We start from the raw sequence: 128868 nt of genomic DNA, 5'->3' as shown, positions 1-128868 counted from the left end.
AGGGCATAAGATAGAAGGATGGAGGGGATGGAGAATGGAGCCAGGATTTATTGTATGTAGAGTGATCATTGCCAGCTTACTGTTGTCAAGGAGACATAGAATCTTTGTGCCATATGCATTTTGTGTTCAACATTTTCCCATACAAAATTAGGGTACACTTGGAGGGGAATTAATTAGATTTCAGAATGTGTTTATTTTGGCGAGGAGTGCCAGAAAGCACTTTGTCAGATATCAGTATCACACAGCATCACTCTACTACCCTTAGTTCCACTCTCCATTCAATCCCACTCACACCCACACTATTGAAGAGCAAGCAGAGTATATCATCATGGGTCTTCCTATCATTGTCATGGACTTCATCAAAGAGAATGGTAGAACACTTCTGTAATCAGGAAGAAACAGTTTGGAAAATCACCCCCTTTAAATCGTGGCATGAAATCATATTTTATCTGTGACTCATTCCCCTGGCTCCAAACCCCTGGCTGGGAGCAGTGGGGGTGGATACTAGATACTGGATACCTGGAACAGGCAACAGGCTCCCCCCTGTGGTCAGATAACACACTGAACCAGCTACTTTTTTGTCTTAGAATACCTTTTCTACTCAAGACTACTAAAGTAGCAGATGTAAAAGAAATGCCTGAGCGGAGTCCCCACATCTGGTTTTCAGGGGAAACAGAAGCAAAGATGGTGGATAACGATGGTCATGGCTAGAAGGGATCCTTTTGTCAAATTAACAAATTACTTTTTTTGCATTTAGCTAACCTTAACCTTTTTCCTAACCTTAACCTACTGTTTACCATTGAAAAAAATGAAAAGGTTCTCTGTGTAAGTGGGCGTTTCCTCTCTGAATCTCCCAGCAAAATTAGACTACATTTAGGCAATTTTTTATATGTGTATTTCACAATGTTGATGTAAAAATCGGAGTATAACGCTTGTATGGATGTCAACCCCAATATACTGTATGTTCATGTAATCTTCACCAATCAACTGCATTACAGTTAAAAACGACTTTGACTACCACCACTGATTTCTGTATGCTAGCTATGCTACCAGCATACAGTTTTTTTTTTTAAATCGCTTTGGTAATATTTTCACAATGGTAAACGTTAGGTTAAGGTTAGCTAAAATCCAAAAAGTAATTTGTTAATTTGACAAAAACTGGATCCCTTCTAGCCATGTCCATCGTTATCCACCATCTTTGCTTCTGTTTTCCCTGAAAACCGGATGTGGGGACTCCGCTCAGGCAATTCTTTTACATCTGCTACTTTAGTAGTCTTGAGTAGAAAAGGTATTCTAAGACAAAAGAGGACATGACAGGACTTCTTGTTTCTCAAGAATCTGATAGAAAGAGTAAAGGAGGAAGAACGTGATCTATATAAACCCAGTGATGTGTCTAGGTAGGTATTGCTCCTGAGTCACACTCAGAACCACCTCTTCAGTTCTTAAGATATTGTCTTGAATCTAGGTTGTGCCTTCAGATTTCGAGAAAATTAACAACTAAATAATAATTTTTCACTTCGCTCATTGACTTCTCAAACCCCAAACCCCGGCCCACCTGATCTGCTAAGTCTGCTTCGCAAGCGTTCCCGGAAGTCTGGCAATGTTGCGTCGCTGGGTTTAGAAACTCTATGACCAAGCTCTGAATCAAGGTCCTGAATTCATACTGTCCAGTATCAATTTATCCTGTAGGTTTTTCCAGGACCATAGCCCGTAAAAACAAAACACTGGTTTTCCAATGTCTGTGCATGGATATGAGATTTTGAGAAGTAACCAATCCTGTGAACAAGCTGCTAAAATTCATAAGAAGGGAGGTAAGGTGGGAGCTTCTGATGAATGGCCAGATACAAGTGCTGTAACCTTCTTCTGGTTTAGTGAGATCCAGCTTACACTCTGGTGTATAACACAATGGTGGGTGAGACACTCAGTATTAGTAATAAAAGAGCACATGATAAACTATGTCAAAATTGAACACATAATGTGGAGGTAGCAGCATGCATACATACAGTCACATCTGAAATTATTGGCACCCTTGTCTCCCGAGTGGCGCAGTGGTCTAAGGCACTGCGATGCAGTGCTAGCTGTGCCACTAGAGATCCTGGTTCGAATCCAGGCTCTGTCGTTGCTGGCTGTGACCGGGAGACCCATGGAGCGGTGCATAATTGGCCCAGGGTAGGGGAGGGAATGGCCGGCAGGGATGTAGCTCAGTTGTTAGTGCATGGTGTTTGCAACGCCAGGGTTGTGGGTTCGATTCCCATGAGGGGCCAGTATGAAAAAAATAATGTATGCACTCACTAACTGTAAGTCGCTCTGGATAAGAGCGTCTGCTAAATGACTAAAATAAAGATGAGCAAAAAATACTGAGCTATAGGCCTTTTGTATTTAATTTGATAGTAAAACAATTAATCAGATAAATATATTTTATTTAACAAGTAAAAAAACAAATCTCAAAAAGATGGGTGACAAATGTATTGGCACCCCTAACAATTCTTATGAATAAAATTAACAAAATGTAATCTGCATTACCATTCTACTTTTTTAAGTTAATCTCAGTTTAAGGAACTGTCTTGTGGCCTTTAATGGCTTCCTGTTTCACTGGGGTTTAAAAATGAGGTAACGCATGTCAAATCCATTTGTCATCCATCACCATTGGGAAAGGCAAAGAACTCAGAAAATGAAAAGAGACAAATGGTTGTTGATTTTCATAAATCAAGCATTGGGTACAAAAACAACAACTGAAAAACTAAATGTACCACTTACCACTATTATGTCAACAATTAAAACCACAGAAACAGTGGTAAACTTGCCTGGTAGAGGACCCAAGTATATCTTGTCTCCACGCATGGTGAGGAAGATGGTTTAGGAGGCAAAGAAGAGTCCAAGGGCCACAGTTGAAGAATTACAGAACTTGGTTGCATCTTGGGGTCACCAAGTCTCCAAATCTGCAATTAGACGCCACCTCCATGCCAATAGGCTATTTGGAAGGGTTGCCATGAAAAAGCAACCAACAAATGTAGATGCCTGGAGTTTGCTGAACGGCATTGGCACTTGATTTGGAACTGGGTGCCATGGTCAGATGAAACAAAAATAAAGTTATTTGGCCATCACACCAATGGTGGGTTTAGCCTTGAAAGAAGGATCTATATGAAGAAAATAACCTCATTCCTATTACTGTAAATATGGTGGTGGATCTTTGATGTTATGGAGCTCTTTTGCTTCCACTGGTCCTGGGGCCTTAGTTAAGGTCAACGGCATCATGAACTATACCAAGTATTGGGACATTTTAGCCAAAAACCTGGTTGCCTCTGCCAGGAGGCTGAAACTAGGCTTTAAGTGGATCTTCCAGGAAGACAATGACCCCAAGCACACATCAAAATCCACAAGGGAATGGTTCATTGACCACAAAATCAACATTTTGCAATGGCCATGTCAGTCTCTGGACTTGAACTCCATTGAAGACTTGTGGTTTGAATTGAAGAGGGCAGTCCATAAGCGCAGACCAAAGGATATCAAGGATCTGGAAAGATTTTGTATGGAGGAATGGTCTAAGATCCTTCCATCGTTCAATCTCATAAAACATTATAGAAAAAGGCTAAGTGCTGTGATCCTCGCAAGGGGAGGATGCACAAAGAATTGAAAACAGGGGTGGCAATAATTTTGACACATATATTTTAGAGATTTGTTTTTATTACTCTTTTTTTCTGAGCAATTGTATTAATATAACATTTTATTATTTTCCTATTTTTTGAGCATACAATATAGCTCAGCATTTGTATTATCTATTTTATACAGTGTTTTTTGCTTTATCAAGGGTGCCAATAATTTTGGATGTGACTGTACAACACATTACATTGCCATAGTCAATTATGGGTAGGAAGGTGGCTTGTACAAGTATTTTCTTAATGTACTATGAGGGAAGGGTCACTGCCGCGTTGGTTCTACTTTTGGCAATAAGCTTTTGTATTTAATTCCATTGTCCTCCAAGTGTTGCTGAATCTCCCCTGGATTTAATTTAAGCCCCCCCCACCCCACCGCCCCCAAAAAGAACAAAAAAATAAGTTGGACTTTCAGTTTCTTCGAAGACAGTTTATCATCTAACCATTGTACATGCTGCAAGTCTTCAAGCAAGAAATTCAGTCATTTGACAAAAAAGTCACTGCCCAACTGCCCACACAACTGAAAATAACTGCCCAGTTGTCATAAACTTTACAGTCAATTCAGATAAATGTCAAATTGCACTCTCATCTTATCATATAAAGTGATTTCCACTTCCAATTGTATGTTTTATCTCAAATGGACCACTCCATACAGGTAATAACAACTGATGACAATTAGATTGAATATGTAAGCCTAATGTACAGCAGTCAAGTTCTGAAACTTTGGCAACAACTTGTTTTTCATCAGAGTCATATCATGATGAAAAACAGCATACGATTAATCCTTATCAGGACATGACAGGACTTCTTGTTTCTCAAGAATCTGATATAAAGAGTAAAGGAGGAAGAACGGGATCTATATACAGTTGAAGTCAGAAGTTTATATACACCTTAGCCAAATACATTTAAACTCAGTTTTTCACAATTCCTGACATTTAATCCTAGTAAAAATTCCCTGTCTTAGGTCAGTTAGAATCACCACTTTATTTTAAGAATGTGAAATGTCAGAATAATAGAGAATTATTTATTTTAGCTTTTATTTATTTCATCACATTCTGAGTGGGTCAGAAGTTTACATACACTCAATTAGTATTTGGTGTTCTATAGGATTGAGGTCAGGGCTTTGGGATGGCCACTCCAATACCTTGACTTTGTTGTCCTTAAGCCATTTTTCTACAACTTTGGAAGTATGCTTGGGGTCATTGTCCATTTGGAAGACCCATTTGCGACCAAGCTTTAACTTCCTGACTGATGTCTTGAGATGTTGCTTCAATATATCCACATAATTTTCCTTCCTCATGATGCCATCTATTTTGTGAAGTGCACCAGTCTGTCCTGCAGCAAAGCACACCCACAGCATGATGCTACCACCCCAGTTCTTCACGGTTGGGATGGTGTTCTTCAGCTTGCAAGCCCCCCTTTTTCCTCCAAACATAACAATGGTCATTATGGCCAAACAGTTCTATTTTTGTTACATCAGACTAGAGGACTTTTCTCCAAAAAGTATGATATTTGTCCCCATGTGCAGTTGCAAACCGTAGTCTGGCTTTTTTATGGTGGTTTTGGAGCATTGGCTTCTTCCTTGCTGAGCGGCCTTTCAGGTTATGTCAATATAGGACTCGTTTTACTGTGGATATAGATACTTTTTTACCTGTTTCCTCCAGCATCTTCACAGGGTCCTTTGCTGTTGTTCTGGGATTGAATTGCACTTTTCGCACCAAAGTACGTTCCTCTCTAGGAGACAGAACGCGTCTCCTTCCTGAGCGGTATGACAGCTGCGTGGTCCCATGGTGTTTATACTTGCGTACTATTGTTTGTACAGATGAACCTGGTACCTTCAGGCATTTGGAAATTGCTCCCAAGGATGAACCAGACTTGTGGAGGTCTACAATATTTTTTCTGAGGTCTTGGCTGATTTCTTTTGATTTTCCCATGATGTCAAGCAAAGAGGCACTGAGTTTGAAGGTAGGCCTTGAAATACATCCACAGGTAGACCTCCAATTGACTCAAATGATGTCAATTAGCCTATCAAAAGCTTCTAAACCATGACATCATTTTCTGGAATTTTCCAAGCTGTTTAAAGGCACAGTCAACTTAGTGTATGTAAACTTCTGACCCACTGGAATTGTGATACAGTGAATCATAAGTGAAATAATCTGTCTGTAAACAATTGTTGGAAAAATTACTTGTGTCATGCACAAAGTAGATGTCCTAACCGACTTGCCAAAACTATAGTTTGTTAACAAGAAATGTGTGGAGTGGTTGAAAAACAAGTTTTAATGACTCCAACCTAAGTGTATGTAAACTTCCGACTTCAACTGTAAACCCAGTGATGTGTCTAGGTAGGTATTGCTACTGAGTCACACTCAGAACCACCTCTTCAGTTCTTAAGATATTGTCTCGAATCTAGGTTGTGCCTTCAGATTTCGAGAAAATTAACAACTAAATAATATTTTTTTCACTTCGCTCATTGACTTCTCAAACCCCAAACCCCGGCCCACCTGATCTGCTAAGTCTGCTTCGCAAGCGTTCCCGGAAGTCTGGCAATTGTTGCGTCTCTGGGTTTAGAAGCTCTATGACCAAGCTCTGAATCAAGGTCCTGAATTCATACTGTCCAGTCTCAATTTATCCTGTAGGTTATTCCAGGACCATAGCCCGTAAAAACAAAACACTGGTTTTCCAATGTCTGTGCATGGATATGAGATTTTGAGAAGTAACCAATCCTGTGAACAAGCTGCTAAAATTCATAAGAAGGGAGGTAAGGTGGGAGCTTCTGATGAATGGCCAGATACCAGTGCTGTAACCTTCTTCTGGTTTAGTGATGTCCAGCCAACACTCTGGTGTACAACACAATGGTGGGTGAGACACTCAGTATTAGTAATAAAAGAGCACATGATAAACTATGTCAAGATTGAACACATAATGTGGAGGTAGCAGCATGCATACATACAGTCACATCTGAAATTATTGGCACCCTTGTCTCCTGAGTGGCGCAGTGGTCTAAGGCACTGCGATGCAGTGCTAGCTGTGCCACTAGAGATCCTGGTTCGAATCCAGGCTCTGTCATAGCCGGCCGTGACCGGGAGACCCATGGGGCGGCGCACAATTGGCCCAGGGTAGGGGAGAGAATGGCCGGCAGGGATGTAGCTCAGTTGTTAGAGCATGGTGTTTGCAACGCCAGGGTTGTGGGTTTGATTCCCATGAGGGGCCAGTATGAAAACAATTATGTATGCACTCACTAACTGTAAGTCGCTCTGGATAAGAGCGTCTGCTAAATGACTAAAATGTAAATGTTAAATAAAGATGAGCAAAAAATACTGAGCTTTAGGCCTTTTGTATTTAATTTGATAGTAAAACAATTAATCTGATAAATATATTTTATTTAACAAGTAAAAAAAACAAATCTCAAAAAGATGGGTGACAAATTTATTGGCACCCCTAACAATTCTTATGAATAAAATTAACAAAATGTAATCTGCATTACCATTCTACTTTTTTAAGTTAATCTCAGTTTAAGGAACTGTCTTGTGGCCTTTACTGGCTTCCTGTTTCACTGGGGTATAAAAATGAGGTAACGCATGTCAAATCCATTTGTCATCCATCACCATTGGGAAAGGCAAAGAACTCAGAAAATGAAAAGAGACAAATGGTTGTTGATTTTCATAAATCAAGCATTGGGTACAAAAACAACAACTGAAAAACTAAATGTACCACTTACCACTATTATGGCAACAATTAAAACCACAGAAACAGTGGTAAAATTACAGAACTTGGTTGCATCTTGGGGTCACCAAGTCTCCAAATCTACAATTAGACGCCACCTCCATGCCAATAGGCTATTTGGAAGGGTTGCCATGAAAAAGCAACCAACAAATGTAGATGCCTGGAGTTTGCTGAACGGCATTGGCACTTGATTTGGAACTGGGTGCCATGGTCAGATGAGACAAAAATAAAGTTATTTGGCCATCACACCAATGGTGGGTTTAGCCTTGAAAGAAGGATCTATATGAAGAAAATAACCTCATTCCTATTACTGTAAATATGGTGGTGGATCTTTGATGTTATGGAGATGTTTTGCTTCCACTGGTCCTGGGGCCTTAGTTAAGGTCAACGGCATCATGAACTATACCAAGTATTGGGACATTTTAGCCAAAAACCTGGTTGCCTCTGCCAGGAGGCTGAAACTAGGCTTTAAGTGGATCTTCCAGGAAGACAATGACCCCAAGCACACATCAAAATCCACAAGGGAATGGTTCATTGACCACAAAATCAACATTTTGCAATGGCCATGTCAGTTTCTGGACTTGAACTCCATTGAAGACTTGTGGTTTGAATTGAAGAGGGCAGTCCATAAGCGCAGACCAAAGGATATCAAGGATCTGGAAAGATTTTGTATGGAGGAATGGTCTAAGATCCTTCCATCGTTCAATCTCATAAAACATTATAGAAAAAGGCTAAGTGCTGTGATCCTCGCAAGGGGAGGGTGCACAAAGAATTGAAAACAGGGGTGCCAATAATTTTGACACATATATTTTAGAGATTTGTTTTTATTACTCTTTTTTTCTGAGCAATTGTATTAATATAACATTTTATTATTTTCCTATTTTTTGAGCATACAATATAGCTCAGCATTTGTATTATCTATTTTATACAGTGTTTTTTGCTTTATCAAGGGTGCCAATAATTTTGGATGTGACTGTACAACACATTACATTGCCATAGTCAATTATGGGTAGGAAGGTGGCTTGTACAAGTATTTTCTTAATGTACTATGAGGGAAGGGTCACTGCCGCGTTGGTTCTACTTTTGGCAATAAGCTTTTGTATTTAATTCCATTGTCCTCCAAGTGTTGCTGAATCTCCCCTGGATTTAATTTAAGCCCCCCCCCCCCCCACCGCCCCAAAAAGAACAAAAAATAAGTTGGACTTTCAGTTTCTTCGAAGACAGTTTATCATCTAACCATTGTACATGCTGCAAGTCTTCAAGCAAGAAATTCAGTCATTTGACAAAAAAGTCACTGCCCAACTGCCCACACAACTGAAAATAACTGCCCAGTTGTCATAAACTTTACAGTCAATTCAGATAAATGTCAAATTGCACTCTCATCTTATCATATAAAGTGATTTCCACTTCCAATTGTATGTTTTATCTCAAATGGACCACTCCACACAGGTAATAACAACTGATGACAATTAGATTGAATATGTAAGCCTAATGTACAGCAGTCAAGTTCTGAAACAACTTGTTTTTCATCAGAGTCATATCATGATGAAAAACAGCATACGATTAATCCTTATCAGGACATGACAGGACTTCTTGTTTCTCAAGAATCTGATATAAAGAGTAAAGGAGGAAGAACGGGATCTATATACAGTTGAAGTCAGAAGTTTATATACACCTTAGCCAAATACATTTAAACTCAGTTTTTCACAATTCCTGACATTTAATCCTAGTAAAAATTCCCTGTTTTAGGTCAGTTAGAATCACCACTTTATTTTAAGAATGTGAAATGTCAGAATAATAGTAGAGAATTATTTATTTTAGCTTTTATTTATTTCATCACTGTCACGATCGTCGGGAACAGAGGACCAATGCGCAGCGTTGAATGCAAACATATTTATTTAATCTGAAAGACAACACGAACAAAACGATAACGTGACGTCCTTAGCTCAAACACAACCTACTAGGAACACGGAACAAGATCCCACAAACACTGAGGGAAAACAGACTGTTTAAATATGGTTCCCAATCAGAGACAACCAGCAACAGCTGACACTCGTTGCCTCTGATTGGGAACCACTCTGGCCAACGTAGAAATATAAGACCTAGAATGGAAAACAAAGAGCACAAAACATAGACTCTACACACCCTGGCTCAACATAAAAGAGTCCCTAGAGCCAGGGCGTGACAATCACATTCCGAGTGGGTCAGAAGTTTACATACACTCAATTAGTATTTGGTAGCATTGCCTTTAAATTGTTTATCTTGGGTCAAACGTTTCGGGAAGCTTTCAACAAGCTTCTCACAATAAGTTGGGTGAATTTTGGCCCATTCCTCCTGACAGAGCTGGTGTAACTGAATCAGGTTTGTAGGCCTCCTTGCTCGCACACGCTTTTTCAGTTCTGCCCACAAATGTTCTATAGGATTGAGGTCAGGGCTTTGGGATGGCCACTCCAATACCTTGACTTTGTTGTCCTTAAGCCATTTTTCTACAACTTTGGAAGTATGCTTGGGGTCATTGTCCATTTGGAAGACCCATTTGCGACCAAGCTTTAACTTCCTGACTGATGTCTTGAGATGTTGCTTCAATATATCCACATAATTTTCCTTCCTCATGATGCCATCTATTTTGTGAAGTGCACCAGAGCATGGCGTTTGCAACGCCAGGTTTGTGGGTTCGATTCCCATGAAGGGCCAGTATGAAAAATAATGTATGCACTCACGAACTGTAAGTCGCTCTGGATAAGAGCGTCTGCTAAATGACTAAAATGTAAATGTAAAATAAAGATGAGCAAAAAATACTGAGCTATAGGCCTTTTGTATTTAATTTGATAGTAAAACAATTAATCAGAGAAATATATTTTATTTAACAAGTAAAAAAACAAATCTCAAAAAGATGGGTGACAAATTTATTGGCACCCCTAACAATTCTTATGAATAAAATTAACAAAATGTAATCTGCATTACCATTCTACTTTTTTAAGTTAATCTCAGTTTAAGGAACTGTCTTGTGGCCTTTAATGGCTTTCTGTTTCACTGGGGTATAAAAATGAGGTAACGCATGTAAAATCCATTTGTCATCCATCACCATTGGGAAAGGCAAAGAACTCAGAAAATGAAAAGAGACAAATGGTTGTTGATTTTCATAAATCAAGCATTGGGTACAAAACAAACAACTGAAATACTAAAGTTACCACTTACCACTATTATGGCAAGAATTAAAACCACTGAAACAGTGCTAAACTTGCCTGGCAGAGGACCCAAGTATATCTTGTCTCCACGCATGGTGAGGAAGATGGTTTAGGAGGCAAAGAAGAGTCCAAGGGCCACAGTTGAATAATTACAGAACTTGGTTGCATCTTGGGGTCACCAAGTCTCTAAATCTACAATTAGACGCCACCTCCATGCCAATAGGCTATTTGGAAGGGTTGCCATGAAAAAGCAACCAACAAATGGAGTTTGCAAAATGACATTGGCACTTGATTTGGAACTGGGTGCTGTGGTCAGATGAGACAAAAATAAAGTTATTTGGCCATCACACCAATGGTGGGTTTAGCCTTGAAAGAAGGATCCATATGAAGAAAATAACCTCATTCCTACTACTGTAAATATGGTGGTGGATCTTTGATGTTATGGAGCTGTTTTGCTTCCAATGGTCCTGGGGCCTTAGTTAAGGTCAACGGCATCATGAACTATACCAAGTATTGGGACATTTTAGCCAAAAACCTGGTTGCCTCTGCCAGGAGGCTGAAACTAGGTTTTAAGTGGATCTTCCAGGAAGACAATGACCCCAAGCACACATCAAAATCCACAAGGGAATGGTTCATTGACCACAAAATCAACATTTTGCAATGGCCATGTCAGTTTCTGGACTTGAACTCCATTGAAGACTTGTGGTTTAAATTGAAGAGGGCAGTCCATAAGCGCAGACCAAATGATATCAAGGATCTGGAAAGATTTTGTATGGAGGAATGGTCTAAGATCCTTCCATCGATCAATCGCATAAAACATTATAGAAAAAGGCTAAGTGCTGTGATCCTCGCAAGGGGAGGGTGCACAAAGTATTGAAAACAGGGGTGCCAATAATTTTGACACGTATCTTTTAGAGATTTGTTTTTATTACTATTTTTCTCTGAGCAATTGTATTAATATAACATTTTATTATTTTGTCATTTTTTGAGCATACAATATAGCTCAGCATTTGTATTATCTATTTTATACAGTGTTTTTGCTTTATCAAGGGTGCCAATAATTTTGGATGTGACTGTACAACACATTACATTGCCATAGTCAATTATGGGTAGGAAGGTGGCTTGTACAAGTATTTTCTTAATGTACTATGAGGGAAGGGTCACTGCCGCGTTGGTTCTACTTTTGGCAATAAGCTTTTGTATTTAATTCCATTGTCCTCCAAGTGTTGCTGAATCTCCCCCGCCTCGCCCCCAAAAAGAACAAAAAAATAATTAGTTTATTAGTCTATTAGTTTCTTCAAAGACAGTTTATCATCTAACCATTGTACATGCTGCAAGTCTTCAAGCAAGAAATTCAGTCATTTGACAAAAAAGTCACTGCCCAACTGCCCACACAACTGAAAATAACTGCCCAGTTGTCATAAACTTTACAGTCAATTCAGATAAATGTCAAATTGCACTCTCATCTTATCATATAAAGTGATTTCCACTTCCAATTGTATGTTTTATCTCAAATGGACCACTCCACACAGGTAATAACAACTGATGACAATTAGATTGAATATGTAAGCCTAATGTACAGCAGTCAAGTTCTGAAACAACTTGTTTTTCATCAGAGTCATATCATGATGAAAAACAGCATACGATTAATCCTTATCAGGACATGACAGGACTTCTTGTTTCTCAAGAATCTGATATAAAGAGTAAAGGAGGAAGAATGGGATCTATATACAGTTGAAGTCAGAAGTTTATATACACCTTAGCCAAATACATTTAAACTCAGTTTTTCACAATTCCTGACATTTAATCCTAGTAAACATTCCCTGTTTTAGGTCAGTTAGAATCACCACTTTATTTTAAGAATGTGAAATGTCAGAATAATAGTAGAGAATTATTTATTTTAGCTTTTATTTATTTCATCACTGTCACGATCGTCGGGAACAGAGGACCAATGCGCAGCGTTGAATGCAAACATATTTATTTAATCTGAAAGACAACACGAACAAAACGATAACGTGACGTCCTTAGCTCAAACACAACCTACTAGGAACACGGAACAAGATCCCACAAACACTGAGGGAAAACAGACTGTTTAAATATGGTTCCCAATCAGAGACAACCAGCAACAGCTGACACTCGTTGCCTCTGATTGGGAACCACTCTGGCCAACGTAGAAATATAAGACCTAGAATGGAAAACAAAGAGCACAAAACATAGACTCTACACACCCTGGCTCAACATAAAAGAGTCCCTAGAGCCAGGGCGTGACAATCACATTCCGAGTGGGTCAGAAGTTTACATACACTCAATTAGTATTTGGTAGCATTGCCTTTAAATTGTTTAACTTGGGTCAAACGTTTCGGGTAGCTTTCAACAAGCTTCTCACAATAAGTTGGGTGAATTTTGGCCCATTCCTCCTGACAGAGCTGGTGTAACTGAATCAGGTTTGTAGGCCTCCTTGCTCGCACACGCTTTTTCAGTTCTGCCCACAAATGTTCTATAGGATTGAGGTCAGGGCTTTGGGATGGCCACTCCAATACCTTGACTTTGTTGTCCTTAAGCCATTTTTCTACAACTTTGGAAGTATGCTTGGGGTCATTGTCCATTTGGAAGACCCATTTGCGACCAAGCTTTAACTTCCTGACTGATGTCTTGAGATGTTGCTTCAATATATCCACATAATTTTCCTTCCTCATGATGCCATCTATTTTGTGAAGTGCACCAGAGCATGGCGTTTGCAACGCCAGGTTTGTGGTTTCGATTCCCATGAGGGGCCAGTATGAAAAATAATGTATGCACTCACTAACTGTAAGTCGCTCTGAATAAGAGCGTCTGCTAAATGACTAAAATGTAAATGTAAAATAAAGATGAGCAAAAAATACTGAGCTATAGGCCTTTTGTATTTAATTTGATAGTAAAACAATTAATCAGAGAAATATATTTTATTTAACAAGTAAAAAAACAAATCTCAAAAAGATGGGTGACAAATTTATTGGCACCCCTAACAACTCTTATGAATAAAATTAACAAAATGTAATCTGCATTACCATTCTACTTTTTTAAAGTTAATCTCAGTTTAAGGAACTGTCTTGTGGCCTTTAATGGCTTTCTGTTTCACTGGGGTATAAAAATGAGGTAACGCATGTAAAATCCATTTGTCATCCATCACCATTGGGAAAGGCAAAGAACTCAGAAAATGAAAAGAGACAAATGGTTGTTGATTTTCATAAATCAAGCATTGGGTACAAAACAAACATCTGAAATACTAAAGTTACCACTTACCACTATTATGGCAAGAATTAAAACCACTGATACAGTGCTAAACTTGCCTGGCAGAGGACCCAAGTATATCTTGTCTCCACGCATGGTGAGGAAGATGGTTTAGGAGGCAAAGAAGAGTCCAAGGGCCACAGTTGAATAATTACAGAACTTGGTTGCATCTTGGGGTCACCAAGTCTCTAAATCTACAATTAGACGCCACCTCCATGCCAATAGGCTATTTGGAAGGGTTGCCATGAAAAAGCAACCAACAAATGGAGTTTGCAAAATGACATTGGCACTTGATTTGGAACTGGGTGCTGTGGTCAGATGAGACAAAAATAAAGTTATTTGGCCATCACACCAATGGTGGGTTTAGCCTTGAAAGAAGGATCCATATGAAGAAAATAACCTCATTCCTATTACTGTAAATATGGTGGTGGATCTTTGATGTTATGGAGCTGTTTTGCTTCCACTGGTCCTGGGGCCTTAGTTAAGGTCAACGGCATCATTTACATTTTACATTTTAGTCATTTAGCAGACGCTCTTATCCAGAGCGACTTATAGGAGCAATTAGGGTTAAGTGCCTTGCTCAAGGGCACATTTACATCATTTAGCAGACGCTCTTATCCGACTACAAATTTGTGCATTCACCCTATAGCCAGTGGGATAACCACTTTACAATTATACTATTTTATTTTTATTTTTTTTGGGGGGGTAGAAGGATTACTTTATCCTATCCCAGGTGTTCCTTAAAGAGGTGGGGTTTCAAATGTCTCCGGAAGGTGGTGAGTGACTCCGCTGTCCTGGCGTCGTGAGGGAGCTTGTTCCACCATTGGGGTGCCAGAGCAGCGAACAGCTTTGACTGGGCTGAGCGGGAACTATGCTTCCGCAGAGGAAGGGGAGCCAGCAGGCCAGAGGTGGATGAACGCAATGCCCTCGCCTGGGTGTAGGGACTGATCAGAGCCTGAAGGTACGGAGGTGCCGTTCCCCTCACTGCTCCATAGGCAAGCACCATGGTCTTGTAACGGATGCGAGCTTCAACTGGAAGCCAGTGGAGTGTGCGGAGGAGGGGGGTGACGTGAGAGAACTTGGGAAGGTTGAACACCAGACGGGCTGCGGCATTCTGGATGAGTTGTAGGGGTTTAATGGCACAGGCAGGGAGCCCAGCCAACAGCGAGTTGCAGTAATCCAGACGGGAGATGACAAGTGCCTGGATTAGGACCTGTGCCGCTTCCTGTGTAAGGCAGGGTCGTACTCTCCGAATGTTGTAGAGCATGAACCTGCAGGATCGGGTCACCGCCTTGATGTTAGCGGAGAACGACAGGGTGTTGTCCAGGGTCACGCCAAGGCTCTTCGCACTCTGGGAGGAGGACACAACGGAGTTGTCAACCATGATGGCGAGATCATGGATTGGGCAGTCCTTCCCCGGGAGGAAGAGCAGCTCCGTCTTGCCAGGGTTCAGCTTGAGGTGGTGATCCGTCATCCATACTGATATGTCAGCCAGACATGCAGAGATGCGATTCGCCACCTGGTTATCAGAAGGGGGAAAGGAGAAGATTAGTTGTGTATCGTCAGCGTAGCAATGATAGGAGAGGCCATGTGAGGATATGACAGAGCCAAGTGACTTGGTGTATAGGGAGAAAAGGAGAGGGCCTAGAACTGAGCCCTGGGGGACACCAGTGGTGAGAGCACGTGGTGCGGAGACAGCTTCTCGCCACGCCACTTGGTAGGAGCGACCGGTCAGGTAGGACGCAATCCAGGAGTGAGCCGCGCCGGAGATGCCCAGCTCGGAGAGGGTGGAGAGGAGGATCTGATGGTTCACTGTATCAAAGGCAGCAGACAGGTCTAGAAGGACAAGAGCAGAGGAGAGAGAGTTAGCTTTAGCAGTGCGGAGAGCCTCCGTGACACAGAGAAGAGCAGTCTCAGTTGAATGACCAGTCCTGAAACCTGACTGGTTTGGATCAAGAAGGTCATTCTGAGAGAGATAGCAAGAGAGTTGGCTAAAGACGGCACGCTCAATAGTTTTGGAGAGAAAAGAAAGAAGGGATACTGGTCTGTAGTTGTTGACATCAGTGGGATCGAGTGTTGGTTTTTTGAGAAGGGGTGCAACTCTCGCTCTCTTGAAGACGGAAGGGACATGGCCAGCGGTCAAGGATGAGTTGATCAGCGAGGTGAGGTAGGGGAGAAGGTCACCGGAGATGGTCTGGAGAAGAGAGGAGGGGATGGGGTCAAGCGGGCAGGTTGTTGGGCGGCCTGCAGTCACTAGTCGCAAGATTTTATCTGGAGAGAGAGGGGAGAAAGAAGTCAAAGCATAGGGTAGGGCAGTGTGAGCAGGACCAGCAGTGTCATTAGACTTAACAAACGAGGATCGGATGTCGTCAACCTTCTTTTCAAAGTGGTTGACAAAGTCATCCACAGAGAGGGAGGGGGGATTCAGCAGTGAGGAGAATGTGGCAAAGAGCTTCCTAGGGTTAGAGGCAGATGCTTGGAATTTAGAGTGGTAGAAAGTGGCCTTAGCAGCAGAAACAGATGAAGAAAATGTAGAGAGGAGGGAGTGAAAAGATGCCAGGTCGGCAGGGAGTTTAGTTTTCTTCCATTTCCGCTCAGCTGCCCGGAGCTCTGTTCTGTGAGCTCGCAATGAGTCATCAAGCCACAGAGCTGGAGGGGAAGACCGAGCCGGCCGGGAGGATAGGGGACACAGAGAGTCAAAGGATGCAGAAAGGGAGGAGAGGAGGGTTGAGGAGGCAGAATCAGGAGATTGGAGGGAGAAGGATTGAGCAGAGGGAAGAGATGATAGGATGGAAGAGGAGAGAGTAGTGGGAGAGAGAGAGCGAAGGTTGCGGTGGCGCGTTACCATCTGTGTAGGGGCAGAGTGAGTAGTGTTGGAGGAGAGCGAGAGAGAAAAGGATACAAAGTAGTGGTCGGAGACATGGAGGGGAGTTGCAGTGAGATTAGTAGAAGAGCAACATCTAGTAAAGATGAAGTCAAGCGTATTGCCTGCCTTGTGAGTGGGGGGATGGTGAGAGGGTGAGGTCAAAAGAGGAGAGGAGTGGAAAGAAGGAGGCAGAGAGAAATGAGTCAAATGTAGACGTGGGGAGGTTGAAATCCCCCAAAACTGTGAAGGGTGAGCCATCCTCAGGAAAGGAACTTATCAAGGCGTCAAGCTCATTGATGAACTCTCCAAGGGAACCTGGAGGGCGATAGATGACAAGGATATTAAGCTTAAATGGGCTAGTGACTGTGACAGCGTGGAATTCAAATGAGGAGATAGACAGATGGGTTAGGGGAAAAATTGAGAATGACCACTTGGGAGAGATGAGGATTCCTGTGCCACCACCCCTCTGACCAGATGCTCTCTGGGTATGCGAGAACACATGGTCAGACGAGGAGAGAGCAGTAGGAGTAGCTGTGTTTTCAGTGGTAATCCATGTTTCCGTCAGCGCCAGGAAGTCGAGGGACTGGAGGGTAGCATAGGCTGGGATGAAGTCAGCCTTGTTGGCGGCAGAACGGCAGTTCCAGAGGCTGCCTGAGACCTGGAACTCCAGGTGTGTGGTGCGTGCAGGGACCACCAGGTTAGAGAGGCAGCAGCCACGCGGTGTGAGGCGTTTGTGTAGCCTGTGCGGAGAGGAGAGAACAGGGATAGGCAGAGGCATAGTTGACAGGCTGCAGCAGATGGCTACAATAATGCAGAGGAGATCGGAATGAAATGAACTAAACAATCATGAACTATACCAAGTATTGGGACATTTTAGCCAAAAACCTGGTTGCCTCTGCCAGGAGGCTGAAACTAGGTTTTAAGTGGATCTTCCAGGAAGACAATGACCCCAAGCACACATCAAAATCCACAAGGGAATGGTTCATTGACCACAAAATCAACATTTTGCAATGGCCATGTCAGTTTCTGGACTTGAACTCCATTGAAGACTTGTGGTTTAAATTGAAGAGGGCAGTCCATAAGCGCAGACCAAATGATATCAAGGATCTGGAAAGATTTTGTATGGAGGAATAGTCTAAGATCCTTCCATCGTTCAATCTCATAAAACATTATAGAAAAAGGCTAAGTGCTGTGATCCTCGCAAGGGGAGGGTGCACAAAGTATTGAAAACAGGGGTGCCAATAATTTTGACACGTATCTTTTAGAGAGTTGTTTTTATTACTATTTGTCTCTGAGCAATTGTATTAATATAACATTTTATTATTTTGTCATTTTTTGAGCATACAATATAGCTCAGCATTTGTATTATCTATTTTATACAGTGTTTTTGCTTTATCAAGGGTGCCAATAATTTTGGATGTGACTGTACAACACATTACATTGCCATAGTCAATTATGGGTAGGAAGGTGGCTTGTACAAGTATTTTCTTAATGTACTATGAGGGAAGGGTCACTGCCGCATTGGTTCTACTTTTGGCAATAAGCTTTTGTATTTAATTCCATTGTCCTCCAAGTGTTGCTGAATCTCCCCCGCCTCGCCCCCAAAAAGAACAAAAAAATAATTAGTTTATTAGTCTATTAGTTTCTTCAAAGACAGTTTATCATCTAACCGTTGTACATGCTGCAAGTCTTCAAGCAAGAAATTCAGTCACTTGACAAAAAAGTCACTGCCCAACTGCCCACACAACTGAAAATAACTGCCCAGTTGTCATAAACTTTACAGTCAATTCAGATAAATGTCAAATTGCACTCACATCTTATCATGTAAAGTGATTTCTACTTCCAAATGTATGTTTTATCTCAAATGGACCACTCCACACAGGTAACAACTGATGACAATTTTTTCATCAGAGTCATATGATGATGAAGAACAGCATACGATTTTATCCTTATCAGGACATGACAGGACTTCTTGTTTCTCAAGAATCTGATAGAAAGAGTAAAGGAGGAAGAACGTGATCTATATAAACCCAGTGATGTGTCTAGGTAGGTATTGCTCCTGAGCCACACTCCGAACCACCTCTTCAGTTATCCATCAGATTCTCATCTAACAACCTCTTCAGTTCACCATCAGATTCTGAATCCAACCAGGCGAGTAGTCTTCTTCTAATTGTCTTATTCATCCAGATGTGTTATCTTTATGAATCTTCTCTGTCCCATTCACCCTCTCTATATATCTGCTTTTTACATTTGAATACTTGATGACAATGGTTTAAAAGTGTAAGTTCACAGATCACAAAAATCACATTTTCTTTAGTGTACGGTTCATAAAATAATTATTCTGTTTCTCACAGCTGCAGCAATGGGAAATAAAGGAACCCACATTGCCAATGCAACAAGTTACAACATTCAGATTTTCTACAAAAATTCAGAGTTGAAACTCCAAGACATCACTGTGGCCATTGGTGGAGAAGTCTGTGTAGGGACTACGGACACCCATGTCAAAGCTACAGGAGAAGCAACGTTGAACTTCATTCGCGATAAAGAAATTTGCACCCAAATCATCCCAGCGAGAGATTACATCACCTGCCCTGGCTTCGAAACCATGTATGTTACTGCGTACGAAGGCAAAAATCTTCTCTTCGCAAACTACAAGGCGGCTAATTCCATTGGCCAGCCTAAATCCTTCATCATCACCTCCAACCGTTCCATCAAGTATGCCAAGTCAGGTGCGATCTGGGTGGATGAACAGGAAATAAATCACAAGCCTATAATCACATATTATGATAAGAACGAAGGTACTGACATTAAACCCACAGAAGAAAGGGGAGTACAGAAATCTTAAACATAATATATATTCTGGAATCCAAGCCAGAGATTTGCCTAAAGCCTATGTTTTTAAAAATATCAAGATGATCTTGCATTCTGTCTGTGATTTTATCACCACTTGGAAGTCTTGCTAATAAAATTTGAGGAAACCTTACTGTGTCATTTATAAAAGCTAACATTGGTTGTTTTAAATGTGTTACTCCATAATAATGTCCAACATCAAATATATTATTGCTAAACATTACCAAACTTTCAAAATACTTACTATATATACAAAAATATGTGGACACCCCTTCAAATGAGTGGATTCTGCTATTTCAGCCACACCTGTTGCTGACAGGTGTATAAAATCGAGCACACAGCCATGCAATCTCCATAGACAAACAGTGGCAGTAGACTGGCTTTACTGAAGAGCTCAGTGATTTTCAACATGGCACAGTCATAGGATGCCACCTTTCCAACAAGTCAGTTCGTAAAATTTCTGCCCTGCTAGAGCTGCCCAGGTCAACTGTAAGTGCTGTTATTGTGAAGTGGAAACGTCTAGGAGCAGCCGCTAAGTGGCAGGCCACACAAGCTCACAGAACAGGACTGCCGAGTGCTGAAGCGCGTAAAAAAAAAAAATTGGCCGTCCTCAGTTGCAACACTCACTACAGAGTTCCAAACTGCATCTGGAAGCAACATCAGCACAATAAATGTTCATAGGGAGCTTCATGAAATGGGTTTCCATGGCCAAGCAACCCCACACAAGCATAAGATCACCACGTGCAATGCCAAGCGTCTGCTGGAGTGGTGTAAAGCTCGCCGCTATTGGACTCTGGAGCAATGGAAATGCGTTCTCCGAAGTGATGAATCACACTTCACCATCTGGCAGTCCGACGGACAAATCTGGGTTTGGCAGATGCCAGGAGAACGCTACCTGCCCAATGTATAGTGCCAACTGTAAAGTTTGGTGGAGGAGGGATAATGGTCTGGGGTTGTTTTTCATGGTTCGGGCTAGGTCCCTTAGTTCCAGTGAAGGGAAATCTTAATGCTACAGCATACAATGACATTCTAGACGATTCTGTACTTCCAACTTTGTGGCAATAGTTTGGGGAAGGTCCTTTCCTGTTTCAGCATGACAATGCCCCCGTGCACAAAGTGAGGTCCATACAGAAATGGTTTGTTGAGATCGGTGTGGAAGAACTTGACTGGCCTGCAGAGCCCTGACCTTAAATCCATCAAACACCTTTGGGATTAATTGGAACGCCGACTGCGAGCCAGGCCTAATCGCCCAACATCATTGCCTGACCTCACTAATGCTCATGGCTGAGTGGAAGCAAGTCCCTGCAGCAATGTTCCAACATCTAGTGGAAAGCATTCCCAGAAGAGTGGAGGCTGTTATAGCAGCAAAAGGGGGGGGACCAACTCCATATTAATGCCCATGATTTTGGAATGAGATGTTCGACGAGCAGTTGTCCACATACTTTTGGTCATGTAGTGTATACTGTAAATGAAATAGAAAAACATAGTAATCTAAAACACAGATGTTTATACATATGAATCACTTTATTAAGGGAATGATTAGAGGAATGTGTTGTAGGGCTGATTTTACAGTTGGTAAACATTTCATTAGACATAACACACGGCAAGGCAGTGACCCTTCACAGTGCCCATCTTGGAGAGGCCTGGCAGGGTCTGAAATGGTACAGTACAGGGGGCTCCTCACAGGCTGCAGGCCTGCAGCTTCTTGTCAGCCTGCTTCAGAGACACCCAGGTGTTGAGCATGGAGGCCCGCAGTTTGGACCACACCAGGTGGTCACTGAGCCCAAAGATCTGAGCTGCAAACTGGGCTGCAGCATCAGGGGAGAGGACTGTGGAGCAGCCAAGACCTGTGGGAGAGAGGAGCAATCAGGGTTAGGGTAAACACACAGATTCATTTCCGGGATAATTACCATACAGTACTGTACACACACAGCAAGACAGACCGCATGGAGGGATGTACTCACCACTTGGCATGCGAAGGGATGACCAGATGTCCTGTGCCCCCCAGTCAGGGGTGATAGGAGGGCAATTGATGACTGGGTAGGCGGTGTTTCCTGACATCACTGGACCAAGGCCGTTGCTTCTGCCCGCCACAGCCACAAACACAGTCGGTACTCCATCCCCTGGGAAAATACTGCATATTAGCCCATCCATACAGAAGAGCCAAATCATGATTTATAAAATGTTATATTAGATAGGTGTTATAATGTTAGCCAGTATACTGCGCAGTTACTAATTTTTTTTACATTTTAGTCATTTAGCAGATGCTCTTATCCAGAGCGACGTACAGTTAGTGAGTGCATACATTTTTCATACTGGCCCCCCATGGGAATCGAACCCACAACCCTGGCGTTGCAAGTGCCATGCTCTACCAACTGAGCTACAGGAGGCTCCACATACCGAGCCATTATTCCAAATGTATGTACCACAATCTTCCACTTTTAATAAACATAAGCAAGCAATGTCTTGTACAATCTATGTAGAGAGGGGTAGCTATGTTTTTAGGGGTTAACAGTAAGGTTAGGGCTATAAGGCTGAGTTCAGCCCACCTTCGTATTCAGCTTTGATGTGAAGAGTCTCGTCTGGTCCTTTGTGTGCAGAGGTGACTCGGAGGACACAGGAAATTCCGTAGGAGCCACAGGCCTTCCTGATCTTCTCACAGTGGGCCAGGTCAGAGGTGGAGCCCATCAGAACCACCACTCTGCCACTGGCCTTGGGCTCCAGCAGAAGCTAGGGACACACAGACACCCCGTCAGCCTCCACTGAATGCCCGGCCTAAACTATTTCACTATGGGCTGTACTTGTACCGTGTCTCTGTGTGTGTCATGTGACAGATTAAAACAAACTGGGTTAAGTTGACAGAGGATGTGAGGGAGTATACATTTCTGAGATTACTAGAGTTGATCAAAGACTGGTCACAAAATGTTGAGCTATTTTAAAATGCTGGGATTCACGTGAGAATCCCATCATGTCTAGGTTATAACAATGGAAAATTGCTCAATCAACAGACAATTTAATGTTAAACTACACGATCCTCTATCATTATGGTATGTTGATTCAATACAAACTAGTGGCTGTCCTGATAAGAGTCACAGCTAGTCGGCTCTTGCTATTTTAGGCTAAAGAGCACAGGACTAGTGGGATACACAAGGCTAGCCTACCTTCACTCTTTCAGAGACCCACTCAAAGTTCTTCTTCACCATCTGCATGGCTTCAGGAGTCACCTCCTTCAGGTCCCGGTACACCTGCAAAGGAGAGGAGAGCACACAGGTTTACACTACAGCTAACGTGGTGTAACTCAAAATCTGAGGTGGTTAAATAATGGCAACATTAGCATTTTTCCATAAAGGGATGGCAGGATAGGAGCATTGGACAGAGCTATGCAGGAGATCATCTCACCTGTTTGTCTTTCTGCTGACTCCGATCTCCTGCTGGCCACAGCCTCCAGGAATCATTGTCAATCACGTCAGCAAGCACAATCTCTTTGGTGCTCACATTCACACCAAACTCAATCTGTCAACAAACAGTCAAAGGAATGCATGTTAAAAGGCCCCATAATGGGTTCAGAACTTTCAGAACTAACTAAGAACAAAACATGGTCCACTTTGTTACCTCCCCTGACCATCTGAGGGTGGCGCTGAGCCACATACCTTCATATCCACCAGCGTGCAGTTCTGGGTGGCCCAGGCCCTCTCCAGAACCTCAAAGATGGCCACAGTGCTGCGGTTCATGATGTCCACCTCACAGAGGCCGATGGTGAGCCCAGCCAGAGAGAACTTAGTCTCCAGCAGCTGCTCCTCTGACCACTGAGGGTCATTGTTGGCGTCATCCTGAGACAAACAAATAGTGACCAAGATTTCAGACATTGATGTAAACTGTAGAACATGGCAATATTTGTATGAAGGTGGATGAGTTGCTGATGGATGATGTACCTAACTTTCAATGTTTTCACGAGTGGAAAATGAATGTGTACAAATTAGGCAGGTAGATTGGATTATCAAAGAGAGGATAAATCCACTTTTTCTACTGGGCATGATTGGACAGATACAAATATACACAAACACCTTGAAGAACATCTCCATTTTCAGAGGGGAGAACCTGTAGCCCTCCTTGACGCCAGGGTTCCTCTTGAGGAAGGATCCGGTGGCCACCCTGCGACAGACCCACTCGATGGGGATCATCTCACAGTGGACCGCCACGAACGCCGTCTCCGACTGCTGCCTCACAAAGGCTGTCTTGATGCCTGAGGTATAAAAAGAACACCACGAGGACTTACTCAGCCATCGGTGATTAAACAGCAGCACTACTTCAGCTATGAAGGAAGCCAATTATCAGTCAATCAGGGAAGCCATTGTCTTAGATGATGGTGAGGAAAGGGGGCTGGGGTGGGTCACATTCGGTTTGATTTAAAAAAGCATGTTCCGAGTCACAAGGAATGAATTTCCACAGTTTGGCTTACATCATGAGGGACACATGGGATGCACTTACCCCCATTTATTTTCAAATTGCTGCAATATGGAGAGTAATTTCTTAACAGGGAGTGTTTAATAATGGACTACTGTGATCTCAAGGTCAAAATACAGGAATGCAACATGACCTGGATACACAGGACAGCTGCCCACGGTGGTCAGTTATAGACAGAACAACACTCACTAATCATAGCTGTTTGATTGAATTCTAGCCTGTGGACAAATGCATTCATGAACGTTTGCACACTTTACTGACCCAGGGTCAGACAATATAGATTTCTCACAGAACCATAAAGCTTTAAAATTGATAACAGAACATTACGAATATGGCTGTATGGGGAGGACACATCTAAACTAGTTATCACACTCACCCACACATAACCAAACGAAACATTAGCATTAACTAACCACAATCATGAATGATAATTGAAAACAGTGTAGCCAGAAGACCCACCCGCTTCCTGCAGCAGCTTGAAAACACAGCTCGTGGTTCTGTTTGCTATCGCGGCCTTTCCCTCCATCTGGTCCTTCCTCACCGCATTCCCGGCTGTGATTTGATCCTTCGACTGGACCAGAACATGGCCTGGCTCATCCGCGAGCTCGAAGATCTGCTTGGTCTTGCCCTCATTTAGTTTCTGTCCAAGTTTCAGCTCTTTAACAACAACAACAGAAAGCAGAAAAACACCAGTGAGCCACCCTAAATCGACGCTGAAACACTTATTTACGGGAAACGCGGGTTTACAGTGGAATCAAATTATATTGTCACTTCGACTATCAATCTGACTTCATGCAGTTTGAAACTGAAGAAAAATGAAACCATACCTGATGCAGGCGCCATGTTGGTAGATAATCTGAAACCCTGAAAAATAAAGCAAGTAAAGTTAGATGAAATCAACAGTGTGGGAAATGTACACCAAAAATATATTAGTTTCATCTAGAATTCTCGCGACTTTACCTGCAACTCGTGGAGAATTCAGTGCAGAAAGTGGAATGCGCTTCAGGAGTCACGACTGACTTTCAGAATCCAGAAAAGCCAATTACAACTCAGCATCGATTCAGGAATAACCAATTATAGTAATGTAGGCCTCACCACGTGGGGGAAAACGTTTTTTTTTGGCTGCTGCTCATCTCAATATATCAGCGAAACACGGGCATAGTTGTAAGATAAGTGTCTTTGGTTTTTACTTAGTATCTATTGAATACTTAAAAATAAATATAATTGAACTTTATCACCAAAAAACAGGGTGAATGATTGCATATCGGTTCTCAGTCAAAGTCCTAATCGATATTTGAGTCTGTACTACTTTCGCAATTTGATACGCAGTATTCCGTCTGTTGTCAGGGGATGTCAATGAAGTACCCCATTTTGTATCCCTGTAGGTTGAGCCAGTTCGTGTAGCGGTAGCTCTGTTGTCAACACGTGGCTAGTGTTTGTGCGTGGAGATACACGCAGTGTGAAGTAGACAAGCACGGGAAGCCCAGGGATTGAAGAATGAGCGAGTTCGAAGAATCTGGCATCGGAGAAGAGTGCGGAGTTTTCGGATGTGTTGCAGCAGGAGAATGGCCAACACAACTAGAAGTTGCCCAAGTGTTAACTTTGGGACTTGTGGCGCTACAACATAGGTGAGTTTATGTTTTCTAGCGAGCAAATGTATATAGGGTCCTTGAAACTTTTGTATAGTCATCCGCTAATCACAAATGCCCACTATCTTGCCCATCATTAATTAGCTACACTGCTATAATGCTTACAACTTTAATCACTTAAAAAATGCATTGTAGTGGGCAATGTCTCAAAACAACATGGAGGTGTGACGTCAAACGTTCCACGAGCATGGCTTTGCTACAAGTGTTACATTGTTTCCGGTGAAAGTATAGAGATCTCTGGACGTCCTTGGATTCCAGACTGCTACATTTCTCCAATGCAGACTCAACTCAATGTCTTTCGTAAACTTTCAGACTCCTATTGTATACAACAGTCAATTGGTTACAATGATGTTAACATCATTTTTAACATTCGGAGTTGATTAGGCCTACCTGTTTTTGTCGGGCTGAGACAGAGGCTGCCATTGAGCAGACTGAGTTGATCTCTATAATGGGAATGTATTGGTCCTCCTCCAATTTGCACTGGAAGTCAATACTCTCAGCACAGCTGCCCCCAGTATCATGTCTCTTCACAATTCTACAGGTATCTAAAGAAAACAAGGATTCAAGAGGACTAATACATCAGAGATTGAGTTGAGGTTAAATGCCTTCATCATTGATTAATCAATCACTTTTTACTAAGTGTAGAAGTCTGAGACACATGATGTACAAAATACGCTATCCTGCACAGATTCTTGACCTTGGTCCTCTCAAGTTGATTGTGCTGATGTGTTCTGAGAGAATATTTCAAAATGTATACTAAAGAATGGGCAGATTGCAATCTTCAGTTTACTGATAACACTGTTCTGCGTTTTGAGCACATGGATACACAGAATCCAAATTGCGGTTTTGTAAAGAAGGCTGGTGTTTTTGCCCATTCTCAGCAGTTTCCTGATTCCTCTCACTAACCCACTTTCCCATGATTAGATTAGGAGTCTTATTAGTAAGTCACAGGACTGACTCACACCGTCCATCATTAGTCTGTTACTGAGCCTTTGGTCGCGTGTGGATTTTAAAACGAGATGAGACAAAATTGTTGAGGGAGGAGGTACAATTTCAAACCTTGATCCAACGCTTTCCTTTTCAGCCCTCTTTTTGCAGTCAGATCCTGTCTTTTATCGGTCTCAGCATTGTCTGTAAGGAACACAGAGGCATGACATCACTGTTAATGCACAATATCAGAACCTATTTTCCTCCACCAGGTTCTACTGGCTCCAACTACCAGCTTTGGGGCCAATGGGTTTTATTTTTGATGTTATAAATTAGCTTGTTTATAGGCAACAAAATAGATGTGGGATATGTCTGAAGATGTAATGGCTTGCGTTGCGGTGTTTGATAAAAATGTTTACATGGTCACCACTAAATTATTTGGAGTGACCTTAGGTTGATCTACAATGGCTATCGGAGTCACTTTCTTACCTGTGTGTGTTTGTTTGTCCTCATTCCTGGGGATAAGTTCATAGATTTGAGCTGTGTAAGAGTTAACTGGATGAGTCATGGCATCTGTGTCATCCTCATACCTAATCATGGCCCCGGCCAAAATGGGGCCAGCCTCTGCTTGTTTCTCATATCCTATGGCAGGTCCACTATCCGACCTGGTCAAAATGGCATCCACCTCGTCATAGAACCTCATAAGACGGCGTGGGTCTGTGCTGTCAGCCCTGCCCCTCTGTAGGGAGCGATACAGGTACTTGAGGTTCTTGTATTTGGTGTGACACTGCTTCCAGTCGCGCTCCACCCCCTGCTGCAGTAGCCGGCGGGAGATCTGCACAAAGATGTCCCTCTTCCTGGTGGAGCTCTCCAGCTGCCTGCACACGCCCTCCTCAGACCACACCTGGATCAGAGCACGCACCTCCTGGTCACTCCAGTTCCGTCCTGTGTCGGACACCGTTACCACATGGAATTGCTCGGAGCTAGATTGATTCAATGGTGATAGATGGGCTCCTAGGATGGGAGACAGAATGCAGAAGAGAGTGAGCATAAGCAATCATGCCAAGCCCATGTACTGCACAGCATTTCAGAAGGCTTTTCTGCTGTAGGTTATTTGAATTCACATACCTGATTCCCTTTGGTTTTGGTCTGTGTCCAGCTCATAATCGTCACTATTGTCATCTGAAAGATGCATTGTTCTAGAAGTTTTAAAAGTAGGACTAGGCAATGTATTCATTCAGTATCTCATCACCATCTGTAAACTTGTAGTATTTAAAAAAAATTAAAACCTCACCATGGTCTATCTCAATGACCAGGTCTCCTTTGGGTTCTTTAGACTGAGTCTGGCCTTCCAGATGTCCCAGCTTCCCAGCTCCCTGGTCCCCTTCAGGTCCTCTCTGCATATCCTGGTCCCCATCCTCTCCCCTGTCCAGCACTATGGCCTCTACCTCATCAAAGAACTTAATGTACCTTCCTGGGCCACTGCTCCCTGCAGCGGCCTGTGCGCTCTTGGCTGTCTTGTACTCATACTTGAGGTTCTTGTATTTAGTGCGGCATTGTTTCCAGTTGCGCACCACTCCGAAGCCTCTCTGCATGCGGCGGGCCATCTCCTGGAAGATGGCCTTGTTGCGTAGCGTTCCTTTGAGGCGTTGGCGGATGTGGCGGTCAGACCAGACACACAACAGAGCTCGCACCTCCTCATCTGTCCAATGGCGGCCCCCCTCAGGGCCCAAGTATTGGGCATATGGGAGAGCCCCGCGAAGAATCTGACACGGGCCTCCTTAACAAACACACACATTTTTAAAGGATGTCAATCAAGGGATCCATTTTTGATATTGTCTGTTACTGATACTCTGGTTTATTTAGATTCAGTTTAACCCTTTTTCTAGGCTAATGGTATGTGACTCCAGTTATGTCTGAGTCAACATCTTGGTCATGAAGCGGCCTCTTATCTAAATGAGGGATACCTCAAAGATTATTTTAATTAAACTACTGCTGTGTATACTAAACAACTTCTCAGCCAGTACACTGTTCCTGTAACTCCCAGTTACCTTCCTGTATTGTGACTGAGGAAGAGTGAGCCTCTTTCTCACTGGTCAGATCCTCCTTTTCCTCCCAATCACTTTGATTCATTTGGGCGTCCATCATGGCTGCTGCCCCCTGCCTGTAGTTGGTGGATGTGCCTGGCTGTTCAGCCTTCCTGCCCAGCAGTCCCAGCCTCCTGCACTGGGCCTGGCACTCCCTCCAGCCATGCAGCACATTCAACCCTTTCAGCTGCTCTGATATGCATTCAAATGTGGCTCTGCTGCATACACCTGAATGCTGAGCTGCTCCCAGCTCCCCCCACACTGACAGAAGAGCCAGCACCTCCGCTTCCCCCCACTGCCCTGCTGCACCGGTCTCCTCTACCTCTACAATCTCTTCCTCTTCACCTCCTCTTTGTCTCCCAGCTCCTTTCTCCATGTTTGAGCTGACCTGGAAACGCTTCTTTCTCTCCCAGCCCCCCTTCCTCTGGTGCCTGGTTCCCTAGGCAACCAGGCGGTTAAGCCAAGAGGAACGCCCACCGAATCAAAGCAGCCTCACTACTGGCTTAAGCTGTGTGGTGTGGGGGAGGGACAGACTGTAATCCGAGAAGCAGCTTGGCAAATCGGCTGAGGCTGCAGCACAAGGCCACTCCATATAAGGCAACTCCACTGCAGAGACACATAGCCCATCATTTTTCCCTCAGTCTACAACACTTCTCTTTTACCAAACCGGTTAAGTCTGCCCTAAGGCAGTATACATACAGAAAAGCTAGCCTCAAACATGTTGCATCAAGCAAATTGGCTGAAGTGTAGAACCTAAATGTTATTCAAGCAATTTATTTGTCTTTGTTTATTTAGGGGTCAGGAAAGTGCCGGAATCGTCACAAGTAATGGAGTCAACCCACCAACGTACAACACCCTCAAGGTAAAAATGTGTGACATACAGAACCATTCAGTACGAAAACATGAAAGAGAAACATGGCTATCATCACACTCATTCCAGATAATGATGATTACTCAACGTGTCCTCTGACTCACTCAACATCAGTGTCCTCAAACTAAACACAATACCACCACCCCTCCCCAAAAACACATTAACACATTAACAAAAGTCTCAGATGGGGAGGGAACATGATGTACAGAAATAAGACAGCAGTTATATCATCACGTTAAAGCTTTACTAATCACATTTAGGCTACATGTGTGTTATTGTTCTGATTTGGTATGTCACTTCCCTTCACAGGGGATGGGGTTAGTGAACAATGCCTTTCCACCTGAGGACCTTCTGAAGCTGCGCTATGGTAACCTGGGCATCGGGCACACACGCTACTCCACCACGGGCATCTCTGAGCTGCAGAACTGCCAGCCCTTTGTGGTGGACACACTGCACGGCAAGATAGCTGTGGCACACAACGGGGAACTGGTCAACGCAGCTGCACTGCGTAAGAAGGTGGGCCATGCTGTCATATCCAATGACTGTGTGCATTTGTTTATATTGTAGTTGATTATTGTGTATTTGTGTATAAGCATACATAACTGTGTGTGTATGGCAGGTGATGCGTCACGGCGTGGGCCTCTCCACCAGCTCAGACAGTGAGCTCATCACCCAGCTGCTGGCTCTGACTCCGCCCATGGAGGAGCTGGATGCCCCTGACTGGGTGGCCAGGTCCGTTCTATGGCCTTCTATTCCATTCCAATAATGCCCCATCTCTTTTACCCCCTGTAAAGCTCATCTTGATTGATTGTTTATTCTCCACTGCAGGATAAAGAACCTGATGCATGAGACCCCTACATCCTACTCACTGCTGGTGATGTACACAGATGTGATCTATGCTATCCGTGACCCGTATGGAAACAGACCCCTCAGCATCGGACGCCTCGTCCCCGTTTCTAAACTCCACACTGCAGGTGTTTTTGGTCCTTCCTTAGCGCTGCATGGTATTTGTGTATCTTTGGCTTGTGTATTTTTTTGATTTAACTATAATGTACAAGCAGAGTTAATAATCTATGTAAAGTTAGTCAAATATATTGGCACACTTGCACTTTATAATGGAGTACAAAGGAGCAGAATTATGTTTTCTCTTTTCTAAACTGGTTGAATGGATATTTTTACCCTGTAGGCACTTGCTACTTACCACAGGTAAGATAAATTACACATAAATGCCTCCAACCAAATTATGATCCAGGCATTTTTTTTACTTAAGTGAAAAATCTCAATTTTAGTTAACATTTTATTTATATTTGGTCCTGTGCAATTGTAAATCAAACAAATACTTGTGTGAACACAAGGGTGCCAATATATTTGACCTCAACTATATACATACAGTTGAAGTCGGGAGTTTACATACACCTTAGCGAAATACATTTAAACTCAGTTTTTCACAATTCCTGGCATTTACTCCTAGTAAAAATTCCCTGTCTTAGGTCAGTTAGGATCACCACTTTATTTTAAGAATGTGAAATGTCAGAATAATAGTACAGAGAATGATTAATTTCAGCTTTTATTTCTTTCATCACATTCCCAGTGGGTCAGAAGTTTACATACACTCAATTAGTATTTGGTAGCATTGCCTTTAAATTGTTTAACTTGGGTCAAATGTTTCGGGTAGCCTTCCAAAAGCTTCCCACAATAAGTTGGGTTAATTTTGGCCCATTCCTCCTGACAAAGCTGGTGTAACTGAGTCAGGTTTGTAGGCCTCCTTGCTTGCACACGCTTTATCAGTTCTGCCCACAAATGTTCTATAGGATTGAGGTCAGGGCTTTGTGATGGCCACTCCAATACCTTGACTTTGTTGTCCTTAAGCCATTTTGCCACAACTTTGGAAGTATGCTTGGGGTCATTGTCCATTTGGAAGACCCATTTGCGACCAAGCTTCAACTTCCTGACTGATGTTTTGAGATGTTGCTTCAATATATCCACATAATTTTCCTTCCTCATGATGCCATCTATTTTGTGAAGTGCACCAGTCCCTCCTGCAGCAAAGCACCCAAACAGCATGATACTGCCACCCCCGTGCTTCACGGTGGGGATGGTGTTCTTTGGCATGCAAGCTCCCCTTTTTCCTCCAAACATAACAATGGTCATTATGGCCAAACAGTTCTATTTTTGTTTCATCAGACCAGAGGACATTTCTCCAAAAAGTATGATCTTTGTCCCCATGTGCAGTTGCAAACCTTAGTCTTGCTTTTTAATGGCGGTTTTAGAGCAGTGGCTTCTTCCTTGCTGAGCGGCCTTTCAGGTTATGTCGATATAGGACTTGTTTTACTGTGGATATAGATACTTTTGTACCTGTTTCCTCCAGCATCTTCACAAGATCCTTTGCTGTTGTTCTGGGATTGATTTGCACTTTTCGCACCAAAGTACGTTCATCTCTAGGAGACAGAACGTGTCTCCTTCCTGAGCGGTATGACAGCTGCGTGGTCCCATGGTGTTTATACTTGCGTACTATTGTTTGTACAGATGAACGTGGTACCTTCAGGCGTTTGGAAATTGCTCCCATAGATGAACCAGACTTGTGGAGGTGTACAATTTTGTTTCTGAGGTCTTGGCTGATTTCTTTTGATTTTCCCATGATGTCAAGCAAAGAGGCACTGAGTTTGAAGGTAGGCCTTGAAATACATCCACAGGTACACCTCCAATTGACTCAGATGATGTCAATTAGTGGTCCTCTGTAGCGCAATTGGTAGAGCATGGCGCTTGTAATGCCAGGGTAGTGGGTTCGATCCCTGGGACCACCCATGCGTAAAAATGTATGGATAAAAGCGTCTGCTAAATGGCATATTATATTATTATATTATAATTAGCCTATCAGAAGCTTCTAAAGCCATGACATCATTTTCTGGAATTTTCCAAGCCGTTTAAAGGCACAGTCAACTTAGTGTATGTAAACTTCTGACCCACTGGAATTGTGATTAAGTGAAATAATCTGTCTGTGAAATCAAACTGTCCACTTAGGAAGCAACACTGATTGACAATAAATTTCACATGCTGTTGTGCAAATGGAATAGACAACAGGTGGAAATTATAGGCAATTAGCAAGACACTCCCAATAAAGGACTGCAGGTGGTGACCACAGACCACTTCTCAGTTCCTATGCTTCCTGGCTGATGTTTTGGTCACTTTTGAATGTTGGCGGTGCTTTCACTCTAGTGGTAGCATGAGACGGAGTCTACAACCCACACAAGTGGCTCAGGTAGTGCAGCTCATCCAGGATGGCACATCAATGCGAGCTGTGGCAAGAAGGTTTGCTGTGTCTGTCAGCGTAGTGTCCAGAGCATGGAGGTGCTACCAGGAGACAGGCCAGTACATCAGGAGACGTGGAGGAGGCCGTAGGAGGGCAACAACCCAGCAGCAGGACTGCTACCTCCGCCTTTGTGCAAGGAGGAGCAGGAGGAGCACTGCCAGAGCCCTGCAAAATGACCTCCAGCAGGCCACAAATGTGCATGTGTCTGCTCAAACGGTCAGAAACAGACTCCATGAGGGTGGTATGAGGGCCTGACATCCACAGGTCGGGGTTGTGCTTACAGCCCAACACCGTGCAGGACTTATGGCATTTGCCAGAGAACACCAAGATTGGCAAATTCGCCACTGGCGCCCTGTGCTCTTCACAGATGAAAGCAGGTTCACACTGAGCACGTGACAGACGTGACAGAGTCTGGAGACGCCGTGGAGAACGTTCTGCTGCCTGCAACATCCTCCAGCATGACCGGTTTGGTGGTGGGTCAGTCATGGTGTGGGGTGGCATTTATTTGGGGGGCCGCACAGCCCTCCATGTGCTCGCCAGAGGTAGCCTGACTGCCATTAGGTACCGAGATGAGATCCTCAGACCCCTTGTGAGACCATATGCTGGTGCGGTTGGCCCTGGGTTCCTCCTAATGCAAGACAATGCTAGACCTCATGTGGCTGGAGTGTGTCAGCAGTTCCTGTAAGAGGAAGGCATTGATGCTATGGACTGGCCCGCCCGTTCCCCAGACCTGAATCCAATTGAGCACATCTGGGACACATCATGTCTCGCTCCATCCACCAACGCCATGTTGCACCACAGACTGTCTAGGAGTTGGCGGATGCTTTAGTCCAGGTCTGGGAGGAGATCCCTCAGGAGACCATCCGCCAGCTCATCAGGAGCATGCTCAGGCGTTGTAGGGAGGTCATACAGGCACGTGGAGGCCACACAGTACTGAGCCTCATTTTGACTTGTTTTAAGGACATTACATCAAAGTTGGATCAGCCTGTAGTGTGGTTTTCCACTTTAATTTTGAGGGTGACTCCAAATCCAGACCTCTATGGGTTGATACATTTGATTTCCATTGATAATTTTTGTGTGATTTTGTTGTCAGCACATTCAACTATGTAAAGAAAAAAGTATTTAATAAGATTATTTCATTCATTCAGATCTAGGATGTGTTATTTTAGTGTTCCCTTTATTTTTTTTGAGCACTGTATTTAGTCAGCCACCAATTGTGCAAGTTCTCCCACTTAAAAAGATGAGAGAGGCCTGTAATTTTCATCATAGGTACACGTCAACTATGACAGACAAAATGAGATTTTTTTCCAGAAAATCACATTGTAGGATTTTTAATGAATTTATTTGCAAATTATGGTGGAAAATAAGTATTTGGTCAATAACAAAAGTTTCTTAATACTTTGTTATATATACCCTTTGTTGGCAATGACACAGGTCAAACGTTTTCTGTAAGTCTTCACAAGGTTTTCACACACTGTTGCTGGTATTTTGGCCCATTCCTCCATGCAGATCTCCTCTAGAGCAGTGATGTTTTGGGGCTGTCGCTGGGCAACACGGACTTTCAACTCCCTCCAAAGATTTTCTATGGGGTTGAGATCTGGAGACTGGCTAGGCCACTCCAGGACCTTGAAATGCTTCTTACGAAGCCACTCCTTCGTTGCCCGGGCGGTGTGTTTGGGATCATTGTCATGCTGAAAGACCCAGCCACGTTTCATCTTCAATGCCCTTGCTGATGGAAGGAGGTTTTCACTCAAAATCTCACGATACATGGCCCCATTCATTCTTTCCTTTACACGGATCAGTCGTCCTGGTCCCTTTGCAGAAAAACAGCCCCAAAGCATGATGTTTCCACCCCCATGCTTCACAGTAGGTATGGTGTTCTTTGGATGCAACTCAGCATTCTTTGTCCTCCAAACACGATGAGTTGAGTTTTTACCAAAAAGTTATATTTTGGTTTCATCTGACCATATGACATTCTCCCAATCCTCTTCTGGATCATCCAAATGCACTCTAGCAAACTTCAGACGGGCCTGGACATGTACTGGCTTAAGCAGGGGGACATGTCTGGCACTGCAGGATTTGAGTCTCTGGCGGCGTAGTGTGTTACTGATGGTAGGCTTTGTTACTTTGGTCCCAGCTCTCTGCAGGTCATTCACTAGGTCCCCCCGTGTGGTTCTGGGATTTTTGCTCACCGTTCTTGTGATCATTTTGACCCCACAGGGTGAGATCTTGCGTGGAGCCCCAGATCGAGGGAGATTATCAGTGGTCTTGTATGTCTTCCATTTCCTAATAATTGCTCCCACAGTTGATTTCTTCAAACCAAGCTGCTTACCTATTGCAGATTCAGTCTTCCCAGCCTGGTGCAGGTCTACAATTTTGTTTCTGGTGTCCTTTGACAGCTCTTTGGTCTTGGCCATAGTGGAGTTTGGAGTGTGACTGTTTGAGGTTGTGGACAGGTGTCTTTTATACTGATAACAAGTTCAAACAGGTGCCATTAATACAGGTAACGAGTGGAGGACAGAGGAGCCTCTTAAAGAAGAAGTTACAGGTCTGTGAGAGCCAGAAATCTTGCTTGTTTGTAGGTGACCAAATACTTATTTTCCACCATAATTTGCAAATAAATGCATTAAAAATCCTACAATGTGATTTTCAGGATTTTTTTTTTCCCTCAATTTGTCTGTCATAGTTGACGTGTACCTATGATGAAAATTACAGGCCTCTCTCATCTTTTTAAGTGGGAGAACTTGCACAATTGGTGGCTGACTAAATACTTTTTCCCCCACTGTGTGTGTATATATATATATATATATATATATATATAAGAAGTGGGAGAGGATGGATGATTGACAGGCCATATTCTGTTCTCTGTCAGGTGCTGGCGAGGGAGACACAGAGGGCTGGGTGGTGTCATCAGAGTCCTGCAGCTTCCAGTCAATTGGTGCCAAGTGAGCTCTCATCACCACGGTGACCTACCTCTTATTGCCATGGCAACATGTGGTCCTGTGGCTCACAAGCCTCTCTCTTTGTCTGGTCTTTAGGTACTACAGAGAGGTATTGCCTGGAGAGATAGTCCAGATCTCCAAACACGGTGTGAAGTCCCTAAGCATCGTCCCTCGCCCCGAGGGAGACCTCCCTGCCTTCTGCATCTTTGAATATGTTTACTTTGCCAGACCAGACTCCATATTTGAAGGTAGGCATATGTAGTAGTTGGCCTGGCTAATAACACAACTTTTTAAGTTGTAGCACTGAGTCAGTGAGAGTAGTAAATAGTTTGGCTGGGAGGTTACAGCACATTACTTGCTTTTGAGCTGATGCCAGAGTAGCTATAGTTTCCTCCTGGTGTTGCAGGTCAGATGGTGTACACAGTCAGGCAGCGCTGTGGACGGCAGCTTGCCATTGAGGCCCCTACAGAGGCAGATGTGGTCAGCACTGTGCCTGAGTCTGCTACTCCTGCTGCACTGGGATACGCGGAACAGGTGAGTCATGGCACCTATTGAATGTTGATAGCAATAGGGTGCATATTCTGAATTGTGCATATTCATACAATATTCTGGGCTTCAGTTTGTACTCTTCTGTTCCATCTCTGCAGTCAGGACTACCGTACGTAGAGGTTCTGTGTAAGAATCGCTACGTTGGGAGGACGTTTATTCAACCAAACACACGCCTCAGGCAGTTGGGGGTGGCCAAGAAGTTTGGTGCGCTGACAGACAACTTTGCAGGCAAGCGGGTGGTGCTTGTTGATGATTCCATCGTCAGGGGCAACACCATCTCCCCCATAATCAAGCTGTTGAAGGAAGCAGGAGCCACAGAGGTGAGTGGCCCAGAGTTGATCATTATCAGTCCTCCTCTTAATATCAATTATACTGCATGTTAGTCTCTCTCTCCTCTGTTTATAATGGTTGATTACTCAAGTTTCAGTTTCATTAGTCATATGTACGGGATACGCATGGTATACATCGTCCAATGAAATGCTTACTTGCAGGTTCCTTGTCGACAATGAAACGACTACGTCTGGTCTCACATTGTCTGTAATGACCACTCATTTTGGTTGCTGACCTCCCCTCCCATAGGTCCACATCCGTGTTGCCTCCCCGCCTATCAGGTTCCCCTGCTACATGGGGATCAACATCCCCACAAAAGAGGAGCTCATTGCTAACAGGCCAGAGTTTAAGGACATTGCTGGCTACATTGGTGAGATTTGGAATACTTATTATTCAATTGACTTATTATTCGACGTGTGGGTGGTCCAGACTGTAAAACGGTGATGTTGTTCTGTAATGTAGGTGCCACCAGCGTGCAGTATCTGTCAGTGGAGGGCCTGGTGTCAGCGGTGCAGTGGGGAATCCCCTCCCTCCAGAAGGATGAGCGGATCAGCACCAACACCAAGGCCAGCAGGAGAGTGGGCCACTGCACCGCCTGCCTCACAGGCAAATACCCTGTGGAACTGGAGTGGTGACCGCTGACCCCAACCTCAAACCACAACCCAACCACACTACTGCCGTTATTGCACTTAACCTGTGTGAAACTTAACTCTACTCTAACCAAGGAAGTGCCTCTTGGAGCCTGCTTGGTCACAGTATGACTGACTGGGGCACGGCCTCACCTTGACAAGTAAACACAGAATTGCTGTAGCTGCTTAATTTCTCCTGAAAGCTGTTACTGCTTGAGTGGTGCACGGCCTGCTTTGGTCTGAAACCTTTGAGCCTGGATGCTTCCACTCTGGCAATACAATAACCATATGCATGTCAATGTATTACATTTGAACCCTGCCTTTTCATTCCACATAATATTCCATTGTTATTGAAAACCAGCATTCTGACCCCTTTCTCTCATTGGATAGATTCATTACAAGTTGCCTTATCAGCTGTAAGACGCACAAGACTTCAAACCAAAAATGTTATGTGAAAACAACTTGCTTCCATTTAATTTAGCCTAAAACCTCTAAGTAGACCTGCAAATGTATTTTGCTTATATCCTATATACGAAGTGGTTGAATCCTGTTTCCCTAACTTTCAGACTAATCACTGTTCCTCCTGTGAAGTGCATACTACACTGAACAAATATAAACGCAACATGCAACAATTTCAAAGATTTTACTGAGTTACAGTTCATAAGGAAATCGTCAATTGAATTAAATTCATTAGACCCTAATCTATGGATTTCACATGACTGGAATACAGATATGCATCTGTAGGTCACAGATACCTATCATTTGCATAGAGTTGATCAGGCTGTTGATTGTGTCCTGTGGATGTTGTCCCGCTCATCAATGGCTGTGCGAAGTTGCTGGATATTGGCGGGAACTGAAACACGCTGTCATACACGTCAATCCAGAGCATCCCAAACATGCTCAATGGGTGACATGTCTGGTGAGTATGCAGGCCATGGAAGAATTAAGGCCATTTTCAGCTTCCAGGAACTGTGTAGATCCTTGTGACATGGGGCCATGCATTATCATGCTGAAACATGAGTTGATGGCAGCGGATGAATTGCATGACAATGGGCCTCAGGATCTCATTCACATTGCCATCGATAAAATGCAATTGTGTTCGTTGTCCGTAGGTTATGCCTGCCCATACCATAACCCCACCCCAATCTTGGGACACTTTGTTCACAACGTGAGCATTTCCCCACGGAAGCCAGTTACTACGCCGAACTGCAGTCAGGTCAAGACGATGGTGAGAACGACCACACAGATGAGCTTCCCTGAAATGGTTTCTGACAGTTTGTGCAGAAGTTCTTCAGTTGTGCAATCCCAGTTTCATCAGCTGTCCCGGTAGCTTGTCTCAGACCATCCTGCAGGTGAAGAAGCCAGATGTGGAGGTCCTGGGCTGGCGTGGTTACACGTGGTCTACGGTTGGACATACTGCCAAATTCTCTAAAATGTTGGAGGCAGCTTATGGTAGAGAAATGAACATTCCATTTCTGGGACCTTTTATTTCAGCTCATGAAACATGGGACCAACACTTTACATGTTGCATTTATATTTTTGTTCGATGTAGATTAAAAGACTTTGCTGAACATTTAATTTCTGTTAATCGTGCTTTCATTTTCCCCACTGTGATAAGCAATTAATTGATATAAAATACTTTTGAAAACCTTATATTTTCTATTACAATTAAGTCATTCAGTATTTATGATGCACTCATCCATTCACAAACAGTTATGAAACACCGGCATGGCAGTAATAAAACCCAGTATAGGAAATTCACTAATATATTTATATTTTTAAAAAGACATTGCAGAAACATTTCATTATAACAAATTAGTTAATGGTTATTGGGACATCAGAAATATGTTTTGAAATGGAGAAATAAACAGCAACAGCAGAGATGTTATAATCCGGGCCCCAGGCTCTGTCGTAGCCGGCCGTGACCGGGAGACACATGGGGCGTCGCACAATTGGCCCAGTGTCGTCCAGGGTAGGGGAGGGAATGGCCGGCAGGGATGTAGCTCAGTTGGTAGAGCATGGTGTTTGCAACGCCAGGGTTGTGGGTTTGATTCCCACGGGGGTGTATGCACTCACTAACTGTAGGTCGCTCTGGATAAGAGCGTCTGCTAAATGACTAAAATGTAAATGTTTTCAACTCTGGCATATAAACCACAGGTAGAGGTGCAGGATAGGACAGCCTTTCTGTGGGGTGACATCATTTATACAGAAGCTGTCTCCTAGAGAAACTGGGGGAAAGAAGGGAGGCTGGTTAACATGAGAAACAATGAAATGCATCTATTAAAGATTTCAACAACAATGCAGAACATACTACTTTTTGAATAAGGTCATGGTTACCTTGGCGAACAGCCACATTGGCACTCTGCCTTGACAGCTGACTTTCCTGAGAGGATAAATAAAATATCAGAACTGAATACAAATTTACTGCTAAGTGGTCAATCAAAGATTAGACAAGTTTATTTTTTTCCTGTGAGACTAGACAAAGCAGAAACAAACCTTGATGAATTTGAACAAATCTGTTGTATTTCTCTCTCTAGACAGCAGACAGAGAAGAAAGCAATGTTAGAAAATGCAAGGAAATAAGACATACATTTTTAACAGTGTTTCTGTGGAAGACCCTTACCCAAGCAGGAGAGTGCTGATCAACATGCAGGCCGGACCAGGAGCCTGCAGCTTTCCTGACTGCTGCATCTGATGAGTGATGTTGGTGATGGGGGCTGTGGTGGGTCTGAGCCAGGCTGGCCTTGCGGGGGCTCCAGTTGTGGGAGTCGCAGGAGATGTCCCTCTGGGTGGAGGACAAATGGCTGTCTGAGCTGTTCTGGCACCTGAACATTTCTATCCTCTGGCGGAGGGATCCTGGGGAGTACACAAAGGAGCGATCCCTGAAGCGTTTGGACTCTGGGGACTGTTCCTGGACCAGCTCCCTGCAACGCTTCCTTATGACAGAGTGGTGAGGAGACAGGGCCAGGGCGGCCAGAGCAGAGGAGGAGGTTCCTCTGGTGGTCTCTGCTCTCCTCTCACACATGCGGCAGGAGGAGGAGGATTTGCCCTGACAGACAAGCTTGTGGTAGACCTTCTGGAAGTCCTTGTCAATCTGCTTAGCAGAGTTTCGTAAGAGACTGATAGATGGGGAGAAGGAATCCAGGGAACAGTGTCGCCGGAGCCTTGGCTGGCCTGCCCCAGACTCATGATTGGATGATGATCTAGACGATTGGAGTTTCAGCTGGGAGGGACTGCAGGAGTCCAGGTGGTGGGGCTTCCTGGGTGACATCAGAGGCCTATGAAGAGAGGAGGGTGAAGACGCAGGGGAAGATCTGGGCTCCACAGTGTTTCTCTGATGATATCCAGCAAAACCCGACTTGGGGCTTCTATGGTGGGCGTTAGATGCTGCACGCTGGCCGTCCCAGCTCAGCAGTCTGGCTCTGTAGGGACTCAGTGCTACTGGGGAGCGGTAGTCTGAAGACATGTTCATACTGACCACAGGGCATACTGCTGTGAAAAACCTCTGATGGGGAAGTGTGGGGAGGGCACACTTCCTTATAGATGGGCTGCTCAACCCTCTTGCTGTGAAGGGGCCTTCAGATCTTGCAGGACTGAAGACAAGGGTAGTATACCCAACCCTGGGGGGTGGGGAAGAGGGCATGGACACGATGAAGGTTTGGTTTAGGGGGGGCTCCTCTGGCTCAGGGCTCTCCTGTAGAGAGGAGTCTGCAGAGGAGAGAGCAGAGCAGGGAAGGGAGGCTGCAGAGGAGGGAGGAGAGGAGGCTGCAGAGGAGAGAGCAGAGAGAGGGGAGGAGGCTGCAGAGGAGAGAGGGGGGGAGGCAGGACTGGAGCCTGCAGAGGAGGGACGAGAGGAGAAGTCCATCACTAGAACAGGGCGGGGCGGTTGTCTGTTCCCTGAATCTGTCCCCTTCCTGGGGGACAGCCTCTCTGCTGGCCACTCCTGGAGGTTGACTTTGGTCTGTGGAGGAGGATGTGTGTGGGTTGTTGTCCTTTTGACGTTAAACTTAAGACTCTTGGGGTTAGTCACATTCAGTATGGTGTTCTGAGATGTTTGGAGGTTGGATTGGCCATTGTTGAGGGTAGTCTTTCTGTGAGCAGGTCTCAGGGTGATGTTGAAGGTGCTGTTATTGAGGTTTCTGTTAGAGAACCACCTGAGTCTGTGGTACCTCCTCAGCACCCCTACAGCCGCGTCGGACATATGCTGGCGCTGCCAGGCCTCTCCTACCTTGCTGAGCATGCTGGGATACAGGTCCAGTAGAGTGCTACATTGACTGCTCAGAGAGCACTCCAGCTCCTCATCCTGCTCCTCTGGCGCCCCCCACAGGCTACTCCTAGTCCCATTCATCTTGGAATTATCCACCCCTGATGGAGGCAATATAAACACAATTTATTAATCAGAAATGTGTAAATGAACATGAAAAATTGTTGTAATTGTATTTTATATGTTTACTTTGACATGCACAATACATAAGTCACTAGGGTTTATGTTCAAATAATTTACTTACAGTGGCTGTTCTCTGCAGCCTGCTGCATAACATAATCATTACTGTTGATAGTGACAGGACTCGCATCTACAGCACCCTCATCTACACAATCATTGTTGGGATCATCCTGGTGGTATGAGATGTCCATCTGTTGAAAAACATGAGAAGTACAGTAAGCTATAGTAATGTGGGCTGTTAACATCTGGTTGGACAACAGTCTCCAAACAGACAGATCTGTTCTGCCCACAATCAGTTGTCACCATGTGTACCTTGAAATCTCCAGTGGTGTCCTGTGGCCTGTGTATTTCAGAAACATCTGAAATAACAAAATATGTAACATGAATATACATTCAGATCAATTTAACAATTAAGGGCTCTATTCAATCCGCATTGCGGAAATTCAGCTTTACAGTGTGATTGAGATGTAAAGGCAATGTTCCCACTTTAGCGGAAATTACCTTTAATTTCCGATTGTCGGCTCAATCGGAAATGAACTTTACATTTCTATCGCAGAATCTGTAATGCTTCAGCTTTACAGATTGAATCGAGCCCCAAGTGCACATCTCACAGAGAAACAACGTGTTGTAGTTTCTACTTTTTACATTTTTTATTAACAAACAAAAGAGGAATACATTTAAATTTTAGTCATTTAGCAGACGCTCTTATCCAGAGCGACTTACATCCAGAGTGAGTGCATACATTTTCATACTGGCCCCCCGTGGGAAACGAACCCACAAACCTGGCGTTGCAAGCGCCATGCTCTACCAACTCAGCTACAGTCACATGCAAACAAGCATACATAGTTCTTACCTCCTAGTGACAGCTCTGCCAGGTTAGCATCATTCTAAAGAGGTGGAGTAAGAGGTGTGAGTGTGATCCAGAAACATAAGCGATTTCTCAGAAAAATGTAAAGTCTACATAAACAGAAAATGTACCACGTGGGTCTAAAATAATTAGCTACAGTACATAATGTCATATCTTACAAATCCAAGCTTTGATAGCTCCAACTCTGACTTGACCATGCATCCTCTCACTTCTTCTCCATCCAATTACAGGACACATGAAAAAACAATAAACATCAGGACATTGAGCCAACACTGTTGAGTGCAGAATTATTACTCATAAACATAAAACTAGCTACTGTATATCGTTGTTGACAAGACTAAACAATTCTTCAAGCACTGAGAAGCAGATAATGTGTGTAACCATAGCTAAGGATAATTAACTCCATCATCCATGGAGTTTAAGTATTCTTAGCTAACAAGTGTAACCATAAACGGACTGTTGTTTACCTTGGGGTGTTATGTCCTCCAGGTTCACCTCAGTCCCATTGTCATGCAGCTTTGAATACTGTTGTCGAGGAAGAAAGAGTAAATACTGTCACATTCTGAGGTTTCATCTCTGTTACAGGCCTAGTAGTACTGAGTGACACTGATGAGGGGGTGCATTGTTTGTGCATTTCGTCCCGTGGCCAAAGGGGGACAGTAAAAGTAGGCGGGAGAGACTACTACCTAACTTACAGTAGTACGATTTGAGTTAGCTGGGTTATTTTATTTTTATTTATTTCACCTTTATTTAACCAGGTAAGCCAGTTGAGAACAAGTTCTCATTTACAACTGCGACCTGGCCAAGATAAAGCAAAGCAGTGCGATAAAAACAACAACACAGAGTTACATATGGGGTCAAACAAAACATAAAGTCAAAAATACAACAGAAAATATACACTGCTCAAAAAAATTAAGGGAACACTTAAACAACACAATGTAACTCCAAGTCAATCACACTTCTGTGAAATCAAACTGTCCACTTAGGAAGCAACACTGATTGACAATTAATGTCACATGCTGTTGTGCAAATGGAATAGACAACAGGTGGAAATTATAGGCAATTAGCAAGACACCCCCAATAAAGGTCTGGTTTTGCAGGTGGTGACCACAGACCACTTCTCAGTTCCTATGCTTCCTGGCTGATGTTTTGGTCACTTTTGAATGATGGCGGTGCTTTCACTCTAGTGGTAGCATGAGACAGAGTCTACAACCCACACAAGTGGCTCAGGTAGTGCAGCTCATCCAGGATGGCACATCAATGCGAGCTGTGGCAAGAAGGTTTGCTGTGTCTGTCAGCGTAGTGTCCAGAGCATGGAGGCGCTACCAGGAGACAGGCCAGTACATCAGGAGACGTGGAGGAGGCCAACAACCCAGCAGCAGGACTGCTACCTCCGCCTTTGTGCAAGGAGGAGCACTGCCAGAGCCCTGCAAAATGACCTCCAGCAGGCCACAAATGTGCATGTGTCTACTCAAACGGTCAGAAACAGACTCCATGAGGGTGGTATGAGAGCCCGACGTCCACAGGTGGGGGTTGTGCTTACAGCCCAACACTGTGCAGGACGTTTGGCATTTGCCAGAGAACACCAAGATTGGCAAATTCGCCACTGGCGCCCTGTGCTCTTCACAGATGAAAGCAGGTTCCCACTGAGCACGTGACAGAGTCTGGAGACGCCGTGGAGAACGTTCTGCTGCCTACAACATCCTCCAGCATGACCGGTTTGGCGGTGGGTCAGTCATGGTGTGGGGTGGCATTTCTTTGGGGGGCCGCACAGCCCTCCATGTGCTCGCCAGAGGTAGCCTGACTGCCATTAGGTACCGAGATGAGATCCTCAGACCCCTTGTGAGACCATATGCTGGTGCGGTTGGCCCTGGGTTCCTCCTAATGCAAGACAATGCTAGACCTCATGTGGCTGGAGTGTGTCAGCAGTTCCTGCAAGAGGAAGGCATTGATGCTATGGACTGGCCCGCCCGTTCCCCAGACCTGAATCCAATTGAGCACATCTGGGACATCATGTCTCGCTCCATCCACCAACGCCACGTTGCACCACAGACTGTCCAGGAGTTGGCAGATGCTTTAGTCCAGGTCTGGGAGGAGATCCCTCAGGAGATCATCCGCCACCTCATCAGGAGCATGCCCAGGCGTTGTAGGGAGGTCATACAGGCACGTGGAGGCCACACACACTACTGAGCCTCATTTTGACTTGTTTTAAGGACATTACATCAAAGTTGGATCAGCCTGTAGTGTGGTTTTCCACTTTAATTTTGAGGGTGACTCCAAATCCAGACCTCCATGGGTTGATACATTTGATTTCCATTGATAATTTTTGTGTGATTTTGTTGTCAGCACATTCAACTATGTAAAGAAAAAAGTATTTAATAAGATTATTTCATTCATTCAGATCTAGGATGTGTTATTTTAGTGTTCCCTTTACTTTTTTTGAGCAGTGTATATACAGTGTGTGCAAATGTAGCAAGTTATGGAGGTAAGGCAATAAACAGGCTATAGTGCAAAATAATTACAATTAGTATTAACACTGGAATGATAGATGTGCAAGATATGATGTGCAAATAGAGATACTGGGGTGCAAATGAGCTAAATAAATAACAATATGGGGATGAGGTAGTTGGGTGGGCTAATTTCAGATGGGCTTTGTACAGGTGCAGTGATCGGTAAGGTGCTCTGACAACTGATGCTTAAAGTTAGTGAGGGAGATAAGAGTCTCCAGCTTCAGAGATTTTTGCAATTCGTTCCAGTCATTGGCAGCAGAGAACTGGAAGGAATGGCGGCCAAAGGAGGTGTTGGCTTTGGGGATGACCAGTGAGATATACCTGCTGGAGCGCATACTACGGGTGGGTGGTGCTATGGTGACCAATGAGCTAAGATAAGGCGGGGATTTGCCTAACAGTGATTTATAGATGGCCTGGAGCCAGTGGGTTTGGCGACGAATATGTAGTGAGGACCAGCCAACAAGAGCGTACAGGTCACAGTGGTGGGTAGTATATGGGGCTTTGGTGACAAAACGGATGGCACTGTGATAGACTACATCCATTTTGCTGAGTAGAGTGGTGGAGGCTATTTTGTAAATGACATCGCCGAAGTCAAGGATCGGTAGGATAGTCAGTTTTACGAGGGCATGTTTGGCAGCATGAGTGAAGGAGGCTTTGTTGCGAAATAGGAAGCCGATTCTAGATTTAACTTTGGATTGGAGATTCTTAATGTGAGTCTGGAAGGAGAGTTTACAGTCTAACCAGACACCTAGGTATTTGTAGTTGTCCACATACTCTAGGTCAGACCCGTCGAGAGTAGTGATTCTAGTCGGGTGGGCTGGTGCCAGCAGCGTTCGATTGAAGAGTATGCATTTAGTTGTACTAGTGTTTAAGAACAGTTGGAGGCTACTGAAGGAGTGTTGTATGGCATTGAAGCTCGTTTGGAGGTTAACAGTGTCCAATGAAGGGCCAGATGTATACAAAATGGTGTCGTCTGCGTAGAGGTGGATCTGAGAGTCATCAGCAGCAAGAGCGACATCATTGATATACACAGAGAAAAGAGTTAGATAACATCAATAGGGTGTCTTTGCTAATATGTTTGATTATCTAACGAAATCGTTAGAATAATACTAACTAGCTCGCTACAAAGCTAGCAGGCATCTGGCTACCACGGTTAGTTAGCTAGGTAACGTTAGCTATCAGCCCATTTTCCACATACCTTCTGAACGATTCGCTCCAAAGTATCACTGTAAATCTTGGCATTGTTCTTAAGCTTATTTTTGACGAAGTCATCCATGTTGTCAGGCAAAGTTTTTATCAATTAAACTATACATTTAAAGCATTTTATTCCCCTCATTCGTTTGATTCTCTTCGGGTCCAAGGCCGACGGACGTCTAATTTGAATCTCGAAAACCCGACGTAGGCAACAAGGGTCGGGTTTTCGAGACTAACCGACTTCGAACGCGACGTGAAAAAATTCAAACTTCCCGCAACAAAATACTAAAATATGATTGGATATTTCATGATGTGACGCAATATTTTCTACAAGTTGTCATCTTCCTGCGACCAAACGTTTTGCAACAATGAAAATATTGTTAGCTAGCTACTTGTAACATTAATTTGATAGTGAATGACTATACTTTAGATTTTCCGTGTTCACCCGGTGATGGCAACGAAAACGCTACAAGACATGGTGCTCGCAGCTGCCTCTTTGCATAGTGGCAAAATAGCTGTCACATTTGACAAGGGGACAACAAAAGAATGCTCTGTGTTGCTGTAACCTTATTACATTTTACATTTTTTACATTTTACGTCATTTAGCAGACGCACTTATCCAGAGCGACTTACAGTTAGTGAGTGCATACATTTTTCGAACTTGTTGCTCTTGGAAATGAATTAACATTTGTTCTACAGCAAAATACAAGAGCAATCGAATTATATTGTCTGCCAGATGTCAACCTGCCAGTGTGGATTCTGGGGTAAGTGTATTATTGTTAATGTCTCTCAACTGGGGGTTGATCCATTTTATCAGCTGTTTCATGCCAAAGATTAGTATTACCCAAGTCTACTGTAAGTTATATGCTTGGACTACTGTAAACAGCTCTCAAGGTGGTCCGCTGTCTGTCAGCATCCTCCAGGTACCTGCTGCATATGTACCACTGCACCCAGACCCCCCAGCACTTCTGTCTGCCCATGTCATGGAGCGGTGTGGGCTGAAGTACTGTGTTCTACAGAGTGACCTGTTGCAGGTAAAGAGCATTCACAGAGCATTATGATAGTGGTTTATATTATAACTGTGGTTTAAAATTATAATTACTTACTGACATGTTTCACCCTCTGACTATTTGACTTTATCTCTCTCTTTCCCCCCCCAAACAATTCAAGACTGCATTTTCCAACCTCATGTCTGTAGAGGTGTGTGCAGTGTGGTCTGCTCACAACCTAACCCTCATACTAATACAGCACAGTCCAATTGCAGCCCATGTCCAGGATGGGGTAATGGCCCAAAAAGGGGTACCAAATGCTGACCTCTTTACTCCTGCTGCAGTGAGAGTGCCAGCCAGGGGTCACTGGCGTTTATATTACACACATCTGGAACAACAGGTCTTCCCAAGAGATTGAGGGTACCACCCAAGTGTATAGTGCCTAATATACTGGTTTAGTTGGATTGGTGTGATGCATGTATTTCTGTATCTCAATGTCCATGTCACTGGTTGTATGTATTGAATTTCAGTGAATATTGTTTGTTAAACAGCATTCTGTCCTTATCTCTTCAGATCTCTGTTTCACATGACACAAGATGATGGGGTGTTCCTGGCCTCTCCCCTGACCTTTTAACCCTTCAATGGTGGAAATATTTCTGCCGTTATGGTCAGGGGCGCGCCGCCTCATCGTCCCCACGGTGATTAAGAAAATGCCCAACAGAATGGCTCGTGCTATTTAAGAAACACAAGACCACTGTTTTTAAGGTAAGTATGACCATGGGATGAGAGTAATTTATCAAGCCTTTTGTTGCTTTTTGTTGTAGCATGTGGTAATTTTGTGTCTTGTGTCCCTCCGGTGACTCCCACCCAGCTTGGACGTTTTGGCAGGCGTGTCCTGCAGGAAGAGGTCCACTCTGCTGGCTTCTCTCTGCATGTGTTAGCCCTGGGGGGGCGAGGCCTGTCCCTCCCCAGCCCTGCTCTGTAGCTGGAGGCAGCAGGGGAACTGCACTCACAACATCTATGGCAACACTGAGGTGTCCTGCTCGGCCGGCTGCTACAACTTCCCAGAGCGCCTTCTGCAGTCTACTGATGTGAGTCAGCCCTGAACCCTAAAACCCTGATCATGTAATTATAGCACTAGCTCTTCTGTTTCAGTGATATGGAGTTACCTTTTACCCAATTTATCCAATTGTTCTTGCATAATGTAGTTTTTGTGCACGCCTCACAGGACTGAATCCTCTGTGCAGCTTCGTCCTCCTCTGATGGAGACCACAATGGAAGTAAGAGATGAGGATGGCTGTGTCGTTACTCAGGGGGAAGAACAGGTGTTTGCAGGTGGGATGGACAGTGTGTCTTCTAGACCAGGGGTTCCCAAACTTTTTCACTCAGGCCCCCCTTCCAGCACTGGGGAACATCTCGCGCACCCTCCCCCCGCGCGCGCCACATACATTTCTATGGGCACAAGCACTGTTCATGACACAAACTGTTCACACCCCTCTTGTTGGTGGAGAGAACATTTTGCGGGTTTAAAGCTTATTTCCTGCAATTCTACACATTTTGTCATGGAGTGAAGAGAATTTAGCAGTTTTATAGCAAATTTTTTAGCAATTCTATACATTTTGCCATGCATAATGTGTATTCAGCTGATATTTGAGTGACTCAAACATTACTTCTAAATGGGCAAAAAACAAGCTAAAAAACATTAGCTGACATGGGCTAGTTGATATGGACATTTCTGGCAAGTTATAAATAGCTCTCTAAGGTATGCAATAACTGACATGACAAGAGGAACTGATGATGCACTACCTAATTTTGAAATTGCACCTTGTGCATTCCACTATTACAACTTTCAAGAGTAAGTTGAAAGCCGGACTGAGTTCCTTAAAAAAAAGGGAACTACTGTTCTAGACGATGAGGTGACTGTTGCTCCTGGTACGGTCTACAGGCGACTGGGTGCAGATTAGGGACACCTCTACAACCTGTGGAGGCGGGACCGACTGGTCAAACGCCATGTCATGTCGGGCACATATGACACATTTTCCTGTGGTGTCCCCACTTCCATTCATTGGTCTTTTAATCCTCCATATCCCCCTCTCCGGTTGTAACGAGTCTACCCCAGGTGGAGGCCTGTGCTGTGGCCGCCACCTGGTGGCCTTTGTCGTAGCCTGTTCTACATCACGGGACCGAAATGCAGCCCTTACCACCTTCCCTGTAGACCACCAGGTACAGCATCATGAAGAGACTGCCCCCTCGGCTAGAGGCCTACAGAAGGCAATTCCTCCACAGGTTGTGTCAGCTCCTACCCAGTCACAGCGTTCCAGACACACTAGTCCAGGTCCCGGCCCTGCCACTATCCTCACATAGTGAGTGACACTGCCCTGTAGCTGAACATCACTCCTAGACTCTACTGTAAATGCTGCATTCTAAAACATTTTCTATCAGGGTTTACCATTCATTTGACCATGGCAGTACTCTATATCTTGTATCTGGACTCTGGGTAAATTAAGTGCTGTGTTTCTTCAGGGAAAGTGTCTATGGGTGAATTTATGAAGATCTACCAGAGGCAGAGAGCTGGTTCAGAGTCCCATAGTGCACTGGGGGACATAGAGACACTGAAAGACTCCAGTCTCTGTGGAGGGTACAAGTCATTATGTTGTTCTATATCGTGGAGCTCCGCCCCATAGGGGAGCTCTGCTCCTAGTGGTTTACCCTCTGCCCTAAGGCAGCAACAGCCTGAAGCAAATTTATGCACACACCTGCAGCCAATGGGAGCACAGGTGTCCCTATAAGAGGGGACACATCCCCTCAATCAGCCTCCCTTTATCTTCAGCGACTGGACGACTAGACTGAAGAAGCCAAGAAGAGAAGAAGACTCAGGAAGAATTCGCCGTCGATGATCCAGCCATCGACGTCTTCTAAATGAGCACACCAGGAGAATTTCCACCCCCAAAAGCCCTTTTCAGGGCTCTGTGCCGATGTACCGCCATGACATCTGCGGATCCCCACGACCTTTGTTTCGTGTGTTTGGGGCCGCAGCATGCCAAGGAAGGAATCGGCAATCCCCCTAACTGCGCCCCCTGCGCCCTCCTTCCTATGAAGGAGAGGAAGCAGCGTTGGGCGTTCTTTAGGGAGGATATCCCCCTAGAGGATGTATTGTCTCTTCTCGCCTCTGCTTCAGAGGCGTCGTCGGACAGTGCTGGCTCAGGGGATGATAAGGAGGGAGACGCAGAGATGGATGTTCCAATGGAACAATCCGACCCTCTGGCGCCAACCTTCAAGACCCCCTTCCCTATGGGGAGTACGAGGTCTGAAGGCTCCTTATGCGATGACGACACGGGCTCTGTTACGTCAGCAGCCCTGTCCTTCGCAGCGGCCTCTCTGCGTTCGGACTTTCCCGAACTCATTGAGAAAGCCGCCAATCGACTAGAGATAGCGCTACCCCCAGCTCCCCCCCCTGTGGAGGTTGACTTGATGGAGGGCGGCCCCTACTCTAAACCAAGGAAGGCAGCTGAGCCGATGGCTCCGGCTATGCCTTCCCTTGGGAAATATGTCGAGGGCTCGTGGGACACACCCCTGGCGGCGCGTTCGCCGGCCAAGGTGTACATCCCATTCACGAGAGTGGCTGGACGTGAGTGGGCGGCTAAGGGAATCCCTAAGCTCGAGAGCGCCATGGCGGCGTATCTAGTGCCGGGTTCGAGTCCCTGGGCGGCCTCCAAGAAAGCCACCTTACCAGCACAAAAAGACAGACTCACAGCACAGCTGGCTGAGAAGTCTTTCACGCTGGGAGCCCAGGCTGTGTCAGCGGCTAACAACATCGCCCTCCTCGCGGCCTCCCTATCCCGTCTAACAACGGGTAGGTCAGAGTTGACCAGCGATGAGATTGAAGAGGCGTCCAGGATTTCTGGCGCTATTCTTCACTTGACACAGGCGTCAGCGATATGCGCAGGCCGGTCCATGGCCACCTCGGTGGTCATGGAACGTCACCTCTGGCTGTCAATGACAGCCATGAAGGAGACAGACAGGGCCTCGCTACTAAACGCTCCCGTCTCTAGCGAGGGCCTCTTTGGGGTCACCGTTAAAGAGGCGACGGAACGCTTTGGTAAGCTGGACGAGGAGAAAAAGCACCTGGCTAAACACCTGCCATTGGCAGGCAAGTTTAGCAGGGCCTCAACCAAACCGTCAACCTCCAACGCCCCCAGTAGAACTACAGGGAGGCGACGGGCCAGGCGACAGGCGCCTACCACCGACAGCAGGCGAGCGGGCTCGGCCCCTCCAGCGACGACGGTGGTGGCGACGATTCCGCAGGCGAGAGAGGTCGTCACGAAACTGTCCTGGCAACACCAGAAGGTCAGCCAGAAAAGACGGCACCAATGACGAGACGAGGGGGAGAGGACGGATGACGGCTCGGCGCAAGACGCGACAGAGCCCACTGTTCCCCCGCACCCTACTGTTCAGGGCATGGAGGGAAATGTTTATTGTTGTTGTGTGAATAAAGAGCTGGCTCTCACTGACATTGTCACAAAAGGGCCTGTCTTCCATGACACATTGCAGAGTACTTCACGTCCTATGAATTTCTCTCACCATCCTGAGTGTAGCTCAACCCACCAAGGGTGCGTAGTTGAACACACTCAGGAGAGGAAAGAGAAAAAGGTAGCAAGGCGTAGCCTTAGCTCACCTAATAAAGATATTTTACTACAGACTCCTAGGAGCTCTGTAGTAAAGGTCTCACATAGCAGGCAGCCGTCTCAGTCTAAATATGACATGAAGACGCAGCCGCTAGCTGGGAATGACGCCTTGCTTCAGGCTAACGCCTCAGCCAGCGCAGTTCAGACCCGTGCGACGTTCACGGAGGGCGGGAATACTAGAGTTACAGGTGTAACCAATGTATGGGCGCCCCCGGCTAATTCAGAACGTAACAATGCCCATTACTCTGAGTGCAGCTCACCACACCCAGAGTGTGCTGTTGAGCAGCTTCACGAGACCAGTGAAAAAGAGGTATTGTGGCGCCACCTTGTGGTACCAGTTAGAGACCACACTTTCCAGACTGTTGAGTACTGCAGTGGACGGATCTCATGACAAGCAGCAGTCTCAGTCAGACAATGACATGATGACGCAATTGCTATCCGGGGAGGGCGCTCTGCCTCAGGTTAATACCTCAGTCAGTGCAGCTCAAAACCGTGCTGCGTTCACGGAGGGCCGGAATACTAGAGTTACGGATGTAACTGACGTATCAAGGCCTCCGATTCCCTCAGAACGAGCTGATGTTTCCTCTCCCTTTCGAGGGGGGCCCGCCTTGGGCTATTCCACCAACCCAGTGCTGGGGAATAGCGGCGGCGAGGGACATAGAGGAATACAGGTCCTTCCTACTGGATGCACCACAGCTTCGTGCGCGCCCGCTTTCTCTGCATTGCTGGCAGTGGCAACGAAGCTGTACCCTCTCACGCTGGCTAGAACAGACGTTGCAGAAGGGTTATGCCCTCCAATTCCATCGAACCCCACCCCCGTTCAGGGGAGTGGTGGAGACGGTGATGAAAACGCCGGACAAAGTAGCCGCTCTGATGTCAGAGATTACGGAACTTTTGGCGAAGGAGGCGGTCACAGTAGTTCCCCGGGAGCAAAGGAACAAAGGGTTGTATTCGCCTTATTTCCTAGTGCCCAAAAAGACGGGGGGAGTGAGGCCGATTTTGGATTTACGCACTCTCAACGAGAGCATAACCAAACGACCCTTCCGAATGCTGACGACAAAACGTCTACTGGAATGTGTCCAGAAAGGAGACTTTTGTACAAGCATAGACCTAAAGGACGCGTACTTCCATGTGCCGATACAATCGCGTCACAGGAAGTTTCTGCGGTTCGCCTTTCAAGGGGGTGGCGTCACGAGTTCACGAGGATGCCATTCGGGTACGCCCTGGCACCTCGAACGTTTTCCAAATGTGTGGAGGCGGCATTGGAGCCGCTACGTCGTCAAGGGATAAGGCTATTAGCCTACCTAGACGACCTGCTGGTTCTCGCCCCGTCAGCAGAGCTGGCGTTCACTCACACAACACAGACAGTGATTCATCTCACGCGTCTGGGGTTCGCTGTGAATTGGAAAAAGAGTACACCCTGGCCCAGTCATCAGATTGTCTACCTGGGGCTACAGCTAGACACTGTAATGATGAGGGCTCGAATCTCGGACCCTCGAAGGGTAGCATTGTTGCTAGCCCTGAGGAAGTGCCGTCCGAATCACACAGTGACGGCGCTATCGATCATGTCACTTTTGGGTCTCATGTCGTCAGCCCACTCTGTGGTCCCGCTGGGACTTCTGCACATGCGCAGAATACAGCGATGGTTCGCCCAACTAAGACTAGACCCAGTGCGTCAACGTCATCGGTTGGTGGTGGTTCCTCTCTCGCTAAGAGCAGACCTGGACTATTGGAGGAACCCGAGCGTTCTCACGCACGGAGTCCCGATGGGCAAGGTGTCATCCTACATTCCAGTATTTACAGATGCTTCTCTGACTGGATGGGGAGGGACATGTCAGACTCAAGCGATAGGAGGTGTATGGCCTCAATCAGGTCGTCACATAAACCTCTTGGAGTTGGAAACGGTTCGACTGGTTTTGACCCACTTCGCGCCTACCCTTCGGGGTCGCGATGTGCTGGTCTGGTCAGACAACCGGACCACAGTGGCCCACATAAATCGCCAGGGAGGGGTCAGGTCACCTGCCCTCCACCGGGCGGCAGAGGAATTGTGGCTGTGGGCTCACAAGCACCTTCGCTCGTTGAGAGCAGCACACATTCCGGGCTACTTGAACGTAGGAGCAGACCTCATGTCAAGAGGGGGTCCTCGAGACGACGAGTGGTGTATGCATCCGGACATTGTTCTCCAAATTTGGGAACAGTTCGGGAGAGCCGAGGTGGATCTGTTCGTGTCACGCGTGAACGCGCAATGTCCCCTATAGTTCTCTCTGAGGGAACAGGACGAGCCACCACTGGGGAGAGACGCATTCGCGCACTACCCGTGGCCGAAAGTTCTCCTGTATGCATTCCCTCCGCTGTCTTGCATTCTCCCACTGCTAGCCAGGGTGAGGTCAGAGGAGCTGTCAGTGATACTGATAGCGCCCGATCGCCCGGGGGCTCCGTGGTTTGCGGAGATGAGTCAGATGTTGATTGCGCCACCTTGGCCAATTCCACATCGACGAGACGCGTTGACCCAGGCGGGAGGCTCGATAGGGCAGTGGCCCATAATCGGCCAACCACTGAAGGCTTGGCTCCTGAATGGGACTGGTTGAGGCGCCGTGGGTTATCTGATGCAGTGATCAGAACCATACAAGGTGCACGAGCCGGTTCCACTTCTAGGATGTATACCAGCAGATGGAACGTTTTTTCACGATGGTGTGACACACAGGGTGTGGACCCCATGAACTGTCAGGTGGAGAGTGTGCTCTCTTTTCTGCAGTTTATGTTTGATAAGCAGAAATCGCCCTCCACCATTTGGGTGTTTGCAGCGGCAATTTCAGCTGGTCATGAGGGGTTTGACGGAACAAACGTGTTCAGCCACCCGTTAGTGAAAAGTGTTTTATTGGGAACGCGGCGGCTTAGGCCAATGCCTAGAGCCACGCTGCCCCAGTGGGATTTGGCCTTGGTTCTCGAAGCGCTATGTAAGTCGCCGTTCGAGCCATTGAATCAAATACCCCTCAAGATGTTGTATATCAAGACGGCACTGTTGCTCGCCCTGTCGACGAGACCCGACTGCCTTGCCATTAATGGCGATCTGAGCAGAGCGGTGTTACGTCCTGACCCGGCGTTTGTGCCGAAGGTTATTAGCAGTGCATATAGATCACAGACCGTGGAGTTGTGGGCTTTTTCTCCCCCTCCTCATGGGGAGAGGAGTGAGGAAAAGCTTCATTGTCTGTGCCCAGTGCGCGCTTTGGCGTGTTACGTTGAGCGCACAGCAGCGATTAGGTCATCGCCTCAGCTGTTTGTGTGTCACGGTGCGGCTGCATTAGGTAGACCACTTTCAAAACAGCGATTGTCTCATTGGCTTTGTGAAGGTATTGAGACAGCTTACGAGGCAGCGGGGCGACAACTGCCTCAGGGTATCAGAGCTCACTCCACTCGTGGAGTAGCAGCTTCTACTGCCCTCTTCAGAGGAACAGGGGTAGAGGATATTTGTAGAGCAGCGTCATGGTCGACGCCGTCTCCATTTATCCGTTTCTATCTATTAGATATGCCTTCTAACTCTTTGGCTCGATCTGTACTCAGCGTGGCTGAAAGGAGATCTTGAGCAAGAAGGAGAGGAAAAAAGCAGGACTGTGGACATGGGTGTTCATCGGGTCCGCTTTTGTTAGGAAGACATATTATGGACAGACATGTTTTCTAACTCTTTGGCTCGGTCTGTACTCAGCAAGGCTGAAAGGAGATTTTGAGCCAGGAAGAGAGGATGAAGCAGGACTATGGGCAGGTTCCAATCAGGTCCGCTTTGGTTAGGAAAACATGTTTGTTGATAGATAGGCTTTCTAGCTCTCTGGCTCGATTGTACTCAGCATAGCTGAAGGGGAATCTTGAGCTGGAGGAGAGAGAAGCAGGACGATGGACACAGGTCTCTATCAGGTCCGCTTTGGATGGAAAGCATATCTTGTGGCATGTCTCTTGACTGACAGGGTCAGTATAGTAGAGACATGTATTGAATTGACAGAATGTGAGGTCATCTATCTGATGGTTCAGTTTAGTATGACTTATATTTTGTTCCTGCCTACTAATCTCTGGGTTCCATTGAGTGAGTGAGGTGGTCTACTGGGCACATAATGTAGAGTGACACTTGGTGTCATTCCGTTAGTGGTCGGTAGTGTTTTCACAGGATATTGAGGCACATCTATCTGCTAGTACAGATTAGTGTAGCTTCTATTCTGATGATCTGCCCACTAGTCATTGGCATTGCCATTGAACTAGATGGGGCGGGTCTTTAACCGATGACGCGGTATATTGTGACGCCCGGAGGGGTTTTTAGTTGCAGTACTGCGGGAATTGGTTGCGGCCATTGCTAGGCTTGACCTTTTCATTTTTTAATGGGAAGTGTTAGGCTCGGCAGGGAGTACATTTTGGAGCGCTACGCTCCGCCTTAAACCACTAGGAGCAGAGCTCCCCTATGGGGCGGAGCTCCACGATATAGAACGATTAGTTACAGGAGTGTAACTCCAGTTCTATGAGTGGAGCGGAGCCCCATAGGACTTAAGGCCCTGCCGACCCTCTCTAGTCTCGCTGAAGATAATGTCTCGGGAGGCTGATTGAGGGGATGTGTCCCCTCTTATAGGGACACCTGTGCTCCCATTGGCTGCAGGTGTGTGCATAAATTTGCTTCAGGCTGTTGCTGCCTTAGGGCAGAGGGTAAACCACTAGGAGCAGAGCTCCCCTATGGGGCTCCGCTCCACTCATAGAACTGGAGTTACACTCCGGTAACTAATCGTTTTATTATTGTCACATACAAGTCAGTATCCCTTTTACATCAAGAGTTTACATATTTGTACATTTATATTTGTGTATATCAGGAGACTTTAGGTCAGGCGGAGGATGAGACCATCCAGGAGGACTCCAACTTTAGTTTAGTGGAGGCGACTCATTGCAAGCCCTGCGTCTCTGTGATGACACCACCACCGCCGTAGGAGGGACTTCATCTGGGCTTCTGGAGGTTATACTGGACGGATCCTTCTCAGACGTCCTGTACCATGTTGCCACAGAAACACTGACTCTCCAGTTAGAGCACAGCTGGACGTCCCGTCCTGTGGCCAAGAAACATCCAGCAGACCCTGTCTCCTCAGCACAGCCCAAGAGACAGCTGTGGAGACGCCACTGGGAGTTGTCGTTTATTCTGTGAAGAAGGCTGTAAGATGTACAGTGGTAAAGAGACCAGGGGAGCTTGTAGAGATGGGTCATTCAGACCCTTTGAGGACCAATGAAAACTCAGACTCAGAGGGACCAATCATAAGAACAAGAAATACACTCACACAGGACAAAGGAGCCAATAAGAGCACATAATCCAGCCATTCCCAGACATTTGGTTCCAATAAGAGGACAGAACACAACCATTCCTAGGCAGTGGAAACCAATGAGCCCAGTGCTAGCAGTGTTATCCCTCCCCTTAGAGAGGCTAGTGGTCTGGGGCTGAGGGGGAGCTGGCAGTCAGACACAGAGAGGTTTGTGGACGCCTCTCCAGTCCTGTTCATTGGCTCCCATTCCCACAGGATGCAGGCCCTGGACCTGGCCACCGGGGGGCTGCTGTGGGAGAGGGTCTCGGGACAGGATCGAGTCCTCTGCTGCTGTGTCCGGATGTGGAAGACTCATCGTGGTTGGTCTGTATCCACATAAAGCATCTGTTATTTGGTTATGTTTAATTTTGTTTTCTATTCTATGTCTATTCTACAGTGTATATTGAGGATATATACTGTGTGTTAACTGTGTTTAATCTCAGGGTGCTATGATGGTTGTGTGTGTTTCCTGTGTTTGGAGTCTGGGAAGACACAGTGGGTGTTTGAGACTGGAGATGCTGTGAAGAGCTGTCCTACTGTGGATGGCCACGTCTATGCCCTCGACTCACAGGTGTGTGTGTGTGTGTGTGTGCATACCTTTCTTTCAAGTGTAAATCTTGCATCACATGCTCAACACTGTATAATTGTGTGTGTGTATTCTAGGTTTGGCAGTGTGTGTGGAAGCACCACTGTGGGAGTGGATTGGTGTTCTCCTCACCCTGTCTCCATCCCTCTCTAACAGCATTGTGTCACCACCCTTGGTGAAACTTCCTCTGTCTCCATCCTGTGAGTGTCCATGCCTCCTTGGCTGCAAAAATCACAGATGCTTGCACTTATGAGTGAATGAGAAAAGATTCAAACTCTTTTTCTGTTTCAGGACACTGGTATTGTCCTGTGGATGTATTCCAGGAAGACTACGTTTTTCTCCATCCCAAGCTGCTCCATTGGAAACATAATCATCGGCTCTGTGAATGGAAACATCTGCTGCCTCAGCCACACAGGAAAATGGTGAGAGGAAGAACAGGCACTAATATAATGTCCATTTAGTCTTTCTCTTTAACATCTTCATTTTCACCAAGTAACAATTGATATTGCTCACTTATGTGTTTCATCTTTAATACTGTGTGTTTTCTGCAGCTGTGGCAGTATGTGACCAAGTGACTAGTCTTCTCATCCCCCTGCATCACACCAGACAAGCAGAGCGTTGTGTGTGGGTCACATGACGGGTGTGTGTACTGTCTGAATTGTGCTACCAGAGGGTGTACTCCAGCCCATGTGTGTTTGAGGGGTCAGCCTGGGGTTTGGAGGGTACATTGGTGGACGTGGTCTCCACAGATGGGACCCTGTGTGTTCTGGCAGGAAAGAATGGAACTCTGAGAGCCTCTCTCTCTGCCCAGGGGGCTCTTCTCCTCTCCTGTGGTGTGGCAGCGCTCCTGGTGGTCGGATGACGCAATGACTTTGTGTACTGTGTGGAGCCGACAGATGAGCTCAAATAGATTCCTGAGATGACATCATGTATTTTTGTACTATATTATAATATTAAAGAATAATATAGGAAACAAATGTAAGTATTGATACTAATTTGGAGGAGGAATATGACTTGAGGCTTTGAGTTCAGACATCAGTATTTAATTTATAATTCATAACATTTGCATCACTTTAAGATGTTCTCATGAATACCTTTTAAGTGGGACAAAAAAGTGCAATTATTACCCAAATAATGTCTTCCATACAACACTGTGTACACTACACTATTGCACACGACCAAAGGTAAACAAAATAATAATGACAAAGTGACTGAGCCTTAGGGGCTTCTTTCTGACCAATGTCCTGGTAAAACCGCCTCTAACATACATACATACATACATACTTACATCCATACAGATCATTACATTGAGTAGTGAGAGGAAGAATGCTGGCAGAAATATCCATATGATGTCAGTCACCAACAGACAGCCCAGCAGAGGTTCTCACAGCAGGGCTGATTGGTTCAAATCACATTGAGGTAAATTAAGAGGATGTGATATAGCTTAACTTGTCCCATGATGGGATTCAGAGAATGTGACTTTCCAAATGCTGGAGGACCATGTAAAGGCCTTATTATGGATCATCACATTAGGGGTGACTTGAGCACATGGGATGTTACAGCAGGCAGGTAGCCTCTTGCCATAGCTAAGCAAAATCCAGGACACATTATTAGTGTTGAGAATACTGTTCACAACTGCCCAACATTGGTCTTCAGTGCTGTGTTTCAGTGCAGTTGACATTTGATTATGACAGATTTTAGTGTTATTTTACAAACTGCGGTGAGATTCAAATAACTTCGTCATGGCATTTTTTTGATATATATTTTTTACAATATAGCATCTTAGACAGCTGTCACAGTCATCACGGGCACAGTGAGAATAGTTATACTAAGTACTGCTTTTGAATACAAGTAAAAAATAAGCTTTTGTACATCGCAGACAAGGCTCAGAGATTACAAATATATTGTTTCAACATTGTTAAAACCAGTGCTTGAAATAATACCCACAAGATAAGGTAACATAACTATTGTTGTTTTAAGGACGAAACACGGTGATCATCTGTCATGTTGGGTTATTGGTTACTGGTAGCCCTTAAAACACTGTTCCCAAAGCACCCTTGAATGAATAATCTATATCCTTTTTCAGACCTGTGGGATTGATCTTTGCAATACATAAGCATTTTTATCTTGTATTATGTTAAACACATTATCTATTTACAGCTGTGGTGCTTTGATTGGCTACTGAAGAGAAGTAAGGGTTGGGATTGGCTATTGCAATGGCCAGCAGTGGCCATGATTGGCTACTGTAGGATCTTTTGAGTTGTTGGAAGATATTGTATACTGCATCGCAGTGCTAGCTGTGCCACTAGAGATCCTGGTTCGAGTCCAGGCTCTGTCGCAGCCGGCCGCGACCGGGAGACCCATGGGCGGCGCACAATTGGTCCAGCGTCATCCAAGGTAGGGGATGGTTTGGCCGGCAGGGATGTGGGTTAGTTTCCCACGGGGGGCCAGTATAAAAAAACAAAAAAAAAACATGAATGCATTCACTAACTGTAAGTCGCTCCGGATAAGAACATCTGCTAAATGACTAAAATGTAAATGTATAGTTGATAGCATACAGCCAGGTAATCTTTAAAAAAAATGTAGCTTGTGTTTTCAGGTGTTCATATAAGTGCATGCTTGTACTGAGTGTTCGTGTTTGTAAATGTGTGACTGTGTTTATATTATGAATGTGAAACACTTTTAATCATACTAATCATACAAGTACATGGTTATGGTGAAATAGGGGGAGACTTGGGTTGAGGTTAGAGTGCAGGGGCAGAGAGGAGAGGTTGGGATGGTTTGGGACAGGGGTCATAGTTCATGGGCAGTGTGTGTACAGTACTGATGCAGTGTAGAGGTTAGAGAGGAGGTTATTTGATGATCTGAGGGCAGTCACTCCAGGCCTTGGCCTTGCGCTTGGCCAGAGCTAGCCAGGCCGGCTCAGTGGACACCTGGGGAGAGTCAGTGGACAGGAAGCGCTTGGTCACCTCCTTCACTGCAGGGGGCGATGGTGTGGAGTCTGCAATCTCAACTGGAACACAAGACCCAGAGAGAAAGGGTTATAATGCATGCTGAGGACACCATAAAAGTGTAGTAATCCACACAAGTTTGATAACAGATTGGTTTGATTATGATGATCCAGATGTAATATAATCATGTTTCATATGTGAGATATCCTAAATGTTTGATGCGATCTTGGGAAAGTGTGATGACAAATAGTTGTGAATATGAAAGCTCTTACCTGTGACAGTACTGGGCAGGGTGTTGGCTTTCTTCAGGTGGTCCCGGCGCTCGAAGCAGCCCAGGAGGGAGTCTGGTCTCTTGGCCTCTTCCGGTGTCTGTGGTTTGGGAGGGCTGGTGTTTCCACTCCCCTTACCCTCTGAAGGACTAACCAACACACACTGTGAAACACAGGTACCTTTTAGCGGACTGTCCCAGTCTCTCCTACTGCCCTGAATGCATTTCTATCTCTGCATAAGCATAATCGTGAGTGTATGAAGGTAAGGACAGTAATGTGTGTTAAAGTGCAGCAACATACGCTGTCTTTGTCCTTGGCCTGTTTCTCGGCCAGTTTGGCTTCTCTATTGCTGCAGCGTTCGTCTCGGCTCTGCTGCTGCTCCCTGAAGCCCTTCTGTTTCTGCAGCGCCAGCGTGATCCACGGAGGCCCCGCCTCCTTGTCCTGGACCGGCACGCTGTCCAACGAGTGCCTGCTTTGCAGCGATGGCTTCCCCTCTGTAAGTGGTGAGACGAGACAATCATCATATACTTGACATCATATACACAAAATCACTCAAGTAATTAAAATGCAGGTGTGACATCCCTACTCGCAAATATCTGTCATGGAGATTGGAGCACTTGCAGCATATGCGCTTCCCAAGGTGACACTAACCTTTCCTGATGAGCTCTGTTTTACTGTCAGCCTGCTCCCTCCAGGGGATACTGATGGAGGGGAAGAAGGACCTCTTCTCCTTGGGCTCCTCCTCCTCCTGACCCCATTGACCCTGTCCCTGGCCGTTCCTGTGGAGCTGGGCCACAGCTGAGGTTTCCTCCGTCCTCTCAACTCGCTCCTCATGGCCAGCTGAATTAGCCCCCACCCTCGTCCTCTGGACCACTGCATCGCTTGGACCCCCTCTGCCCACTTTGGGGAGTGGAGAGGGGGGAGGGGTGGCAGGTTTAGGGGATGTGCTCGGTCTTTGGTAGAGTGAGGGTTTGGACGGCTTCTCCTCGCTGTGTATGGAAGGGGTGGGAGACTTGCCTGCTTTGGCCCTGGGCTCTGGCAGAGATACAACCATATGTCCAGGCTTTACCCCAGGAATGCTCTCTCTGAGTGGAGATGCAGGGCTGGATCGATCAGAGAAAACTGAGGCGTCAGGGTCAATGGGGGTCAGAGGTGAGGGGACCCCATTGAAGCTGTCACCGGCGCTGTACCTCTTTTTCCTCTTGTCTGTTGACTGATCACTGTGGAAGCGGAGGGAGTAGTTGGTCCTCCTCAGCTTGATCCCAAACGGAGAGGGCTGGCCCTTCTCCCCCTGTTCCTCCCGGCCGTCAGAGTCCTCTGATTCTCCTCCCAGGCTCTCAGCATCTGTCTCTGAGTCCTCAGGTCTGGGGGAGCACTGGGAAGAGCTGGGGACTATGAATGAAGGGAGGTCTTTGGCAAACATGCACTCCCCTGTTCCGTCTGAAATCCGGACATACTTACCACCCCTGCTCTGGGCCTTGCTGCCTGGTGCTGGTGAGACTGCAGGGGGAATAGAGGCGCTGGAGGAGGTGTTGGAGAGAGTAGAGGTTGGGCTTCCTCCTTCCTTCTCTTCCAGATTCAACACCTCAGAGTTCCTGTTGGAGTTGGCAAACTTCTTCCTGGCCGGGGTGATGGAGAACTTGGCGCTGGTGGACATGGTCTTCCTGAGGTTGGTATGGGGGAACGGACTCTGGTCCTCACTGCTGGGTCGGCTTTGGCTCTGGGGGTCTGGGTATTCCTCATACTTCCCCTCCTCCGCCCCCTTGAATATCTTGCAGCGGATACTGGCCCACTCTGCAAGGACGGCTGCACTGGACTGGTCTGTGGACTCGCTGAGGGATTTTGTTTTCCCAGACTTGCGGTCTGGTGAGGTCTTGGTCTTGGTTGGTGGTGGGATGCCCATGGCAGCTTTCTTTTCATCTGCCAGACCCAGGATAGACTTACAAGCGATTTCTTTGATATGGTCCAGGTTGACAGCAGTGCCACATAGCTGGCCACCTGTCACCAGGATGGCTGTGTGGGGGACATGATGAGAGGATGGGAGGGTGGGGGAGTCAGCTCCTCCAGGCGATGAGGCCTTGGCTCTCTCTCTGTGTTCAGCCACAGTGCTCCCCTGCTGACTGGAGGCCAGTATAACAGGCGTCAGGTCGACCTTCTGGAACAGGATCTGCTTCTCCCCAGAGGACACTTTGAAGGTGAACGGCCTCTGTCTCTTCTCCATCTCTCTCCAGCGCACCTCCTCCGCCCTCCTCTTCCTCTCAGGGTCAGAGCTGCTCGCAGCCGCTTCTGCACACAGACTCTTCTCCTCCTCCTTCTCCTTTTTCTTCCTCTCCTCCTCTCCAAGCAGTTTTCTCTTTTCCTTCACCTGCTTTTTCATTCTCTCCTCCTCTTCTTCTGCCTCTTTCAGTCTCTTTTCCTCATCTACACGGAGACGCTCTGCCTCCAGTTCACACTGCTTCCTCTCCTCTTCTTCTTTTCTACTTCTTTCCTCTTTCTTCTTTTTCTCTTCCACCAGTGTCCTTTCCTTCTCCTCTCGCTGCATAAGCTCCAATTCCTCCCTCATCCTTCTTTCTTCTTCTCTCTGTATCCTCTCCTCTTCTTCTTTCATCCTCCTCTCCATCTCCTCTCTCTGTATCCTCTGCTCTTCTTCTTTCATCCTCCTCTCCATCTCCTCTCTCTGTATCCTCTCCTCTTCTTCTTTCATCCTCCTCTCCAACTCCTCTCTCTGTATCCTCTGCTCTTCTTCTTTCATCCTCCTCTCCATCTCCTCTCTCTGTATCCTCTCCTCTTCTTCTTTCATCCTCCTCTCCATCTCCTCTCTCTGGCTCCTTTCCTCTTCTTCTTTCATCCTCCTCTCCATCTCCTCTCTCTGTATCCTCTGCTCTTCTTCTTTCATCCTCCTCTCCATCTCCTCTCTCTGTATCCTCTCCTCTTCTTCTTTCATCCTCCTCTCCAACTCCTCTCTCTGTCTCCTCTGCTCTTCTTCTTTCATCCTCCTCTCCATCTCCTCTCTCTGTATCCTCTCCTCTTCTTCTTTCATCCTCCTCTCCATCTCCTCTCTCTGCCTCCTTTCCTCCTCATCTTTAAGTATACGTCCCTCCTCTTGTTTGCGACATCGCTCCTCCTCTAACTCACGCAGCCTCCACTCCTCTACTTTCTTCTTTCTATCCTCCTCCTCCACTCTGTGCCTCTGTTCCGCCAGGTCTCTCTTTCTCCTGGACTCCCGTCTCTCCTCCTCCTGCAGATTCTGCTTCTTGGTTTTCTCTGGGGGTGTCTCCTCCTCAGTGGTCCTGTGTTGGCTGTCTGCTGCATCTTTCTCCTCCTGCTGTATGCCAGGGATATCCACCTCTTGCAGATCCTGAAAAAAATAATGTATTTTGATTTCTATTGTTGAGCTTTATCTCACTATATTCAGTCTATATGACAATTCTATGTATGTACATTCATACCAAAGAAAGACCACCAACTGTAAGGACCATGACCCCTCTCACCTGTGTGTACCGGCGGTGCTTGCGGGAGATCCTCTGGTTTTTGGGTTTGACAGACAGCTTATGCTTGGCAGCGGTGTTGTCCAGCCGAGGGACAGACTGTGAGACTCCATCCAGGTCGATAGACTCAATGGTGCCGATGGCTGGAAGAAGTTGTTTGGACCTGGGAGATTTCACTGGAGTGCTGGGGGCTTCAGCCTGGGGAGCTCCATGGCTCTCACCGGCCTCTTGGTCCTGACTGGCCCCCTGGTTGTCATGAAAACAGAACATTTTCATTTTCTTCCTATATTTCCAACACAAATTCTTTGAGTTACTACTGTAGCATTATAAGCTAACAGTGAACCAAAGATTATGCAGTTAATGATCTGCTATTACCTTTGGCTCTGTGTCCACTGGCTCAACCTCCACCTGGGCTAAGACACTCAGATGGCTCCTGGGCACCTCCTCTTCATCCGAGCTGCCCTCGTCTCCCTCACTCTTCCTCAGAGAGGGGGGCCTCTGGCCAAACTTGATATTCTGTGCTATCTGCCTCTGCATATTCGACACACACACACACATTTTGGGTTTGGTGTTAGACATTGAAGACAGCAGTAACATTAAAGTGTATGTTATCTGGGAGCAACTGTTGACTTACGAGTACATGGTAATTAGAGGCATCAACCAAGACTGTGAACATACATCTGAATGTGTGTGTGTGTGCGTGTTTAAGGCCCACCTGCAGGTTCCTGACTTTATCAGAGACGTTTTCCTGGGACATGGTCTGTTCTGGGCTGGGCTCCTGTACTGCTTCCTCTGGGATAAACACACTGTCGTAGGAGAGGGCTCGGGACCCAATGGGGTTCAGCTTCCTGCAAAGACATAACGGGCGCTACAGCTATAGCATGCTATTACAGTCAGTCACTCATTAATTCCTGACAAGATGTAGTATCCCTGAGTAAATTCATTTGCACAAACCGAAACCCTTTCACACTCCACCAATTAAAAGCTAAAAGTCAGTCAAGCAGTTTATAGAACACATTTCAACTGAACTGCCCCCTTTTCTCACCAGATAGATTCAGTCGACTCTGCTGACTCGAAAAATAGATAACCAGACACATTGCATGCCAAACAAGAAGCCACATGATAATATATGTGGTATCCATGTTGGGTCTTAGTGGAAATAGTATTATAGGCGTTCTCTGTGGTCTGGGTGTGGCTTACTGGAAGGGATTAAAGACATAATGTGCTCAAGGCCATGCAGACTAAGTTATTGATAAGACCTGTGTTCAGAGCTTGTTTCATTTTGAGATGGGGACCTGTACAAGCAATAGGGGGAAAACGGCAATGTAGATCCAACTCAACTGCATGACCTCATGACAACATTATGAACAGTGTATAAATGCAACCTGGACTACTGGAGTATTTCTCATAATATCAAACAGAATACGTAGATGTCCCGTTTACCTCAGATGTTGATTGGTCTCCTCATCATCTGAGACGACTTCGTTAGACACTTCCCCTGTGGAGAAGCTAGCCTTCAGCTCTGCTGTATCAAAGTCCCGCTCTGCTGCCTCCTTATTCCTCTTCCCAAACAGACGTCTGAATGGCTGGAATTTGCCCTGTCGTCGCCTCTCTGCAGGCAGAAAGAGAAATGATAACCAAAGCCACACACTATCACCTTATCTCTCTTTATTATCACATCCGTGGACTGTATAATTACATCTAAATGAGTGGGCCGTAGTGTGTGTGTGTGTGTGTGTGTGTGTGTGTGTGTGTGTGTGTGTGTGTGTGTGTGTGTGTGTAAGTATACAAAAGAACTCCACAGCAGATTAGGTGAAGAGAAAACCTTGGCTCGGTTGATAACACTTACCTTGAATAACAGAATGTGCTAAATAAAGTAGCAACAGTCAGAAGGACATGGAGGAAAACCAACATTCTGATCATAAAAAGGCTGAATCATTCTGACCTGACTGCACCCTTGGGAGTCATTCAGGAAATCACTCACTCATTGAATGACTGTCTCTCTCTCTCTCTCTCTCTCTCTCATATGCAAACATACATTTGTTTCACTTGAACAGATACTCAAGGCCTCACAAATACTCTTATCCAAAGCAACTTTAGACAGTTCAATACTGTTCATGTTATCTACACAGCATGGTGTGCTGTGGACTTTTGAGGTTCCAGGTTGTCTAATTCCACATAGATGTGATTTATCCACATAGATGTGATTTATCACTGACGTTTGTACATGCTCCTTCATCACATAAATACTCCTCTATCGTGGCTTGTGCCAAACTGATTCATAAATTGTCCCCAAAAAGAGTTTTTATGCCAACTTCACTCAAACAGCTGGGTGGTATGGAGCAGAGTTTTCACCACCACAATGACTCATTACAAATCAACCTTGAAAATCCCAGCTATATAATCGCATAACCAGAAGTTTACTACAAATGCAGAAACAATGGCGGTGAAGCTCATCATGACTGCCTCCTCGTCCTGTCTCTGTGACCTTGTCAGATGGTGTTTCATCTGAGCAGCAATTTAGATGACCAACAGATATCTTATTAAAGTGTAGGGAGCACCTAGTCAACAGTAAGGTTATTATAGTTTTGTGTTTTTATTTCTATTAGTTTTTTCGATTTTAAATTCAGTTTAGTTTCAGTGAGTTTTCAGACCTGAGTTTTCAGTCCTTTTTTATTTTGTTTTTTATATTATTTTGTTTCAGTTTTAGGTTTAGTGTTAGCGACAGAATGCATGCGTGGGAGCCTATGAGTCATTTGGGTTATATCGTTTTTTGTTTGTTTTTGGGTTTGTCTTGTCACTTCTTGCAACTATACTTAAGGTCAAAGACAGAAGAGAAAGCGAGACATTCGACTCCCTCATTTCTTCTGATCGGGGCGGGGCCACACTGGTCTACTTATTGGAGAGCGAGACATCTCACTGGCAAATTTTTTCTGGTCGGGCAGGTATGGCGACCGGGGAGAGGACACAAAGTAGACCAGAGCCAGCTGTTCCCTCTCTCGTGTGAGCATGCCAGATATTATGGAGGAACCATGAGCTCATGCGGGAAAGCATGCTCACGCGAGAGAGGGAACGCCCACTTACACAGACCGGAACATTGAAAAAACATTTAAATGGTAAACGGCCTGAGTAAACAAACGTATTTATCCACCATCTTTGATAAGGTGATTGGTCAGGTCATAGGTTAGGTTAGCACTTCTCATGACTCCAATGCTACATTGTAGTAATCCACGTCCCATTTGATTAGCTGAAGTGATTTTGTCAAGTGTGAAACGCTCTATCTAGAAACAATTGATCCTTGATTACTATACAGTTCTGGAAACCTTGAACACCTAACTTAATTATCATCCAAAATAACTTTACAAATACAAAAGATACACTTACTGTTAGCTGTTTTACCACAGATTCTAACTTAGTTTTTTTGTGTAACACAGTTTTGAGCCGACAGGTTTTTTTTGTTCCCTCCCGAGTTTCCATTAGCTTAGGAAGTGTAACACAAAACACCTCTGTGGGAATCTGTGTTAAAACGGCGCACAGTAAATGTATCTTTTGTATTTGTAAAATCATTTTGGGGTGATATGAAAGATTTCTGAGGTTTCCAAAACCGCATTGCACGCAGTGATTATTAAGTTGAGTGTCGGGACAGTTTGGCCCCACTGTGGTCAGTTGTTGAAATGAGAACCATATGGCTGTATGGCCTTGGGTAAATATGGTGGAAGGAAACTTTTTAACTTAAGTAGTACATGTAAGAAGAATCAAGTTAACTACCTAGACATTTTTCCCTGTTAGCTAGTGATAGCTAGTGACAGTGATGCACATGCTAGGCCTTTTTGAAACATGGCCATCTACTAGCAGGATTTACCCACCAGATCCAGTAGCTTGAAACCCCATTAGATTTTTGCCCGAAGTTTAGAAATAAAACTCTAACTGAACATAATTAATTATGGTTTTTATTTTATTTTAGTTAGTTTTGGAGTCAAAGATAGTTTCAGTATAGTTGTAGTTTTTTATTATTTTAGTTTACTTTTCATGATTCATTTTTTAGTTTTAGTTTACTATAATAACCTTGGTTCACAGAACATTTCAGAGCTGCCATGTAGCAGAATGCTAGCACACCAGGTAGCCCACAAACAAACCAAACCAATATATCTACAGAATCCTTAGCAATAATATTATATTAAGATTAATTTCCTGTTTATCAGAGTACAAAATGTGGTTCCTGAGTACAGAAGCTTATCTCTGGAAATGTCAATGACAATGTGCACAAGGACACATCACAGTTTCCATCTAGTTTCTATTCTCTACAAATTAATTTGAGAACCACACTCTCAGAGATCTTAACCTTATATTGCACAAATCGTACTTCTATTTTAGGTACAGCTCTTATGAACAAGGAAGCTTGCTGTTCATTTATCTACAAGGCGGTTGCTTACTACTACTATAACAACATAATGATTACATCACAAGAGCAAAATATAATTTTGTTGGTATTGGCTATGTGATTTGTTGACCAATATCCAGCCGTGAAATATTGTATCGGTAAATTACTGCTGTCAAAAACATAAATCATAGTGCAACTACCTACCTGCTATACAACCCTGGTAAACCACTTCACTGGCAGACACTGACAGGGCATGATTTCAGTTGGTAGTGATTGAGTCTTGACGACCGAGCAGTTTCCATGCCACAGTGCTGAACTGAAGATAAGAGGACCTTTGCTTTATATCTTTATTTCCTCATTAGCTTTCCTTGCCAGTCAGTTATAAACTCCCAGTCATATAAGATAAACATTTCCGTGTCTAAAATAAAACGTCTGACAGTGGTCTCTCAGGGATCTCCTGACCTGAATGCTGTTGACATGATATGGTAACCAGTGTCGATATGCTATCCATAGATATTATATTGTTACTGTATCTCAAGAGTGGAAGGAGCAGTGCTTGACTTGGGCAGGAGCTCACTGGAGCTGAGTACAGGCACCTCAATTGGTCTACTGCTTGGGCTCCTGTTCCTCTTATAGAATATCAGCTCAATAGTATTGTGGAGCTCCTGCACCTAACTATAAACAGTACCGGCACCCAAAATGAGTACCGCCACCTATTTCAGTCCAAGTCAAGCACTCTGAAGGAGGTTATCACTTCTCCCACTAAAATGCTTTCCTATCCTCACTGAGTGGCCTGGTTGAAAGCTATTTCACATGCCAAGGTAAATGAAGACTATTCAATCTAAAATGTTATTTTACACTAGACTAGTGCATACAGGTAATTGCATACTTTTGCCTGCCAGTTTGAGAGGTGTGTTTCAACATGTGTGTTCAATACATGTATGTGTGTGTGTGCACGTGGCTCGAGGTCAGTGTTTTCCAGGATTACTGTATATATTCATACAGTATGAGTATCTGTATGAGCAGATGTGTGTAATGTATCTATGTCAGTGTTTGTTTGTGTCTGAATGTTAGTGGGAGATCCCGTGGATGAACTGAAGTGGGAAAGGTTACCAGGCTACTCTACACCACTGTGAAGGCAAATGCTTTCTGGGCTCTCCGGTTATCCCTTGCAGGGCTATAAGTAGCAACCAGTGTGGGATTTCACTCTGTGTGTGTTGCTGCACAAGGGCATTGTGGGAAATTATACAGTAAACTAATTTCCACTCTCTGGTCACAAACACCACCTCTGGGAGCTGTGTGAGTTTGAGTCAGTAGTGTTAAAAAGTTGCATCTGCATCCATCTATCCTTAGTGATTAAAATACTATACTGTAGGTCGACTCTAACTCCTGACCATTTAAATCATATTAAATATTCAATAGCCATCAATCACCTCTACCAAGACCTCAGGCAAATCATCATCTGTCCTCATATCCAAACTACCATATTATCTGTGGTATAATTCAATCATGTAATCAGTGTTACCTAATCATTTCTTAACATTGGTGCAATTTAGAGAAACAAAGGCCTCAACAGAACAGTGTACCGACAGTCTACCAACAGGATGTCAACAGTGTACTAGTCTGTTGACCCAGACTGCTGACTGGGCCAAACCTGAGAGACTACTGGGCTCAGCCTCTGTGTCTTAGAGTGTGTTATTGAGCAAACTGATGAGCTGCTCCAGCCTATTTCTCTCTGTCTGTCAGTCTGTTTCTCCCTCTGAGGAAGTATTGAGTGTTGTACTGTGGATTATTTTTCCCAGCATTAGGGCCTGTCCTGCACTGCTTCTGCTCTGTTTCACTGGCCGGCCCATACTGCACTGCTTCTGCTCTGTTTCGCTGGCCGCCCCATACTGCACTGCTTCTGCTCTGTTTCGCTGGCCGGCCCATACTGCACTGCTTCTGCTCTGTTTCGCTGGCTGGCCCATACTGCACTGCTTCTGCTCTGTGTCGCTGGCCGGCCCATACTGCACTGCTTCTGCTCTGTGTCGCTGGCCGGCCCATACTGCACTGCTTCTGCTCTGTGTCGCTGGCCGGCCCATACTGCACTGCTTCTACTCTGTTTCGCTAGCCGGCCAATATTGCACTCACTGCCCCTGGCGTGCTCACACACTCATGCATGAAACTAGAAAGGACACATTTTCAGCAGAGTAGAACACTCAGTTGTCCTGTCAGTTGTCCTGTCAATTCAATCATTTCAGAATGTATTAATTCACCATAGGAAAGTAGATACCAATAGGTGATAAAAGCAGGAATTGGGTGCAGAAATCACACACAGGGTCACACAGAGGCCTTAAACCATCACACACATCTAAGATAGGCCTCTGTAAGCTTTTGATATCAGTTACTGTACAACCCATCACTACATCACCACACCATGCATTTCTTAAAGAGACAGTTAAAGAGGTATAAATATAAGCCAACAAAGGCCTCCTTGTATCCTCCCGAGGTTATCATGAATTAGTCTGAGTCCTGTCTCTTTAAGGCCTTGTCTAAAATCACTATTTTTTTCCTATTAACCTGGGCTTTCGTATACGGTTACCTCTAAATGACTGTCACGCTTAGTTTCCCTGGCGTCCTTAGCCATGGTAACGGCCTTGTCTGTGGTAAGAAAAAAGAGAGTGAACATGGGGGTTGTTGTTGTCTTTAGTGAGAGTGAGCGAGTGAGGGTCCTGTCCCGTGTAAGAAAGGAAAAAAGGAGATGACAGAGCAGCACTCACTGAGTGAAGGGAGAAACATGAGAGCTCACACAAAGCGTGCAGTTTAAATGACACAGCTGTCCCTTGCTCTCCTTCTCTCTCTCCCCAGCCCTCTCATCCTCTACCTTGCAATGATCTTCTCTCCCCTCTCTCGAAGGGTCCCTTGGTGACTAGCTTGTTAATGGTATAGGGAACCCCTCCGAGGACACTGTGCTACACACAGTTTGTGTGCAAACATAATTGCTTAGATAGCCAAACAAACACCTTACATAGCTCAGAAAAGTGTTGTAATTGAATTAAGTGTTAATGAGACGTATACATCTTTCAAATGACACCTAACACACCTTTCAAATAAAGATAATCATAACTGAACAAATCACAGGACACTCACAGTACTCTCTCCTTCCCTCTCCTTCCCTCTCTCAACTATCTCTTTCTCTCACTGCAGCTGTAGATAATGTGTTAACCCAGCAGGGAAGCCCTTTGTTCCTCCAGACCTGCATTTGATTAGAGATCCTCCACCTAAGCACAATGTGGATGATACCCGTCACACATGACTGCAGTGCAACTTCTGAACAAAACTACATGGTACACTGATCACCACCACCACCCACCACTTTTAACAGAGACAATTTGAGAAACATAATGTTGCAAAAATTAGATTAAAATGAAAGATGCTGTTTTTATCTCACCAAACAATCGTCTCAACACCTCAATCACACACACAGCTCTCTGGCTGCAACACCTCTCATCCAACACCTGTCAGTCTCTAGACACCAGCACGTTGTTGACCCACCGGTTTTCACATGTACAGCGGAAACACATGGTGTGTAAATCCCAAGCACTCGAGCCAGAAGCCTGGCATGTGTGAGACAGTACCGAGAAAGAGAGGGGGGAGAGAGAGATAGAGAGGGAAAGACAGAGAGAGAGGGGGGGGTAGAGGGAAAGACAGAGAGAGAGGGGGGTAGAGGGAGAGACAGAGAGAGAGGGGGGTAGAGGGAGAGACAGAGAGAGAGGGGGGGTAGAGGGAAAGACAGAGAGAGAGGGGGGTAGAGGGAGAGACAGAGAGAGAGGGGGTAGAGGGAAAGACAGAGAGAGAGGGGGGGTAGAGGGAAAGACAGAGAGGGTGGGGGGTAAAGAGAGAGGTACAGCAAAGGATAGAGACATAGAGAGAGCAAGAGGGAGAGATAGAGAGAGGAATAGAGACATGAAGAAGGAGAGGGAGCAGGGGCGGTGTGTTCATTAGGGCGATATGGGCGACGCACTGCCAAACGGGAAAAGGAAGGGATTTTTTTTCTAATCAATTATATCACGGCAACAGTAGTTATCAGTGTTCTAATCTAGACGTCTGATCTGCCACTAAATGTCCAATCAGGCTAAAGTCGTGCTTCAAATGTCCCCGCCCGTTTTGGGGCGATTTCAGTCAGGTTGAAAATCGCCCAGAAGTCTCTCATAGCCTCTAATGTAAAATCAATTTTTTTCAAATATCAGAGCTTTCAATACAATCTCTATGGGTTTCTGAGGGCTTGCACTTACGCGCTTTCGTCATACGTAACATAACCATGAACGTAACTAAGAAAAGAGCGGGTAGCCTCATCAATCAATTCACTATTACTGTCAAAATGGCTAGCCTTCAGTGCAACTCGATTGTCTCTTTGAAAGAAGTTCCTTTTTGTCGGCGAACAAATCAAGATAAATTGGCAACGAAACAATTAGGACCTCCCAGACCAAATTTAATAATTCAACAGGTTTCTACTAAGCAGAGTCGTGAAAACTGTCTACGAGAATCGAGACGACCTCATAGAATGTTTTGAAGCCATTCGGACGGGTTCATTGGGTTCATTTGACCAGCCCACCCTGAGAGAGGCCTCTGGCTACGTGAGGATGCTACTTGATGAAGATTTTATTTTTTTCCTGCGGCTTTTTCACAAAATCATGCCCCACGTCGACATTCTGTACCAGAAGCTACAGAAGAAGGACATCGATGCTGTCTTTATCAAACGTGCCCTCGACAGCTTCACAAGCAGTGTGCAGGCCATAAGGTAAGATTAAACAATATCATTCGATCTTTCTCAATGTTCATTTTTACAAATCTATACAATTGGCCAGAATATGGTTGTTCATATTTACAAATCTATACAATTGGCCAGAATATGGTTGTTAATTTTTACAAAGCCATACAGATAGCTGTGTTTACCTTTTCTAGAAATTACTTTCAAATTCTGTTTTCAGGCAAAATGTCTATCACTGTTCATTTTCACAAATCTATACAAGAGGGCAGAATATGGAAGTCTATAAAAATGTCTTATTACCAATAACTTGCATCAATGTTTTCAGTAGCCTCTATCAAAAGCTCCTGCTTGCTTGTTGTGAATTATGCTCAGGTGCACATATTTCCAATTCAACCATGAGGCAAAAAATGTGGTAAAAGCTCTTGTTGATCCTGCAATCTGAACAAATACCAAGATGCTGTATTTTCAGCTGATATTTCATTTGTTTATGGAAATGCATATTGTTTATGCAGTGTTGAGGAATGTGAAAGAACACCCTTGATTATTTTTACTGTGATAACTTATTTTGATTTTGTAAGCCAACACTTTTGAGATCAGTCAATAAATGCTTCTGGTATTGACTTATATGCTGCCCCTGTCTTCATGTTGTTGCTGGACATATCTTTTAAAAAATGTGTGTAGGTCACCTAAATCATCAGAAAAATTGCCCCCCCTGAGAATTTTTTCAGGAGCCGCCACTGAGAGGGAGGGATAGACAGAGAGAGTTCTCCCGTCCCCAGAGGGATCAGCAGCATGCTGTACTGCCTCAATGCTTATCCTTCCTGAGGGTGACAGGGCCTGACAGAGCCTCTCAGAAATGCCTCACCCAGAATGGCTCTTTGTCCTGACTAACTCTAGTTAGCGCAGAACAAGGAGCCAGCAAGTATGTGTGGAGATGGAATGTGTTGGAGCATACAGTGTGTATTGATGTGTGTGAGAGAGAATGTGTTATTGGTTGTAAGGGAGTGACTGTGTTAGTGTACTGTATATGTACAGTATGTGGTTGGTGTGGAAGCGTGTATGTGTGTTTGCATATGTGTACAGTATGTGTGTGTTCAGGATGTGTGTGTTCAGTATGTGTGTGTACAGTATGTGTGTGTACAGTATGTGTGTGTACAATATGTGTGTGTTCAGGATGTGTGTGTTCAGTCTGTGTGTGTTCAGTATTTGTGTGTACAATATGTGTGTGTTCAGTATGTGTGTGTTCAGGATGTGTGTGTGTTCAGTATGTGTGTGTTCAGTATGTGTGTGTTCAGTATGTGTATATGCGGTGTGTGAGTACAATAGCTTTAGCTGAGCTGACCACATGAGAGTATATGTTGAGCAGGCGTCTGCGTGGCAATGAGACAGTGTGCGTGTGTATGTGTGTGTGTCTGTGTGTGCATGTGTGCGCATGTGTGTGTGTGTGTGTGCGTTCGCACAGTAGACAGACTTGAGAGCAGAGCTGCAGATGGGATGAGAGAAGCAGGAGAAGCAGAGAGAGAGATGCCTTTGACAAGGGTACAGCTGCAACACAGTGTGGCAGTGGCATAGCACCACACTGCTGTATTGCAGTGCTGCTACTGTGTACCCACCCAACAGCTCAACATCACTCCACTGTGACACAGCCCTGGTTATAGCCATAAGCACAGTGGGAGAGCTAACAGCTAACTGCCATAGCTCAATGGCATAGCTCAGTGCCATGATAGCGCAATGGGTTGGCTAAAGTGTTGTATAGCTTGACAGCGTAAACAGCTTGTTGTCGAAGCACATGGACGCGGTGGGGCTGTGTAACACTTTACCTATTTCAGCGGCACAACTCGACAGGGCTGCGCACCACTGCAGTAAAACCTTAGGGAACATCGATCTGCCCTTTTGTACAATGTCTGTCTCTTTAACCCAGACCAGGTCAGCGGCACTGCTGCTGTTGCCTCCTCTCTCTGTGGCTTTGGGAGAAACAAAGGGAAATAAAATACAAACAGAAAGGTAAACAGCAGCTTTGGGGTTGTTCTTAAAGTTATTAGGGTTGCTTAAGGCGCTCTATTGAGAGTTGGGGATGTAGGATGGAGATTAGGTATGATATGGAGGGCAACTAAAGTATTTGAAGGTATGGATGAGGAGGATGAGGAAGAAGTCCTTGTCAGTAGTACTACATACACTGTAGCACGGTCAGTGTGGGGGACAAGAAGGACATAGAATCCATAGATTCAGGTCAGGGCCTCTTCTTGGTTACAGAATATCAGTTGTTATTGACTAAAGTGCCAATAACGTCTGCAATGCTTCACAATACATTACAACAGGGTTGTTATTGTCACATTTACCCCTCTCTTTGTCGCCCTCTCTCTTCTCTCTCTGATGAAAAATATCTGAAGTGTAGCAATCTCCGGTTCCCAAGGCAACAGCTTCTTGGCAAATCAGCACCGAAGGAGACACCAAAGGGATCAAGAGGCTTGTCCATCCTCACTCCAAATAAGACTCAACTATCACCACTCCTTCGCTTACACATACAAGTTGATATCACACATACATACACAGAAGTATGATGATGATGGCATAATGATGCTCTCTGTCACCATACTGCAAGACTTACCATATGCAAGTATATTTAATCTATAAAACCGAGAGCAACAACATCAGCTATAATATAACAGTAGGAGTGGGGGTGAAAAAGATAAAGGGATAGGCTAGAGGAAGAAAGATAGAAGGGATAAAAAAATTACATGAAGTTGAAGTCTAGATGTGAAGAGTAGCAGAAGAGAGATGGTTGGATGGTGGGACAGAACGTGAGACACACAAAGCAGCAGTCACATGACCAGCAGGGTTACAGTTACCCTACTGACCACTAGTGAGGTAATAGGCTTCCACGTGTGCCATGCAATGACAACAAAAACAAACAAATAGGCCTTTTTTCTCTCACTGGACATTTCACAATGGCACAGTGATGTGAGACTGACGCTTCATGTGCAAACCGTTGTTGCCCTGTGTAGGGTGCTGTCTTTCGGATGGGACGTTAAACGGGTGTTCTGATTCTCTGTGGTCACTAAAGATCCCATGGCACTTATCATAAGAGTAGAGGAACCTCTTAAGGATCGTACACTTTTTTTCAATTTTCGCCTAAAATGACATACCCAATCTAACTGCCTTTAGCTCAGGACCTGAAGCAAGGATATGCATATTCTTGATTCTATTTGAAAGGAAACACTTTGAAGTTTGTGGAAATGTGAAATGAATGTAGGAGAATATAACACATTAGATCTGGTAGAAGATAATACAAACAAAAAAACATGAAATGTAAGAGAAAGGCCACAATATAATATTGCAGTTTAGGCGCAATTTAGATTTTGTGTGTGCAAAGTTTCAGATTGATCCAGTGAATCATTGCAATACTGGACTATTTTGGATCAACTCTTCCCAAATGTGCCGAATTGGTCAATTGATACATTTTCAAGTACGTAACTATAGAGAACATACAAAAATTATATGGTAATACAAAATGTAAGTTTACACACTCCCAGGAATGTCATACATGATGGATCATTAGCTTATACACTAACTTACACACATCTACAGTGGGGAAAAAAAGTATTTAGTCAGCCACCAATTGTGCAAGTTCTCCCACTTAAAAAGATGAGAGAGGCCTGTAATTTTCATCATAGGTACACGTCAACTATGACAGACAAAATGAGAGAAAAAAAACCCAGAAAATCACATTGTAGGATTTTTTATGAATTGATTTGCAAATTATGGTGGAAAATAAGTATTTGGTCAATAACAAAAGTTTCTCAATACTTTGTTATATACCCTTTGTTGGCAATGACACAGGTCAAACATTTTCTGTAAGTCTTCACAAGGTTTCCACACACTGTTGCTGGTATTTTGGCCCATTCCTCCATGCAGATCTCCTCTAGAGCAGTAATGTTTTGGGGCTGTCGCTGGGCAACACGGACTTTCAACTCCCTCCAAAGATTTTCTATGGGGTTGAGATCTGGAGACTGGCTAGGCCACTCCAGGACCTTGAAATGCTTCTTACGAAGCCACTCCTTCGTTGCCCGGGCGGTGTGTTTGGGATCATTGTCATGCTGAAAGACCCAGCCACGTTTCATCTTCAATGCCCTTGCTGATGGAAGGAGGTTTTCACTCAAAATCTCACGATACATGGCCCCATTCATTCTTTCCTTTACACGGATCAGTCGTCCTGGTCCCTTTGCAGAAAAACAGCCCCAAAGCATGATGTTTCCACCCCCATGCTTCACAGTAGGTATGGTGTTCTTTGGATGCAACTCAGCATTCTTTGTCCTCCAAACACGACCGAGTTGAGTTTTTACCAAAAAGTTCTACTTTGGTTTCATCTGACCATATGACATTCTCCCAATCCTCTTCTGGATCATCCAAATGCACTCTAGCAAACTTCAGACGGGCCTGGACATGTACTGGCTTAAGCAGGGGGACACGTCTGGCACTGCAGGATTTGAGTCCCTGGCGGCGTAGTGTGTTACTGATGGTAGGCTTTGTTACTTTGGTCCCAGCTCTCTGCAGGTCATTCACTAGGTCCCCCCGTGTGGTTCTGGGATTTTTGCTCACCGTTCTTGTGATCATTTTGACCCCACGGGATGAGATCTTGCGTGGAGCCCCAGATCGAGGGAGATTATCAGTGGTCTTGTATGTCTTCCATTTCCTAATAATTGCTCCCACAGTTGATTTCTTCAAACCAAGCTGCTTACCTATTGCAGATTCAGTCTTCCCAGCCTGGTGCAGGTCTACAATTTTGTTTCTGGTGTCCTTTGACAGCTCTTTGGTCTTGGCCATAGTGGAGTTTGGAGTGTGACTGTTTGAGGTTGTCGACAGGTGTCTTTTATACTGATAACAAGTTCAAACAGGTGCCATTAATACAGGTAACGAGTGGAGGACAGAGGAGCCTCTTAAAGAAGAAGTTACAGGTCTGTGAGAGCCAGAAATCTTGCTTGTTTGTAGGTGACCAAATACTTATTTTCCACCATAATTTGCAAATAAATTCATTAAAAATCCTACAATGTGATTTTCTGGATTTTTTTTCCTCAATTTGTCTGTCATAGTTGACGTGTACCTATGATGAAAATTACAGGCCTCTCTCATCTTTTTAAGTGGGAGAACTTGCACAATTGGTGGCTGACTAAATACTTTTTTCCCCCACTGTAGATGGCCGGGCGGGGTGGGTGTGGAGCCAGAGACGGCAGGGGTTCAAACTGTAGAACCCAGTTCCTACATTTGAATATAAAAATGGATTTTATCAAACAAAACTATGCTACATTTTTTCTCTGGGACCCTTAGGATGACAAGTCAGAGCAAGATTACTGAATGTAAGTACATTATTTACCTTCAGAGGTGAATGTACCAAACCAGTTGCCGTGATAGATTTTCTTGTTGTTGTGCACTCTCCTCAAACAATAGCATGGTATTATTTCACTGTAACAGCTACTGTAAATTGGACAGTGCAGTTAGATTAACAATAATTTAAGCTTTCTGCCCATATAAGACATGTCTATGTCCTGGAAAGTTTGCTGTTACTTACAACAGTCATGCTAATCACATTAGCGCACATTAGCTCAACCATCCCGTATACTGGACACCGATCCCGTAGAGGTTAACCCCGGTGTTCTGGCTAAATTCCTAATCTGTCTGTCAGACCATCATGGCAACCTAATCATCCCTAGCTTCCAATTGGCTCATTCATCCCCTGTAACTATTCCCCAGGTCGTTGCTGTAAATGTGTTCTCTGTGAATTTACCTGGTAAATACCTCCCAAATTATTTTCATCCTATGAACTTGGAGAATACAGTATTACATTATAAACTTACCAGGAAGAAATGTAAAATGCAGTTCTATTCAAATATGATTTAATCTTTTTGTGTTGAGAGTGTTACACGATCCTGCAATTTGTTGATACGAGTCAAGAGCAAGCTAACAGTGCTTCTATCATTGTGTACTGTGAATGCATCAATTTTAGATTTGACCCTGAATGGATGTTTAAATATCAATAATGCCAGTTTCTGTGTATAAGAATGCAGTCTTACCTTGCTGCTGTCGCGTCTGTGTGCAAAGATATCTCTATGTGAGTGGTGTGTGTGTGTGTGTGTGGCCGTTCTACCCGCCTCCTGTGTCACAGTGGAACTAAGGTATTACCTAGAGTCAGGTGTCACTGAACAGATGCAGTGAGTGCTTGAGTATGTTTGTGTGTGAGAGTGTGTTTTTGTTGCCAAATGTTTGACTGCAAGAGCATGCAGTGGCTATTTGTTGTGATTATGAGCACATGGTATCTGCAATATGTTTGTGAATGCATGCATGCATGTACAACTCCCTGTGTTTGTCAGTGAATGTAGACATTGCCTTCAGAAAGTATTCATACCCCTTGACTTATTCCACATTTTGTTGTGTTACAGCCTGAATTCAAAATGTATTACATTTATTTTTTCCCTCACCCATCTACACACAATACCCCATAATGACAAAGTGAAAACATGTTTTTAGAAATGTTAGCAAATGTATTGAAAATGAAATATTGAAATATCTCATTTACATAAGTATTCACACCCCTTTGCTAGGACACTCCAAATTGAGCTCAGGTGCATCCAATTTCCTTTGATCATCCTTGAGATGTCGCTACAACTTGATTGGAGTCCACCTGTGGCCAATTCAATTGTTTGGACATGATTTAGAAAGAAACACACCTGTCTATATAAGGTCCCACAGTCTACAGTACGTCAGAGCACAAACTATACTACGAAGTCCAAGGAACTGTCCGTAGATCCCTGAGATAGAATTGGAATGAGGCATATATGTCGTTTCCAAGAGCACAGTGATCTCCATAATTGGGAAATTGAAAAAATATGGAACTACCCAGACTCTGCCTAGAGCTGGCCATCTGACCAAACTGAGCAACCGGGCAAGAAGAACCTTAGTCAGGGAGGTGACCAAGAACCCAATTACAACTCTGACAGAATTCCAGAGTTCCTTGGCTGAGATGGGCGAACCTGCCAGAAGGACAAGTCTCTACAGCACTTCACCAATCTGGGCTTTATAGGAGAGTGGCCAGACGGAAGCCACTTCTGAGAAAAAGGCACATGACAGCACACCTGGAGTTTGCAACAAAGGCACGTGAAAAACTCTGAGAGCATAAGGCAAAAGATTCAGTGGTCTGATGAGAAAAATTGAACTCTTTGGCCTGAATGCAAAGCGCTATGTCTGGAGAAAACCAGGCACAGCTCATCACCTGTCCAACACCATCCCTACCGTGAAGCATGGTGGTGGCAGCATCATGCTATGGGGATGCTTTTCAGAAGGAGGGACTGGGAAACTGGTAAGGATAGAAGGAACAATGAATGGAGCCAAATACAGGCAAATCCTTGATGAGAACCTGCTTCAGAGTGCAAACAATCTTAGACTGGGGTGAAGATTTATGTTCCAACAGGAAAATGACCCCAAGCGTACAGCCAAAGCAACGCTGGAATGGCTTCAGAACATGAATGTGAAAGTCCTTGAGTGGCCCAGCCAAAGCCCAGACTTGAATCCCATTGAAAATCTGTGGAAAGACTGGAAGATTACTGCTCACCGCCGCTCCACATCTAACTTAACAGAGCTTGAGAATATCTGCAAGGAAGAATGGGAGAAAATCCCCAAATCCAGATGTGCAAAGCTGATACAGTCATACCCAAGACGACTCAAAGCTGTAATCGCCGCCAAAGGTGCGTCTACAAAGTATTGACTCAGATATTTCTGTATTCATTTTCAATAAATTTGCTAACATTTCTAAAAACATGTTTTCACTTTGTCATTATGGGGTATTGTGTGTAGATTGGTGAGAAAACCTCCCAATTTAATCAATTTTGAATTCAGGCTGTAACACAACAAAATGTGGAATAAGTCAAGGGGTATGAATACTTTCTGAAGGCACTGTACATGTGTGAGTGAGCAGGACAAAGTGTCTCTGAGGAGAGGGAGGGGTGGTCTGTTGGCCTGTGATAGGCAAAACACCGGGTGTTTTGCTGTGTCTGTTGCTGAGGAGGCACAAAGTGATACTTTGTTTCTAAGCCAGATCAGCCAGTGCAGGAGGAGAACAAAGTGGCATTCATCATTTCAACTGGCTGATGAGCACACAGCTGATCATTGTAAATGAACTGTAAATATGTGTGTAACTGTAACGGTGCCCATTATAGTTGGTATGCTACAGTGGGTCTCATAATGTTATAGCAGTCTCTCATAGAACTTCTTTAATGTCAAGAGACCCGTCCTGCAGTCTTGAGGAATTCAGAGCCTTTGTGGACTCCTTCACCAAGAATATGCTGGTGGAATCATGATGTTGTCAAAGGGTTCTAACAGTAACATGATCAATTTCATAGGATTATAACATTCTGAGAGGGTTAGAACTCATTAGATCTAAAGAGATGTCATAGGATGATCATAGATTGACGAGACTTTACTAGATTTAACGCCAAATGTCATCATAGGGTAAAGCTATACGAGTTCCATCAAGTAATATGTTTTATTGTAATCTGAGATCATTTACAGTATCATCAGATAAAAAATAATCTTATTTAGCTACCAGACTACTAGTCATCCATAATTATTTCACAGTTATAAGGGTCTTGTCCAGCAGCATAATGGGGTTGGAACGGTGTTGTGTTACAGCCTAATAGGCCTGTATAAGTCTCCTATAAAGCCCTTCAGAGGGCATTGGCAGTTGTATCACACTACAGCCTCATAGGGATATAGTAATGATGGGGCTTTACCAGCCTGGAGGCTGGCTACATTACAGCAGCATAACACATCATAGACTCACTGCTCTCTGACTGGCTTTATTCATAGAAACTCCCACAAAACACACAGGGGGAATGAGAGGAGAATAAGTCTAAATCATTCAACATTACATGAGCGGGGAGGTTTACAGGCCAAGATCAACAGCCTGCAGTGATGATTCTCAGTCATACAGTAGCAGCCTTTTCTCTTATATCGTAAGGCATAAATTCATTCAGGGACCATAAGTGTGGCTTTTAATTTGAATGTAAACGTGTATTGATTGGAATTCCTCCAGTATGATTGGCCTGTCAGATTATTCTTTATGATAAGCTGTTCCAATTCCAATTCAGGAATGTCCTGATGGATTGAACTCTGTGGTACTACATGAATTTTGCAGTGTTTGAATAGTGTGATTGGATCAGATGCCATTGTAAGAGGCTCATGGATTAAACTTGAGTGGGAAAAAAAAAAATCTATCATAGGAATGGCTCAGATCCATTTTTGGAAGAGGGAGCCAGTACTGAATGTATATAAAAAATAAAAAAACTCCATAGAGTAGTTTGTAGGCAACGCTGCGAAAACAGGATGCAAGTCAATTCATTCCATTTATTCAGAGAATTCCCTCTAGGATGCTTTCTATGACTGCTATTTTAGGTTGAACCAAATCTGTGAAAACTTCATATCATACTTACAGCACAGAGGGCCAGATAACAATTAGGACAGACCTGGGAAGGAATCAAGTGATGTAATTACACTGTGTGCCACAGAGACATCGTTTTCTCTCATACTCTCAATATGCTGCTATTTTAAATATATACCGAGCACATTTTCATTTGTATTTTCTTACAGTATATCAATAACACTATTTGCTACATGTAGCCTGCATCACCATAGATGCCAAGGGTTACAGACCCAAATGTATAAACAAACAACATACCAATACTGTATGTCTTTGACGAATTATGTTTCTGTCTAGCAAGATACGACTTGACTGTGCAATCTGAGAAACAAAAAGCACTTTGGTCAGAAGCTGAGGACCTTACACCTTGGCAAGGTAGTTACTGTACCAAATACCAACACAGTACCTTATGTTCTTTCTCAAATAAAAACATCCCCTGCCCCATGAATTATTGACAGTGAGAGTGAAGCTTTGGTACATTGTTTCTCTAGTCCCCACTGCAAAGGATACAGTACAGACTACAGGGCTACAAAATGCAGCAACTCATTTGGATGACTCCAAACATTCAGTACTACGGTAGGGGAGAAGCATCCATCTGTCCATGTGTTCATTTATCACCTACCCAACCATCCATCCACTCATCTATCTACACATACATAGACTTTGAGCAGGGATATAATTATTCTCGCCAAACGCACTTTGGTCTCATTTAAGACATGGACATAGGCACTCAAAGCTCATTTAGGGTTAGATGTACAGTGAGGGAAAAAAGTATTTGATCCCCTGCTGATTTTGTACGTTTGCCCACTGACAAAGAAATTATCAGTCTATAATTTTAATGGTAGGTTTATTTGAACAGTGAGAGACAGAATAACAACAACAAAATCCAGAAAAACGCATGTCAAAAATTCTATAAATTGATTTGCATTTTAATGAGGGAAATAAGTATTTGACCCCCTCTCAATCAGAAAGATTTCTGGCTCCCAGGTGTCTTTTATACAGGTAACGGGCTTGTTACCTGTATAAAAGACACCTGTCCACAGAAGCAATCAATCAATCAGATTCCAAACTCTCCACCATGGCTAAGACCAAAGAGCTCTCCAAGTATGTCAGGGACAAGATTGTAGACCTACACAAGGCTGGAATGGGCTACAAGACCATCGCCAAGCAGCTTGGTGAGAAGGTGACAACAGTTGGTGCTATTATTCGCAAATGGAAGAAACACAAAAGAACTGTCAATCTCCCTTGGCCTGGGGCTCCATGCAAGATCTCACCTCGTGGAGTTGCAATGATCATGAGAACGGTAAGGAATCAGCCCAGAACTACACGGGAGGATCTTGTCAATGATCTCAAGGCAGCTGGGACCATAGTCACCAAGAAAACAATTGGTAACACACTACGCCGTGAAGGACTGAAACAATGCAGCGCCCGCAAGGTCCCCCTGCTCAAGAAAGCACATATACTTGCCTGTCTGAAGTTTGCCAATGAACATCTGAATGATTCAGAGGAGAACTGGGTGAAAGTGTTGTGGTCAGATGAGACCAAAATCGAGCTCTTTGGCATCAACTCAACTCGCCGTGTTTGGAGGAGGAGGAATGCTGCCTATGACCCCAAGAACATCATCCCCACTGTCAAACATGGAGGTGGAAACATTATGCTTTGGGGGTGTTTTTCTGCTAAGGGGACAGGACAACTTCACTGCATCAAATGGACGATGGACGGGGCCATGTACCGTCAAATCTTGGGTGAGAACCTCCTTCCCTCAGCCAGGGCATTGAAAATGGGTCGTGGATGGGTATTCCAGCATGACAATGACCCAAAACACACGGCCAAGGCAACAAAGGAGTGGCTCAAGAAGAAGCACATTAAGGTCTTGGAGTGGCCCAGCCAGTCTCCAGACCTTAATCCCATAGAAAATCTGTGGTGGGAGCTGAAGGTTTGAGTTGCCAAACGTCAGCCTCGAAACCTTAATGACTTGGAGAAGATCTGCAAAGAGGAGTGGGGCAAAATCCCTCCTGAGATGTGTGCAAACCTGGTGGCCAACTACAAGAAACGTCTGACTTCTGTGATTGCCAACAAGGGTTTTGCCACCAAGTACTAAGTCATGTTTTGCAGAGGGGTCAAATACTTATTTCCCTCATTAAAATGCAAATCAATTTATAACATTTTTGACATGCGTTTTTCTGGATTTTTTTTGTGTTATTCTGTCTCTCACTGTTGAAATAAACCTTAGACTTATCATGTCTTTGTCAGTGGGTAAACGTACAAAATCAGCAGGGGATCAAATACTTTTTTCCCTCACTGTATGTGCTATGAGATATTAAACTCTCTAAGGCCTAATGTCAACAATGCTCCCCTCACTGTATGTGCTATGAGATATTAAACTCTCTAAGGCCTAATGTCAACAATGCTCCCCTCCCTGGCTTGGAGAGATAAACATGGCTGGCCATTTAAAATTATGTTTTTGTACAGGCTACATCGCACATAAAGGCATGGGGCTTTACTGGATCTTCTTATTGCTCACTCTGCAATGAGTAAGCTAATGAGATACTCAAAAGAAGACAACCATAACTGAAATAGACACAACTCGGGCATCACCCAACTGACATACAGTATCTTTACTGCAGGTAACAACTCTGAATGTCAATTTCTGGATAAATTCAATTATTCATGGTCTCTATATTAAGATCAAATTTATAACGGTAAATGCTGCATTGAAGAAAACGAGGCCAAACCATTGGCTGAAACTCTACAAATCCGCTGTTACGCACCTTCCGTGTTACAACGTTTGAGACAATGATTTCTGTTTTTAGACATTCCATCTGATATCTGGGGACACGGGTCGAAACAATATTGCGTGAAATACATAATGCCATCTCTCTGGTCCATGACACAATAGGATTTGGCACAGCACAGGTAGCCTACAAAGAGATGCAGGGATAGAACATAATAAGGGTTTATAATATAACGGAGGCGCTGCAATCTTGGTTATACAGTGCTATAAAAAGGCGGATGTAAGTATATGGAGAACAAACCATCTATCGTTTATTTCATATTTTATCACAAATATGCCTACTGTAAATTGAGACAGTAGCCAACATAAACCAAAGCTGTAGGGTGAACGTGTTCCATTTCAATCATTAAAAATAATATAATGAAAATGCCAAATAGCCAATTATCTCCCCAATTCGAGCTATGCCAAATAGAATCACGCATTTATAATCAAATGAAACGACACTGTCCTTTTCCAGCGCACACACACATCTCTGAAGGATGGAGCAATCGTCAGCAGGTCAATGAAAATGAAAGGCTGTGACAAGGTCAGCAGCCTACTGAAAATAAAGACACCATTTATGACTAAGAAAATATGCAAGAATAAAGGACAAGCTCCCAACACCTTATAAGTGATCTTGTTTGCCCGCAAATCGGCCTTGAAGTTGCCCACTGCGCCTTGTATCTCCTATCCACAGCTCTTCGACCCTCTTTGTGTTGCTGATGCTGCGGGTGCTCGCACAGACACGCGCGCACGGCAAAGCGCACAGACGGCGGCACAGAAACTGAGTCCTGCACAGCTGCACGCACGTGAGGCGGGAGGGTGTGGCTGGTGGAGGCTGTGCACAAAAATCACCCAACGTCCACTACCGATCTCCGCTATGATGTCACTCATCAGTTTGTCTTTAATGGTTGCCTATATATAGCATATATTCACACAAATAGCTTTGGCTATTGATCTGATATAGGCTTAATGTCTGGAAAGGCCCAGTGTTTTATTCGGAGTGGAGGTGCTTGTTTGTCATTGACAGTCTTCACAGTCTGTCACAGTGAAGTGGCCTATCATATTTCTGTCTTTGATCATTAGTATTGCTCTAATCAAAATCTCACTTCCGTCAGCCGCAGTGCAATGGATCTCAAAATATTGGGCAAAAATGATATGTGAAGAATGCGCGCTCTCTCTCAATTAATTTATGAGGCATAACGTATTCACACCGTTATTGTTCTTTGAGCAAGACTGGCCAAAAGACTGACTTCTTTGTACTGTGTGCATCTTGAGCCACCCCTGGCAAAAGGAACCAGATGAATTACCATTTTTACTTGCAATAGGAGTGGGTGCTTCAATCGTTCCTAAAGCATAAAGGTCTCCATAGTTGGGGACCATTCCAATTATTTAACACCACCCTAATAGTCCTAGGCTTAAAGTCATGATTTTTTAAAATTATAGATGACAAAACATTTTGGCAACCTTTTATCAGATCAATGTGCAAAAATGCTGCTGGAAAGGCATTCATAAATTAATGCAGTCAGAAACTGAAACAGCTCCTTGCAATTGTAGGTAGGCTGGTCTTCCAGTAGGAGTCGGTATAGGATCAATGATTTATATATACAAGTCCTTCCCTCCTCTGTCTGCTCCCAGACCCAGGGAGAATATCAATTGATTTTCCTTGATTCCTCAGGTCCTCTCTCCTCACCTCCCCCCGTCTCCCTCCGGTCCCCCGGACTTCCTACCCCCTCAACAAACATTTACCCTGCCCCCACCCCCCCCAATGGACATTGTTACAGTTGTAAATGTGTATATTATTATAACTTTTATTATTGTCTCATTGACTTCTCACTTTCCCCCCTGCTGCTCCCCCTATGGACATTCTACACCCCTCCCCAACGGACACTTACCCTGCCCCCACCCCCCAATGGACATGTATCATTGCTACAGTTGTAAATGTTTATGTTATTATTATTTTCTCATTCACTTCTCTTTTTTTGACCTGCACTGTTGGAGCTCGGCACATAAGAATTTCACTGTACCCTGCAATTACATCTGCGACGCTGTGCATGTGACTAATAAACTCATCTAATCTAAATTAAATAAAATGGTATTCGTCACATGCTTTGTAAACAACAGGTGTAGACTAACAGTGAAATGCTTTCTTATGGGCCCTTCCCAACAATGCAGAGGAAAAAAATAACATGAGGAATAAATGCAAAATGAGTAACAATAACTTGGCTATATACATGGGGTACCAGTACCGAATCCATGTGCAGGGGTACGAGGTAATTGAGGTAGATATGTACACAGTGGCGGCTCCTGAAAAAATTCTCAGGAGGGGCAATTTTTCTGATGATTTAGGTGACCTACACACATTTAAAAAAAGATATGTCCAGCAACAACATGAAGACAGGGGCAGCATATAAGTCAATACCAGAAGCATTTATTGACTGATCTCAAAAGTGTTGGCTTACCAGGGTTGGTGGAGCCCTCAGTTTCATCTTTGCCTCGCAAAGCTAACTCAAACACTCCGCAAAACTTCACACACTGGATTAGCCGGCTGAGGATGTGGCGGTTCTTGCTAATGTCGTAGTAAATATATTTGTTATAGTGAATATGGAATATGATATGTTGAGTAAAATGTTGTGCTAAGATCTATTTAGGTCAGGAGCTGGTTATAAGTTCTGTTCCTATCCAATAACAATGGACAAAAGGGTCCTATCTTGTCAGCCTTGTCAGCAGGTGGCCAAGGACAACACCCACGCCATAGGCCTCTCAGTTCTTCCAACTCACGAGTTCTTGCTCTGAGGACACACACACACACAAACACACACACACACACATCATCACTGTTAAACACACACACACACACACACATCATCACTGTTAAACACACACACACACACACACAAAAATCCCCTCTCTTAGGCTGAACATTTGAAGACAGAGAACCCGACTCAGAGCCAATGCAACAGTGACAGTAGCCTGCAGGGGACCTCGCCCAACTCATCAGGACCAATCAGAAGATCAGAACTACTAGATTGAACCTACTACATTTATTGCATAAAATGTCTGCACACAATGTTTCGGGGCTCTCTTCAGATAATAATAATAATAATAATAATAATATGCCATTTAGCAGACGCTTTTATCCAAAGCGACTTACAGTCATGCGTGCATACATTTTTGTGTATGGGTGGTCCCGGGATCGAACCCACTACCTTGGCGTTACAAGCACCATGCTCTACCAGCTGAGCTACAGAAAGTGGATACTCATGGATGCGCATTGCAATTGTAAAATGTCAACACAATTGGAGACACCACGTCATTTTTGGAGACATGTTATTGACAGTAAACTATTGTAGATGCGACTGCTAACTAACTAAAACATTTTAGCTGGCTAGTTAATCATCTTAGCTAAATGTGGGGCAAACAATTCAGTTATTTACCGTTAATTTGAGGGATTGGGGTGAAAGAAATCGAGTTACATAGTGATACTTTACGATATACTGTATTGACAATATCGCAATATTTTAGCGCTAGTTGGCTGTACCTGCACCAAAACACCATTATTGTTCCTTCATAGCTTGTTCTCAATCTTTTCACATTGGGAGCCAATTTGTTTTCAGCACTTTTATTTCCATGACTGATCAAAACTCGTTCTCATGGCTTTCTGATCCCTCTGCAACAGACATATGGTGCGCAATAAAATCACAGTATCGAATCGCAATACGTATAGAATCATGAGACTCGCAATGCTGATGCATATATCTTATCGTGAGGTTCCTGGCAATTCCCAGCCCAAGTTCATTTGCCACAACAAATCTCTTCGCTAGCAAACGCGATGTCTTCTCCAAAACGGCAATGTGTCTCCAGCAATGTTTACTTTTTTGACGTTCTATGGCATCTCCACTTTCCAAGCATATATGACCACACAGTGGCGGCTCCTGAAAAAATTCTCAGGAGGGGCAATTTTTCTGATGATTTAGGTGACCTACACACATTTAAAAAAAGATATGTCCAGCAACAACATGAAGACAGGGGCAGCATATAAGTCAATACCAGAAGCATTTATTGACTGATCTCAAAAGTGTTGGCTTACCAGGGTTGGTGGAGCCCTCAGTTTCATCTTTGCCTCGCAAAGCTAACTCAAACACTCCGCAAAACTTCACACACTGGATTAGCCGGCTGAGGATGTGGCGGTTCTTGCTAATGTCGTAGTAAATATATTTGTTATAGTGAATATGGAATATGATATGTTGAGTAAAATGTTGTGCTAAGATCTATTTAGGTCAGGAGCTGGTTATAAGTTCTGTTCCTATCCAATAACAATGGACAAAAGGGTCCTATCTTGTCAGCCTTGTCAGCAGGTGGCCAAGGACAACACCCACGCCATAGGCCTCTCAGTTCTTCCAACTCACGAGTTCTTGCTCTGAGGACACACACACACACAAACACACACACACACACATCATCACTGTTAAACACACACACACACACACACACACACACATCATCACTGTTAAACACACACACACACACACACACACAAAAATCCCCTCTCTTAGGCTGAACATTTGAAGACAGAGAACCCGACTCAGAGCCAATGCAACAGTGACAGTAGCCTGCAGGGGACCTCGCCCAACTCATCAGGACCAATCAGAAGATCAGAACTACTAGATTGAACCTACTTCATTTATTGCATAAAATGTCTGCACACAATGTTTCGGGGCTCTCTTCAGATAATAATAATAATAATAATAATAATAAATGCCATTTAGCAGACGCTTTTATCCAAAGCGACTTACAGTCATGCGTGCATACATTTTTGTGTATGGGTGGTCCCGGGGATCGAACCCACTACCTTGGCGTTACAAGCACCATGCTCTACCAGCTGAGCTACAGAAAGTGGATACTCATGGATGCGCATTGCAATTGTAAAATGTCAACACAATTGGAGACACCACGTCATTTTTGGAGACATGTTATTGACAGTAAACTATTGTAGATGCGACTGCTAACTAACTAAAACATTTTAGCTGGCTAGCTAATCATCTTAGCTAAATGTGGGGCAAACAATTCAGTTATTTACCGTTAATTTGAGGGATTGGGGTGAAAGAAATCGAGTTACATAGTGATACTTTACGATATACTGTATTGACAATATCGCAATATTTTAGCGCTAGTTGGCTGTACCTGCACCAAAACACCATTATTGTTCCTTCATAGCTTGTTCTCAATCTTTTCACATTGGGAGCCAATTTGTTTTCAGCACTTTTATTTCCATGACTGATCAAAACTCGTTCTCATGGCTTTCTGATCCCTCTGCAACAGACATATGGTGCGCAATAAAATCACAGTATCGAATCGCAATACGTATAGAATCATGAGACTCGCAATGCTGATGCATATATCTTATCGTGAGGTTCCTGGCAATTCCCAGCCCAAGTTCATTTGCCACAACAAATCTCTTCGCTAGCAAACGCGATGTCTTCTCCAAAACGGCAATGTGTCTCCAGCAATGTTTACTTTTTTGACGTTCTATGGCATCTCCACTTTCCAAGCATATATGACCACATGTAATATTTTGGTAAGTGATGCAAATAGTGAACTATGTAGGGCCAGGATGTAAAATATATGTAGCTGCAGCAATTTCTCTTATCTGATATGGTAAGTAATGGGGCTTAATTTATAGCTCCCTAAGAGTTTGACGAACGGGTCCGTGAACGCGATTCCAGATATATTTACCTCTGAATAAACTGCCTTTATTACACCATATCCACATCCAGTAAACTTGTGATTATCAACACTAACCTCATCGTTGTGGCGGCGGACAGCTAGCCTGTATCCCTCGTCATCCAGTTGAGTGAGTGGCAATGTCTTTTTCGTTCGTACCAATTTTTGGAAAATCCTCGGGTGTAGGACTTTCCGCCTTTAGTAGAAACCTGTTGAATTATTAAATTTGGTCTGGGAGGTCCTAATTGTTTCGTTGCCAATTTATCTTCATTTGTTCGCCGACAAAAAGGAACTTCTTTCAAACAATCCACTCTTTTCTCAGTTACGTTCATGGTTACGTAACGTATGACGAAAGCGTAAGTGCAAGCCCACAGACACCCATTGAGATTGTATTGAAGGCTCTGAAATTTGAAAAAAATAGATTTTACATGGGAGTCTATGACAGAAGTTCTGGGCGATTTTCAATCTGACTGAAATCGCCCCAAAAGGGGGGTGGAGCCATTTGAAGCACGACTTTAGCCTGATTCGACATTTAGTGGCAGTGTGGCACTGTGGCAGATCAGACGTATAGATTACAACACTGATAACTACTGTTGCCGTGATATAATTGATTAGAAAAAAAATCCCTTCCTTTTCCCGTTTGGCAGTGCGTCGCCCATATCGCCCTATTGAACAGGCCGTCCCTGTATGTACATACTGTATATTTAGGGATAAAGTGACTAGGCAACAGGATAGATAATAAACAGTAACAGCAGCATATGTGTTGAGTCAAAAGAGTTAGTGCAAAAAGGGGTCAATGCAGGTAGTTAAATAGTTAACCAATAGCTACCCGGGCTAACTATTTAGCAGACTTATGGCTTGGGAGTAGAAGCTGTTCAGGGTCCTGTTTGTTCCAGACTTGGTGCATCGGTACCGTTTTCCGTGCGGTAGCAGAGAGAACAATCTATGACTTGGGTGGCTGGAGTCTGACAATTTGTAGGGCCTTCCTCTGACACCGCCTGGTATAGAGGTCCTGGATGGCAGAGAGCTCGGCCCCAGTGATGTACTAGGCCGTATGCACTACCCTCTGTAGCGCCTTGCGGTCGGATGCCAAGCAGTTGCCATACCAAGCGGTGATGCAGCCAGTCAAGATGCTCTCAATGGTGCAGCTGTAGAAATTTTTAGGATCTGAGGGCCCATGCCAAATCTTTTCAGCCTCCTGAGGGGAAAGAAGATTTGTCGTGCCGTCTTCACGACTGTGTTGGTGTGTGTGGACCAATCTAGTGGTAAAGAGAGTTGAGCCTGAAAGGTCACTCAGTGTTTTCCCTAGGATCTATTTCAGCAATGGTGGCAAGGGTGGGGGGGCATTGCTTCTAGCGTTAGTGCAATGACATGCTAGCTGTTCCCATAGACTTACAGCCATTGAGCCAATGCCTATTTGAAAGAGCATCCCGGCAGAAATATATATTAAAAAATACATCATTTTTTGCAACTGTGGCAACAATTCAGATGAATATAGGGGAAACACTGTCACTGGTTTGAATACCCTAGCCAACTAGGTGAGAGGAAAAAAACGGTCGATGTGACCTTGAGCAAGGAGCTTACCCCTAATTGAGCCAGTAAGTCACTCTGTTTTTATTTTACCTTTATTTAACTAGGCAAGTCAGTTAAGAACAAATTCTTATTTACAATGACGGCCTACACTGGATCAGAGCTAAATGACCAAAATGTAAATGTGAGAGAGGAAGCGAGGAATCAAAGAAATACAACCGAGTCTCCCCCAGCAGGACGATATTTAGTCCACAACTACAACTCCCACAATCCCCTCTGATTGACGGTTTCGTCTTTTTGCAGTCGTTTTGGTAGTAGCAGCCGTCTGCAGTCAGAAGTTATGGTACGTGGTAGTTTACAAACTTTTTTTCTCCTCATACAAAAAACAATAACATATACCTGTCAGCTACCCAACAGATATCATTCACAGACCGATGATGCCTCCGCGAAAGCAGGATTTCGGAATTAAAAGCTCAGGATGGGCCAGGAGCGGGTCCGTGATAAACTTCAGACAAACAGTGAACTCGGGCTCTTTGCGCAGATCTGCTGTCTTGCCATCCGTGCTGACGTTTGCTGTCATCGTGGCGTCTGGGGGCCTTCTGCTCATGATAGAGAAAGGAATGCTGAATAGTATTGAGACACCTCCAGTTCGGGGAAACAGCAAGAGGTCAGACTACCTCAGACAAGCCCGACATCTTGATCCAGCTGTGGACGCAGAATCCCAGGTCAACGGAAGACTTTTAAAACCACTAAGATTTCCAGCAGGACTAGCCCACTGGAGGGGGGAGTTAGAATAGATACGTACGGCGAGACACCCGAAGGGTACTTCCGTTACTACTATGTTTTTGTATCGTTATATAAATATTTTGGATATGCTTGGTTGGTCATTTTTTAACATTCTTCATGTCGTCTTAATCAACAAACTACATCATACCTAAAAACACTCATTCTAAACGTAAAAATGTTAGCAGAACAGACCGTCACATGGAATGCACATCACGATTATCACCCAAAGAGACGATTCCAACGGACTTTCTTAACTAGCTAACCTTGCTTTTAAAATGCCGAAAAGCTGTGGCGTACCGTTTTGTTTGAAAAATAGGAGAAAAAGACCACCAAATGAAGTTTCATCAACTGCCCAAGTACCAAGTTAGACGAACCTCATGGTTTCAGGCTATTACGCCGCGATGCACTTCAACACCGGTAGTCGCTAACACTTGTTTGTATCTAACTAGCAATGTGTATTGCATAAATCTAGCTATTTAGCTTGTATTAAGGACTAATGAGCTATATCCATCCAAATAACAGCTATAATATTCTTCTGCATTTGGATATTTATGCAATCCTGGAGATTCCACCAAGTAGGTGTATATAATTAGCTATCGCCATAGGAGGCTACTTTGGCCCATTTGGTAGGGTTTTCTCCGCAGCTGGTCTCCGGCAAGTTGAAAGGACATATTATAGGCAAGCCAAAAATAAACAACTTTTCTAAATAGCCCTTGACCGTTCAAGAGCATGACAAAGACTGGAAGTAGTTACGCGACATATCTAAGAATAGCTAGTTAGATCTAGATTAACTTCCCTCGCTAGCCAGTCAGCTAACCGGAAAGAAAGCTAAGCGTAAACAAACAGTGACGTAAGTATGATGCGACAGCTTTACTGTCAATGTCAGCAGGTCGAGTAACAAATTAGTGGCAGAATAAGTATCATGAAAATAATTTGTTGTTTGGAAGTGATGCAGACAATTACATTGATGGAAGTTACAATCTATCTGCAATATTAAAGCTGATATACCCCCTAAAACATGTAATTAGCCTAACTTGTGGCGGCATCCTAAGCAAACTGAAACTTTTTTCTCCTTTCAATAAATGTTTTCAGGAGCCTCACGTGTCGTTAACATACTTGAATGTCACAACAACAAATGTATATATATATATACATTTGTTGTTGTGACATTCAAGTATGTTAACGACACGTGAGGCTCCTGAAAACATTTATTGAAAGGAGAAAAAAGTTTCAGTTTGCTTAGGATGCTAACTTAGGATGCCGCCACAAGTTAGGCTAATTACATGAGAGTAACTGCTGTACCCTACTCGGGGGCATGGTCACGTTAAGCCACGCCTTGCTGTGTATCTATAGTAGAATACAAAGGTGCAATTTCTTAATTTGGTTGTGCATCAGCAGTTTCTCTTGTTATGTCTGTCACTCAATTAGCCCATGTCGGCAAACACATTTTTAGATTGGTAAATTGGTCTAGCCAGCTATCTAAACTTGTAGTAATCATGGTCAAATTACCTCCCCCCATTGATTTTGTTAGTCACTCTCACTCTGATATCATATTCAAAATGGCAAACATTTCTCTCCACCCAATGGCAAAATAAGTAGAATTGCAGGAAATTACCTGTAAAATCGCAAAATTTTCTGTACACTATGGCAAAATGCGTAGAATTGCAGCAAACTTCGCTTTAAACCTGCAACATTTTCTCTTCGCCCCATGGCAAGATGTGTAGAATTGGGCTATTGCGGGCTGACTGCATGTGTGGGTATGGATGTGGGTACGCAGACCCGTGAGTCACTGCGGCCTCTCGTGAGTTCAGATTTTTTGTGGGTCCCACCCCATCAAAGTTGCCCATCCCTGGGCTATATCATAGAAATTAAGTGCTATTTGCATGTGAAAATGTCATGATTACATTGTTTACATTTTGTTAGTTGTCCACTCTTTGATGGAATGCATATCGTAACATGTTGTGTAGGTATTATATTGACGTGAGAGATATTGTATTATGCATGCATTATTATTTTGTGTAACTCTTACATAATAATAGTTATATGTCTAATTTTTTACATCTCCCCAATCAGATTCTCCAGGAGATCCGTAACCGCACCATCCAGACCATATGTGGTCAGAAGAACATGCCCCACAATGTGTGGTCCCTGAGCCCCCTGCAGAGGAAAACCCTGCTGCAGCACATCCTGGTAAACGACAAGCACCGCTTCCTCTACTGCTATGTCCCCAAGGTGGCCTGCTCCAACTGGAAGAGGGTCCTGAAGGTCCTGAGTGGGGCTCTGGAGAATGTGGATGTCAGCATCAAGATGGACCACAAGAGTGACCTGCTTTTCCTGTCCTCCCTGAAGCCGGAGGAGATCCGATACAGGCTGAAACACTACTTCAAGTTCATGTTTGTGCGGGAGCCCATGGAGCGCCTGCTCTCTGCCTACAGGAACAAGTTTGGGGAGATCAAGGCCTACCAAGAGAAGTACGGTGCTGAGATCATCAGGCGCTACAGAAAGGGCCATGCCAAGGATACAGCAGTGGCCGGGGATGACGTGACGTTTTCAGAGTTTGTGCGCTATCTGCTGGACGAGGATGTGGAGCGCATGAACGAGCACTGGATGCCCATCTACAACCTGTGCCAGCCATGTGCCGTGTCCTATGACTTCATTGGCTCCTATGAGCATCTGGAGAGTGATGCCGACTATGCGCTACAGCGTATTGGTGCACCTCTACACGTCCACTTCCCTGAGAGACAGACGTGGTACAAGCCTGTCACCACGGAGACGCTGCACTATTACCTGTGCAGTCTGCCACAGAAGCTACTCAGGGAACTCCTGCCCAAGTACATTCTAGACTTTTCCCTGTTTACTTACCCCCTCCCCAACACAACCACTGAATACTGCAGACATTAACTGCAATATTGTATTGTATAACTGGAAAATATTTTTATACAGTATCTTGTTACACATTTGCAATGTCTTTTTATTCCTAGGGAACAAGCAGTATTATGATATGTTACTTCTTACATTAGTTACAGAATTGGGAAATAGTTGGAATACATTTGACATTTTAGTCATTTAGCAGACGCTCTTATCCAGAGCGACTTACAGTTAGTGAGTGCATAGATTTTTCATACTGGCCCCCCGTGGGAAACGAACCCACAACCCTGGCGTTGCAAGCGCCATGCTCTACCAACTGAGCTACAGGGGACTATAATATGCAGAAAACCACTAAAACTGGAAAGGAATTGTATTTTAGAAGCAAATAATTTGTATGCATTCCACTTAACTGATACCGTCCAATTGCTCTGATAACTGTGGACTCCATCTGGGCTTCAACCAAACATTGACCCAACTGTCAAAAAAGTATTAAAGCCTCAATTATACATTTTTATCGATCTTTTGTTAATCAATTTTCCTCCACACTCCTATGGGCATTTCTTATGGGTAATTTAAAGACTGTTGTGTTTTGTCTCTGATGTTAGGTACAGATAAGTGCAGTTAATTTTGTATAAACTTTTATTTGAAGGAATAAGTTATTAATTTAGGCATCATAGGAATACTATGTAACATTAAACATGTACAAAAATACCACAGAACACTGAACACAAAGCTGAACTAAGCTGAACTATTCTCCTATCAGTGGTCTAATAACCAAGTTCTAACAAAGCCCAGATTCTTATAAATGCATTTGGTAAAAGTATCTCAGCCCCTGTCTAATGGATGTCCTAACCCAAGAAAAAGCTGAAAATGTACAGGTATAGTTTAATGAGATAATACTATTAGTAGCTCAATAAGTAGATTTCTCATAGAAAAACACAATACAGACAATCAAATTCTTCAAACTATTGACATTGGAATGATATTTGGTGAGAAGACAGCATGATTTCACCTTTGATCTGAGTTTAGTGCATCTTTCATAGGGAAGGAGGAGGAAGCTGACATTTTAGACCATTACAAGCATTTTTGTTGGACACGAGTTACGTGAATAGTTTGTGTGGTGCGTCCAAACTGATACTCTTACAGGCTTCTCATTCATTCACTTCAGCTCCTTCATTTCCCTGTCTGTCCTGTGTCACTCTACTTCTTAAAGCTCACACTTCTGTGGAAAACAGGAATGGAGAAGTCAAATTAATTACAGGCTTGAATACAATGTATTTATTTTTTATTTTATTTTTATAGCCTTAGACCGCTGCGCCACTCAGGAGCCCAATCAATGGGATCTGTAAAGTATTTTTGTTTTATAGATGGTAGAGTATTGCTGCGAGTGCAGTGTGTGTGTGTGCATGTACGTAGTAATGTGAGTGTGACTCACGTCTCTGGTGACCTGTCGGTGGAGCGCTCTGGAGTTTGCAGGATGGAATGTTCTAGTGAGGAGGGGCGGGTACTCAGATCTGCTCTGGGGGGAGGCGCTCCGGAGGAAAGAGAAAGACACCTTGTCTGCGCATCTCCTGCACGGCCCTCTTCCTGAGGAGAGAGACAGCAAGGGCATAAGGGAGAGATAGCGGCCCACAGCCTTATCAATTACACTGAAATGTATTCATTTAGTTTATTGACTATTGAATGTTTAGAGGCTAGGTGCCTGATTAGCACGGAAAATGTAGAGTCATTCAGCTCATCGCTCAAAGCGCTCAGTGGTCAGCTGTCTCTTCAAATCAAATCAAATCAAATTTTATTGGTCACATGCGCCGAATACAACAGGTGCAGACATTACAGTGAAATGCTTACTTACAGCCCTTAACCAACAGTGCATTTATTTTAAACAAAAAAAGTAAGAATAAAACAACAACAAAAAAAGTGTTGAGAAAAAAGAGCAGAAGTAAAATAAAGTGACAGTAGGGAGGCTATATATACAGTAAAATAAAGTGACAGTAGGGAGGCTATATATACAGGGGGTACCGTTGCAGAGTCAATGTGCGGGGGCACCGGCTAGTTGAGGTAATATGTACATGTGGGTAGAGTTAAAGTGACTATGCATAAATACTTAACAGAGTAGCAGCAGCGTAAAAAGGATGGGGTGGGGGGGCAGTGCAAATAGTCCGGGTAGCCATGATTAGCTGTTCAGGAGTCTTATGGCTTGGGGGTAGAAGCTGTTGAGAAGTCTTTTGGACCTAGACTTGGCACTCCGGTACCGCTTGCCGTGCGGTAGCAGAGAGAACAGTCTATGACTAGGGTGGCTGGAGTTCAGCATGTCCATCTCTGTCTGCAGCTGAGAGACTTTCCCTCTGAGCTGAGAAACCTCTCTGGCATGTCCTTCCCTGCACACACACACTGTTACTTATCTTTATTAAATCAGTAAGACTCAAGATTGTGTGTAATTGAGATGTTATGGGTCTGATGTAATAAGTGGGTCTGTGGAGAAGTACAGTAGTTGACCTGAGGAGCCTTTAGGACCCTATCTCTCACGTTTTGCTGTCAGCGAGGGCCAGTCTGTCCCTCAGAACTCTGACTCCCTCTCACTGGCGCTCAGATGGGTGTGGAACTCTTTCTGCCGATTGGAGGAGAGAAGTGTCTCTAGGTTACGGACATTCAGTCTCTCACTGGCCAGCTGCTTCTTCAGTAGCTCCGCCTCACAGCGCACGTCCTCCAGCTCTTCGGTCACCTGAGAGAGCAGCACCAACACATAGACATGATGAAGGGCATAGTCAACACTATAGCACAGACAGGGCACATTTTGTTATAGCTAGGGTTCCTGCAATTAGCAAGGTCTGTATCACAACTTACTGGTACATGCACTGTGTGTGTGGTGTAAGTTTCCACCATTGCTAAATCCATGACGGGAAGTGAAAAGGGTGGTGGATTGGGATGCAGTCAGAGGGTTTGCTCACCCTCTCCAGCTCCATGCTCTTAGAGGTAAACTGGTGGGTGCTGAGGTCTTTGCTGGAGTCCAGTTTGACACAGAGCTCCCTGACAGAGGCCAGGTCAGAGAGGAGGACAGTCTTCTCCCCCCGGGCCTCCTGCAGCGCCTCCTCCAGCCTGGACATGCCCCGGGCCAGGGACGACACCTGGACCTCGTACACCTGCAGGGCACTCATGTGCTGTAGGGTGGGGACAGAACAGGCTTCCTTTATCACCAATTGCAACAATGCAAGTTAATTCAGTATAGTAGGATGTTGGTTAGAGGTGAGAAAGGACAGACAAACTCAAACTCTCCCCATTGGACTCTTTTCCTACATTATTTTTCTCCACTCACATTGGCCCAACAGTCTCACCTCCTGGATCTCTCCTGATGTCCCACAGTCTCCATGAGGAGTCGTCTCTCCGTGTCTGAGGAGAGCAGCTCCAGGCGGATGGAGTTGTTGAGGCCCTCTGCATGCTGCAGCTTCAGCTCCCGGTCCTCGGACTGCTCCAGCATCTCCCCGTTCTCCTGCTCCTGGGGGCCAACATTATTTAATCAGTCAGTTAAAAAAAACTATTGGAAGGAATCTATAGCATCTTTACTTTGGAATATCTCCATGTTATCTGGATGATGTGTATTTGGCTACACACTGGAAACAGGCATTATCAAGTACAGCAGAATGCTCCGCCTCTTACCTTTGCAATCATCATATTCTCTATCCTTGCCACTTCTGAGATATAGGAGTGAACTCTCATCTTTCTCATGCAAGGCCTCCTCCATCTCAGTATGCACAACCTGGACACAAAACATGTGCAAATGAAACCCAACAATACAGAGTATGTATGACATGTTTGCATCCCAATTAAATAAAGAATAGAGGGTGAGTGTGCCCCCAAGTTAAATATGTCAATTGTGGGTGACAGAAAAGAAACCAGTCTGGTTTGTTATGTTCATAAAAGCTCTTGCATATCAAACTTAGCTCTGTACCTGGTTCTCCCTGGTCATAGTGGCTAGGTCATCCTGTAGTCTCCTGTTCTCTCTCATGACGATCTCCCTTTCTCTCCCCACTCCAGACAGCTCCTCCTGGGAAGAGCCCAGTTGTCTGCGTAGACTGGCTATCTCCCTCTCACGGCTGCTCAGTGCCCCCTTCAGCTGGCTGCAGGTACAACACAATATCACTGATTCACTCTCCACACACACACATATTTGGTAGACATGACTCTCACGAACAGATAATTCTCCCTCACACACTCAAAAAGGTTACACTTACTTTAGAGAGTTATCCATGTCTGTAACAGTAAGCCTTACTTCTTCCAGAGTATTTTCCTGCAGAATGAGAGACCGAACAGTGCTTATTCCCTGTTTGACTGATCTAATAACTGTACTCACGCTCACATATGTAGGTCTGTCAGTGGTCTCTAGTGCCGAGCAGAGATAGTCTTCTGAAGCACAGTCACCTCGTCCCTCTGGGTAGAGCCATGGCGACTTAACTCAACTGGTGAAGAAAACAATTACATTTTATCACTGAATAAACCAAGAGCAGAGTTTGATAAGAAAGTCTAACTAACCGTTTCATCCAACAAAACACACCTATTTTCTCCTCCAGTTTCTCTATCTGCTGGTGGGCAGCATGGACCTCGTTGGTCTTCACAGAGAGCCTGTGTTGAATGTCAAACAGGGACTGTTCCATCTGCTCCTGCAACAGCCTGCACAGACAGAGAATTAGACAATTTCATCACAACAAATAAATATGAACAGCACATAATGACATCACACCATTACCAGACAAAGACAGACAGACAGACAGTACCGTAGTGCACTGGACTCAGCTCTCTGCTGGGCCCTCTCCTCTGCAGTCTGGACCAGGGCAGTGGACCGAACCTTCAGCTCTTCCTCTACAGGAGGAATGGTAATAATGGCAGACTTGATTGATAGCAGTGGTGGTAACATCTTTGTAAGGTGTAATATCTACAAAAAGTAATATAGTCAACTGTAACAGGATCATTTTGCTTTGATTTGGTGAGAAGTTGATCAGTCTCACAGTCTTGGTGTTTTCCAGGTTCAGGATGTTCCTCTCCTCTTCCTCTCTGTCTGTCAGAACGCAGGTCTGGGCAATCTTTAGTCTCTCTCGGAGTGTCTCTCTCGCTGAGGTGATCCTTTGTAGGTCAGTATCAGCCTCCTCCCTCTCTTTCTTCAGCCTCAGGACCTCAGTGAACAGCTCTGATCCTCTCTTTCTGAACCTACACACACAACCAATGTCAAAGACTTGATGATAGCTACTTCCAATTACTGATACACCTCGATTGAGTTATATATTATTTAATGAAACTGCAAACTAAGCTGGCGTCACAGACTTAAATCTCATGCTGTTTGACAAGTTCATCCTTCTACAGTTCAGCTTAATCACAATTATATTTGCTACTACACAGAGGTGGTCTCTTTGGTTTGATTTACAGTGCACTGACTGGTCTCTCTCAGCTGTTTGCATTGTGCACTGAGCTGGTCTCTCTCAGCAGTCAGGGCCTTCACACTGATCTGGATGTCCTCCATGTGTCTTTCAAAGCCCAGCAGTACAGCCTGGAGCTCATCTCTCTCCTTCACTGTCCAGGAGAGCTCTAAATCCACACTGTCCCCCTAAACAGCACATAAAAATACATCCTTTACCATACAAGCTAACGCATATAATAAACATAAGACTTATACAGTAGTACCATGAGTTTATGTAGAGTACCAGTCAAAAGTTTGGACACCCCTACTCATTCCAGGGTTTTTCTTAATTTTTACTACTTTCTACATTGTAGATAATAGTGAAGACATCAAAACTATAAAATAAAACATATGGAATCGGGTCTGTTGGACCTGTGAAGACCTCTAGGATTCATGTATGAATGGACTGCTGCTTCACTGAATGACTGATTGTGTGCACTGTTACCTCTGCTAACTCTGTCCTTCTCCTCCCCAAGTTTAAGGAGCCCAAGGTGCAGTTCGTTGTTCTCCAGAACCAGCTGGGCATTCTCAGTCTTGTATGGCTCCAGGAGGGCATCCAGATTACGGATCTCTTTCTCTGTCTTCCCTGCTTTGAGCTTGGCATTGCGCAGACTTTCAGTGGTGTGGACCAGATCACTGCAAAAAAAGGTAGAAACACACACAAATGTATTTCTATTTATCTATATAACCGGTAACTGACTTTATCATGGTCTCAGAGGTGAATACGGATTTACCTGAACAATTTTTTCACCAGTGGCAAGGTTTCTATCCCTAATGGCTGTCTGTATCCTAGCTGATCCAGACGTTTCCGAAGGTTGATAAACTTCCTCTCTGCGTTGGTGTGCATTGCTGCAGCAGTCTACAAAACATAACATAACAAAGCTTCGTAACTATATATACAGTGGGGGAAAAAAGTATTTAGTCAGCCACCAATTGTGCAAGTTCTCCCACTTAAAAAGATGAGAGAGGCCTGTAATTTTCATCATAGGTACACTTTTTTATTTTTATTTATTTATTTTTTTTTTTTTTTTTTTTTTTTGTCATTTAGCAGACGCTCTTATCCAGAGCGACTTACAGGAGCAATTAGGGTTAAGTGCCTTGCTCAAGGGCACATCGACAGATTTTTCACCTAGTCGGCTCTGGGATTAGAACCAGCGACCTTTCGGTTACTGGCACAACGCTCTTACCCACTAAGCTACCTGCCGCCCTAACACGTCAACTATGACAGACAAAATGAGAAAAGAAAATCCAGAAAATCACATTGTAGGATTTTTAATGAATTTATTTGCAAATTATGGTGGAAAATAAGATTTTAGATTCCGTCTCTCACAGTTGAAGTGTACCTATGATAAAAATTACAGACCTCTACATGCTTTGTAAGTAGGAAAACCTGCAAAATCGGCAGGGTATCAAATACTTGTTCTCCCCACTGTATATATATATATATATATATATATATATATATACAGTACCAGTCAAAAGTTTGGACACACCTACTCATTCAAGGGTTTTTCTTTATTTTTACTATTGTCTACATTGTAGAATAATAGTGAAGACATCAAAACTATGAAATAACACATATGGAATCATGTAGTAAGCAAAAAAAGTGTTAAACAAATCAAAATATATTTTTTATTTGAGATTCTTCAAATAGCCACCCTTTGCCTGTCACACCCTGGCTCTGGGACTCATTATGTTGAGCCAGGGTGTGTTCATTCTATGTGTGTATTTCTATGTTGGTAATTCTGTTGTGTTTAATTCTATGTTTGCCTGAGTGACTCCCAATCAGAGGCAACGAGTGTCAGCTGTTGGCTGGTTGTCTCTGATTGGGAGCCATATTTAAACTGTCTGTTTTCCCTTTGTGTTTGTGGGTTTTTGTTCCGTGTTCGGTCATTGATACCGTGGACGTCACGAGTCGTTTCTTGTTTTGTATTCATGTTTAAACTTTAACTAATTAAAGTATGTTTGTTCATCACGCTGCACCTTGGTTTACTCCTTACCTCGATCGTGACAGAAAAACCCACCATGCAACGACCAAGCAGCGTGTCCAGGGGCAGCCCTTGGGCTGGACATGGGAGGAAGCGCCGGGAAAGGCCCTGGCGAAAGAGGAGCAGCGTGTCCAGGAGCAGGCAGCCTGGACATGGGAGGAGATATTGGACGGTAAAGGGTCCTGGACTTGGGGGGAAATCCTGGCCGGGATGGATCGCCGGCCATGGAGTGAGACGGTGGAGAGGCGCCCTAGAGAGGACCAACGGCGTGATCAGGGTCGTCGTCGGACGGTCGAGAGGCAACCCCAGAACATTTTTAGGGGGGGGCACACGGCATGGACGACGGGGCTGACGGAGGCAAAAGAGGGGCGGATTCTGGAGGCCACCAGGTTACGGATACACCGCCCTGTACGTCCTGTGCGGATGCCTCACACAGAGTGTGTGAGGGTAGGCATTCAGCCAGGACGGGTTGTGGCCGCTCTTCACTCCAGGGCTCCTATCCGTCTCCACAGCCCGGTTCGGCCTGTCCCTGCTCCACGCACCAAGCCTACGGTGTGCGTCGCCAGCCCAGTCCGGCCAGTCCCTGCTCCACGCACCAAGCCTACGGTGTGCGTCGACAGCCCAGCCCGGCCTGTCCCTGCTCCACGCACCAAGCCTACGGTGTGCGTCGCCAGCCCGGTCCGGCCTGTCCCTGCTCCACGCACCAAGTCTACGGTGCGCGTCGCCAGCCCGGCCCGGCCTGTTCCTGCCACTCGCACCAAGTATACGGTGCGCGTCGCCAGCCCGGCCCGGCCTGTTCCTGCCACTCGCACCAAGTCTACGGTGCGCGTCGCCAGCCCAGTCCGGCCTGTCCCTGCTCCACGCACCAAGTCTACGGTGCGCGTCGCCAGCCCAGTCCGGCCTGTCCCTGCTCCACGCACCAAGTCTACGGTGCGCGTCGCCAGCCCGGCCCGGCCTGTTCCTGCCACTCGCACCAAGTATACGGTGCGCGTCGCCAGCCCGGCCCGGCCTGTTCCTGCCACTCGCACCAAGTCTACGGTGCGCGTCGCCAGCCCGGCCCGGCCTGTTCCTGCCACTCGCACCAAGTCTACGGTGCGCGTCGCCAGCCCGGCCTGTTCCTGCCACTCGCACCAAGTATACGGTGCGCGTCGCCAGCCCGGCCCGGCCTGTTCCTGCCACTCGCACCAAGTATACGGTGCGCGTCGCCAGCCCGGCCCGGCCTGTTCCTGCCACTCGCACCAAGTCTACGGTGCGCGTCGCCAGCCCGGCCCGGCCTGTTCCTGCCACTCGCACCAAGCCAGGGGTGCGAGTCGTCAGCCTGGTAAGGCCCGTCCCTCCTCCACGCACCAAGCCAGGGGTGTGAGTCGTCAGCCTGGTAAGGCCCGTCCCTCCTCCACGCACCAAGCCAGGGGTGCGCGTCGTCAGTCCAGCACAACCCGTGCCTGGGTCACCGGTGCCTGGTAAGGTACCGGTCAACTGCTCCACTATGGAGCTGAAGCTAACCGCTCCTGCTAAGTCCAGTTCGGCTCCAGCCGGCGGGGACAGACTGGACCAGGGGCGCTATGGGGGGTGTATTGGAGGGTGGTGGTCAAGGCCGGAGCCAGAACCGCCGCCGAGGAGGTATGCCCGCCCAGCCCTCCCCTGTTTTGTTTAGTTGAGGCGCGGTCGCAGTCCGCGCCTTTAGGGGGGGGTACTGTCACACCCTGGCTCTGGGACTCATTATGTTGAGCCAGGGTGTGTTCATTCTATGTGTGTATTTCTATGTTGGTAATTCTGTTGTGTTTAATTCTATGTTTGCCTGAGTGACTCCCAATCAGAGGCAACGAGTGTCAGCTGTTGGCTGGTTGTCTCTGATTGGGAGCCATATTTAAACTGTCTGTTTTCCCTTTGTGTTTGTGGGTTTTTGTTCCGTGTTCGGTCATTGATACCGTGGACGTCACGAGTCGTTTCTTGTTTTGTATTCATGTTTAAACTTTAACTAATTAAAGTATGTTTGTTCATCACGCTGCGCCTTGGTCTACTCCTTACCTCGATCGTGACATTGCCTTGATGACAGCTTTGCACACTCTTGGCATTCTCTCAACCAGCTTCACCTGGAATGCTTTTCCAACAGTCTTGAAGGAGTTCCCACATATGCTGAGCACTTGTTGGCTGCTTTTCCTTCACACTGCGGTCTGACTCATCCCAAACCATCTCAATTGGGTGGAGGTCGGGGGATTGTGGAGGCCAGGTCATCTGATGCAGCACTCCATCGCTCTCCTTCTTGGTAAAATAGCCCTTACACAGCCTGGAGGTGTGTTGGCTCATTGTCCTGTTGAAAAACAAATGAAAGTCCAACTAAGCCCAAACCAGATGGGATGGCGTATCACTGCAGAATGCTGTGGTAGCCATGCTGGTTAAGTGTGCCTTGTATTCTAAATAAATCACAGACAGTGTCACCAGCAAAACACTCCCACACCTCCTCCTCCATGCTTTACGGTGGGAAATACACATGCGGAGATCATCTGTTCACCCACACCGCGTCTCACAAAGACACGGCGGTTGGAACCAAAAATCCCTCATTTGGACTCCAGACCAAAGGACACATTTCCACCGGTCTATTGTCCATTGCTCGTGTTTCTTGGCCCAAGCAGGTCTCTTCTTATTATTGGTGTCCTTTAGTAGTGGTTTCTTTGCAGCAATTCGACCATGAAGGCCTGATTCACACAGTCTCCTCTGAACAGTTGATGTTGAGATGTGTCTGTTACTTGAACTCTGTGAAGCATTTATTTGGGCTGCAATTTCTGAGGCTGGTAACTCTAATGAACTTATCCTCTGCAGCAGAGGTAACTCTGGGTCTTCCATTCCTGTGGCGGTCCTCATCAGAGCCAGTTTCATCATTGCGCATGATGGTTTTTGTGACTGCACTTGAATAAATGTTCCGTATTGACTAATCTTCATGTCTTAAAGTAATGATGGACTGTTGTTTCTCTTTGCATATTTGAGCTATTCTTGACATAATATGGACTTGGTCTTTGACCAAATAGTGCCATATTCTGTATACCCCCCCACCTTGTCACAACACAACTGATTGGCTCAAACACATTAAGAAGGAAAGAAATTCCACAAATTAACTTTGAAGAAGGCACACCTGTTAATTGAAATGCATTCCAGGTGACTACCTCATGAATCTGGTTGATAGAATGCCAAGAGTGTGCAAAGCTGTCATCAAGGCAAAGGGTGGCTACTTTGAAGAATCTCAAATATAAAATATATTTTATATGAAAAAATGTTTACCTTATGCTTCCGGATTGCCATTTCAGCCCAGAAGCTTTCCATTTCAGTTTCGTCCTGCAGGGATATCATTGGCATGGTCTGATAATTTAGAAACTCCTCACCCAGAAGGTCATGCTCCTCTGGCCCATGGTATGGGAGGAGATGGGGAAACCTATTTATGAAAGTAGAGTTACAAGTTGTTACGTTTTAGGTATATAGTCATCAACCAGCAGCAGTTCATACACATCTTTGAGGAGAAGCCACATTAGATATTCTTATGTGGCTTCTATATTTTTTAACACTTTTTGGGTTACTACATGATTCCATATGTATTATTTCATAGCTTTGATGTCTTCACTATTATTGTACAATGTAAAAAATAGTAAAAATAAAGAATAACCCTCGAATGAGTAGGTGTGTTCAAACTTTTGACTGGTAGTGTATATGAAACTGGCTCTCATGAGGACCTCTGCTGCAGAGGATAAGTTCATTAGAGTTACCAGCCTCAGAAATTGCAGCCCAAATAAAGGCTTCATAGAGTTCAAGTAACAGACACATCTCAACATCAACTGTTCAGAGGAGACTGTGTGAATCAGGCCTTCATGGTCGAATTGCTGCAAAGAAACCACTACTAAAGGACATCAATAGGAAGAAGAGACTTGCTTGGGCCAAGAAACACGAGCAATGAACATTAGACCGGTGGAAATGTGTCCTTTGGTCTGGAGTCCAAATTAGAGATTTTTGGTTCCAACCGCCATGTCTTGGTGAGATGCGGTGTGGGTGAGCGGATGATCTCCGCATGTGTATTTCCCACCGTAAAGCATGGAGGAGGAGGTGTTATGGTGTGGGGGTGCTATGCTGGTGACACATAGTTTTGATGTCTTCACTATTATTCTACAATGTAGAAAATAGTAAAAATAAAGAATAACCCTTGAATGAGTAGGTGTGTTCAAACTTTTGACTGGTAGTGTATATGAAACTGGCTCTCATGAGGACCGCCACAGGAATGGAAGACCCAGAGTTACCTCTGCTGCAGAGGATAAGTTCATTAGAGTTACCAGCCTCAGAAATTGCAGCCCAAATAAAGGCTTCATAGAGTTCAAGTAACAGACACATCTCAACATCAACTGTTCAGAGGAGACTGTGTGAATCAGGCCTTCATGGTCGAATTGCTGCAAAGAAACCACTACTAAAGGACATCAATAGGAAGAAGAGACTTGCTTGGGCCAAGAAACACGAGCAATGAACATTAGACCGGTGGAAATTTGTCCTTTGGTCTGGAGTCCAAATTAGAGATTTTTGGTTCCAACCGCCATGTCTTGGTGAGATGCGGTGTGGGTGAGCGGATGATCTCCGCATGTGTATTTCCCACCGTAAAGCATGGAGGAGGAAGTGTTATGGTGTGGGGGTGCTATGCTGGTGACACATAGTTTTGATGTCTTCACTATTATGGGTCCTCAGATCCTCAAAAAATTCTACAGCTGCACCATCGAGAGCATCCTGACTGGTTGCATCACCGCCTGGTATGGCAACTGCTTGGCCTCTGACCGCAAGGCACTACAGAGGGTAGTGCGTACGGCCCAGTACATCACTGGGGCAAAGCTCCCTGCCATCCAGGACCTCTATACCAGGCGGTGTCAGAGGAAGGCCCTCAAAATTGTCAAAGACTCCAGCCACCCTAGTCATAGACTGTTCTCTCTGCTACCGCACGGCAAGCGGTACCGGAGTGCCAAGTCTAGGTCCAAAGACTTCTCAACAGCTTCTACCCCCAAGCCATAAGACTCCTGAACAGCTAATCATGGCTACCCGGACTATTTGCACTGCCCCCCCACCCCATCCTTTTACGCTGCTGCTACTCTGTTAAGTATTTATGCATAGTCACTTTAACTCTACCCACATGTACATATTACCTCAACTACCTCAACTAGCCGGTGCCCCCCCGCACATTGACTCTGCAACGGTACCCCCCTGTATATATAGCCTCCCTACTGTCACTTTATTTTACTGTATATATAGCCTCCCTACTGTCACTTTATTTTACTTCTGCTCTTTTTTTCTCAACACTTTTTTTGTTGTTGTTTTATTCTTACTTTTTTTGTTTAAAATAAATGCACTGTTGGTTAAGGGCTGTAAGTAAGCATTTCACTGTAATGTCTGCACCTGTTGTATTCGGCGCATGTGACCAATAAAATTTGATTTGATTTGATTTGATTTATTATTCTACAATGTAGAAAATAGTAAAACAAATAATAATAATTTGAAAACCCTTGAATGAGTAGGTACTCATTCAAGGTTTTTCTTTATTTTTACTATAGCTATCCATTTGTGGTTATAACTAGTTTGTTAGCTGACTATTGTTTATTGACTAGATAGCTAGCCAGCAATAAAACACCCAATACTATTGGACTAGCCCAAGATGGGCTGTTAACGCATTGACTGTCAATGAAATGGCCTACTATTGGACCAGAGAAAGTAGCTACATCCTGTCAAGCTGGAGCTGGCTACTGTAGCGTGGCTAGACAAATTAGCTTGTTCAGGCCAGGTAAAGTTGAGGCAACAGGGCAAACAGGATTTCACTGACACAGTCTAGCTATATAACATAATAATAGCTATATATTCTTGCCAGTAAATTTTAATGAGTAAGTTATACTGTACTCACAAATCCACGGTACGGTTAGCTAGTCAGCCTGTGATTCTTGACATGACCAGAGCTGCCAACTCTCACGCTTTCGCCGTGTGACACACGTTTTTGCCAGTTTTCACACGCACTCACGCCACACATCCAATTTCTCACGCAAAAAAAATCGGCCAAGACTCGTTCGTTCCTTTTTTCAAACTCCCCTACGGTAGATGGCTCTGATGAGCGCCACTGAACCATATGCGCTGCACCCCGAAGTTAGTGACAGAAGAAGAGATACCATTGCCGCGAAAGACAACAGGAGAAGAAACGGTTACTACCTCAAGAAGTCTGATAAGAAGCTGAGCTGAGACTAGGTATGTAACAATGAAATGTCATCCAATTGAGTACTCACTCTCTTAAACTTTAAATCTTGAAATAAATTATTTGTTTGTGCGTGTGAACATGATTTAGTGTGGTGAATGTAAACTCAGCTGATTTCGAACGGGTAAGATGTATTCCAAAGAATATAACATAAATACAGGAAATGTGTGCAATAGAAGTAGGTATGTTTTTGTAACTGAGAGTAGAGTTATTAAACCACCATGACCATTTGAATTGTTTAAGGTTTCAAAGATGTCCCATAAGAGACCTTTGCCAGGACAAAAGCGAAACCTTTTATTTTATTTAAAGAACCAGCCTAGTGAGAAAAGACAGACAAACACACTGACAGAACAGCCAGAACGATTGATAGAAACGACAGGACAACAGACAGAGGAGCAACACAAAGGACAGAGAGAGCAGGAGACAGGACAGACTGACAAACAAGCAGAGGAGCAACAGACAGGACAGATTGATGCACATGCAGAGGAGCAACAGACAGGACAAATAGAACAACCAACAGGGCAGATGGAAGAAGACACAGAGGGACAGACAGAAGAGACCCCCCCCAATCCAACAGCAGGGCCAGAAGAGTCGTGCTCTGGCAGGAGCAGCAAGATCCATTTTCAAAAATGAGTGGACCTCTTCATGGCCATTTATTACCAGAGGGAGCCTCAACACGCACTACTGGTGTGCAGTCTGCCGTATTGAAAACTCATGTTGCCACCAGGGTGTGACAGATGTAGTGCGCCATATAAAAAGCAAAGACCACCAAGATAAGCAACGAGCTCTCCAGTCCACAGCCACAATATCCCAATATGCAATGGCCGTTCCATCTGTTGGGGGTATGTCTGCACAAGAGGTTAAGGTATGATATGTGTAATGATTCTGTAAAGGTTTAGTCAAGTGTTTTGTGTTCTAGTTGATCACGGTAAAGTCATGGTTGATAGTTTTGACTAATTTGTGGTTTGTATTTCAGTGTAGTACAGTCCAGTTTTCTTAATTTGAGATCTTAGTTGCTGAATGTGTTTTTTACCTGTGCCCTATTATCGCAGGCGTCTATTTTAAATAAACGATGGTCTTTTGGGAGGATTAATAATTTTTAATTTCTTACAGACAAGAAGGGCTGAGGTCAAAATGACAGCTGGGTTGGTAGTTCACAACGTCCCCCTAGCCTTTGCGGACCACCTGGGGCCTCTCCTAAAAGAATGTTTCGGAGATTCGAAGACAGCGCAGGAGTACAGGTGTGCCAGGACTAAGTCATCCTGCATTACCAATGAAGCACTCGCACCATATTTCACACAGGAGCTTGTGAAGGAGATGAAAAAAGCCCTGTATACCATTGTTACAGATGGGTCGAATGACACTGGTATTTCACAAACTATTTGAGATTTTTCTCCTCTGCAAAACATGTGCTTTGTGTATTTTTAAACATCTAATAACATGAACATCTGTATGATTCTAACTTGTCATTATAGGAGTGGAAAAGATGAACCCGCTTACTGTCCGGGTCTTCATGGACAGCAAAGTTGTCCACCAGTTCTTAAATATGTGCACAACAAGTGGGACGAGGTGTGGGACAGCAAGTGAGATCTTCACCAAAATGACCTCCACCATAGAGGAGCATGGCATCCCTTGGGAGAACTGCATTGGTCTCTCAGTTGACAATGCAGCTGTGAACATTGGACCACGTAATTCCATTGCCTCTAGGGTGCTCCAGAAGCATCCCAACACCTATATTCATGGTTGTCCTTGTCATGTGGCACATAACACCGCCAAAGCTGCAGGAGTGGGATTTTTTAAAGTGAGTTAAGGCCTGATTTATCTTTACATGTAACTTTTTATTTGTATCCTAATTACGTGCATTGACTGAATGTGTTATGATTGATTTATGCATTGCAGGTGTCCGGTTTTGATTTGGAGGATATGGTAGTGGACATCGGTTACTGGTTCAAGGGTAGCACAAATCGGAAAGGATACCTGACAGGTATGCATGTTTGATACTATTAAGTGTAATACTGAAATGCTGAGCTGTAGAAAATATATGATATGGATTTAATGTCTAAAACAGAGTTTTGTGAGCTCCATGAAGCGGAGTACATGGAGGTCCTCCTGCATATCTCGGTCCGTTGGCTAAGCCTTGAACGTTGTGTGACCAGGATCCTGAGGCTGTATGAACCTCTGGCCAGCTACTACAAATCTGCTAGTATGGTCATACATTTTCAATTTCATTATGCAGCAACTACATGGATTGTTAGTCACATACTTGTATTAACGACAACCTCTTGTTTTGTGTTATTTATTGATTGATTCAAGATGAAAATCAGGCCAGGTTCAAGAGACTTGTGCAGACATTCACTGACCCCATGACAGAAGTGTACCTGCTGTTCTTCCAAGCCACCGTACCAACTTTCACTTCTTTCAACTTGCTGCTTCAGAGAGAGCAGTCATCAATATTTTTGTTACATGATGAGGTGGGATTGGATTTTGCTGTTTTTTTCCATTCTGTGTTTCTTGCTGATATCTGCAGGGATCCTCTAAAACAGGTTTCACCTACTATTTTTGTAAATGTCTGTTATAGATGGTGAAATTCAGATGCATAAGCTATGTTCCAAGTTTATGGTTCCAGCAGCTCTGCAGTGCCATGAGGAGCCTTGTGAAATTGCCTTTAAAGAAAAGGCAAACCATTTACCAGGTTAGTATTTTACTATTATTATGATCAAACACTGTGATATGTGATATTTAGCCTTGTACCTTATACCGATATGCTGTATCTGTGACAGGAAGAAAGTTGAACATTGGGTTCACAACCAGGGCTAAACTTAACAAATTACTCGACGAGGGTGACATCACACCACAGCAGGTGGATTCATTCCATGAAGCTGTGTTGTGTTTCCTGACAAGTGCTGTGGACTATGCACTTAAGAAGCTGCCACTGGAAGAGCCACTGATCAAGCACGCACAATTTGTAGATGTACGGCAGAGGGCTGAAAGTGACTCTGTTGAAAGGTTAGTTTTTCTCTCTAATTATTGTCTATCATCTTAGCTAAAATACCCTGTGTTTTATGATGAGGTGTGTTCACTCCTAAACTGCACATGATATATTCTTATGTGGCTTCTCCTCAAAGATGTGTATGAACTGCTGCTGGTTGATGACTATATACCTAAAACGTAACAACTTGTAACTCTACTTTCATAAATAGGTTTCCCCATCTCCTCCCATACCATGGGCCAGAGGAGCATGACCTTCTGGGTGAGGAGTTTCTAAATTATCAGACCATGCCAATGATATCCCTGCAGGACGAAACTGAAATGGAAAGCTTCTGGGCTGAAATGGCAACCCGGAAGCATAAGGTAAACATTTTTTCATTTTTTGTCTTTCCTTTTGGCAGGGGTGGCTTGGCTACATCTGTTGCTTAAAATTGTTGCATGCATATATGTGTCATGCATGTTGCAAATTATGCATGTTTTTATCTGAACTTTGCTAATGGATCAACCTACAGTATACTTACAGTATGAATCAATCAAAAATCAAGGTATGTTTTTCCATTGTGTTTTGGTGCATTTTCCATAGGTGACAGGAGCCAAAGAATTCGAGAGGCTTGCTGCCGTCGCCAAGCTTGTCCTGGTGTTGCCCCATGCAAACGCAGATGCTGAGAGGGTGTTTTCAGTTGTGGGACTGAACAAAACCAAGAGAAGACACAGCCTAGCATTGGATGGCACCCGGTCCTCAATAATGACCATAAAGATGGCCAATCTGGAGCCTTGCTTCAAATGGGAGCCCCCCTCCGATATCATCAAGGCCTCCAAGAAGGCCACAGGCCAGTATAACCATGCCGACAGATCATAGACAAGAGGCTCATTTGAGATGAGCCAGATCTGTGCAGAATCGATCACCGGCGATCACCGCCCAATGCATGCTGGTTAGATTTGTGTCCGACTTGATCCCGACTTTCTCTGACGTCATGCACACGTGGGCAACGATAACCTCATGAGATCAAGGCGGCCGCAGTTCTGAGACGCAGGCAGTGCAATTGCTTTTCACCGACTGCAGGACCCAGGCGGACCCAGGACAAAATCTCACTCCAAGGTTTTTTGAAAAGTTGGCAGGTATGCAACGAGTTCAATACATTTTTAACAAACGAGGACAACTGTGACTGTTTGTATTATTCATAGGCTGTAGTAGTATCATCAACTATAAAATAAAAGTAAAAAAAACATCCAAGCAAAATGGGACATAAAAAAATATATATATATATTTGGCAATATGGCATTCTGTTGAAAAGTCACACATGGTTTATCAGAACAAAAAGATTCCCAATGCTTAATTTGGGATGAAGATTCCAGTAGATGACTGATATTCTGTGACTCTCTACAAAGTTAAAGACATCAGTGATCACAGAAGGCTTAAGATTTTTTGAGTAGTGCCATACAAACCAACATTTTAACCTCTTAATTTTGAAGAGTTTATTGTGTACAGGTGATTAGTGTTATAACAAAGAAAAAGTCACACAATTACAATTTAAATAAGAAATCAGTAACATTATGTGATCTCTGTGCAAATATGAACACACACACACACACACACTTTAGTCATTTAGCAGACACTTATCCAGAGCGACTTGCAGGAGCAATTAAAGTGCCTTGCTCAAGGGCAGGTCGGCATATTTTTCTCCTAGTTGGCTCGAGGATTTGAACCAGCAACCTTTCGGTTACTGGCCCAATGCTCTTAACCGTTTGGCTACCTGACGCACGCACACACAACTTTTTGAAAACTGTTCATTCATTAATTCCCTTCCAGACAATTTCAAGTGCAGTTCAATCAATTTCATTCAGTCTACTTCATATTGGCCACACACAGCAACGGCGGATTGATTCCAGTAAATAATGTTTATTTTGTGTGAGGCACTATGAAGCAATAGAGAGCATGTGTAATGTTATTCTGAAGAAAAATATAAATGCAACATGTAAAGTGTTATTCCCATGTTTCATGAGCTGAAATAAAAGATCCCAGAAATGTTCCATATGCGCAAAAAGCGTATTTCTCTAAAATGTTGTGCACAAATTTGTTTACATCCCCGTTAGTAAGCATTTCTCCTTTGCCAAGATAATCCATCCAATTGACAGGTGTGGCATATCAAGAAGCTGATTAAACAGCATGATTACACAGGTGCACCTTGTGCTGGGGGACAATAAAAGGCCACTCTAAAATTTGCAGTTTTGTCACACAACACAATGCCACATATGTCTAAAGTTTTGAGGGAGTGTGCAATTGGCATGCTGACTGCAGGAATGTCCACCAGAGCTGTTGCCAGAGAATTGAATGTTTATTTCTCTACCATAAGCTGCCTCCAACATCGTTTTAGAGAATTTTGCAGTACTTCCAACCGCACCACACCAGCCCAGGACCTCCATATCTGGTTTCTTCACCTGCGGGACCATCTGCGTGCTCGTTGTCCTTAACCTGACTATAGTTTGGGGTCGTAACCGACTTCAGTGGGCAAATGCTCACCTTCGATGGTCATTGGCACGCTGGAAAAGTGTGCTCTTCACAGATGAATCCCAGTTTCAACTGTACCGGGCAGATGGCAGCGGTGTGGGTAAGCGGTTTGCTGATGTCAACGTTGTGAACAGAGTGCCCCATGGTGGCGGTGGGGTTACGGTATGGGTAGGCATCAGCTACAGACAACGAACACAATTGCATTCTATCGATGACAATTTCAATGCACAGAGATACCGTGACAAGATCCTGAGGCCCATTGTCGTGCCATTCATCCGCTGCCATCACCTCATGTTTCAGCATGATAATGCATAGCCCCATGTCACCCCTCTGTACACAATTCCTGGAAGCTGAAAATGTCCCAGTTCTTCCATGGCCTGCATACTCACCAGACATGTCACCCATTGAGCATGTTTGGGATGCTCTGGATCAACGTGTACGACAGCATGTTCCAGCAACTTCGCACAGCCATTGAAGAGGAGTTGGACAACATTCCACAGGCCACAATCAACATCCTGATCAACTCTATGCGAAGGAGATGTGTCGCGCTGCATGAGCCACATGGTTGTCACACCAGATACTGACTGGTTTTCTGATCCAAACCCCTATATATATTTTTTAAAGGTATCTGTGACCAACAGATATATATTTTTTAAAGGTATCTGTGACCAACAGATGCATATTTGTATTCTCAGTCATGTGGAATCCATAGATTAGGGCCTAATTAATGTTTTAAATTGACTGATTTCCTTATATGAACTGTAACTCAGTAAAATCTTTGAAATTGTTGCATGTTGCGTTTATATTTTTGTTCAGTATATATACACACATGTATTCTTGCAATTAATGTGATTGAGCAATGCTTGAGAAGTACTCCAACATGTCTCCAATGGTAAACTCCATGGTAATTCCAGACCCAGGGTAGCAACGGCCAATCAAGCCTTCAAAGTGCTTGTACTGACGAATGAACTCATCCTGCATGGAATGCCACACCACCTAGTGGAGGAAATGGGGAATTCATCAAATTATTGTACAAAGAGAACTTACATTTACATTAGTCATTTAGCAGACGCTCTTATCCAGAGCGACTTACAGTTAGTGAGTGCATACATTATTATTATTTTTCATACCCCCGTGGGAATCGAACCCACAACCCTGGCGTTGCAAACGCCATGCTCTACCAACTGAGCTACATCCCCTGCCGGCCATTCCCTCCCCTATCCTAGACGACGCTGGGCCAATTGTGCGCCGCCCCATGGGTCTCCCAGTCGCGGCCGGCTACGACAGAGCCTGGTTTCGAACCAGGATCTCTAGTGGCACAGCTAGCACTGCGATGCAGCGCCTTAGACCACTGCGCCACAATTGATAAACCATTACAACGAATTTACATTACCAGCTGTTAAAGTGTACAAAATATTTGTTATGATAAACTGCTAGACTGTCTGTCTCTCACCTGTAACAGGCTCTCCTCCTCACACATATGCTTGTCCACCTTCTTGTACAGGTTGTCCAGTCCCTTCTTTACCTCCTTGCCGGGGTACTCCTTGATCACTTTACGCAGCTCCTGTTTGTTGAACGCCAGCTGGTAGCTCACCTCATCCTCACGTACGCCCTGGGCCACACGTGCCTCCACTCCCTCAAAGAAGTGCTGCAAAGCATAGACGGGCATACCTGATTAGCTGTGTGCAATGTTTCATTCTATATGTTTCGCATATGTTTAGAGTATGTCTGAAATATCTGACAGTTCTAATGAGTTATATGTATCATACAATGTATAGATTACATACAAACATGAAACTAATTCAATTCAGTGTCTACACCCTTGGCCCACTCCCTCACGACACTAACATTGCCAAGTATAAACCCTCTCTCTCACATTGAGTTTCTCTAGGGGCTGTCCCAGGGAGTTGATGACGTAGGACTGCAGGTGGTCTGTGTACTTGTGTTTTGCCTCTCGTCTCTCTGTCTCCAGGCAGGAGATCTTAAGGTGGGACAGTGTGGAGAAGATGTGGTGGAAGTTCTCCATCATCACCACGTCACGGGGTGTCTTCTGACTCTCAATGGCCACTTTCTCCACTGGAAACACCCCACAGCAAGACCAACACCAATCAGAGCACTGCTTCCCAACCATCATACAGATTAGAAGCCATCCACATGACTTTATTTAACGTGTCCACCAAATCATTAGACCCACCATTCATGAAGACAGCTCTGATGAGCTTGACATACGCCTTGTCCAGATCTCCTCTGCGCTCTGCATTACGGAAGATGGTTTCAGCCAGCTCAGCGAACTCCTCAAACCCAGTGACAAAGGGCAGGATGCCCACCTTGCTCTTCTTAGAGATCTTCACCTCCTCCATCTGTCTAATCTGACCAGACTGAGACAGAAAAATAACTGGTTCACACACACAGCCAACAGTCTTTAACAGTACTAGATACACAGATCCCTAGAAAAATGTTGACGTGAGCTATACTCACAATGCACTTGTCAAAGTTCCTTTTGACGGTGACCAGCACGTTGCCGAGGGTGGTGCTGAGGTAGGAGGCGGGGTCCACATTCTCGGCCGTCCACACGTGGTGACTCATCTTCACCAACATGTACAGGGAGTGGAAGCTGTCAATCTTGTCTCCCAGGGCGATGAGGCTGTTAAGTTCCATCTCAATGCTCTGGAAGATCTTGTTCATCATCAACCGCACCATGTCCTTCCTGAGGAGGCCCAGACAGGTGATAAGACAGAAAGAAAGAGAATATGGTAAAAGTGAAGAGGAGGATAGGCGAGAGGTGGACCATGAAAGATGACATATGGACTTGTAATATTCGTTGCATGTTTAGTGCCCCTAGTACTATTGATGGACGTTAAGAGCATACAGTAAATCTCAGTAAGAAATGAGAAGCTAGCTACTCACTCAGTCGATGATATGAAGTGTCTGTGTTCCCCTGGAGGGGGCTGTCTGGAGGGCACCCCCCCATCCGACTCCTCCACTTCTCCCTGATAGAAAAAACAGTGGTTAATCAAAAGTTATTCATAATCTCACTTGCAAACACTCAGCCAGTCAGATTAGCATGTAATTTACCTGAGCCAGGGTGGGGTGCTGCTGTAGCTTGAAGAACTTGCTGATGAAGTCTTGTTCTGCTAGACAGAGAGGCTCCAGCTCAATAAGAACCTGCTCAAAGATCTACAAAAAGAGAGACACCTAAATCAATTGATCAATATAAATAAACACACAAAACAAACTACGAATCTAAAATGAAAAAGAGATCAACAAAAACCCACAGGTAGTATCTGCACGATAAAGGGGGTAGTGTATGGTGGCTATGGTCCTCTCAGTGACTATCACCTTGTCAAACTTGGTCCTGTCGGCCACATCCAGGTCTGAGGCAGACATGTTGCCCATGTCCAGCAGAGAGGAGGACTGGGAGCGCCTACTGCTGGAGCCCTGCACTGCCAGCTTATTCAGACTGGAGGTGGAGCCTGTAAGCTTCCCAGAGCTGCCATGCAGGCCTGGGGCACCAGAGGGGAAACAGTTGAAAACATGTTCAAACCACAGGCTAAATACTAGTCTGTAGAACACTGCCCTATCCATAGCCCCTGAGACCAAAGCTGCATTCACAGGGACTTATTTTCAAAGCAGAGCAACTGTGCTATTGAAAATAAATAACTTTGTGGCTTCTGAAAAAGTGTGCCACAAAGCGCATGTGAATATGCATCTTTAAAACATGTTAGTTTAGCAGTAATTACACATAACATGAACAGCTGAAGACAATTGAGAGAGAAGAACATATGAAACATTGAAAGGTGTGCTCGGTAGTAATGACCATTTGTAAGAGTTCAAATTAATCTTATTATGGATGTTGGACATTCATTATCAGAGAAACTTGCTGGATATGTTGACCTCAATGTATCCTTTTGTATTGTGAATGAGTATTATCCTATGCCATACATAAAGAATGTACATGCTTATTGATTTTATGTCTGATTGATGTTAGTTTAGGTGCTCTTTAACAAGCGGCCAGTAAAAGGGTCTATAAATGGCAGGTTGGGTGTACTGAGGAAGTCAGTAGAGGAGGAGGGTTCTGAGCGAGGGGAAGGGGGTCCTGGCTGTGCTGCAGTATCAGGGACATAGTAGTGGGGAGCAGGTGGGTAGGGGTGTGGGGGGGTGTGGGGGGCAAGTTACAGGTGTGCGACTGCGTGACCCAAATGGGATACTTACTTTCCGTTTCCTGTTTGAGAGCACTCTCTTTCCGCGGAAGCGTGGCTGACGGACGGTTAGAATGGCAGGCATCAGAGACAGAGACATGTTAGGCTCATGACATGCAGCATGGGGGCACGTTAAGAGGTCAAAGGTAACAGACTGACATGCGCTACAGAGGCTGACAACCTTTTGGAAAACAAATGTTTTGCTCATTTTGTTCTCTAGAGGGAAAGGTTAAGACTGAAATTCTTAACTTTAACAGAAAACAGAGCCTTATAATCCTGCCAAACCAAAGCTCTCTAAACAAAAAGGTTGTTTTTCAGAGCATTGAAATATAAATATATTGAGGGCTCAATTCAATTCATATCGCAAAACATTAGCGTTATTGCGCAATTTACATTTAAAGGCAATGTTTCCGAGTTCGTGGAGACTGCATTCACGGTAAACGCATGTCGGCTCAAACAGAAATTACATGTACATTTCAACCGCACTACAACGCAGATCTTCCGCGCTAGGGATTGACTCGAGCCCTTACTTTAATATACAGTACCAGTCAAAAGTTTGGACAAACCTACTCATTCCAGGGTTTTTCTTTATTTTTACACCACTACCTTGTCACAACACAACTGATTGGCTCAAACGCATTAAGAAGGAAATAAATTCTACAAATTAACTTTTAATAAGGCACACCTGTTAATTGAAATGCATTCCAGGTGACTACCTCATGAAGCTGGTTGAGAGAATGCCAAGAGTGTGCAAAGCTGTCAACAAGGCAAAGGGTGACTACTTTGAAGAATCTCAAATATAACATCTCTTTTGATTTGTTTAACACTTCTTTGGTTACTACATGATTCCATATGTGTTATTTCATAGTTTTGATGTCTTCACTATTATTCTACAATGTAGAAAATAGTACAAATAAAGAAAAACCCTTGAATGAGTACGTGTGTCCAAACTTTTGACTGGTACTGTATATCAGTTTACTTTACAGGAAAACTTAAATGAGTGTTTTCATTCTTCTTGTAATGTTTAGGATCTCCAGTTAGTCTTAAAACACTCAATTAGTGTCATACTCTGCAGTCAGAATGAGTAGTAGGGATAATATCAGGCTCTGGTTTATGTGATGGCTTCATACAGTAAGCAGCCAAATAGGGAAATAACATTGAGCAAAACACCAGCTAGCAACACTGAGCAGGACAATGACATCACACAGGGGCATTTCCTAGGCAGTGAAAGGCTATGAAACAGGAGGCAGTATGGCCAGGTAAGTACATGTTTGCTGGAATGAACCATGCAGAAAAAGCTGGTGGTGTTACAAACAGTACAGATTAACATAAACTCAAATATTGAACACAATTACACACACACACACCACAAATACAAACCATACGCAACAACCCAAGGGAAAAACAACTAATTGGCTAAAGGACACCTTAAAACAAACCACACAGCAAACTACAAGGCTACACAGAGAAAAGAAAAGACAAACAATCACACACACATTTTTAAAAACACTCAAGAGGTCTTACCAAACTTATTTCCCTTCCCCTCCTTGGTTGTGCCCGCCATTTTGATCTTCGCCACCTCAAAGAAATCTTTGATTTCTCGTTCATATAATCTGGTCATGTAATCAACATAGGTCTGAAAATGGAGAGAAAATTCAAATTAACATTTGTTTAATTGTCATGAAATGCAGTAAGACGTTATCGTTGTGCTGCTGGTGATGATATAAATAGAGATGTAATAGTGGTGGTGATCATCATAATGATGATAACAGATAGTGGTAACAATGATAACAGATACTGGTAACGATAATAACAGATAGTGGTAATGATGATAACAGATAGTGGTAATGATGATAACAGATAGTGGTAATGATGATAACAGATAGTGGTAATGATGATAACAGATAGTGGTAATGATGATGATGTTTCACGACAAAGCCACTCACCCTGGACAGGCCCTCGTACTTCTCTCTCTGGGTGTTCTTGAGCCACTCCATGAGCTTGGCGTAACGCAGCAGGTCCCTGTGTAGGGGGTTGTGTTTAGGCAGGGTCAGCTCTGCCATGTGCTGGGACAGTGTGGAGCTTTGGTCATGGCCCTGGAAACAGGCAGCACAGGGAATTAACAAGGGTTTGACATATAGAGAAACACAAACTCTCCGTTTCACACACAGGCAAAGAGAGACTGACTTTGACCCCCTTGGTCCCTTTAGGGACATCCCCTGCATTCATGGGGATCTGGACATATGTATGCCTAATACACCATTAAAACAGGTGTTAGTAGAAGATTAACCATTTAATATACTCTTCAGTCCATATCCCAGACCTTAATATTCCAAATCAAATAACTTAATTGACAATCACACGTTTCATTTGTTGCAAAAAGTCCCATATTTACATTTTTTTAAAAAACATTTTAGTTATTTAGCAGATGCTCTTATCCAGAGCGACTTACAGTTAGTGAGTGCATACATTTTTCATACTGGCACCCCGTGGGAAACGAACCCACAACCCTGGCGTTGCAAGCGCCATGCTCTACCAACTGAGCTATCAGTGGGTTTCCTCATATTCTACCATTCTCAGTCTATTTACTTGCTACTGGTGCTGCTACCAAGCATGCAGGTAGAGCAGACAGGCAGAGGTATAATGACATGGCACCCCAGCACAGCACTCTGGCACAGGAAGCACAGTGCAAGAAGAACCAAGCCCTTCAATGAAGGAGGTGGTGGAGGAAGGTCTGAGGCTTTTAGACCCATTGAGATGAAAGAGAGGAGGGTTAGCAATGTAGTCATGAGCAGCACGAATCATGCAGTCAGTAATGCGTTTTCACAAGAAAACACGGGTGTATAGATAAGTAGGAAAGTTCATAGGTTAGAGTGGAGGGGTCAAGGGGGTTGCTGTGAGGGTACTACTCACTGGAAGCGACATACAGGAGGACCTATAGAACTGAGGGATGGTCATTTTGAAGTGACTGAAGTGGTTGAACTACAGAAGTACAGGGACAGAGAGCAGAGCGATCAAAATGGGGTGGTTTAGAGTGAGGCAGAGGCACAGAGTGAAGAACAGGAGGACCAGAGCAGTACAGGAAGAATACAGGACAGAGACAGGAAGAGACAGGATCAGAGGAGACAGAGCTTAACCAGGAAGTGGATGAGGAGGACAGAAAGAGCTGCCTGCCAAAAAGAGGAAAGACTAAAATACTGTAACAAGAAACACATACAGTGCCTTGCAAAAGTATTCATCCCCTTGGCGTTTTTAGTATTTTGTTGCATTACAACCTGTAATTTAATCAGAGGGGCAACAAAGAGACCAAAGATAACCCTGAAGGAGCTGCAAAGCTCCACAGCGGAGATTGAAGTATCTGTCCATAGGACCACTTTAAGCCGTACACTCCACAGAGCTGGGCTTTACGGAAGAGTGGCCAGAAAAATGCCATTGCTTAAAGTACAAAAGAAGCAAACACGTTTGGTGTTCGCCAAAAGGCATGTGGGAGACTTCCCAAACATATGGAAGAAGGTTCTCTGGTCAGATGAGACTAAAATTGAGCTTTTTGGAAAGGAAAACGCTATGTCTGGCGCAAACATAACACCTCTCATCACCCCGAGAACACCATCCCCACAGTGAAGCATGATGGAGGCAGCATCATGCTGTGGGGATGTTTTTCCATCGGCAGGGACTGGGAAACTGGTCAGAATTGAAGGAATGATGGATGGCACTAAATACAGGGAAATTCTTGAGGGAAACCTGTTTCAGCCTTCCAGAGATTTGAGACTGGGACAGAGGTTAACCTTCCAGTAGGACAATTACCCTAAGCATACTGCTAAAGCAACACTTGAGTGGTTTAAGGGGAAACATTTAAATGTCTTGGAATGGCCTAGTCAAAGCCGAGACCTCAATCCAATTGAGAATCTATGGTATGACTTAAAGATTGCTGTACACCAGCGGAACCCATCCAACTTGAAGGAGCTGGAGCAGTTTTGCCTTGAAGAATGGGCAAAAATACCAGTGGCTAGATGTGCCAAGCTTATTGAGACATACCCCAAGAGACCTGCAGCTGTAATTGCTGCAAAAGGTGGCTCTACAAAGTATTGACTTTGGGGGGGGGGGGGGGTGAATAGTTATGCACGCTCAACTTTTCTGTATTTTTGTCTTAGTTCTTGTTTGTTTCACAATAAAAAATATTTTTCATCTTCAAAGTGGTAGGCATGTTGTGTAAATCAAATTATACAAACCCCCAAAAAATCCATTTTAATTCCAGGTTGTAAGGCAACAAAATAGGAAAAATGCCAAGGGGGGTGAATACTTTCGCAAGCCACTGTATACAGTGCTCTGTTATGCCTGGCATCTAGTCATAAATGCTGTTCAGGTCTCTGTGTTTTGAATTTAAATCTGAATAAAAATCTTGAGACCATGTTCAGATTACCTTGTGGACTAGCAAAGTGTTACCGTGGTATGTGGATTACCTGGTGGACGAACACGTTGTTGAGGTGGTTGGTGAGGCGCCGGGCGAAGGTATCTCTGAGCTCAGTGAACAGGTGCTGCTGCTGCTTCACAGCCATCAGTTTCTCATGACCTGGTCTGAGTGCCACGTTCATGCACTGCAGTAGAGCCTCAGAGGCGTTGATACAGGCCTCAATGCCTTTGGAGGAGGAGAGGTCTCCTTCCTGCAGGGCCCTGATGTGTCCCTTCGACAGGTCCATGTAGTTCTGAGGGACAGGCATTCATCATTCAACATCATCTTATTAAACCAAACCAAACCAACTGAAACATGAACCCCATCCTCAACTCCATCCTCACCACCAGGAACTGGATCTCGTCCAGAAGCTTGCCGTTGTTGGTGTTGCTGATCTGGATGAGGCGGTTGCTCTGGGAGATCTGGTCCATCTGCTCCTTGACGCTCTGCAGCATCTCCTCATAGCTGCTCAGCTTGCCCTCGATGGTGTCCACCTCCGACAGAGCCTCATCCAGCAGCTGCATCAGGATGTTCACCTGCTTCTCAGATGCCATGATGGACTGGATGTTGGCCTGGGATTGGGGGGATTATGGGAGGTTGTCAATGTAACCACACTATTCAACCAATCACAATGAACCAACCCATAGAGATAAATAGAGGACTCATCTTTATATCTGTGCCATTTTAGCGTCTGTGACAGCATGGGCAGCGCCATTGTGGCTACAACCAATAGGAATCCCCACCCAGTTGACTACTATGACTACTTTAAAATGGCGGACACATAGTGGAAGCCCTCAATGGCGCTGACCATACTAAGACAGCCTTTTGGCCACTAGAGGCCTCCATCATTCTCTATGGCAAACCACACTAATGTGCTCAACCATAGATCAACCATAGGACAGTGGTCAGTGTAGTCAGTATATGTCAGGCAACTCAAGTCTATGTTGTAGCCCTGTATCAAGAAGACCCAAGGCTCCATGGCTCTGTCTACTCACCCCATCCAGAACCTGTAGCTCCCTGGAGAGTTTCTCAGCGAAGGCCTCAGCGTTAGAGATGGCGTACTCGCACACCTCCATCATGCCCTCGATGTCTTGCTCCTCACGGGCATTCAACTCCTGGTAGTCATCCAGAGCATCCTCGTCACCCCCTGCGACACTCTGGCTCTCACCACTGGGGACTGACTCTAAACCAGGGACGCAGAGGATGGTTTAACAATGTGCACATCGCATACAGTACAGTACACACACATGAACACAAACAAACAAACATCACCCTTCTATTTGTACAACTATATTATAAAAACACTATATGATACAACAAACTAAACAAAAAGCAGAACAGACTATTATTATTCATACAGTAGCACCCATTCAACAGCCACTCACTCATTAGCCAAAGAAGGCAAACAATACCAACAGCTTTCAAAGATGTGTGAGTCCACTATGAGAATGGTTATTCATCACAGTGAAATCACAATGGCGAGGAAATGGGAAAAGAAGTTAACTGCTACCAACCTTCCGTTTTAGGAAGCTCTGGCCAGTGAGAGTTTGAGAAGAGTAAGAATAAAGACGTGTTAAGCCACACTAAGGTCAACTCACAGGTTACATAGACACTTCAGGTTGAGTTCAGGAGATTGGGAACAGGCAAGAAAGAAGAGTATCATAGATGCAAGGCACAGGGGACAGTGAGGGTCACTTGAAAACACACATGCTTTTGATCATCTCCCATAGTTAGAGAGCTGTCATACCTTCCAGCAGCTGGGAACTGACATTCACAAACTCCACCTTCTTCCGCAGGTAACGCTGGTTCAGCTTCCAGATGCAGGAGATGAAGGAATTCTTCTCAGCTGTGCTGCTGGCCACCCATCGATACACCTTCTCAAAATGGAGGTCAAACTCTGGGTTCTCCTGAATGACCAGAACAGTAGAGATGTCAAATGTGAATATCAACCAAATTAGCAGGAGGAGGACAAAGCATAGGAAGAAAGGAAGGGAAAGAAGAATGGCCACAGGGCGTGGAAGAGGAGGAGGAGAGAAAGACAAAGTTATGAGAAATTACATTCAGGCAGTGAGAGGAAGATGAGAAAAATGAATGTCTTTCCCTGACCTTGCTGGCATCTTTTGCATCCACTTCAGCCAGATCCCTCAGTTCCCAGGCCATCTGTCGCTTGTAGAAATCCCCTTTGTCTGACTTCTTCACCTTCACCACCCTCACCTGCACCGGCCTCTCTGTGGTGACTGGGGTACAAACATTTATAATAAAAGGGTGTGAGTGATCTGTGGATCCATTTATAACTAGTATTTTCAGTGAAATCACTGTTCAGAGACATCTGATTCTGATGATAAATCTCCGACAGTGGTTTTCATGTTTTGAATGTGTACATTATTTCACACTGATATGGTGAAATTAGTTGATTTATGTTAGACTTTAACGGCATTTATGCTCCACCTGTGGCACACAGGAAGCAGTTCTTCTTCTTCTTCCCCGCCTTGCAGACGTTGACAATGCTGAGGAGACGCTCATCGTTGGGCGTAAAGATGTCCCTCTGCAGGGCGTGCTTGATGGCTGTCATTGTGGTGACTGTAAAATACATATCAGACAGACTTACGCTGCTTTCAAAACAGCCGGGAACTGGGAAATCTCAGACTTCCAACTTCAGTGCATTCAAGGCAACTGGGAACTTGGGGAAAAAAATGGAATTTCAAGTCGGGAACTCGGGCCTCTTTCTAGAGCTGTCATGATTTGACCTTGTTTTTTCCCCCCCGAGTTCCCAATTGTCTTGAACACACCATTACTGCAATCATAACCTTTATGTGAAAGCAACTAAACATAATTCATTTTTACTGCAGGAAAACACACACCATTGTATTCCTCCCAGGCACAGCCTATGACACTACATTTTTTAAATTTTAGTCATTTAGCAGACGCTGGGCCTTATGAGATACATCCCTGCCGGCCATTCCCTCCCCTAACCTGGACGACGCTGGGCCAATTGTGCGCCGCCCCATGGGTCTCCCGGTCGCGGCCGGCTACGATCTAACACTACACTCACGCCTTAGACCACTTCGCCACTATCATTTACAAGTACAACTAGCTAAGTACCATATTCAAGATGTGTACCATAACATTGTACGACCTTCCTAAAATATATATTAACAAGAACGTCTACACTGTTGACATCACAGTATTGCTGATCAATTGTGCAGTCAAGTAAAGCAACAAAGGTTAGCTAGCATTTACTGTACTATAGCTAGTATCCTAGCTAACATGGTTCTGGGCGTGTCACCACATACTAAACATGCACCACATCACGATGCGAGACCTGACAGCTTTTGTACACAAGTGCAATTTTGTTACCTATACATGTCGTTCTGTAAAGTAAGGACAGTGCCCTTCAGACAGATAGCTAGCTGTCTAGAAATGTATGAACAGCTGCAAAGGCTGGCTAACTGCTAGGCTAACGTTAGCTGGCTAGCTTGGTGTCTTGTCTTACACAGAACACACTTACCTCAAATGGGATGTGAATAGAGAATCTAATGCACTAGAGGATACTCTGCACTTAATCACTGTTTATTTCCATTTAAATATGTTATTTTTTCAATCGCTGTTAAAGGAAAATGGTAAACAATATTTTTCGGCCACTGCCCTGCTGTTTCCTTTTTCCGGGATGGGCTGGACCAGTCACGTGACGCACTACTGATGACGAGTAACAACAACACAGCCTGCCTCTTTCAGTCTGGTCCTTGGTGAAGACTTCCATCCTTCGTGAAGAAACGTAGCTAGTTTTTGAATACATGTCAACATGTTTAGTGTGTAGATTTATTTTTATTTTTAGTGTGTAGGCTGTACGTTTTCTGTAGGTTAAACACACAGGCCTATGTAGTTTACAGACATCAAGGTGAGACTCAATCCCCAGAATATCTAATAATTTTGAGAATTGAGGCCTACTGTAATTAATTTATGTAAATAAGTGGGAATTGTCTACTTTTCCAAGTTATTAGTGAAGTATCACATTAAAGTGGCACAACTTCAAACCTGTATCCCTGATGTCACTCAATTAAAGCACAAAATGTGTGTGTGTCTTTACTGACTGTGGTTGTGTGCTAGTGTGTTCTTCTTCTTCAATGAGGTTTAACGGCGG

The 128868-nt window shown here is 44.5% G+C and overlaps 8 protein-coding genes, 1 long non-coding RNA gene and 1 pseudogene across 14 annotated transcripts; 5 read left to right on the top strand and 5 right to left on the bottom strand.

The window, feature by feature from the left end:
- Positions 1-21053: 21053 nt before the first annotated feature.
- On the bottom strand, positions 21054-29068 carry LOC121533956. Its single transcript, XM_045205831.1, has 16 exons — positions 28642-29068; positions 27885-28370; positions 27719-27772; positions 27080-27604; positions 26723-26794; positions 26032-26208; positions 25840-25859; positions 24842-24878; positions 24474-24671; positions 23615-23793; positions 23201-23380; positions 22950-23063; positions 22712-22795; positions 22100-22280; positions 21515-21673; positions 21054-21397 (listed from the first exon to the last, which is right to left on the bottom strand). Exons 1-16 carry the CDS (start codon positions 29051-29053, stop codon positions 21231-21233), a joined length of 3045 nt encoding a protein of 1014 aa, XP_045061766.1. The 5' UTR covers positions 29054-29068; the 3' UTR covers positions 21054-21230.
- Positions 29069-29860: 792 nt separating this feature from the next.
- Positions 29861-37314, top strand: LOC121533955 (amidophosphoribosyltransferase-like). Its single transcript, XM_041840348.2, has 9 exons — positions 29861-30064; positions 30168-30280; positions 30377-30522; positions 35731-35803; positions 35897-36048; positions 36207-36334; positions 36448-36669; positions 36929-37049; positions 37142-37314. Exons 1-9 carry the CDS (start codon positions 29861-29863, stop codon positions 37312-37314), a joined length of 1332 nt encoding a protein of 443 aa, XP_041696282.2.
- A 2058-nt stretch (positions 37315-39372) lies between these two features.
- Positions 39373-46557, bottom strand: LOC121533953. Its single transcript, XM_041840346.2, has 10 exons — positions 46329-46557; positions 43088-43145; positions 42779-42831; positions 42606-42639; positions 42065-42111; positions 41817-41943; positions 39932-41673; positions 39805-39841; positions 39646-39691; positions 39373-39536 (listed from the first exon to the last, which is right to left on the bottom strand). The coding sequence occupies exons 1-10, from the start codon at positions 46404-46406 to the stop codon at positions 39506-39508; spliced, it is 2253 nt and encodes a 750-aa protein (XP_041696280.1). The 5' UTR covers positions 46407-46557; the 3' UTR covers positions 39373-39505.
- A 1397-nt stretch (positions 46558-47954) lies between these two features.
- On the top strand, positions 47955-58878 carry LOC121532977 (beta-alanine-activating enzyme). The gene is given in 9 exon segments (XM_045205830.1): positions 47955-48011; positions 48185-48259; positions 48261-48404; positions 48561-48638; positions 57536-57643; positions 57801-57890; positions 57983-58105; positions 58197-58327; positions 58457-58878. Coding segments are annotated over 7 exon segments (654 nt in total). The 3' UTR covers positions 58085-58105; positions 58197-58327; positions 58457-58878.
- Positions 58879-60376: 1498 nt separating this feature from the next.
- LOC121533949 (capping protein inhibiting regulator of actin dynamics) lies at positions 60377-86965 on the bottom strand. Its single transcript, XM_041840334.2, has 9 exons — positions 86608-86965; positions 66057-66225; positions 65329-65461; positions 64989-65144; positions 64617-64859; positions 61777-64483; positions 61426-61619; positions 61129-61288; positions 60377-60918 (listed from the first exon to the last, which is right to left on the bottom strand). Exons 3-9 carry the CDS (start codon positions 65368-65370, stop codon positions 60758-60760), a joined length of 3663 nt encoding a protein of 1220 aa, XP_041696268.1. The 5' UTR covers positions 65371-65461; positions 66057-66225; positions 86608-86965; the 3' UTR covers positions 60377-60757.
- A 6189-nt stretch (positions 86966-93154) lies between these two features.
- Positions 93155-97142, top strand: LOC121533959 (carbohydrate sulfotransferase 14-like). Its single transcript, XM_041840351.1, has 2 exons — positions 93155-93962; positions 96097-97142. The coding sequence occupies exons 1-2, from the start codon at positions 93672-93674 to the stop codon at positions 96922-96924; spliced, it is 1119 nt and encodes a 372-aa protein (XP_041696285.1). The 5' UTR covers positions 93155-93671; the 3' UTR covers positions 96925-97142.
- Positions 97143-99133: 1991 nt separating this feature from the next.
- Positions 99134-103184, bottom strand: LOC121532978 (annotated as a pseudogene).
- Positions 103185-110501: 7317 nt separating this feature from the next.
- On the top strand, positions 110502-113166 carry LOC121532979. Its single transcript, XM_041838754.1, has 7 exons — positions 110502-110574; positions 110825-111446; positions 111695-111947; positions 112057-112382; positions 112481-112565; positions 112650-112784; positions 112895-113166. Exons 2-7 carry the CDS (start codon positions 111402-111404, stop codon positions 113164-113166), a joined length of 1116 nt encoding a protein of 371 aa, XP_041694688.1. The 5' UTR covers positions 110502-110574; positions 110825-111401.
- Positions 113167-113181: 15 nt separating this feature from the next.
- Positions 113182-113824, top strand: LOC123481442. Its single transcript, XR_006657118.1, has 3 exons — positions 113182-113273; positions 113362-113587; positions 113782-113824. It is a non-coding gene; the product is annotated as an uncharacterized LOC123481442 (long non-coding RNA).
- A 3013-nt stretch (positions 113825-116837) lies between these two features.
- On the bottom strand, positions 116838-128391 carry LOC121533950 (exocyst complex component 1). Of its 6 annotated transcripts, XM_041840335.2 has the most exons (20): positions 128236-128391; positions 127176-127307; positions 126834-126964; positions 126475-126634; positions 126242-126259; positions 125723-125910; positions 125072-125299; positions 124738-124980; positions 123191-123259; positions 122224-122373; positions 121802-121913; positions 120291-120335; positions 119418-119581; positions 119154-119255; positions 118986-119068; positions 118557-118785; positions 118273-118456; positions 117955-118154; positions 117532-117726; positions 116838-117074 (listed from the first exon to the last, which is right to left on the bottom strand). In XM_041840335.2, exons 2-20 carry the CDS (start codon positions 127297-127299, stop codon positions 116922-116924), a joined length of 2778 nt encoding a protein of 925 aa, XP_041696269.1. In that variant the 5' UTR covers positions 127300-127307; positions 128236-128391; the 3' UTR covers positions 116838-116921. The 6 variants fall into 6 exon arrangements, with proteins under 6 accessions (XP_041696269.1, XP_041696271.1, XP_041696272.1 ...); XM_041840337.2 differs by lacking the exon at positions 120291-120335; XM_041840338.2 differs by lacking the exon at positions 123191-123259.
- Between the last annotated feature and the right edge of the window lie 477 nt (positions 128392-128868).

Source organism: Coregonus clupeaformis, chromosome 20 (assembly GCF_020615455.1).
Source record: "Coregonus clupeaformis isolate EN_2021a chromosome 20, ASM2061545v1, whole genome shotgun sequence".
In the NCBI taxonomy this organism is placed as follows: domain Eukaryota; kingdom Metazoa; phylum Chordata; class Actinopteri; order Salmoniformes; family Salmonidae; genus Coregonus; species Coregonus clupeaformis.
This window is presented reverse-complemented; position numbering and strand designations above follow the sequence as displayed.

Excerpts from the sequence above, each read along its gene's own strand:
- LOC121533953 (XM_041840346.2), bottom strand. The coding sequence starts at position 46,406 with ATGGATGACTTCGTCAAAAATAAGCTTAAGAACAATGCCAAGATTTAC. Across the intron at positions 42,832-43,087 it reads GGAGGACATAACACCCCAAG|AAGTGAGAGGATGCATGGTC; the intron begins GTAAACAACAGT and ends TGGATGGAGAAG. Across the intron at positions 41,674-41,816 it reads GGCTGCAGAGAACAGCCACT|GGGTGGATAATTCCAAGATG; the intron begins GTAAGTAAATTA and ends TGCCTCCATCAG.
- LOC121533956 (XM_045205831.1), bottom strand. The coding sequence starts at position 29,053 with ATGGAGAAAGGAGCTGGGAGACAAAGAGGAGGTGAAGAGGAAGAGATT. Across the intron at positions 27,773-27,884 it reads GGTCATTGAGATAGACCATG|ATGACAATAGTGACGATTAT; the intron begins GTGAGGTTTTAA and ends TGCATCTTTCAG. Across the intron at positions 23,381-23,614 it reads AAATGGAGATGTTCTTCAAG|GATGACGCCAACAATGACCC; the intron begins GTGTTTGTGTAT and ends TGTTTGTCTCAG.
- LOC121533949 (XM_041840334.2), bottom strand. The coding sequence starts at position 65,370 with ATGTCCCAGGAAAACGTCTCTGATAAAGTCAGGAACCTGCAG. Across the intron at positions 64,484-64,616 it reads AGCACCGCCGGTACACACAG|GATCTGCAAGAGGTGGATAT; the intron begins GTGAGAGGGGTC and ends TATTTTTTTCAG. Across the intron at positions 61,620-61,776 it reads AACAGAGCTCATCAGGAAAG|AGGGGAAGCCATCGCTGCAA; the intron begins GTTAGTGTCACC and ends CACCACTTACAG.
- LOC121533959 (XM_041840351.1), top strand. The coding sequence starts at position 93,672 with ATGATGCCTCCGCGAAAGCAGGATTTCGGAATTAAAAGCTCAGGATGG. Across the intron at positions 93,963-96,096 it reads CTGTGGACGCAGAATCCCAG|ATTCTCCAGGAGATCCGTAA; the intron begins GTCAACGGAAGA and ends CTCCCCAATCAG.
- LOC121533950 (XM_041840335.2), bottom strand. The coding sequence starts at position 127,299 with ATGACAGCCATCAAGCACGCCCTGCAGAGGGACATCTTTACGCCCAAC. Across the intron at positions 124,981-125,071 it reads ACGAGATCCAGTTCCTGGTG|AACTACATGGACCTGTCGAA; the intron begins GTGAGGATGGAG and ends CCTGTCCCTCAG. Across the intron at positions 120,336-121,801 it reads GGGGAAGGGAAATAAGTTTG|CCACGCTTCCGCGGAAAGAG; the intron begins GTAAGACCTCTT and ends ACCGTCCGTCAG.
- LOC121532979 (XM_041838754.1), top strand. The coding sequence starts at position 111,402 with ATGGCCGTTCCATCTGTTGGGGGTATGTCTGCACAAGAGGTTAAG. Across the intron at positions 112,383-112,480 it reads CAGGAGTGGGATTTTTTAAA|GTGTCCGGTTTTGATTTGGA; the intron begins GTGAGTTAAGGC and ends TATGCATTGCAG. Across the intron at positions 112,566-112,649 it reads TCGGAAAGGATACCTGACAG|AGTTTTGTGAGCTCCATGAA; the intron begins GTATGCATGTTT and ends TGTCTAAAACAG.
- LOC121533955 (XM_041840348.2), top strand. The coding sequence starts at position 29,861 with ATGGGGTTAGTGAACAATGCCTTTCCACCTGAGGACCTTCTGAAGCTG. Across the intron at positions 35,804-35,896 it reads TTCCAGTCAATTGGTGCCAA|GTACTACAGAGAGGTATTGC; the intron begins GTGAGCTCTCAT and ends TCTGGTCTTTAG. Across the intron at positions 37,050-37,141 it reads GGACATTGCTGGCTACATTG|GTGCCACCAGCGTGCAGTAT; the intron begins GTGAGATTTGGA and ends TCTGTAATGTAG.